Raw genomic sequence first — 116,853 nt, 5'->3', positions numbered from 1 at the left:
TACATGTTTAACATGTGGGATAAAACCAAGCTCAGAGTCAAAAATAACACCCAGGTTTTTCACTTGTAGCGAAGGACATAGTGAAAATGCCTCTAATTTAGACAAGAGTTTCTCTCTCTGAGCCTCAGGACCGACAATTAAAACTTCAGTTTTGTCCTGGTTAAGCTGTAAAAAGTTTTCTGCCATCCAAGATCTTATATCCAAGATACAGTTAAAAAGGGCATCCATTGGTCTGGTGTCATCAGGAGACACGGAGATGTACAGCTGCGTGTCATCAGCGTAACTGTGGAAGTTCACTCCATGCCTCCTGATGACACTGCCGAGAGGCAACATATACAAATTAAAAAGTACAGGGCCTAGAACCGACCCTTGAGGCACACCACATGTCATTTTATGGATCTTAGAGGAGCATGTATCCATACTCACCATAAAAGATCTGTCAGAGAGATAGGAAGTGAACCAGTTGTGTACAGCACCAGAGAGGCCCACCATGTGTTTTAGTCTGTTTAAAAGAATAGCGTGGTCTACTGTATCAAAGGCTGCGCTTAGATCCAGCAGCACCAGGACTGAGAGCTTTTGGGCGTCCCAGTTACATCTAAGATCATTTAAAACCTTTAGGAGAGCCGTCTCTGTGCTGTGGTTCACCCTAAATCCAGACTGGAATATCTCCAGGATCTGTCTATCATTGAGAAAATCAGTAATCTGAGTAAAAACAAGTTTTTCTAAGACTTTACTTAAAAATGGTAAGTTGGATACAGGTCTGTAGTTATTAAAATCATTACAATCCAAATTGCTCTTCTTCAGAAGGGGCCTCACCACCGCCGTTTTAAAATCCATAAAGTGTTTTAAAGAGTGAAGAGGGGATTGGATCTAAAAGACATGTGGTGGGTCTCACTGTGGAGAAAACCTTCTGAAAGTTCTCAGCATTAACCAGGACAAAGCTGTCCAGTGTCTCCTCAGGTACAGAGCCCTCAGATGTGTTTACAATCATATCGCGATTAGATAAAATATCAGATCTGATGGCGCTGATCTTTCCCCTGAAGTGGTCTGCAAACTGCTCACAGAGCGAGTCTGTGGGGGTTCTTTGGGAGCTGTTAAAATCAGGGTTAAATAAATGATCTATGGTGGAAAAGAGGACCTTGGGATTATTTTTGTTAATACTGATTATTTTGGCGAAGTATGAATTTCTTGACTTCCTTAATGTATTATTGTACATTTTAAATTGCTCGGAAAATATTTGATGGTTGATATTATTTTTATTTTTCCTCCATCTCCTTTCTGCTGCCCTGCAATTTCTTTTGAGTTTTTTGACTTCTTCGTTTCTCCAGGGTGATGCATGTTTTACGTTAATCTTTTTGGTGGTGAGTGGAGCAACGGAGTCAAGGCTTTTCTTCAGTTTGCTGTTAAAATAACTAAAAATCAAATCGCAGGGTGCAGGTAAAATCACAGGGGGGCATTTGACTAAAACCCTGGTAAAATTTGCAGCCACTGTCACTGCTGTTTAGTTTTCTGTCTTCATTTATGTTGGAAGTGATAAGAAAGCTGTACGTTTTAATTTGTTTCAAAAACCCCACAGTCAGGACATGCTATATTGTATTTAGATAGAAGCTAGCGAGCTAACTTGCTGCTAACTTCTAACTCATATGTCATAAATTCCATTGTCATGGATGCCTGGATGTTTAACTCAGTTGTTACACCTGGTAGAGCAGAACGCTGATAATTTTATTAAAGATGAAAGACTTAAGACAGTGTTTTAACTCTCAGTAATGCCACAGTGATCATTTGATATATGGACCTGCAGCAGAGTTTAGGCCCAGACACGGCTAGTGACGTCAGACTCAACAATCGGATAGTGATATGAATTACTTTAGAACTCACCGGAGAGAAAATGCCGCGAGCAAACCAACAAAAAGCTGGGGATTGCACGGAACTCGATATCCGCTCGTCTCACCGCTGCAATCCATGCCTGGCGTCTTTGTTTGGTGATATCGGATACATGGGATCCCTCACGTTGCCGCCAGGATGGAAAACGATTAAAAGATTAATCCAGTTTCTTGCCTTCACGATCGTGAGATCTAACATTGCAACCGACTACACACGTACCACCATAGCTGAAGCTGTATCCTTTGTCTGGCCTACTGTGATGGCGGCAGGGGGCGCATTCTAAAATGTCATGTGACAATCTGATTCATGAAGAGTGATGATGTCACAAGGACATGTGATGATGTCACAAGCACATGCCTTTGAGCCTTTTCTATAAATAGGGGTCAGGAGCAGCAAGTTTTAGTCAGTTTGTTCGCAGCCTTCAAACGTTCGACCAGAGATATATTTGAAAGTATTTGTAAACCTCTTCAGAGTCACTGTGCACAGGATTAAAAATGTATCCACGAAAATGCCAACAAAGAATAAACAATCTTGCTGCCTCTCCTTCGAGGTCTGGCCGGCCACTCACTTCAAGAGGGAAGCCTGATATGACACGATCCATTGGTGCCTCATCAGTCCAAAGGACATTACAGGAAAACTCCGACCTACATGCAAAAATTAAACAAATTGAAGAAGAGAAGCTTCAACTGGAGGAGAAGTGCAGACAATTGGAAGCACGAAATCAAGAGCTGGAAAAACAACAGCAACGCCAGCCTTACACAAAAATTATTAGTGAGGCCTGGGAAGGAAAGTTTGGTGAAGCACGACAGAAGATTTTGTTCCTGATGAAGGAAAACAAGACAAAGAGTGCTGAATTAAAAGAAACGTCTGCCCAGCTTCAACGCGCGAATGCTACTATTGGGGAGATGCAAAGGGATCTCCAAAACATGGAGCAAAAGAATCAGGCGCTCCAAGGAACGCTTGATGAAGCTATGGAACAAACTGCACAAATCCTCGGACAGAAAAAGGAAGGGGTCACACAAATGCAGGACCAACTCAAAGGCATAAAGAAAAAATACGAAGTGCTGAAAGTCAGGCTGGATGAAACAGAGTGCAAAAAAAAAGAGCTTCTTCAAGAGAAAGAGCAACAGGAAGAAGAAAAAAAACGTATTCTCCAGGACTCAGACAACTTGAAGTGTGAAAACGCTGAAATGCTTGCACAAAAGCAGCAACAAGAGAAAATAAATGAAGACCTGCAGCGTAAGCTTCAAGAAATCACAAGAAGAAATGAGCAGTTAGAAAAGATGCACAAGGAAAAACAACAGCAAAATACAGACAAGTGCAATCTATTAAAAGAAATGGAGCAAAGATGCCAGAAACTTGAGAAGGAAGTTGAAGAAACAACCGATCAGTTGAGAACCCTCATCCTAGAGAAAAAAGTGGTCGTGGAAAAGCTCATGGAAAAGAAGAAAAAACGTTTCCGCTTCTTCTGGAGGAGGGACACTCCTGCTTTTTCTACTCTTTCTATTTTTTCTACTGCTGACGTCACCTCGTCTCCCTCCACCTCTGTTCCATCTTAATTTTCACCTCTCCTCTCCCCTTCTCTCCTAACACTTCTTCCCTCTCTCCTTCATCTTTTTTCACCCCAACCAGTCCCGGCAGTTGACTGCCCCTCGTGAGCCTGGTTCTGCCGGAAGTTTCTGCCCGTTTAAAGGCAGTTTTTCTTCCCCACTGTCGCCTAGTGCTTGCTCAGAGGGGATTGTTGGGGTTTTCTCTTTTCTTTTTTTTTCCCTTCTTATTACCATTTTCCTTTATTTACCGATTTGTTTTGTTTACTTTTCTTTTACGTTGTTTCTTTATTTACTTGTTTAACTTTTTTTCAACTTATGTAATAAACTAATAAACCAATTGAATTTGTCCTCTGCGTATTTTACATCTAATCTTTAAAGAATATTTCCAAAACATTTTCAAACATCACGATCTGTCTTTTGTTTGCTTGTTAAAACCCCGTAAATGGTGAAGTAAAAACCCTGTGATATGGTTTAAAACATCAAAATAGACTAAACAACTAGTCTAAAACTAAGAGACACAGGATAAAGTTGGTGTGAAGGTTTCAGTCTGTGAATGAATCTAAGCACCATCACCTTAACTTTAAATTCATCTCTGTTACCCTCTTTGTGACTGAACTCTGACCGTGAGCACCACAGCCACTGCGCACCAGTCACACGCACTTTAAATCCATCACAGTAAACCAGTTAGTTTACCTCAGTTTGTTTTGCAGCACATTTCACAACATGCAAAAGCATAATGTGCCATGTATAGACTCAAAATCTGATTTAAAAACATGAGGACTGACCTGTAAGCTTTACATTTACAGTTTATCACATACCACTGAGCAGTTCTTACCTGTAATTCTAAGCCCTCTTCTTCCTTTTCTGGTTTAAAACATCAAATTAGACTAAACAACTAGTCTAAAACCAAGAGACACTTAAATATTAAGTTAAACCTCTGGGGTTGCCGGACGCGCCGGCGCGTCAAAATCACATGACCAATTTAAGACGACACAGCTACAAGATGCAGCGATTCAGAGGCTGTATCCCAATTCAGGGTCTGCAGCCTTAAAGGCCGCATTTTAAGGCCGATTACGTCACCATGCCAGTCTCCTATTGCCAGAGGCTGAAGTGTGTGTGCAGTCACCAGGTGATAATCTGATATCGTCTACTTCCCCACTGATGTTAAGTAATATGAAAAAAATAATGAATCCCACCTTAGGCCGAATGTGTGACTCTCTTCGTAGTGGAAGAGAGAATGAATCTTCCCATCCGAATTCACGGCAATCAGTCTGTCAATCAAATCCTGTGGAGTAAAATGAGAGGCTTTGAACAAGAATGCACCGGATAGGGTGCAAAACGAAAACTGTGTGGAAATTTACAATGGGTAAGGTGGAGAACGTATATCAGTCTCAGTGTGAGAGGGTTTATTTGAATGCGTTTGAAGTAAAACAAATGGGTGGGTGGTGTTTGGAGGCCAAATAAAAAGTGCAAACATGCCCTCAGATGGATGACAAAAAAAAACTGCAGTGTGTGGAAAAGAAGAAGAAGAAAAACACTTACAGGTATGGAGGTTGGCATCTCCCTCAGGGTGTATTCGCTTTTGTTGGCCAAAGACTGTCGGCCCAGCAGTTGCCACACCGACTGGGAAGAGGAGAGGAGGTTGACCAAGTACAGGAAGGACTGAAGAGGAAAGTAAATACAGCAGCTGTTAGAGAGAAAAAATGTATTTGCTTTTAAAGACCATTGTGAATGCATTTGTGCACGTCATGGATTGATCAAATCCTAACACATAATAATAATATAACACTATTCAACTACAAACACTACCGATAATATGACAAATAATATCTGTAGTATTCAAAGCAAAACAAAATGTAAAAAGAATTTATGATTGCAAAGATAAAACATGGTTTACCACACTCTCAAAACTGAATAAGACATATATTCTGAGCAGAGTGGTTGAGCAGAAACCTATTGCAGCCTGAAGAATATTAAACTACAGGAAAGCTCCCTGCATTTTTCACTGGGTCTGGTAGAACAGGGAAAACATATCATCAAAAGCATCAAAGGAAAAAAAGAGAGACACTTGCACAAACGAGCTACAACTTAGATTATATTAAACAGCTTCAAAGAAACGTAAAGAAAAAAACAAGATACGATGGATTTTTTTTTCTAAAATAGAAATATCTATACTTTCATGTGTCTTCTGATGTTTCTGTGCATGTGTGAACTTATCTTCATATGTACTACCAAACCTCCTACTGTACTTAGCACAGATTAAAGCAAAGACTCGAGTTAATTCACCAAAGTGCTGGTGTGTGTATATTTAGTTTTCCTTTGACCTCAGCATATATGTATAACCCACTGATAAGGCAGACTTTAAAGTCGCCTGTGGCAGGACACAGTTTACACATCACTGGCTGTCCGTATTCACTTGGCTAGTCTCTCTGAGAGAGATGACTTGGCTGCTGTCAGAGGCCAAGCATCAGACACACACAGACAGGCTCACGCTGGAGCTTGTTGAAGCTTTCCTGAGAGAAATTCTGCCAAAAACATAACTAAAAATGCAGTCTTATGAAAGTAAGGCTTATTTGCCCAGACACCCATAAACCAATCAGCAAAAAGCCTTTCTTGTTAACAAAATCACTATTGCCAGTTTCTTAAATATGAATATTCACAAGTGAATTTTCTACATGGCTGCTGGTATCACAGCAACACATGGACCACTATTCTGAGTCCTGGGTTAATAATAATTGGAATCAATTTAATTTTAATCAATTTAAACACCTTTGTAACCAGTGAGCTAAAAACATGATGGAAAAGCAAAACTTCTAAGAGATCTGTGTCTGTACTATTATGTAGATATCTAAAAATTGGGGCATTGTGGGCTCCAGGAAGTTTCTCCTTCTCCCTCTCTCTCTCACACACACACGCACGCACATACATACAATACCTTAATGCAACTCCTATCTGTGGGGTCAATGGGAGTTGGTTTGGGACGGACCACTCTGATGTCGTCACTGCTGCACTCAAGAACAGACCATAGCTCTAGTACCAGGGCCCGAATAAAGCCTGAGACAGAACACGGAGAAATTTGTTGTACCAAACATTTATTTGAAATAGCAGCAACTAAAATTATTAACAGTGCTTTAATAAATAAACGACTGACTTTGTTATTGTGTGCAATCTTTTAAAGAAATCTGTCTTTGCATTGCTGGCACCGTTTTGATTGGAGGATTTGAATCTCAGGAAGGAAGGAATTTATAATGCCACTCCCTTTGATCCCATTTAATCTCTTCCCTGTTGCACTTTGGCCTGTCAGTAACTACATTTGAATTTTGCAGCTCAAGCTTGCACATAAAGGCTGGATAAAAACGTTAATGCAATCAAAATGTACGCAGCCCTCGCTGGAAAACTGGGGATACAGTACAGTACATAAATGATGAAGCAAAGACAAAACATTAGTGTCATGGAAGAAGAAATAGTCAGTGCATCACGGGAAGCTCCCAGCAATAAAACCTGCATTTGTATTGACACATAAACCTTAATTTGTGAGCAATTTTCAGTGTATTTCAGTTAAATTAACGAGACAAATATAACAAAAGGGATTTTATACTTAGAAGAAGAATATGAAATTGAAATATTAAACTAAGAAAACTATAAATACTGCAGTTCTAGAGTTACAGATATACAATTAAGCTTTGCATATCAGTGCTGTATAACCCAGGGAATGTACTTTTTTTATATAATTGAATAGTAATGGAAATCATGAACTGTTTTTCAGAGGTCATAGATCAAATGAGCAGTAGAGTTTTTCTCACAGAATGGTTCTTTCACATAGAAAGCAGTGTGTGCTGCAGGTTTAGCAAATGGCCCATCATTTGTAAGCTCTGTCTGGACTATATCACTTTTTGAGGTCATCCTTCTTTCTGTCAGTCTGCCCAAAACATCAACGGTATCGGTGAAGACAGAAGACAGTGTTTTGTGCGACACATGGAATAGATGACAAAGATGCTGGACTGGAAGATCAAGTCTCAGACGCATTAGTGTGAGTAAGAGCATTTGGAAACCTGTCAGTTTCTTCGATATTGGCAGGAAATCTTTGACAGTGTTGAAGAGGGACATTAAGACTGCATAACAATATAGTCCAGTGTAATATCTTACTTTTTCGGTATCGTCCTTTAAGAAAGTTTCATTCAGCTCTGTCTTTTGCAACTGTGCTCGAAGCAGTCTGTTCTCCTCCAACAGCCGGTTTATTTCTGCTCTGCCCTGTTGACTGCACACACAGTCCTTCGTCTGCCCTTCAGCTTCCGTGACGCTGTCACTCCCATCACCACTGGATTTGTTACATCCATTTCATATGCTGGTTTGCCTGCAATAATGCCAAATCAAAAGCTATTCAGTCGACATGACGTGGTTCTGCAGCATCACACATTAGCATGTTTTATCTCATTATCTATGACCGCAGCGCATTGAAAAAACCCCCACTAAAAGCCTTTTAGTTTGGTCCTTTTACAGCATCCTGCCATGCGATTACATTTGTTCCTGACCACCGAGAACACTCACGTTAACTTTTATCGAGTGGAAAAAAAGTTAGCGTGTTTATATTATGCTAACATAGCTGTGTCGCTAGCGGTCACGTAGCACATCATTATATACCAGCTAGCCCAAGTTCAGTAACCCTACAAATGTCACTGCTGTTTAGTTTTCTGTCTTCATTTATGTTGGAAGTGATAAGAAAGCTGTACGTTTTAATTTGTTTCCAAAACCCCGCAGTCAGGACATGCTATATTGTATTTAGATAGAAGCTAGCGAGCTAACTTGCTGCTAACTTCTAACTCATATGTCATAAATTCCATTGTCATGGATGCCTGGATGTTTAACTCAGTTGTTACACCTGGTAGAGCAGAACGCTGATAATTTTATTAAAGATGAAAGACTTAAGACAGTGTTTTAACTCTCAGTAATGCCACAGTGATCATTTGATATATGGACCTGCAGCAGAGTTTAGGCCCAGACACGGCTAGTGACGTCAGACTCAACAATCGGATAGTGATATGAATTACTTTAGAACTCACCGGAGAGAAAATGCCGCGAGCAAACCAACAAAAAGCTGGGGATTGCACGGAACTCGATATCCGCTCGTCTCACCGCTGCAATCCATGCCTGGCGTCTTTGTTTGGTGGATACATGGGATCCCTCACGTTGCCGCCAGGATGGAAAACGATGAAAAGATTAATCCAGTTTCTTGCCTTCACGATCGTGAGCTTTAACGTTGCAACCGACTACACAACACGTACCATAGCTGAAGCTGTATCCTTTGTCTGGCCTACTGTGATGGCGGCAGGGGGCGTGGCCCGCCTCATGTAACGTCACGCTCCAAAGCCCTGTGACGTTTCTGTGTTCTGTGACGTTGTCCCAAAGACGTTGTCCACCTCTGTTGGAGGGAGTAATGTGGGTGACTGTGTAGTGTAGTTGGTGTAATAGTTTTCGACTCCACACAGTCACTGCTTTGCTGTGCTTCTGCAGCGTATCCAGTAATGGTGACAAATCCTCCAGCGTTGCAATAGGAAGCTGCTCTTAAGCGCAGAAAGAATTGTTTCCAGGGATTTCTATTTGTATCCAGCTTGGCGTGCAGGATCCTTTGTGTAATCTATGCTTACATATGTATTTTACACACAGACAATGTGAAAAATACAACACATTGCTATGGATTGATGCTGAAAGTGCTAATTGCACTAAAAAATTTAGCTGAAAAAATAACACCAACTAAATAGATAAGCATGTCTGTTAACAAAAAAACCCAAACGCTTTACCCAACTGGGGTTTTTCAACTACCTCAGGGACAAAGCTTTACCAAAATCTTCCAACTCAGACCCTGTGACAAGGTCTGTGAAAACCACGTTTTTATGCCTGAAATTCTACAGTACTACACTCCCACCAGATGAGCTCATGCAGCCTGTCACGAACCGGGACATACAACCATGACAAAACAGGAGATGCACACACAATTTATTGTGTTATTAATTTAGATCAACTGTGCTAATATAGTATACCAAAATGAAAACAATAACTCAAATTTCTCATGTACACTTTCTACAGAGGCACCATCGAGAGCATCCTGTCGAGCTGCATCACTGTGTGGTTTGGAGCCTGCAATGCGTCCTGTCATAGAACCCTCCAACGCATAGTGAGAGCTGCAGAGAGGATCATTGGTGTCTCTCTCCCCTCCCTCCAGGACATTTACAGCACCCGTCTCACTAAAAAAGCCCTTTGCATAGCGGCTGATCCCACGCACCCAATGCAAAGCTTCTTCAAGCTGCTGCCGTCAGGGAGGAGACTGCGGAGTCTCCAGGCCAGGACCAGCAGACTGAAGGACAGCTTCATCCATCAGGCTGTCAGGAAGCTTAACTCCCTCCCGATTCTGCCCCCTCTCCCCTCCTCTCCTCCATGGTCTCACTGAACTCTGTCACATACACACACACACACTCTCTGACTCACTCACTGGCCTGCACCAGTTACCAGTCACTTTGTGGAGCATTGGACTGCCATTACCTCATAAGACTTTGTTGTTATACTATCTCTAACCGTATATTACTAGATGTCCATTTGCACTATTTGCCTATTTGCACTACTCTGCCTGGTTTACACTCAATGTCATTTACCCATACCTGAATATTGTATATTGTATATTGCATAGCTTTCTTGTTAAATTGTATTGTATTTATTTAAATTTTTACTTTTTAATTATTTTATTTGCATTTTTTAATCACTCTCTTATATTTAAATGTTCATTTGCTATTTCATCTAGGGTTTGAGAGTAACGAAATTTCTATTCTCTGTATGTCCTGTACATGTGGCAGAATTGACAAATAAAGTTGACTTTGACTTTGAGATATTTGAGGTTGTGCTGAAAATAATGGTGCCAAATAAGGCAAGAAAAACATATTTTAAAGGTGAAATATAGAGGTAAAATCAAAAATAGTCAAGAACGGCCAATTATACCCTGGACCACAGAGGGTTAAATTTGAAAACGGTTTTAAAAAAAAACATCCCCATTCTAAAATGTCATGTGACAATCTGATTCATGAAGAGTGATGATGTCACAAGGACATGTGATGATGTCACAAGGACATGTGATGATGTCACAAGCACATGCCTTTGAGCCTTTGAAGTTTTTCTATAAATAGGGGTCAGGAGCAGCAAGTTTTAGTCAGTTTGTTCGCAGCCTTCAAACGTTCGACCAGAGCTATATTTGAAAGTATTTGTAAACCTCTTCAGAGTCACTGAAATTTTTTTTAAACGTTCTCACCAATTCACTGAGCAAACAAACACATTTCAGTCAAGATGACTTTCACCTCAAATCATCTTGAAATATGTAAAGGGACCCTTTTGGGAGGTCACTACAAGGTCGAGGGTTTCCTTGAAGAAGGGGGCTTTGGTATTGTAACCAAATGTTGCAATACAAAAACCAACAAAGTCGTTGCTATTAAAGTCAACAAGAGCGACCCTGAAATTCTGCAACAGGCGAAAATGGAAATTTACATACTGGAGAAGCTGCGAGGCTTGGATGCAGATAGATGCAACATTGTTAAATGGAACGACTTTTTCATCGACAGTGACCGCATCTGCTTAAATTTTGAACTCCTCGATGAAAGCCTGTGGCAGTACATGCGGTACCGGAGGAACCGGGTTCTCCCAGTAACAGAAATCAGGCCAGTGTTATTTCAGCTCGCAAATGCCCTGTCCCACCTGGGTTCTTTGGGAATAGTGCATGCTGACCTCAAACCTGGAAACATAATGGTTGTGGACCGCTATGAGTGTCCAATCAAAGTCAAACTTACAGACTTTGGTTTTGCATGTCCCGCATCTACAGTGATTCCTGGTGACTGTGTGGGGACGGTTGGTTATAAAGCACCTGAGGTTATGATTGGTAGTCTATTTAATGAAGCAATAGACATGTGGTCCCTGGGGCTGGTAGCTGTGGAGCTTGCTACAGGGTTTCCTTTCTACCCTGGGAGAAATGATTATGATGTTTTGAAATTCATCATACAGACCCAGGGACAGCCACCAGATCATGTTTTAGACTCTGGCTTTTACACTGATAACTATTTCATAAAAGACAACTACAACGGACAACACTGGACATTTAAGACCGAAAGACAATTTCAAGATGAGACAGGTTGTCAGTCCAAGGACACTCGATGCATAAAACTTAAGTGCCTCGATGACCTTGAACAACTACTGAAGATAAGGGGGTGTTGGGAAAAAATCCAAAATGTATTTGTCAGCCTAATCAAAGAGATGTTAGCATTGGATCCAAACCAGCGCATAACACCCTCGGAGGTTCTCCACCACCCCTTTTTCAATCCTGGCCTCTCTAAGAGTTCTCCCTGCACTGACATGAGTAGCACAGGGGGACAAAACCTTGTGGTCTCTCAGCAGCCTTCTAGTTGCAAAAGAGAAGAATCACAGAAAATCAGCTGCAGTTCCCAAACCTCAGAAGAATTTTCTCAACAAGAATACGTCAACGCATCAGCCAACACATCCTCCTCTATAGATGATCTTGAAATATCTAAAGGGACCTTTTTGGGAGGTCACTACGAGGTCGAGGGTTTCCTTGGAGAAGGGGGCTTTGGTATTGTAACCAAATGTTGCAATACAAAAACCAACGAATTTGTTGCTATCAAAGTCAACAAAAATAACCCTGAAATTCTGCAACAGGCAAAAATGGAAATTCTCATCCTGGAGCAGCTGCGAGGCTTGGATGCAGATAGATGCAACATTGTTCAATGGAACGACTTTTTCATCGACGGTGACCGCATCTGCTTAAATTTTGAACTCCTTGACCAAAGCCTGTGGGACTACATAGAGGACCCGGAAAACCAGGGTCTCCCCATAAGCGAAATCAGGCCAATTTTACATCAACTCACAAATGCCCTGTCCCACCTGGGTTCTGTGGGAATAGTGCATGCTGACCTCAAACCTGGAAACATAATGGTTGTGGACTGCTATGAGTGTCCCATCAAAGTCAAACTTATAGACTTTGGCATTGCATGTCCCGCATCTACAGTGATTCCTGGTGACTGTGTGGGGACGGTTGGTTATAAAGCACCTGAGGTTATGATTGGTAGTCTATTTAATGAAGCAATAGACATGTGGTCCCTGGGGCTGGTAGCTGTGGAGCTTGCTACTGGGTATCCTTTCTACCCTGGGAGAAATGATTATGATGTTTTGAAATTCATCATACAGACCCAGGGACAGCCACCAGATCATGTTTTAGACTCTGGCTTTTACACTGATAACTATTTCATAAAAGACAACTACAACGGACAACACTGGACATTTAAGACCGAAAAACAATTTCAAGATGAAACAGATTATCAGTCCAACGACACTCGATCCATAAAACTTAAGTGCCTCGATGACCTTGGACCAATGCTGAGTATAATGTGGGGCAAGGAAAAAATCCAAACTGTATTTGTCAGCCTAATCAAAGAGATGTTAGCATTGGATCCAAACCAGCGCATAACACCCTCGGAGGTTCTCCACCACCCCTTTTTCAATCCTGGCCTCTCTAAGAGTTCTCCCTGCACTGACATGAGTAGCACAGGGGGACAAAACCTTGTGGTCTCTCAGCAGCCTTCTAGTTGCAAAAGAGAAGAATCACAGAAAATCAGCTGCAGTTCCCAAACCTCAGAAGAATTTTCTCAACAAGAATACGTCAACGCATCAGCCAACACATCCTCCTCTATAGATGATCTTGAAATATCTAAAGGGACCTTTTTGGGAGGTCACTACGAGGTCGAGGGTTTCCTTGGAGAAGGGGGCTTTGGTATTGTAACCAAATGTTGCAATACAAAAACCAACGAATTTGTTGCTATCAAAGTCAACAAAAATAACCCTGAAATTCTGCAACAGGCAAAAATGGAAATTCTCATCCTGGAGCAGCTGCGAGGCTTGGATGCAGATAGATGCAACATTGTTCAATGGAACGACTTTTTCATCGACGGTGACCGCATCTGCTTAAATTTTGAACTCCTTGACCAAAGCCTGTGGGACTACATAGAGGACCCGGAAAACCAGGGTCTCCCCATAAGCGAAATCAGGCCAATTTTACATCAACTCACAAATGCCCTGTCCCACCTGGGTTCTGTGGGAATAGTGCATGCTGACCTCAAACCTGGAAACATAATGGTTGTGGACCGCTATGAGTGTCCCATCAAAGTCAAACTTATAGACTTTGGCATTGCATGTCCCGCATCTACAGTGATTCCTGGTGACTGTGTGGGGACGGTTGGTTATAAAGCACCTGAGGTTATGATTGGTAGTCTATTTAATGAAGCAATAGACATGTGGTCCCTGGGGCTGGTAGCTGTGGAGCTTGCTACTGGGTATCCTTTCTACCCTGGGAGAAATGATTATGATGTTTTGAAATTCATCATACAGACCCAGGGACAGCCACCAGATCATGTTTTAGACTCTGGCTTTTACACTGATAACTATTTCATAAAAGACAACTACAACGGACAACGCTGGACATTTAAGACCGAAAAACAATTTCAAGATGAAACAGATTATCAGTCCAACGACACTCGATCCATAAAACTTAAGTGCCTCGATGACCTTGGACCAATGCTGAGTATAATGTGGGGCAAGGAAAAAATCCAAACTGTATTTGTCAGCCTAATCAAAGAGATGTTAGCATTGGATCCAAACCAGCGCATAACACCCTCGGAGGTTCTCCACCACCCCTTTTTCAATCCTGGCCTCTCTAAGAGTTCTCCCTGCACTGACATGAGTAGCACAGGGGGACAAAACCTTGTGGTCTCTCAGCAGCCTTCTAGTTGCAAAAGAGAAGAATCACAGAAAATCAGCTGCAGTTCCCAATACTCAGAAGAATTTTCTCAACAAGAATACGTCAACGCATCAGCCAACACATCCTCCTCTATAGATGATCTTGAAATATCTAAAGGGACCCTTTTGGGAGGTCACTACGAGGTCGAGGGTTTCCTTGGAGAAGGGGGCTTTGGTATTGTAACCAAATGTTGCAATACAAAAACCAACAAAGTTGTTGCTATTAAAGTCAACAAAAATAACCCTGAAATTCTGCAACAGGCAAAAATGGAAATTCTCATCCTGGAGCAGCTGCGAGGCTTGGATGCAGATAGATGCAACATTGTTCAATGGAACGACTTTTTCATCGACGGTGACCGCATCTGCTTAAATTTTGAACTCCTTGACCAAAGCCTGTGGGACTACATAGAGGACCCGGAAAACCAGGGTCTCCCCATAAGCGAAATCAGGCCAATTTTACATCAACTCACAAATGCCCTGTCCCACCTGGGTTCTGTGGGAATAGTGCATGCTGACCTCAAACCTGGAAACATAATGGTTGTGGACCGCTATGAGTGTCCCATCAAAGTCAAACTTATAGACTTTGGCATTGCATGTCCCGCATCTACAGTGATTCCTGGTGACTGTGTGGGGACGGTTGGTTATAAAGCACCTGAGGTTATGATTGGTAGTCTATTTAATGAAGCAATAGACATGTGGTCCCTGGGGCTGGTAGCTGTGGAGCTTGCTACTGGGTATCCTTTCTACCCTGGGAGAAATGATTATGATGTTTTGAAATTCATCATACAGACCCAGGGACAGCCACCAGATCATGTTTTAGACTCTGGCTTTTACACTGATAACTATTTCATAAAAGACAACTACAACGGACAACGCTGGACATTTAAGACCGAAAAACAATTTCAAGATGAAACAGATTATCAGTCCAACGACACTCGATCCATAAAACTTAAGTGCCTCGATGACCTTGGACCAATGCTGAGTATAATGTGGGGCAAGGAAAAAATCCAAACTGTATTTGTCAGCCTAATCAAAGAGATGTTAGCATTGGATCCAAACCAGCGCATAACACCCTCGGAGGTTCTCCACCACCCCTTTTTCAGTCCTGGCCTCTCTAAGAGTTCTCCCTGACATGAGTAGCAAACGGGGACCAAACCTTGTGGTCTCTCAGCAGCCTTCAAAACAGAAAGATCATAGAGAATCAATCTCCAGCATTGCTTCAACCACGGACAAAAATGACAAAAACACAAACAGGGATTGTAAAAAGCCATTAACAGCAGATTACATTGCAAGAATTAATTAAGCTGCTCCAATAATGATCACTTTGGCTTTTTTGTCTTTTTTAATTTTCACTCCCCCCACCCCAACCAGTCGCGACAGATGGCTGTCCCTTTAAGAGCCTGGTTCTGTCGAAGGTTTCTTCCTTTTAGAAGGGAGTTTTTCCTTCCCACTGTCGCTCATTGCTTGCTCATAGGGAATCACTTGATTGTTGAGGTGGCCAAAACTCTAGGGGAACTAGCAATTCTTGTGAAAATTGAAAAGGGAAAAAAAGCCTAAAAACATAAAAACAACTGATGAATATGTTCTTGAACTAAGGCACAATTTTGCTTAAAATCCATTAAGTAATCTCTGTGTCAAGTTCTTACCAATATTCAAAGCGGAGCAGCGGACAACTTACCATTACATCAGTCCTTCAATCAGACATAATTTGATCCAAATTGGAAATAAACTGGATGTTTATTAAATAAACCAGCTTTAAGCATCATCTAATTGTTGTTTGTAACTCTTTTTAAATATAGTGCTAACCTTTAGCCTCCTAGTAGACATACATGTTTTATAAATGGGAAAATCCTCTTTTCTTTAGAAAAGTTAAGCTCTGACCTTGAAGTCAAGGTCCCTGAGATTTAAACCTTACAGAGATTTTTAGTAAATGCTACCATGGTATTAATTTAAAAATTCTACATTGTCTCGTTCTTGAGTTATTGCATTCACAAACTTGGGTGTCCACAGCGCCCCGCCATATACCAGACTCAAAAGATTATGAGGTAGGTGTTTTGTTTTTGTTTGTTTGTTTTTTAAGTTTTTTCATAAAGATTACAACATAAAAATAACACAATTGGGAATATTATTGTCATTTTTGAAAACACTATTTTGATGTTATCTAATGCAGTGCAAAAAATAAATAACTAAATTGATAACTGGCACTGAGTCTTCTGTGTGCACACATTCTGCATCAACACACAGGGAGACACTGAGACTTCAGAAATTTTTCACTGTGTTTGTCTATACAGCCACAACTTTCAGATTTTTCACAAACAAGCAGCACGGATTTTGTCCTCATCATTTCAGCTAGAAGTACTTTATAAGGGGGTCTTTCAAGTGAACATTGAACAGGTACAGGTGCTTGAAATCCTTGAAAATGCTCGTTCAGGAGTTAGGCCTTTTTCATACAATCCCCCCATTTTCAAAGGCTCAAATTGGATTGAACAAGCAAGTTTTTTTGTTAATAATTGACCGTTTGGAGTGTAGAACTCATAGATATCAAATGTTGTTTCCTCCCTTGCGAGGCCTTTACTGTATCTGCCTTCAGTTCTGGTTGCTTTGCACTGTGAAGCTATTTGAAAGTATTTGTCAAAGAACAATGAGCACTAGATATCCACTAGATGGTGTTATAGTAAAACACAAGCATAACCCTCACTTAGACAATTTTACCTGATACACAGTTTGTGACCATGTATTTACTCTTCTGGCACTTTGCCTTCACAATTTTGTATTAATTTCACTACCTTTTGGCATGATCACCTTTTAATTTGTTTCTCACATTTGTGACAAAGACACTGCACTGGAGGCAAACAAGACTGTGTAAATACATTCAGCAAGTTGGATTAGTTTCCAGTTTCTGCTGAATACAAGCAAAAACCAGTCACTTCAGAAAGATGTTCAGAATAAAATCTGTAAAACTGCCAAAGAGCAGCACGTGAACTGAACACGCCCGCTCTTGTCTGATCTCGGAAAACGTGATTTTCAGATCCAGCAAAGTGGATATTTTTCACTGTGGATAAATTGCATGGAAACGTTTAATGAGTCATCAGCTATTTCACTACAAAGATGATGTGATTAATGTGTTTGATGTGGAGCTCTTATGTAATGATTACATTTTTAAGATGTAATTTTCAAGTGAAAAACATAATATTTATCTGTTGCATAGTTTACAGTGCGGTGTTTTATGCACTGAGTTATCATGTAGAGTTCTGTTTGTCATCTAGCACCATAATCGGGTTTTGTTTTTATTGCATCTTAGATTTTCCAGCTGCTGTGCCTGAGCAGCCACCCAGAGACCCTTTGCTGCAGTTAGTCTCCCTGCAGGAGGCGTCTGGCTGCTGGCTGCTTGATCCAGCTCTGGCTGCTGCACTGGGACAGACCAACGAGGAGGTGGAAAAGTCAAAGCCTGAAAAGATGCACTGCTGTCAATTTAAATATTAACACAAAATGATGATGTGAGATAAAACAGATTTGATTCTATAATTTGAACAAAAACACATGATAAAATTAAAAACACACCATAAAACAAATAAAATGAAGTCAAACTAAACGTAGGCCTGCCTCACAGCCTGAGAATAAACATCTGCATATCAGAAGCTAAAACACTGGTGGTAATCACACTCCTAACCTCCCACTGAGCTGCACCAGCGTCTGATATTATCCAGAAACCACACGGCAGCAGAAATTATTTTCCTCATCAGTTGTTGTAAAAACATGTCAGCACATTATTTTAGAGCATTTATGATATCACAGTTTGGGATTTCATCAGAAGAGCATCCAGTGTAATAATCTGCCAAATCAAATATGCAGAGCTGCCCACCTTGGTGACCCCGTGTGACAAAGAAGTACACAAACATATGTAATATTACTGGTTGTAGAAAGTAAAATGTGTGTTCTGTCTGTTTTATTTGATTGATTTTGATTTGGGGAATTAGACCAGCAGTGAAGTGTGGGCCACCATTCTGGCTCTGATCTGGCTTCATGGTTTCAAGATGGATGCAAAGGACGAGTGGGAGCTTTTGGCTATGAAGGCTGCCTCGTGGCTCTGTGCTCACAATGGTACTAGCAATGATTGTAACAGATAAAATAACAGCTTTAAAAAACTGTTTCATTCTACAGCTTTCCTCCCACAATCATTATTTTAATATCTGTTTTGTGTTTTTAGCACCGTGTGTGTCAGAGTGTGTGGATGCTGGAAATGTCCTGCTGGGTTGCAGCGTGAAGAAAGAAGCTCTGGGACTCTGAGGGTTTTCTTAAAGTAGCTTCATCTTCAGAGTGAACAGAAGCAGGTCTGCTTACTCCACACTGCCTTTGATACAGAGCTGTTTTATATCATCAACCCCTTTTACATGTTTATTTGTCATGAATTATGTACCTAATATTGGTTTTACCATTGTGGAAAAAAAGTATGTCAAAATTGTCTGAATACTCCTGACACAGTAGAAGATTGGACCACTGCTGTGGCAGCTCATTCACAAAGTGTTTTAATTCCTTTTCTCTGCCACTAGATGGCGATTATGTTCATACTTTTACTGATTTCACACAGAAACACCAAAACCAATCTAAGAAGAGTCTTTTCCCTTCCTGTTATAGTTCGGAAAATGGCTTCAGTTCAGGACATTTTCAAGATGGTCCTCAGTGAATTGGAGTGAATAGAGCAAAACTTTTAAAATAACTATTTACAGTGTTTACACCATCTTCTAAACAAAAGTAATATTTTTATGGCCAAATTGAAATGAAACTATACAGAACGTCATTCTGTTTCTCTCGCAGGAGTTACAATTTTATCCATGAAACACTTTCATTCTGCTAATTGACACCGATTGATCCTTGACAGGGCTCTAGACTAACTTTTTGCCATGGGCGTACCAGTACGCCTAACTTTAAAAAGTTAGGCATACCGGCACAAAAGTTAGGCGCACACAAATTTTATAATAATTTATATAATATAGAGAGATAGAGAGAGAGCTAGCTGTGCATGGAGTGTGATTTTAATAGTCGTGGAAGCAAAACAGCAAAATTCATGACGACATTGATCAAATGTGAAGCGCAGTTTGCTGCTTCTTTTGCTGCTGGCTCGATGAATTTTGGTTGAAAGAGACAAAACCTGCAGCTCAGAATCAGCGCAAAAAGACGTAATCACAGACCGGACGCATCAGAATCGCTGAGCTCTGACAGCGTGTCCGTCTAAGGCCGTCAGGTGAGAAAGCCGAGAAAGACAAAGCTGATTCTGATGCGTCGGGTCTGTGTTTAAGTCTTTGTGTGAATCCGTGTACCTGCTCTCATTTGCTGTTTGGTTGTTGTTGAAATGGTTTTGTGAGCTTTAATCTGAGAATCTGGCGTTTCTGGCAAAACACAGTTATATTTAAAAGTCATTCAGGATTTAATGAATTGATATCGCTTTATTCAAGCTACTCCTCCCACTTCCACCTGCACCTTCATCTGGACCACGGCGAATCAGAGAGGTCCCGCCCCTTACTATCTCTGATTGGTTTAGTCCACGATAGGGGCAAAATGTGTGTATGTTGTTGACCACAGGGAAGGTTGCAGATTTATTTTTTTTTTTTTGCTACCCAAACAGTTGGTCGCACAGGTGCAACCAAATATTTCTTTTTAGTCGCACCACTGAAAAATTTGGTCGTATTTGCGACCAAATTGGTCGCACTCTAGAGCCCTGCTTGAACGTCTTAAGACAGCACATAGTCTCCATTCATGTTCGCTTATTCATGACTGTAGTTAGAGTTACATCTGAATTTTCAAAAACTGCCTGTTTTGTAGTGATTGAAATAATAATTAGCATAAAAAGTTATGAAATCTATGTTTGGTTTTTTATTTCTTTGTTGTAACAATTTTGGAAATAAATTGTATATTGGCGTAAAAGTATCAATATATTTGAGGTTTGAGCAGCAAAGTTGAGTACCAGGGTTTTGCTCCTGAATAACTTCCTAAGTCTTCTCTGCCAATGCCAAATAGCTTTCTGGGTGCTGCGCTGCACTGTCAGAGCACACCTCCTTATCTACGGTTTTCTGTGTTTCTTATTCTCTTTAAAAGTTCTGCTGAGGGCCTCCTATACTCAAAGTCTAAGAGCCAGCTCTGTTCTTTGGCTCGACTTTCTTCCATAATCTTTTCACTTTTGTGAGAAATAAAACACAATTTAAGAACAGATTGTCATAAAAAGAAATGACATCAATAACTACACCAAGGACATTCAAAACAAATTTTAAACTTGGCTTAAAGACCATAAGTCTGATCTGAAAATGTCGACCAACTTCAACATTTAGATTGTGACACTAACTTGTCTCTCTTCCACAGTGTGTTTCTTTTGTCCTGCTCCGCTCTCCCTTAACCAGTTGTGGCAAATGGCTGCCCCTTCCTGAGCCTTGATCTCCCAGAGCTTTCTTCCTGTTAAAAGGGAGTTTTTATTTCCCACTGTTGCCAGGTACTTGCTCAAAGAGGATCATTTGATTGTTGTTGTTTTTTTCCTGTATTACTTAGTGTATTTACCTTACAATATAAAGCACCTTGAGGTGACTGTTGTGTTGATTTGGCGCTATATAATTAAAACTGAATTACATCTCTGAAGAAATGTTACATGCATGTTTTGTTGCCTTTTTAAAGTGATGGGGGAATAATTGTAATGGGCTAATAAAGGGACAGACGTGCTCTGTGTAAAGATCAACCCTTTGACCATCATTCACTGCATCATTAATTGCTTTAACTTATAGTCCATAATGCTGTAAAAACAAAAGAAGAAAAAGCTGAGTCATTTTCACATTTGTATTGAGGTTTGAATTCAGCAAGTCTGTTGCTGATCTCAGTAAATGTAACAGGATGTCTCCGAAAATTTACAGTTGTGGATAAAACAGGGTGATGTGTTATTGTCAGGTTTGAGTGAATAACAGGACCCAAATGCAGGACTTCCTGAGAAGCCACAGGCAGTTTATTTACTTCACTTACTATTTATATCAGTTTGGCCAGCAGTCACGTATAGGTTCAAACAAAATGGCACGAGGCTGCAAAAATATTTATCATCTAGTAATCTTTATTAATGAAAGCATGAGTGTACCCACCAAAACACACCAAAGAACCCAACCCCTGTAACAGCAACTGGCTTCTTTTTATTCTCTATCATTCAGGTGAGCATCTGGAATAGCCCAAGTCTGGGGGAAGCAAACCAAATGAGGAACAAAACATCCACATATGCAAACATCAAACCACAATATAACACATGGAAGACATTTATATTTTGTACAAAGTCCTATGAATAATTCAATATGTATATGCTTCAGTCAATTGCATATAAATTAGAAACACCAAGAGTGAATCTTCCCCAACCTGGCACATTGGTTTACTCCAGGAGCTCATAGACAAGTAACAAAATCTGTTGTTGTGCTTCACCTTTGCTCCCAGTGTGTCCTGCCCATTATTAACCAAGCTCTCCCTCTGTTACACTGGAGTCCTTGCCAGTGTTTCTCACCCACGTTCATGTGATTAAGATTCCTGTAACAAACGAAACTTTGTATTCCCGTGAAAATATCTTTTTTTATTGAGTTTGCTTTTGGCTAAAGGCCAACGTATCGACCTTCCTTGGGACAGAAAATAATCTGTGTCTTAGTCTTAATACTCGTCAACAACACACACAAAACAAAAATGAGCATTTAAATTTAAATGACATAAATAACACTGAATATAAACAGTCTGGTTTTCTAATATTGAAATGAAAGAAATTCTATTTTTTAAATTCAATCATTTTGAATTTTTAGCAGCACTGCCAAACTCTGATTCCTTCTTTAATAAACCTGGAGAGTCACTTACCTCTGTGTCAGTACTTACCAAAATATTGCCTCTTGCCCCTCTGACAGATGACCTCGCCTGAGAAAAAACAAAAAACAAACCTTAAAATGGCTGCAACTGCTGTGCTCCCTAAATTAGTACAAATGGGGGGAAAGGAGAGTAGGCATGTTAAATATTACAGTTAGATTTTCTTAAACTTTCACTCTTAGAAAGCATTCTGTTTTAAAGCGAGCACTTTAAAGACATGATGTTTGTGCAGGTCTCCACTCCTTCCTCCTCATGTTATCCAGCCACTGGTTCAGTCTTGCTGCTCCATCATAACCTTTAGTAAAACGAGAGGCTCAGAAGCAACAAGAGTATTGTGTGAAAAGAGATCTGAATAAACAAAGAGTAGCAGACCCCCGGCTGTGTTGTGTTCTTGCTATTAGCAACTTTATGGTGATTCAGAACATACAGAACATACAGAACATACAGATCCTTTTTTATAGATGATGTTTGCTGAGTATTCATGCATGCATCATCCATTAATGTTTGGGAGGAGGGGCTGATTGACTTTGTCAGGACTGTTTTTCCCAATAAGCCACCACTATTAAACTTTGACGAGCCTTATGGCCAACTCAACCCATCAGATCTTTGATGTGTTAAAGCCAAAAACCTGCTACAAGACACAATCGAGAGGACTGATGAGAAAAGAAAGTGAACTGGATTTTCTTCAAATTTAAAGAGCACCGTTAGCTTTAGCTCATTTAGCTTTGTTAGTGAGCATACATGTAGCTTACAAATAAGTAAATTGAATTAAGGGAGGGAAGAATCAACTTGAAGGCTGAACTCCAGGAAAAACTAGGAAGCTTGAAAGGGAAACAGCAGTTACTTTGGCTGCTGCCACAGCCGCTCCTTAAATACCTGGTCTTGCTGACACACTTAATTATCAAGCTGGTGCCTACATGAAGGTGAGAACTTCACTCCCAACCACTGAATAGACAAGATTGTATCCACACGACGGCTTTATTGATCCCTTTGCAGAGGTTTGATATTTCTTAAAATAAATCTCAGAAAATCGGTTTGGTTTCGATGTTTAAATTATTTTTCCACAACAACAAACAGAAGCATCGATGTGAGCATCGGTCCAAAGAAAAACAATACAAAGATATTATTAGTAGCTAACATATTGCACTTTGGGCTACTGACTAGATAGCCACTAATTACGCGAGGAAATACAAGAATAACTGAATGCAATTTGATTTATTGAATTTGTTTATTGAAAATGACTTGAAGAAAGACGAGAACATTTGTTGTCGTTTAAAGTTTTCTTTATTTTGTGCCAAATTGGTGCCAAATCAATAAATGAGCAGTAGAAGCTACCGTTCACAGATGGAAAATGTAAAACACTCACTTGCCACTTGTTACGAGTTCAAAATATTGGGGATGGACACCATAGGAAAAACCCACAATAACAACACTGGTCCGGTCGGGTTGAGTCAAACGATGATTTAATGATCACACACGTGGGAGATGGACACTGTATGCAGACAGCCTCAGATCTCTCTTCAAAAAACACATCACCATAGTTTTGTAAAATCAGGGTATTAGAACGCCCCTTCATGCGTAGTGACAGGTGTAAAACAATCAATGTTGACAATTTTATTTAACACAAAGAATAACATTGTCTCCTTCCCGAGGGCAGACGCTGACTGCCCCCCGTCTCCTGGAACCGTCTGTACCCTGCTAAGACACAACATGGCAGCTACAAGGACTCTTTCATTTGTTAAGACCATCAGTGTGTATTGCTCTAAGTCAAGCATATAATATTAAATGAATATTGCTGGATCAGCTACTTCTACTTAAAACATATTAGAACATGACTAAGCACAAAATCACCAAGAATAACATCTTATAAGTGCTGTGTAAGCGCGTGCGGCCTTCCAAGCTCAAAGCCTTTGCCCTCCATAGATCAGCTTTTAACCTTTAATCAACTTGAGCACAACTCTAGAATAAGCAACAAACTGCAATGTGTATAGAATGATCATGGTTAAATCTGCAATGGAAAATCATGTTATTATTCTGGTACCTGTAAGGAAAAAGATCAAACTAAAGTTATAACAATCACTGTAATGCAAAGGATAATGTAAAGTCAAAAACTTCAATTTATGTTTAATGCAAAGCTGATTATATACTTCTAATGAACTAATAATGCCATATTAAAATATTAAATGATAATGAGAAAAACATCCCCTCCTTATTTTACAATTCCCTCTGTTGACCTCTGGAGAATCCAGAGGTCACAAACAGTTGTTTCCCACCTTGGCCTACACATTCAGTTCCACATGCATCATTGGCATCATGGACATTGGAGTAATGACTCCAGGGTCCACTGCCCTCACAGACATACTTTTGAACATTCTTCTGGCACAAGGGATGAGACAACAACAAATAACCATAATACCCACCACAACAGATAAAGAAAACATGACCGAAGCGATAACCCCCTTCCACCGTCCGAACACTGAGGTCAGCCAGCCTTCCAACGGACTATCAACACCGGAGTGATCATGCATAGTTTCAGACAGGCCCCTTAGGCCCTCCAGAGCCTTGGTTACCGAACCATCTGGAGCAGTATTATTTGGAATAAAGGTGCAACACTGATCGCCAAACATAGAACAGACGCCCCCTTTTTCCGCTAACAACATATCAAGGGCCATTCTATTCTGCACTCCCATTAACGAGGTCGGACCCACCTGCTCCGCCAACCCCTCCATGCCGTCTCTGGTGAGGTTAGAGAGTCTCAGTACATTATAGTGAACATAATTGATCCTATCTACGTTCTTGTTTGGGGTCACTGGAAAGAAAGCAGAAATTATTGGAATATTTTCAAACCCGGCTGCTATTTGATCAACTAGTTTAAACTCATTTGGAACCCCCCTGGGCACTCCAATGGAGTCGATCCAGGTGGGGGAATTCATTCTAGGGTCATAAACATTTATGTCATGAATTCCTCTCTTCCTCAAAATGTGTCTTTTGCGCCTGACTGCCAATGTGCGCGTATTGTGTGGGGGAATTGATTTTACCTTATCTCCGATTAGCATAAGTGGCGCTCCTAGTCTCACCATCGCGCACGTCCCCACGCTCCCAAGAGGAACACTGACCAGTAGAGTCCTGTGCCCGCAATAGTAATACAGCCCGCTCCTAGCCCAAGTCCCAATTAGGGTGGCTGCATCACTCACATTGTTGGTGGTCCTCCCCGTCTGGGTGACCGAACACCAACTGGGGTCAATTTCCCCCAACCGATATTTAACTTTATCTGTGGTAAACTTAAAGCACGTATAATTATCTTTCCGGGGCGTAAACGGCCCTACTTGCGTGAGCTTGGCAATAGGAGGAAATAGACTGGACAACACAGTGCAGTTCCCCGTATTCACAGCTCCTCTAGTCATCCGCAGCATACAATCATAGCCCCACTGATCCTCTGGATGCAGAGGTGCAGGCTCTATAAATAAACGCGGCCTTGCAGAAGCGCAAGCTACACAATTAGCCACTTTTTGTTCTCTAGCATTTTGGGCTATCTAGTCCAGCCAGATGTTACTGTCACTGAACCCGGTAGCGCGTTCAATCAAATCCTGAGGTTTCATGGTGGTGTAGTCCACCGACACTACTCGCCTCTCCCTTGGTTCGTGCTCCTCTGGTGTAGCTTCCGACGACCCGCTCCCCTCCTGCCCTGTAAAAGATGCAACAGAGCTGGTGGGGCCGGAAATCACGCGAGTTATCATGTCCTCTCTACCTGACGGTACGCGATTAGTTTTTTCTAGGAAATTAACTTTAATTAACCCTTTTGGATCAACCCCCGATGTTTCCACCCCCAGAACCAAATACATAGATTGTTTGCGATGCCAATTCCCCAATGATAAGGTTAACGCGTTTCCAGAGGGGCTAAAATCCCTCTGTAGTTTAAGCTCGTTTTCTGATCCTAGTTCTAACGGTTCCCAATTTTGCCCAGTGTAACCCCTTACCTGGTCCCAATTACGGCACCAGCTGTCATAAGGACGATTTCCCCTCTCGCAGTGCGTACTCACTGAATAATCCCAACAGACCCACACATTATATCCCCTCCAAGCACTGCCGGCGTCCCTGCAATTAACAACATCACACAGATCAAACATAAAACAAGTTGTGGAGCCAATAACATAATCTAATTCTAAACCACCATATGTGCTGAGACACTCATCCTTTTTACCAGAGACCTCGCGCTTCACTCTTGCCCGCAACTTTAAATCACTATGGATCACGCGTGGTGTAGTTGGTGTATCAAACAACGCCGGACTGGCATGGCCTCCGTGCTCAGACTGGTTTCCCGGGCTGGTCTGCAACAAACAAATCAAAAAACAAATAGCCATGATTAGCAACATAATTGACATCAAACTCATAATAATTTTGAACATTGTGATGGCTTTTGAAACTCTTCTTTCGTCACCAGTGTCTGATTGTTGTGATGGCATGGTTGTATGTGAATGTTATGGTGTAGTAAAAAGTTCAAAGCCCTTTATCAGAGCCTCTCTCTTGTTCTAGGTGTTCGGTGTGGTACCGCTCCTTTTTCGTTGGCGCAGCGATCTCCTCCTAGGCTGCTCTTCTTTCTTCGACCTTCCGGGTAGACCACCGGTCGGCCCGTTGCACAGGTGTGAGGGTTTATTCTGCCTCTCAATTTCACCTGTGTTGGGTGGAGATTGATCCTTCCCCACCAAGCCCTCGTGCGCAGCTGCGCACTGCGTCCAGTGATACCAGGTGTCGCCTTTCCCCTTCAGTTGGACCGCTGTCGCCGTCCGAGCCGATACCTCATATGGACCAGTCCAGCGGGGTTCCTTCCATTTGCGTTTGATGACTCTCAGCCACACTGCCTTCGCGTCCGGGACCTCTCCTTCTCCTGTGGGCCCTTTACAAGCCGCCTGTTTTGTGAAACTGGACACAAGCGCCTTTAACTCGTTCCAGTAGTCTGCGTGGGACCGGTTCCCCTTTTTGTCCCGTTCAACCGAGCCCACCGTCCAAGGTGCCGGAAACTGTCTCCCAGTTTGCAGCTCGTATGGTGTAAAACCTGTGGATTGATTAACAGAACATCTTATGGTCATCAACGCAACCGGCAGGGCTGCGACCCAATTTAGCCCTGTTTGCGCGCAAATTTTCGCCAATTTGTTTTTCAAATTTAGGTTCATTCTTTCTACTTTCCCCTGAGACTGAGGATGATAGACTGTTCCAAATTTATGCTGGACGCCCAACATTCTTTCTACTTTTTCCAAATCTTGATTTTTAAAATGGGTTCCATTATCTGATCTAATTCTTTTGGGGAACCCATGACGGGGAATGTACTGATTGATTAAACACTTAATGACAGTCTTAGCATCCTCCTTTTTTGTAGCCCAGGCCTCTGGCCAGCCAGTCAAAGCATCAACACACACTAACAAATATCTTACACCGCCAGGTCCAGAATCAATCATATCAGTGAAATCAATAACAATCTCTTCTCCCGGCCTCTCAGGGGGCCGAAACTTACCCACTTCCGGTTTTACTGCTGGCTTAGGATTGTGTGCCCCACAGATTAAGCACATCCTGGCCTTTTCTCTTATCATTCCTCGCAGCTCAGGATGCCACCAATGACACAAGTTTCTCTCCATCTGGGCTATCCCCACGTGGGCGAGTCCGTGGGCTTCATCCACCTTCTGTTCTGCCATTTTGGCTGTCAGCACGGGGCGCCCGTCTGGCCCCCTCCACAAATGTCCATCCTGCCAGGCTCCTTTGCTTTTCCACACCCCCTTTTCCTCTGGGGATGCCTCCTCCTGGGCCTGTGTGACTTCCTCAATCAGGTCAACAGATATCTCCTCTTCTGATGTTACCTGTATCATTTGTCTCCGTCCTTTGTAGCCTGCGGCCTCCTTTGCGGCTTCGTCTGCTCTCTGGTTTCCTTTTTCCACCATGCTGGTTCCTTGGGAGTGCGCTTTGCATTTTATAATGCTCACCTCCTCTGGGTCAGCCAAGGCCTTTTCCAGTTCCTCCATTTCATGTTTGTGGGAAATAGGTGCATTGGTTGCTGTTCTGAATCCTGCTCTTTTCCACTGAGGCAGCTCCACATGCGCTGCTCCAAACGCATATGCCGAATCGGTGTAGATGTTCACTCTCCTGTTCTTGGCTAGTCTCAAAGCTCGAGCTAAGGCTATCACTTCAGCTCTCTGGGCCGACTGCTTTCCCTCAATCCTTCCTGACTCTCTGACCTGATAATCTCCTTCTACTCTGCAAACCACCGCATAGCCTGCTTTCAGTCCTCCTTCGTCTCGGTGGCAACATCCATCGGTGAACCAGTCCTCAGCTCCCGGTATGGGTTCGGCCTTCAGGTCCTCTCTAATCTTTTCCTCAATCTGTGCTCTTCTGGCGCAGTCATGTGGTTCCCCTACACCCATTAAATCTGCCATGTTAATTCCTTCATGTGTGAATGTCAAATTTGGGGCCTCTAAGACTTTGCTCAGTCTCTGTTGTGCCCGTGGTGACATACAAAATGCTTGTGAATTCACGTATGCCACTATGCTATGTGTAGTAAGTATTTTCAGTGGGTGTTCTCTCACTACATGTGCTGTTTTTTGAATAATTTTAGCGACCCCTGCTGCATGTTGTGTGCATGTAGGATGCTTTGCTTCTGTTGGATGTAGTTTTACACTTACATACATGAGCACATCTCTACCCCCCCCTTTTTTCTGAAACAACACTCCGTTTACAACTGAGTTTGTTTCAGAAACATCCAAATAGAATGGCTCATCATAATTGGGTGTGGCTAAATCTGCGGCCCTTGACAAATCCTGTTTTACCCTAATAAATGCGGCTTCGGCTTCAGGAGTCCAAGGCAGCTCAGCCTTAAGGTTTCGAACGCCAACTTGCTTCATTAGGCCCCTTAAAGGGGCAGTTTTGCCTGCATAATCCGGAATGAACTGCCTGCTGTAGCCTGTTAAACCAAGAAAAGAAAGCATTTCTCTCACAGTTCGCGGTTTTGGGTGTGTCAGAATTTGGTCTCTGTGTGTGTTCATCAAACCCACTGATTTGTGTGCGATTACCCGGCCCAAAAAGGTCACTTCAGGGCGAACTAACTGCAGCTTGTCTTTACTTACTTTAAAGCCGCATTCTGCCAACCTATTCAACACAACGAGCGACGCCGCTGTACAATCCGCTGCTGACGGGGCTGCAATGAGAAGATCATCAACATATTGTATTAATGTACAATCATCAGGCAAATTACATGACGACAGGGCTTCTTTGAGCACCTGATTAAAAATGCCTGGAGAAAGTGCAAAGCCTTGTGGCAACCGTGTGTATCTGAGTTGTTGGCCTCTATATGTGAATGAAAAAATGTCTCTGAGTGACTCATGCAGAGGAAGACAAAAGAATGCATTTGCCAGGTCAATGCACGTGAACCACTTTTGGTCACATGTGATAGCTGATAAAGCTGTGTACGGATTTGGTACTGGTGCAGTAGTAGAGAGCAATATTTCATTAATGGCTCTCAAATCATGTGCCATGCGATATTTTCCTGTTCCATGTTTCTCCACTGGTAGAATTGGTGTGTTCCACAGTGAGTGAGAGGGCTCTAACACCCCGGCCCTTATCAGGCCTTCTATTGTTTCTGTAATTCCTTCCTCTGCTTCAGGTTTGTGTTTATACTGTGGTCTATTGATTGGTATGTGTGATTTCAGCTGGAACAAAACAGGAGGACACTTAGCTAGGCCAACATCCGTGGGCCCTTTTGACCATAGACTGTCAGGCAGATCTGACAGTCCAGCAACTGCGTGAGGATGGTCTACACACTCCTCACCATGTGTTTTTGAAATTTCTTTATGTTCCAAGATCACTGTATCCTCACAGGCACAAGTTATGCGATAGGTTTTACTATTTGGAGCATAAGATAAATTAGGAATTTGGGTTCTTTGCCACCCTGTGTCGTCCAGTGCTCGCCTGACCATTGGACCCAGATCACCTGCACCATGACCTTGGTGGACCGCCAATGTAATGTGAGGTGCTGAATTTTCTCCCACATTGTACCAAAGCAGTTGTTCATCAGTTAATTTCACAGCCGCGGCTACACCTTCTGGTCCGATGTAGATGTCATGTGTTTGCACATTCCACGTCTGACCCTCAAGATCAGACTGAAATAATTCACGATAGGTGTCGTCACTATCTTTATCATAAAACAAAGCCACGTGGTAAGGTTCGCGCGGAGGGAAGTAAACTGCCAAGCTCATTATCCAGGGTCTCCACAGCTGAAATTGCCTCAGAACATCCTCTTTCACTAGTCTCCCCCAGTAGATGTCGGCTTTTGCTCTTTCACAGTCTTGAAGCAGATATTGAGTCTTTGAATTTGTTCCCAGGCACGGAAAATGCTGGCCCCCTGGCAGAGTCACAGATAATCCATCTGCTGAACATGTGATTGTGGCGCCCAACTTCACGAGCAGGTCCCTGCCCATAAGATTTACTGGCGCTTGCGATGACACCACGTAGTTGTGTTTCAAAGTCTGCTTGCCCAGCTTTGTCAAAGCTGGGTCAGTCACTGGCAGAGTGATCGGGATCCCGGAAAAACCCACCACGTTCACTGTGTGGCAGGACAACTTTGCACTGTCTGGTGCTGCTCTCAAGGTTGAATAGGTTGCTCCAGTGTCCACTAAGAAGGGCAATTCTGTCCCTTCTACAGTCATTGACAGCATGGGATCTGCCACACCCATGCTGTTTGGTCCCTCCGGGTCCCTTCAGTACTGGTCCTCCCTCCAGTCAGCCACTGGATACTGCGCGGCTGGTGCTGCACTCGGGTTTGGGGCCTGATATGCTCCCCTAGAGCCATCTCTTGCTCTCGGAGCTCCACGTGCCTGGGATTGGTAGCCTCTTCTTTGATAGTTCTGACGACGTCCTGGGCAATATTTGCTCCAATGACCCTCTGCTCCACATCTCCAACAGACATTCCAAGGCACACTGCTGAGATTCCCCGTGTCACGAGCTCTTTGTACTCCCCCCGCTGAACCACCACGCACTCTGTACGATCCACCGGTTCCCCAATTCCCTGTGGGTTGGTTCTGCCTTGGTGCATTGGCGGGCCATCCGTCATTAGTGCAGGGACTCGGGCCACTATCTGGCCATTCAGGCCCAGGACCAGGCTGGGTCGCAACTATCATCATTTTTTCTGTTTTTTCTTTCTCCTCTTTTTTCTTTTCGCAGGCTTTGTTTCTGGCCTCCGCCAACTGTAGTTTGAGCAGAGACGCTTGTGCCTCCTCCAATTCTTTTTTCTGCTTGTTCGCCCTGTCCTGCTCCAGCTGCAAACGATGTGAGACGTGTCTTTCCCACTGCACCGAATCTGCTACGGCAAAATCTGGGTTTTTCTGTAGATCTTCTATGACCTGATTTGGCAGCCCTGACAGCACCGCTGAACGAAACCACGCTCGGTGTTCACCTTCTCTACCCGGATGGGTACCTGTTTCTAACAACCACTGATCTCTGGCTTTTTCTAAAAACTCTCTAGGTGTGTTTTGGGGGTCCCAAATTATTTTAGGTATAGCACCTGTGTTAGGGGTTGGGTACTTTTCACGGACTGCGTCAGACAAAGCACATTGCACTTCATGATAAGGCAAATCATTTGCATAGCGAGTTGTGCGAGCTATGGCCTCTACATCTGCTAGCCCACCACCGAGCATACACCGCGCAGAAATGGCGCGAAAATCACCAATAGCAAGCTCCTCTCCTTCTGTTAGCCTGCCTAATTCACGCAACCACCTTGCTCCTCCTCCAGTTATAGGTGGAAGCTGTTTAACCAATGCCTCCAAATCTCTTACTTTGTACGCGCGGTACACTGGTTCGTTTTTTGCACCAGCCACTAAAGGCAAATTATAATGAGGGCCCGCAGCTTTTTCTGTTTTGGTCACAGTTTTACACTGTCCCAATTTTCCCTTGCCTTTTGAACTCTTAAAAATAGGCCTCCTCTGTCTCTGTTCTTTTTTCAATTTTGTTGACCTAAGATTCCTGACAGTACTTGGCTCTGACGCGACTCCTCCTCTGTCTTTGTCTTCGTCATCATCTTCCTCCTCCTCTGAGGTAGATGAATTATTGTCGCTCTCCTCTTCTGCCATGCTTTTGGTCATTTTGTCCTTTACGGTCTTCAGCGTATTTAATACTTCCAATAGCCCTTGCGGGTCTTCAAGCATTCGTCCAAATACTTCTCCTGCCCATGTGTCTGACTTGGCCGTTGCTTTGGAGTGTTTTGACCTGCTGGTCTGTGCCTGCTCGTCTCTTGCTGGTGTTGGCAGCTCAATGAAAGCCGGTTGTGCCATCCTTTCCACCGGTGAAATCATTTCTTCGTTTTTTGGGGTCCGATCCGCTTCTCCAATCTGGTCAGGCAGGCTCTCTCTTGTTGGTTCGGCTTCTGGCCTGTCTCCTCTCTCATGTGAACAGGAAGGCGAAGTCAAGCCTTCATCTGCGGCTGATGTTATCACTTTCCCTCCCCCACTTAGGGACTGACATTTAACTGTCATAGGCCCTTCATTATGAACCACCAGTGGTGGCCTGGTGTATTCAACATCAGCTACTCCTCCTACAACCACTGCCGTCTGTCCATCTGGGCCATGAACTTGTCCTCCTCTAATGGTCATTACAGGCATGACATGTTGTCGTCCTACGGCATTAGATGTTAATGTGGCCCAAGGAAGAATCTCTGCTGTGTGATACTTGTTAGCATCTCCTGGTTTTGGAATCCAGTTCATCATTTGATCTTCCAGCTTCTTATTTTGCTTTTTCAGTTGTTTCAAAGCCTCCACTATGCTTTCCATATCTTCTGTTTCAGCTGTGTCATCCTCCTCCATCCAGGAAGATGCTCCGTTCCACAAGAACATCCACTTGCAACACTTTGCATGAGTTTGCTGTAGTTCCTTGATTTGTTGGTTAATTCTCCAGTTAATTGAACGTTTCTCTGTCTCGATTTGCAGTTGCTCCAGTTGCTGCTCACATCTCTCTCCTTCTATTTTGAGCACAAGACTTAGGGCTATTTTGTCACCTAGCCCTCTCTGTTGGGAAGCAATAAGCTTGCTTAGCTCAGCTTCCATTGCTTTGCATTCCTTCTCAGCTAACTTTGATGATCCAGGAGAAGCTAAACGAACGGCTCTTTTTAGCTGTTCCAGCTGCTCCTTCAGAGGCTTATAGCCTCTGTGCCCAGTAGGTGTCATGCTTGGGCCGTCAGCCATTATCCTAGAACACAGGCTTACCTCCCTTTTTGTGACGTTATCCGGCTCCTCCTCTCGGGTCAGCCCGCAGCGTCTGCCTGTCAAGTTTCACAATTACTTTCACTCCTCCAAGGGTCACTATCTCCTTGTGATCTGCTTGGTAAGACACACAGCCAACGCAGTGTGTCAAGACTTAACCAAGCCTCTTTCAATATTCACTTTTAATGACTACTTTTTACTCTGTAACATAAATGTTATAAACTCATACACACTGCATGTTAACTTTGGGGCACAAAACAATAACACAGCTCGAATGCATTCACACAGCCTTAAAATTTTTTCACAGAAAATTGCTCCAAAGCAATATCATGTTTGCTTACAAACTGACAAATACACCCTATTATTTACAGAGCGAAGGAGCAATGGATCAATTAAATCCAATCTCCTCAATATTTAGCTGTATAGCTCGCTCTGCTTCAATGTCAAACCATAATACTGTGATTAGCTTTCTTCAAATCAAACCTATGTTTCAAAGTCTTCCAAACACACACCCAAACACACAATTTCAACCACACACTTTCGAGCACACATTTGTCTCCTTTAAATCTACCAATCACTTGGAGACATCTCCACAAATAATTACATTATTTCCCAAGCAAGCATATCAAAATCAAAACCGTCTACTACAGACTCTATCATGGCCTGAGCAAAGTGGGCGGCCTCTGTGGGCTCCCAATTTGGATCATTTTCATTCTCAGTTATCTCCTTTAAGCCTCGAAATAGAAATAGGCAACGTTGTATATAGGCATTTAACTCATACAGCTCAATCTCAGACCACACCGTCATCTCATAAGGTGAAACACCTTCTTCAGTCACTATGTGACATTTACAGGTCACCTCCAGCCGACCCTCTTCCTCTGCTATTTGTATATTACAGGTTGCAAAATACAGCACAGGCATGTTTGCTTGTATTCTATTTAAACAACGATTTAACAGTATTAAATGGGACTGTTTAGTGCATAGGACACAATATAATCATTTATTATTGAAGGGACAAATGTCAAAAGGGTTCTAACAGGTCCACTTTATTGCGTGCTCATAAATTTTGTTATCTGGGTCACTCACCCGATGTGCTTTATTTTGATATTATTAATTATGTCACGCTTATTAGTGGCTCATATTTATTTACGGCCTATGTTTGAACTTGACTACAAAGGCAGAGCATCATTTCATCCTTTCAGGGTGAAACACTCCACTTTCTCTGTGTCATGGCAGCTCAGAAAACTTCATAAACTTTGGTTATTTAAAGGTATGGCTTAAAATCAGTTGTGTTATCAGTATAAAATATTTAAGATTTAATTAAATTGTTTTCAATTAACTTACAGCAGCTTATTCTGGTCTAGGAACGCTCTCTTATCCTCCTCAAAGACTGAAGTTACTCAGTCTTAAATGCTTTTTATATTACATAAATCAACTGTGAATAACTAATAACCTTCTAGTGATTTACACTTGGTTTAAAACATTCAAAAGCCTTCTAGGGACCTATTCTAATCCTAACCTATGTGTGTGTAAGCTTGTTTGCATTAGCCCTCTGCACTCAAGGCATTTACTACACTTTATCAATCCGGACAGTCACGCCGAATGAAGCTTCTGACCTTCAAAGGCCGAGTGCCAACTCATTATAAGCACATTAGCAAGGTGTGTCTAAAATTATTGAAACCACTCTTTTTAAATCAGAAGCTATTTATATTGTTATAACATCAAAACCAGCAATTTATTTACAGAATTTCAGCAATAAAAAGCCTTCTGCTTATAAGGCTCACACACACTCTGGGCAGGAAGTGAAAATCTCCGTTCTCCTCCCAGCCACCAGCTCATTTACATATTCACACACCGTCTAAAAATAGCTCGCAGCGCTGCAGCTGCGCTCTCGTCAACACAAAGGGTTACACAAAGCTCAGACAAAATTCTATTATTTTATATTACAAAAGACGTCTTGTATTTACAATCACTGACAGGCCTGACAGATTCAGCACCTAACAAATTTCGACAAATTTAATATAACGAGTAATCAATTAACCAGTATCTGTTTCCTCCAGAACAGCCTATGGCCTGATTTCTAAAGAACCTAAACAATTTCGACAAATTTAACCATAACGGGTCCAACCGAAGAAAGTTAACTTTTTTGTAATCAATTAACCAGTATCTGTTTCCTCCAGAACAGCCTATGGCCTGATTTCTAAAATCCCTAACTCAATTTAACTTTGTCCAAACAAGCACATGACACCGTTTAAAACGGTGAGGAGACTCGGTAACTCCTAGCTTGATTCCGGGATGCCCTGTACCCCACAGTTAAGCCAAACTGAACTATCCCTGTTCGCCGACAGGTCAAAGCCGCGCGTCCACGACTAGGAGGGAGCGTAACCTCCGGGCTATGTGCTTCCTAGCATCTTCCAGTGCCGTCCTATAATAATTTTCACCTAACCGATTTTGACAAATTTTAACATGCCAATTAAACAGTATCTGTTACCTCCAGAACAGTTTCTGACCTAATTTGTAAAACTATTAACCAGTCTCTGTTTCCTCCAGAACAGTTTCTGTCCTAATTTCCCTACCAAACTACCTGAGCAGTATCTGTTACCTCCAGAACAGTTTCTGACCCAATTTCTAAAACAACACTGTTTCCTCCAGAACAGTTTCTGACCTAATTTCAAGTTCATTAAATATTCTTAAGCAACTTTAACTGCATAACACACGGTGATTCTCATCAAAATCAAAACAGACACCCACCAGCAACGTCAGTGAGTAAACTTTTAATTTAATGCAGCCCAATTTGGCACAATTTGGGAATCAACTCAACAGGCAGTGCCTTACCTTTAGAAGCACCCGCGGAGCTCACTCACATCAGATCCCTGGTCCGTGCCTGTCCGCTCGACCACCTCAGACCGTCCACACTTCACACTTCCACCCCAATACCACAGGACGAGCCCCCAAAATGTTACGAGTTCAAAATATTGGGGATGGACACCATAGGAAAAACCCACAATAACAACACTGGTCCGGTCGGGTTGAGTCAAACGATGATTTAATGATCACACACGTGGGAGATGGACACTGTATGCAGACAGCCTCAGATCTCTCTTCAAAAAACACATCACCATAGTTTTGTAAAATCAGGGTATTAGAACGCCCCTTCATGCGTAGTGACAGGTGTAAAACAATCAATGTTGACAATTTTATTTAACACAAAGAATAACATTGTCTCCTTCCCGAGGGCAGACGCTGACTGCCCCCCGTCTCCTGGAACCGTCTGTACCCTGCTAAGACACAACATGGCAGCTACAAGGACTCTTTCATTTGTTAAGACCATCAGTGTGTATTGCTCTAAGTCAAGCATATAATATTAAATGAATATTGCTGGATCAGCTACTTCTACTTAAAACATATTAGAACATGACTAAGCACAAAATCACCAAGAATAACATCTTATAAGTGCTGTGTAAGCGCGTGCGGCCTTCCAAGCTCAAAGCCTTTGCCCTCCATAGATCAGCTTTTAACCTTTAATCAACTTGAGCACAACTCTAGAATAAGCAACAAACTGCAATGTGTATAGAATGATCATGGTTAAATCTGCAATGGAAAATCATGTTATTATTCTGGTACCTGTAAGGAAAAAGATCAAACTAAAGTTATAACAATCACTGTAATGCAAAGGATAATGTAAAGTCAAAAACTTCAATTTATGTTTAATGCAAAGCTGATTATATACTTCTAATGAACTAATAATGCCATATTAAAATATTAAATGATAATGAGAAAAACATCCCCTCCTTATTTTACACACTCTATTAAGAACATGTTGCTTTTTGGTCAATGTGACGGACCAAAAAGCAACAAAGTTATTGTACCCAATTGATCCCTATGAGCGACCGTGGAGAGGAAAAACTCCCTTTTAACAGGAAGAAACCTCTGGCAGAACCAGGCTCAGGGAGGGCGGCCATCTGCCTCGACCGGTTGGTGGATAAGTGAGTGTTTTTTGTGCATTTTAAATATTTAATTACTGTGAATGTTATATTAAATATTTAAATGACATATATACTTACCTGAAGCAGACGTGATGTGGGAAATTTCTGAAAATACCACACAGAAATGAGCAGCCTTCAAAGTGGTTTATTAATTTGAAGGCTGCTCATGTATGCTGTGTGGCTTACCTGTGTCTGTTATTTCTGAAATACGTCTCTGAGTCTTCTTTCCACCTCCCAGCGGGATTTATCCGAGACGCTTTCTTCCCACATCTTTCTGAATTTCCTCTGTTTGACCAGGTCTTTTAGGATGGCCTTTCCATGAGCTCTGCAGAGAGAAGCATTTTTAATCAGCACTTTAGTTTCTAAGTAAATGCAGAGAATTTATCAAAAGAAAGTCAAAATAGAAATATCAGCCTATAATTGTTAAAAGTTCACACTGACCTGACTTCAGAGGAAGCATCCTGACACAGTTCACTGACAGCCAACAGGAAGCATTTGGTGAAAATCCGTCCTGCAGACAGAACTTTCTCTGCTTCCATGAATTTATTGATTATAAGGAGCCCCAGTGCGGCACCAGCTCTCACGAGAACGCTCTTATGTCTGAGGAAGGAAACACAGACAAATCCACTCAGTGTGTTTGATTTTCACCTGATCTGATTGTGATGCTGGGGTCACAGATACTCTTCACAGGTGTGAACTTACTTCAAACCCATAGTCACCAGGCTGTTTAGAAAGCGACTCGGGCTGCAACCGTGAACCAGAGCGGTCAGAGCTTCCTTGGCATGCTGCTGAATGAGCATATTGGCATTTGCCCTTGCAAACACCTGGAGTAAACTCTCACAGGTCCATTCAGCTTCTTTGTCCATCCTCTCTCTGAGGTGTACACAAAAATATATTACGGTGTCCAGTGCCGCACAGGACACAAGAGCGATTGTTTTTAATCTAAAGAATCAGAGGAAATTTCAGCAGTTAGAAATCAAACTTGTTACAAAGATGCATGAGACAGGGCACGCTTGCAAACATGGACAGAAGAGGGTGGCATAAAGACAGATGTAGAGAAAAACAGCTGGTATACCTCTTGTGTCACCCCCAAGCAAACTCTACGGAGGTTTAACTCCAACTCCTCTTGGTGATGCCGCACCAGGGTGCGGATGTATCGCAACCCCTCTTTCTTTTTCTTCCTGTAGGAACATCAAATAGTTTTAAAACTCACATCCTCACATTAAATTGAAAATAATTAATGATAACAGTAGAAAATCATTTTACCAGTCGCCCTGACTCAGCAAGCTGAGGCTCAGCCGGAGAGTCTCTGAAGGATCAGAGACTGGCTGAAGCTCCTCCCCTAACTTTTCGTCAATTGACAGGAGGTACCCCATGATAAGCCCTTTAAAGTCCACCTCTGGAGGGTGTCTAACAACCCTTCGAGGTTTCCTTTGTTCTGGAGCTGGAGTTTGAGGAGGAGCTGGAGCTGGAGGAGGAGCTGGAGTTCGAGCAGGGGCTGGAGCTCCAGGAGGAGCTGGAGCTCGGGAAGGAATTAGCCTCCAACGAGCTGCAATAGTTTGGGGCAGAGAGGCATCCACATTTTTTAAAATTGTTTGCTCCAATGCCTCAAACATATGTTGGGCTGTCACCAGCCTCACAACACCAGCAACTTCTTTGTCTGCACAGATTAGATCATGAAATATTTATTACTCACATTTCTGTTTGTTTGCAGCTGAAAATGAACAAGACTAAAGTGCACTTTAAAGGGGAGAGCAAACCATGTATGTCTATAAGTGTTTTTATTTAATTACATTTTTCAAGTTTTCAATTCATCATAATCAGTCTTAATTAACCATTTACCAAAATTTGTATTCAAATAAAACCAAATCACAGCCTGGATAAAAAGTGAAGCTGAAATGTCAAACTTTTGACCTCTATAGATATTTTACCATGGCAACACCTTAACATTCAATGTGTTTTAGCAATGTGTAAACTCTGGTTGGAGGGTTTATCTCTCACACAACAGCTGATTAAAAGTCTGAAGAGTTTAAATGTCTGACATTCTGACTCATCATTACGTCGATTTAAGAACTGACCTGTTTCTCTGTAGCTTTTTAACCTCACTGGAATCTGACTTCTCCTGTGAGGACGAGAAGATGATGTGGTATGTGACTTTTGTTGCCATGATGCCAGGTCTCTCTTGGAAATGAGATTTTTAATCTCAATGAGATTTTTTTTACCTGGATAAATAAAGGATTAATAAAAAAAGAGTGTCTTTCTCTCCATCTTCAAGCTGGCCAAACGTCATGACTTTATATCAGTAAATGGTTTTAACTAATTAAGAAAATGTTATGTGGAGTTTCCCTTATTTTTTCCAAAAAGTTAGATCATAAAGAGGTTTATAATTACTTAACACTCACTAACTCGCGCTGACATAAAATCTTATATCACTTTAAAGGTTTGTTTAAAAAAGAGAGAGGCAAAAATGATGTTTTCCTCATTATACTGATATTTGTCATTATACCATCCATAGATCATAAAAGTCAAGAGCATATTTACAAAAACAAACATATTCCTTTTCTGTCACTTTTTATGGTTTTAAACTAAAATAGCTGTAAAATAGTTTTGGTTGTCCAGTGATGTTTCTTCTGTCTCCTCTCCTCGTCCAATCCATAAAGTAGAGTCCAACTGCTCCCTGGACCCTCTGCAGTACCTCAACACTGATCAAACCCAGGCCACGGTAGGTAGAGTGCTGATGTGTCTGCTGTGTGTGGTTGTTACTTGTTGCTGAGGAATAAATATGAATGTGTTTGTGGTGTGCAGGTCAAGCTGGCTGCAGGACACAAGTTTGACAGAGATGTTGAACTGCTGATTTATTACAAAGACGCCCACCAGCCCACTGCTGTGGTGGAGGCAGGACAGGCCTCTGCTGAGCCGGGTGAGTGAAAAATAAGTGAAGTCATTAGTTTGCAAATAAAAATTCAAGATCCCAGTTCTTCAACCTGGAATTTAATTGTATTGGAATATATTGGAAACTGTAAACTTGACATTTTTCTGTCCTTTTCATGTCTCTGATGTGTTCAATGGCTTCATGTGGAGAGTTTGTGTTGGTAGTGAATCAATCTGAAAATATGAGTAATACTCGCACCAGCAGTGCCAGAGTATTCATAAAGTGGTGTTAGAGTTACAAAATATTTCCTCAAATCTTTCCTCAAATCGTTCCTCTCACACAGTGGCCTCACCATCTTTTCCCTCTTCCCTTCAGGACAGTCCTCTGCTCCTGTTGAAGAGTTTACCAATGGGCTGCTATTCAAACATTTTACAGTTTGGGGTCTCGTTGTGAACACATCTTCCCGTGAGTTGTATTCATGTGATCTCAGTGACTTAAAGTGATATCACTGTAAAACACCATGTTGCCTTTGGATGCTTCTGCAAAACTCCAGGTTATGTTTGATTTACTTGCTAAAACAGATTACTGAAAGCATACTTGTATACCTGCCAAAGAGTTGAGCTTTTGCTTGTGTAGATGAAAAAACTCTCCTCTCTAGCTGTTTGTCTTTACTGATGGAGAGGTGGGGAACACCAAAGAAGTGATTGAGAATTCAGGTTCTCACAGGTAAAACAACAAAAAGATGATGACATGTGCTGCGTACCAAACCTGTGTGTCTTAAAAACAGCTGTTGTATTGCAGGTGTTTCTCTTTTGGGATTGGGGAAGGGGCCAGCTCTGCTCTCATCAATGGGATGGCCAAGGAAGGAGGAGGTCACGCTCAGTTCATCACAGGGACTGACAGGATGCAACCAAAAGTAAGACAATGAGTCATAACAATTATCATGAAAAGGCAAGATGATATTAGTATTTGAACAGATGACATAAATTCCAAAAACATAAATGTATATTTTTTCAGGGTTTTTCATTATTTTTCAGGTGATGCAGTCGCTGCAGTTTGCTCTGCAGCTGACTGTGGTCGACATCTCAGTCATATTGGATTTACCAAAGGAAGTGTCTGTCACTGTCCTCTCTCCACTAATCACAACACTTTTCCAGGGTCAGAGGTCACTGATTTATGCCGAGCTCACTAGGACAGGTAGGAGCAGCCTCTCATGTTGTTGGCAAACTAGATCAATCTGCTGGGACATCTGATTTTAGGACAATCACTTGCTTTTCCAAAGGACACTGACAACCAGACATAAGATGCCACAGCCCTGGCCCACGGTACATGAATCACAATGTGTTACTTCAGAGGTGTGATGTTTTCAGGGGGTTTTTTTTCTGCGCTGCAGAAAATTGTAAAACTACTGTGAACTTGGTGGATCTGTCCAGATCTTTGACTGGAAACTATTTCTATGAATGAGTGGTTTAAAATGTGTAAGTGAAAAGCTGCCATATTTCAGGTCCCAAAGTCAAACGAACACTGAGGGATCACTGAGAGCTAAAAACGGTCTAACTTCTTTCATCTTTAATAAAATGATCAGCGTTGCTGTTTTACCGGGTTTAACAATTAAGTTTAACATCCAGGCATCCATGAAAACAGAGTTTATTCAATTTAACTGAGTTAGAGTTTTGCAGTAAGTTAGCTCGCTAGTTTCCACCTAAACATGATCATCATAAGCAGTGTTACCAGTTCATACACTGGTTTATCATCTAGACTTTTTGTCTCATGCAGCACCATGATCAGGTCCAGTTTTTATTTCATCTTTGATTTTTCAGCTGCTGTGCCTGAGCAGCCTCCCAGAGACCCTTTGTTGCAGTTAGTCTTCCTCCAGAAGCCATCTGGCTGCTTGATCCAGCTCTGGCTGCTGCACCGGGAAAGAGCAGTGAGGAGGTGGATTGATAAATGAAATTCATAACAAAAATTCATAATGGACTTTTTCCATTTAGGAATAATAAAAATTTCTTTTTAATTGCTATTAACTGACAGTCAGATAACCAGCTTTTAAAAACATATTCATAAACACTTTGCAGTCAACAAAATTTGCACAGAGGTTATAGATGAAATAAAAAGTATCACGTGTTTTCTAGGTGTGTTTATGACTCTGTTATTGTACATATTCTGTGTTATACATCATAATCATTCCAGTCTCTCTCTTTTTTTTTTTACTGTTTTAATCTTTATAAAACTCTTATTTATTTATTTATTTTTGTGATTTCTGCTGCCCTATTGGTCTGGTCTCTCTTGAAAATCTGAAAATGTGATATTCATAATAAAAGGATTTAAAAGTTTACTGCCAAAAAATTATTAAACTTCATAACAGAAATGTGCTAACTGGCTTGAAATAGATTGAAACTGTTATGAGATTGCTTCAGGGAGCAGACATGACACCGTCTTTTAGGTTTCGTCATCACTTTGTATTATGCGCACAACACCACCCTCCTCTGGCTTCCACGTGAACTGCACCTTAAACATCAACTGTTTACAAATGTCATGACACAAACAAACGTTTCAATACCGTAAATCACTTTTTGGACTGCGATCACTTTTTGGCACAACATCGGCTCTGATAACATTTAAAGCGCATTGAAAAACTATTCTTTAATGCTAAAAATCCATTATCAATTGTAATTATTTATTTATTAATTTAAATTTCAGATATCGATCTTCATTTTTGTAAACTGGTGAATTAATGATTTTTTTAAAGAATTAAAACGACAAAGTTTGGCAACATATTTTTTATAAAGGATGAATAAAACAGTAAAACAAAATGAGAAATATACATATTTTTGAAAAAGCTATGATAATTAGACGAACTTTATTTTAAATAAATAAAATTGATTTTCGGTGCCACTGGGAGTCATGGTGATGATGACGTGTTTGAGTGCAGGTATAAAAGCAGGAGGCAAAATTGGAATTCGGGTTTCACGTTTGAGCGCAAACAGGAGCTTTTTCCCACTAGTGCTGTGAAAACTCGGATTTTTCAAACTACAGCCAACGTTTGAAAATCTTCAAGAAGGATTTGCAAAATGACTTCTACAAACTTCAGTCGCGAGATGCACCTGCTCTCCCTTTTCATTGACGAGGTGATAGATCAATGCTATGGTGAGTGCAGCAGGCTAATATGTCAGAGTGCTAGCAAACAAATACAACTTAGATTTTTGTCTTTTATTGTTTGGAAGTAGGACTTCATGAGTGTTAACGTTTAGGATGAGATGTTTCATACTTGAGTAACATCAATTTTAACATGTGCCAGTACACTATAAAGATGGCGCCATGTTTTTTTTTAAATTGCTGGAAAAAAAAACCAATTGAATGCACGCGCCCTGGAAACGACGTAAAGCGTTGGAGGACGTTGACGTCAGCGCGCGGCCGTTTTTGCATGTAGAGGGTTTGAGTCGACATGTTTGGGCTGCTGGCGCTGAGTTATACCTGAAAGTTTCATAGATTGTGAATTTTATAAAGCTGGAGAATGGAGTTTTAAAAGTTCACAGAGTCGCTGGATGAGTTTGAGATTGAAACAGTGTGTGCCTGCAATGAGGTGGTGGAAGGTTTCTCACCTAAATGTAGCTGCTTTATTCTCAAAATATCGGTGCTCAACTAATATGAAGATATTGCTCCTTAATGTGAATGCGTATTAAAACCTCAGTGAAAGTCCATGCAGCCTTACACCGCATGAAAACTTTTACCAAAAAAGGTGAAGGCTTTCATAAACAATGAGTTCTGCTGGGAGCTTCTTACTGTTTGTGTGTGGAAGAGCTTATGATGATGTAAAGCCATGTCTGGACAATTTAAATTCAGGCTTTAATTTGTGTGATCACATGATTAACGTACACGCATGCTTTGCTTTCTCGTAGCTGAGCTGGTGAGTCCAATCACTGCTCCTCAGATGGTCGTCATTAACTTGAGGAACCGTGAACTGAGCAGCAGCCAACTGGACTCCATGTCCCACCTGGTCCTCACTCTTTACCATAACCTGGTGACGGGGTCCAAGGACTTTCCTTACATACCTTTTAAAGGATTGTTCCACCGGGACCAGGTGACGACACCATTTGTCCATGTGAGGCAGAGCCAGAGAGAGAACACCACTCCTTCTCCTCCTACGGACTCACCAGCTGGCATGATGCTGCCGCCTGCGGGCTCCAGCTCTCATCCACGCTTCCTGACTCCAGTTCTTCCAGAGAAAGCGGATCTTGCTGTGCTGAAGGCAGATCGGAGGAACTGTGTCGGCACCTTGACTGTCGACGGCCTCCTCGTCACCAGAGTCATCTCCACTGTTTACCGAACAGAGGACACTGAGATGACGAACCGCTGGAGAATAACAGACTACAGCGCGGACGGCAGAGTTCTCACTTCGGTGCTCTGCCGTTTTCTAAATATGTCGGCAAAGCGTGCTAAGAGGAAGGCTCCGGAGGAAGAGATCAGCATCCGGAGCCCGACTCCAGCAAGGAAGCGCTTGAGATTATAATATACAGTGAAGCATGTCGAACGTCAGCAAGCCTGAACAAAGTGGTAAGTAGTAAATAGTGCTTAAGGTTGTTTCTAAAATAATGTCCTAAAGTATTTGAAAATCGTCGAGGTTTTAACTTCTATTCTTTCTTTTCTGCCTCTTGTTTCTAAAAGTCAGGAAAAAGAGTCACGCTGCGAAGAAACTCCACACAGAAGATTTTCCCTCAGTAAAATGGTAAATATATTCATCTTGTTATGACGTTTGCTCACAATAACCAGGAGTGTTCCTGTGTTTCTGAAGTGATTCACTCTCATTTGGTGTTATTTGATCCAAAGACAACTGAGGGTCTTCAGAGCAGCGTGAACGGCCGTCACCTGAGAGAAGACAGTCCTGGCACCTTTGTGGTTCCCTCCAGGTACTCCAGCTTCATCCCACAGTCCAGAGAGATGCAGTTAGGTTGAATGTGAGTGTGAATAGTTGTCTGTTTCTGTGTTAGACTGACCTGTCCAGGTTGTACTCCTGCCTCTGGCCCCATAACAGCTGGGATGGCTCCAATCTTGAATTGGATAAGCTGAAGAAATGGATGGAAGGATGATCCAAAGAGAAACATCAAAGGCCCTCTCACAAAAAAAAGATAAGAACTCATTTTACACATTGTTGAAACATCCTGAAAGTTATTTGTTCTGTTTAGAAACTTGTTGAACTGTTGTTTCGACTTGTTGTTCATTTCTTATTCGGTTCAGCTGTGTTTCTATGTGTCCTTAGTTCCCATAATCAGCCTCCTGTGTGTAAATATTGTGTCAGTCTCCCTTTGTCCCTTGTCAGAGTGTTAATCTCCGTCCCCTCGTGTTTCCTTGCCTCAGTAGTTCTGTTTCCTATAGTTTTCCCCCAGTATAGGTTTTGGTTTGACTTTTTCAGTTCCCTTTGTCAGTCTTTGTATTTAGTATTTCTTCATCAGTCTCATCACTTTCCTCTGCAGAGAGAAAACAATAAAAAGACCTGAAGAGGTCTTTTTATTGTTTTCACCAAATAACACCAAATGAGAGTGAATCACTTCAGAACAACAGGAACACTCCTGGTTATTGTGAGCAAACGTCATAACAAGATGAATATATTTACCATTTTACTGAGGGAACATCTTCTGTGTGGAGTTTCTTCTCATCTTGGCTCTTTTTCCTGACATTTAGAAACAAGAGGCAGAAAAGAAAGAATAAAAGTTAAAACCTCAACGATTTTTTAATGTTTGGGATATTTTAGAAACAACCGTAAACACTATTTACTACTTACCACTTTGTTCAGTCTTGCTGACGTTCACTCTCCTCATCTTCTCTCTAAAGGAAGATGCAAACGCTCTCATTGTGAAAGATAAGTATACATCCATCTAACCTGCGACTCTGTCACAACTCTGATCAGCAATTCTTTCAGGTTTGTCTGTTTTGATGATGCTATTAATTGTTATTATCCTTTATCCAGGTAACTTTCAGAGAGGAGCGAAGCCAGCGTGCTCTGTAAACTCTCATTAAAAAAAAGATAAGTACATATTGATTTTATATTATTATGACAGCTCCTCCTCAGTGAACACTTCCTCTAGTTGCTGAAATCATTTACTAATTTTTTTCTTCCCATTTGTCTTTTGTTTTTCAGAGAAAACAGAGAGGAGACAAGGTGACATTAAGACCTAAGACAGGACGGATTGAACCCTTTCTCGTAAAAAGATAAGTATTCACTCTGCTTTTAATCAGAATATTGATAAATATCTAAAATTCTGCTCACCTGGTTGATAAAGTTACTAAAACGATTCCCTCTTTACTGTCATTTGTCCTTTAGAGAGAAGATGAGGAGAGTGAACGTCAGCAAGAATGAACAAAGTGGTAAGTAGTAAATAGTGTTTACGGTTGTTTCTAAAATATCCCAAACATTAAAAAATCGTTGAGGTTTTAACTTTTATTCTTTCTTTTCTGCCTCTTGTTTCTAAATGTCAGGAAAAAGAGCCAAGATGAGAAGAAACTCCACACAGAAGATGTTCCCTCAGTAAAATGGTAAATATATTCATCTTGTTATGACGTTTGCTCACAATAACCAGGAGTGTTCCTGTTGTTCTGAAGTGATTCACTCTCATTTGGTGTTATTTGGTGTTTGTCTTTGAAAGGAGAGGAGCAGCAACGACACTGGGAGACAAACAACAGGATGATCCAAAGACAACTGAGGGTCTTCAGAGCAGCGTGAACGGCCGTCACCTGAGAGAAGACAGTCCTGGCGCCTTTGTGGTTCCCTCCAGGTACTCCAGCTTCATCCCACAGTCCAGAGAGATGCAGTTAGGTTGAATGTGAGTGTGAATAGTTGTCTGTTTCTCTGTGTTAGACTGACCTGTCCAGGTTGTACTCCTGCCTCTGGCCCCATAACAGCTGGGATGGCTCCAATCTTGAATTGGATAAGCTGAAGAAATGGATGGAAGGATGATCCAAAGAGAAACATCAAAGGCCCTCTCACCAGCTTTCATTTATTAAATTTGTCTTTACTGAACGATTTCTGGTGTGTATTTGCATTGATACTCAGACAACAGCTCCTCTTTCTGTTTGTGCTGGAAGATTCAGGCAAACACATATTACATATATAGATTGTTATGATATGACTCAGTTTCACATTTAGTGCTATATGAGAATGATAAGGTCCAGTTTAATAGTATTGCTAGTGTCTAATGAAATGAACACGTGATTTTCAGATCCAGCAAAGTGAATATTTTTCACTGTGGATAAATTACATGGAAACGTTTAAAGAGTCATCAGCTATGTCACTACAAAGATGATGTGATTAAAGGTTCTCATACATGCAGGTCAGAAGTTTTGCTCCATCCTGGATGTTAAATGCTGATCAATGTTTACACATATCTGCACATTTCTAACAGCTCATTTCACAGGTCATCAGTCTCCTGACTGCATATGCAGAGTTTTATCATCACGTGTTCATGGCAGACAAACATAATTATGAATTCTTGTTTTAGTTCCATTCAGTCACTCAACATCAGGTGTCTGCTTGTCCTGAGCTGTGAGAACTACAGTGAGTTGCTTTCCTCTTTAGCTTAGTATTAATAAACCAGGTCGTAGGTGGGCACCTGCATCAAGGAGTCAAGAAGCATATTTTACTGTTTAATGGTGAAAATAATGGATTGTTGTTCATTTGTTTAATGGAAAGACTGAAAGCGTGGCCTGGTGTTGACTTACACTTATTCAAAGTGATGAAGTACTAACATATACTAAAAGTCACAGCCTGAAACACGTCAACTGCTTTATTATTTCTGGTTTTAAATAAACTGTAAGAGCAATGTGCAACAACAAAGAAAAAATCCCTTAAATAAAACAGTACCTAGTTCATATGTTTTAAGTTCTAACTACTAAATAAAACACAAAAAATATCAGAGAAATGCTTCAGTACTGTAAATTCATAGAGGTAGGTGCAATAAGGGAACATGATTTGTAAATCAGTCGAATAATTAAGTAGAATAATTTGTTCTGAAAACTGTAAAACTGTGTAAACTCTTTGGTAAAAACAGGAAGAACTACATTTGAAAATGAATGATTGGAATCCAAACATTTGACTTTTGTTTTTCCTCAATACTCCATCCTCCTCTTAACATTTTTGTTTTCCAGCTTTTTTAGAGGGAAAATCATTTATTACATCACTGCAAGAAATCTGATGGCCAACTTTGTTATTAATACTTGTTACTGTCGGTCCACTCAGTCTTTCTTGTGCCGTGGAAGGTCTGTGGTAGTTGTTTAAGTACACAGTGAAGGGCAGATGATGCTGCCGTCTCCCTGTCTGCTGTGTCCTCTCATCTACAGAAGTCTGGACTCGTGAGCGAACGTGCCAAATAAGAACTAGCAAGTATGCATGTACGATCTCTTTACTTGGTACTGAGAGATGCCATCTAAAGGAATCGACTCTGGACTAAAGCAGCGTTTTAACCGTTTCATTGTTAGCCCCGCCCCCTAACTCTGATGGGTGAGGTTGACGGATGAAATAAATTCATCATCATCATCACAGTAAACATGGAAAAAAATAATAATTAATTTTTCCTAAAAATGAATGAGTTGGTTTTAAATGAATTAACATTTTAATTATATATAATATAATAACTCAACATTTTTCTGGTTAGGTTCATTTGGACATCGAGCAGTAATAGGCTTCTTCACCACATCTAAAGGAGAATCACACTTTTGGCATAGAGGGAACCTTAACAGGTCTCCTGGCACTGCCATTTCTTGCCATTAAGTAATCTTTGCCATCACTGTTATTTTCTTTAACATTTTTAGTTCTGAGCGAGCTCTCAGTAGCTTAGGCAACTCATTTTTCTTATTTTGAAGTTTAACATTTTCTTCTTGTCTCTGTTTTAACGCTGCACTAAGCTCACTGACAGGAGGAGGATTCTTGGACCTTTGGCTCAGTTTCTACTTGCTTTGCAACCTCATCCACTCTCCTTTCAAGCTTAGATGCCTCGCTCTGTTTTGTAGTCTGTATTGGAACAGGCTCATCATCATAGGAGGGTACATCAAAAATGGAGTGGGCATGTACAGCTGCTTTTGTAGAATGTTACGCAGAGAGGTGTCGTGAGGGAAACATCAGAACTGGTATGGCTGGAGGGCTAGGCACCAGCGCAGTATGCTCGCATTTTGATGTTGCTTGGAGTGCATCCACACCAGGGGTCTGTGATCTGTCTGAAGAATAAATTCTCTTCCAAGGAAATAATATTTCAACGAATCAATTGTCCACTTGATTGCCAGTCCTTTTTCTACTGTTGAATATTTTGTCTCCCTGTCAAACAGCTTTTTACTTAAGAAAAGCTTCACCAGCTTCTCCCTGAGCCAGTACTGCTCCAAGTCCAACATTAGAGGCATTTACCAACAAATGGTTTGGAAAAATCAGGGCTTTGCAAAACAGGGGCTTCAGAAATCTGCCTTTTTAAAGATTGGAAGGCATGTTCACAGTCATCATTCCACATCACTTTAGAAGTGTTTTCTCGTGAGATCTGTAAGAGGGGCTGCCAAGGTTGAGAAATGGGGAATAAACCTCCGAATAAACCTCTGTGCTTTTGCAGCGTTTTTCTTTTTGCAAGTGTTTTCTGAAGTTGCAGTCCGTTTGGCCTCTCAGGGCCACCGTAGAATACTCATAATACACAGTAAAGATTGGACAGCTACTGTGTGTGTGCGTGCCCATTCTTTTTCTCTGCCACTAGATGGTGATGATGTTCATACTTTGTGACTTTTGACTTGTTTCACAAACCAAAGCCAATTTCAGGAGTCATTCCACTTTCTTCAGTTCAGGAGGCTCATGAGACAGTGAAAGGAACCAAACACTTAATATAACAGGTTCATTCCAGCTTCTAGGCAGTTTTGGCAATAAAATGCTTGTATTCTGCTAATGTTTGCTGATCGTTCTTTAAAGGTCCCACAACAGCACACGATCCTTCATTTTCTAAAGAATATGTAAAACACAATCTAAAAATGGAACTATATTTACTGTCTCAGCTGCTTTCTAACACTTTCAAACAGCAAGACTTGGTTCACTGCATTTTTGTCTTTAAGAGAAAACATTTAGGGAATAGTGCTGTGTTGACTCGCTCTTGAACACACTATAAACCATCCACTTTCCAAGAATAGCTCAATTTGATCATTTTTCTGCACGAGTCGATAATCTGAAGCACTCATACCTCATATGGACAGATATAACTGAAAAGTTAACCCACAGGAACCTATGCCATCAACAAAATTATACCATAGCATAAAATAGAAAGAAAAAAACACAGCCTCATATCTTGATATTGCCTGTTCTATCAGATCCAAGACGGGTGCACTATGAAGAAAAAAAATATGTATTGATGGGGATAGTTTTAGTGTCAGATGAAAGCGATACAGTCCAAAGCTTCTGCTTTAACATAATAAATAATACATCTACCCATCATCATACACTCATCACCAAAAGGAAATGACTGTGATTAGACTGGATGTGACTTGAATGAAAACTGTGTTGCTTGTTCCATTCTGGTAGATGCAGCGTTTTTTTGTTTGTTTGAGAACAGCAAAATACAAATACAGTATAATTTTACAAGTGCGAGAGTTTCCAGCGTTTCAGATACATATATAAAAAAAGAGAGACATCAGAGGCAGCGTAAAGCTCCACCCACCCGGTGCTGTCTTATTAACGAATCGAGCACACCCGCAAGTCTTCCTGTTTCGGGGAAGTCGCTGTGTGGGCCGAAGCGCTTCGTGTTTGCAGAATATTCTCCACGTATTTACAAGACAGGACTCCAGTGAAGCGACACAGCTCTTACAGTCTGTTCTTAGCGGTAAGTTCCCAGTGTGCGTTTGTTTAAGCAGCTCAACAGCTCACTGACATGACAACTTTAACATGTATGACAACAATCTGGGTGCTGTCACGTGAAGTTGTACGAGCTGTGTTTCTGTTATAAAATGAAATAGATCCATGTGGTGATGAGACATTTGTGCTGTTTTTAAACTCCGACCACAGGAAAGTGAAAGTCATGGTTGGAGGGGCGTGACACTGGTCGCACTGTCAGCCGTATCCATAAGAATAATAGTGATCATCACTATCACCACCATCACCAGCACTATGTCCAATCTAGTACCTATCTAGCAGTCTAGCATTATCAGGGACTACAACATCTAGTCCTTTTACTGAATCAGAATTACTACTAACGAGACTAATCCATCGATCCGTCCATCTCTTCTCGCTAGCGTATCCAATTCAGGTTATGACACCTCGCAGGTTTGTCGCAGGGCTGCAGATAATCACTGACACTGACTAACCTAACCCCACTAACTGGTTGTCTTCTTGTGGGACGAAGCTGTTGAGAACCCACGCAGACAGGAGAGAATGCAAACTCAATCACAAGGGCCCTGGCCAGATGGTGGATTCAAACCTAGGACATTCTTCCTGTGAGGATAGTAGTAATAATAGTAATAATATTATTATATGAATAGTAAAGATAACCACATTCATTGATGTGATTACATTATCTGATGAGTTTCACAGGCAAGATTGTACAGCAGCTATAAAAGTGTTTGCATCACCATTTCCTTAAATGTTTTTGTTTCACAGGTGCGATGATGAACTGTTGTGGTCTGCTAACATTCGAGAAAGAACCAGGTACTGATAGAAAATAAAGAGACTATATTCACCAGAACCTCACTTCATTATTAAAATCTTCATGTATGCTTATTTCTTATAACAGTTTCATGTGGCTAAAATGTAACATTTTTCACTAGAATATATGGGCTGTGTTTGTATCACAATTCTGTTTGTCTGTCAGTTCCTCTAAAGAGCGTTGAGGTGGAGCTGGAGGTGAGGGACCATGTGGCTACAGTGGTCTCCACTCTGAACTATGAGAACAAGGAGGACAAACCATTAGAGGCTGTTTTTGTCTTCCCTCTGCCTGGAGATGCTGCTGTCTGTCATTTCAGTGCTCAGATTGGACAGACGCAGATTGTAGCTGAGGTGAAGGAGAAACAGAAGGTGAGCTGGACAGTAAATATAACCTGATTATAAGTGAGCTTCAAAATAAACGCAGTGAATGTCACTGACATGTGTCACCTGTGCTTCAGGCTCGTGAGGAGTATGATGATGCTCTGAGCTCCGGTCAGCAGGCCTTCCTATTGGAGGAGAGTGATGAGAGTCCAGATATATTCTCTCTGAGTGTGGGCAGTCTGCCTCCAGGAGAGAGCGCCTCCATCAGGTTGGAGTACGTCACTGAGCTGGCTGTGCAGGCTGATGATGGTCTGAGGTTCTGTCTGCCTGCTGTGCTCAACCCTCGATACCAACCTCAGGGTAGGACAACTTCAGAATACTTGGACCAGAAATGCTTCAATGACACTCTTGAAAACGAAAAACCACAACACCAACGAGTCATGGCAGATGGTTGAAACTGGTTCTGTTGGAGGTTTTCTGTTGAAAGTCCATTTTTCATTCTCACTGTTGCCAAATTATTGCTCATATTGGGTCATGTTGGGGTTTCTCTGTATTATTGAAGCATTTAGAGTATAAAGCACAGGTAACTGTTTTGAGGTTCTTAGTAACGTAAAGGATTTCAGTGTAAGCAGCCTCATTAATTACAGCATATTTTACCTGATGCTGTGTGCAGGTAGTGAAGGTGCAGGTGTCCAGGTAACTTCTGTTCCAGCCTCTCTGGTGCCCTACAGTCTGTCTTTTTCTGCCCGAGTGTCCTCTCCTCGTCCAATCTCTAAAGTAGAGTCCAACTGCTCCCTGGACCCTCTGCAGTACCTCAACACCGATCAAACCCAGGCCACGGTAGGTAGAGTGCTGATGTGTCTGCTGTGTGTGCTTGTTACTTGTTACTGATGAATAAATATGAATGTGTTTGTGGTGTGCAGGTCAAGCTGGCTGCAGGACACAAGTTTGACAGAGATGTTGAACTGCTGATTTATTACAAAGACGCCCACCAGCCCACTGCTGTGGTGGAGGCAGGACAGGCCTCTGCTGAGCTGGGTGAGTAACATTAGTGTTGTTATTAGCTTTTTAGTAAAAAATATCATTATTTTATTCTTCAGCTCAAGAGTTATCGTTGTGATCAGAAATTTACACTTGTTGTGGGTATGAGTGGATTTATTGTCCAGCATAGATCTTTAATGAATTTGAAAAATAAGAATTGTTAAGCTTGCATAAGTTTGAATGTATTTTGGATTTTCTCTAATTCATACATGGTTCAAAGTTTACAGTGGTCTAAAAAAGTGTTTGCCCTCTTCCTGATTTCCCTTTTTAGATTTTTTAGATTGTCACACTTTCAGGTCATCAAACTAATTGAAATATTAGACAAAGACAACAGAAGTAAACAAAAAATATAGTTTCTAAATGAACGTGTTTTATATGAAAGGGAAAAAACCCAAACCTGTGTGATAAAGTGATTGACTGACTTTTTAAGGTCATGTCACGGCATCTCAATCAGATTTAGGTCAGGACTTTAACTAAGCCACTCCAAAGTCTTCATTTATTTTTCCCTTAAGCCATTCACAGGTGGACTTGCTGTTGTGTTTTGGATCATTGTCCAGTTTGAGGTCACGAACAGATGTCCAGACGTTCTCCTTCAGGATGTTTTAGTAGAATTCGTGGTTCCATTTACCACAGTGAGGCTTTGTGTTGTTTTTTGTCAGCAGTGGTTTTCTCCTTGAACTTTCCTGTGAATGCCATTTTAACCTTTTTTTTTTTTTTTTTTAATTGTTGAATCATGAACTCTGACCTTAACTCATTCACTGCCAGCCATTGGCAGTGAATGAGTTAAACCCATTGACTCATTTACTGCCATTGACGGCTATAGACGTCAATGGCAGTGAATGAGTTAACTGAGACATGAGACAACTATGAATTCAGGAAGGGGACAAACACTCTTTCATACCACTGTACATACAGCTTAAGTACATACAATCACTAAAATATTTTACTGAGTGGTGCTTAAAGTTCTGCGATTTCTTTAAACTTGACAAAGCCACAAAGTTTCTGGGAGAATGTCCTGTGGATAGATGAGACAAAAATTGAACTTTTTGCCAAGGCACATCAACGCTATGTTCACCGACGGAAAAATGAAGCGTATCAAGAAGAGAACACTGTCCCAACTGTGAAAGATGGGGGAGGCTCGGTTATGTTCTGGGGCTGCTTTGCTGCCTCTGGCACAGGGTGTCTTGAATCTGTGCAGGGTACAATGATATCTCAAGACTATCAATGGATTCCAGGGAGAAATGTGCTGGCCAGTGTCAGAAAGCTTGGTCTCAGTCGCAGGTCATGGGTCTTACAACAGGACAATGACCCAAAAGACACAGCTAAAAACACCCAAGAATGGCTAAGAGGAAAACATTGGACTATTTTAAAGTGGCCTTCTATGAGCCCTGACCTCAATCCTATTGAGCATCTTTGGAAGGAGCTGAAACATGCCGTCTGGAAAAGGCACCCTTCAAACCAGAAACAACTGGAGCCGTTTGCTGATGAGGAGTGGGCCAAAATACCTGCTGAGAGGTGCAGAAGTCTCACTGACAGTTCCAGGAATCGTTTGATTGCAGTGATTGCCTCAAAAGGTTGTTCAACAAAATCTTAAGTTGTGGGCACCATCATTTTTGTAATTAATTCAGCTGAAGCATGGTTGAAAAGCAATGTCTGACTTTCATTGGTTAGGATTTATAGAATTTTTATTTATTATTACTTTTGTCAGATAAAAGTTATTTCTGTGACCATTGTGAGTTTTTTCTTTCATTGACCAAAGGGTACCAACAATTTTGTTCACGTCTGTAGTTACTCTTTCTCATCAAGTTATTTGTTACGTCACCACTCATTGGCCTGACCAAAAATCATAACAATGGGGAAAAATCAAAGAAAGTCAGTGAAAATCTAAGGAGGAGAATTTTAGATTTGCATAAATGAAACACCTGCAAATTCTAGGTTCAAACAACTGCATGTAAAGTTTTTTTGGATGTGTCACCACTTTAATAAGTTCGAAGAAAGACCCAAACTCTTAATTTTAAGAAATTGGTTGAGATCTTCAGGAACAAGTATCACTAATTCTCAATTGTAACATAAACTAGGGGTGGGCGATATAAACGATATATGATAGAAACGATATAAATTTGGCCAATGATAGAGATTTTGACTATATCGCTCTATCAAGATGGCGCATGTTGATGATGTCATCAAGCTGCGCCTGTTTTGGTCGAAACTATCGCAGCGGCTACAACCATTATCATCTGCAAATTATGCCGGGCGACAGTCATAGCAAAGAGATGAAGCACTTTTTAAATATGGGGGAAAGCCAAAAACTGCGCTTCCTCCACTTCCGTAACATTGATTCATTAATGTTGAATTCTCTCGCAGCTGTTCTGTTCCCATGTTGTTGCAGTATATTAATAACTAACCTCGTATTGTGGATGAATAATCTCAGTTGTTCTCCTGACTGACGTTTGCCCCGTGTATAGCATCCTGCTATGCGATTGCATTTGTCCCTAACCACCAGAATCCCTCACGTTAACTTTTATCCAGTGGATAAAAAGTTGGCCATCCTCCAGCTTCACTGTGCTAATGTTATGCTAACATAGCTGTGTCTCTAGCAATCACGTAGCACAACATTATATACCAGGTAGTCCAACTTCAGTAACCCTACAAACGCCACTGATGTTTAGTTTTCTGTCTTCATTTATGTTGGAAGTGGTAGCAGATCTGTACATTTTAATTAGTTTCAAAAATCTCTCAGTCAGAACATGGTGTGTCATTATTAGGTGGAATCTAGCAAACTAACTTCCTGCTAACTTCTAACTCCGTTAAATTTAATAACTTCTGTTTTCATGGATGCTTGGATGTTAAACTTAATTGTTACACCCGATAAAGCAGCAATGCTGTTGATTTAATTAAAGATGAAAGAATTTAGACCGTTTTTAACTCTTAGTATTCGTTTGACTTTGGGACCTGAAGGGACGGAGTTTTGGACCCAGATTACTCCGCGAAGCTCCTCACTAATGCATAATGCTCTGACAATCCATCAAGCAGTGCTGTTTACCAAAGTTGTACTAAAACTTTTTTTAACAGATTTCTGTACGCCAAAATCGGTCGAGGTCAGTAAGCGCAACCAGAATTCATACATAAGGCACACTCTCGATTTTTGAGAAAATGAAAGGATTTTAAGTGTGCCTTATAGTGTAGAAAATACGTAATACAGAAGAAAATAATATATCGTGATATATATTGTTACCGCACAAATTACTGCTTCAAATTATATCGCGATATGAATTTCAGGCCATATCGCCCAGCCCTAACATAAACTTTACATTTCTGGAACAAAAATAAAGCCCCTTACATTTGACTTAAATTTGCAAGAGTGAAGGAGAGGCTTTCAAATATAAGAACAATGTACCAGCTGTCAAGCACTGTGGTGGTAACATCATGCTTAAACTGGTCATATCTGAGCCTGTTTGCATAATTTTGACCATGTGTGAATTAGAAAGTCAAAAATAATGTCACCAAAGATGACTGCATTCTCATTTCACCCCCCCCCCAGAGAAGTCAAAAGCCAAATGACAATCATTTACATGATAAGTGAATATAAACCACAACTACAAACATGTTGGTGTCATGTGAAGGCTGTGTGCAGGCAAGATAGGAGGAATGATGGACCCAAAAGTTCAGACTTTAAAAACAAAGATTTATTACTAAATGACAAAAACAGAAAATTAGCTAAACTGGGAATACAGAAACTAAACTGGCAGGCAGACGGACGGAACACACAGCATGGGATAATTGAGAAGACACAGGGCTTGCATACACAGAGCGGGCAATCAGGGAATGGAAGAAAGGAGGGAGAGACACAGCTGGGACAAAACCAGACACATTAACATAAGACACGGACCTTCAAAGTAAAACAGGAAACCCTGACTGAACTTACAGACACAGACTACCAAGCTGACACTGCAACAGTTGGAATATATAAAAAATTGTAAACTTGACATTTTTCTGTCCTTTTCATGTGTTTCAGGTTCTCTGATGGGTGATCCAATGGTGATGGTGAGTCTGTACCCTGAGTTCACCCAGTCTGTGATGTCTTCAATGGCTTCATGTGGAGAGTTTGTGTTCTTAGTGGATCGATCTGGAAGTATGGACTGTGCTACGAATAACACTGAGCAGCAGGAAACTCGGATCAGCAGTGCCAGGGTATTTATGATGTGGTGTTAGAGTTATAAAACCTTTCCTCTCACACAGTGGCCTCACCATCTTCTCCCTCTTCCCTGAAGGACACTCTGCTGCTCCTGTTGAAGAGTTTACCAATGGGCTGCTATTTCAACATTTACAGTTTTGGATCCAGATATGAACACATCTTTTCGTGAGTGATTCAGTCCATAAAACTGTGCTTCAATGATGTCACTTGTGTGTAAAGTGTGTAATAAGATATCTGCTCTAGTTACACCAGATAATGCGTTTCTAGAATACTTACAGCTCATTTAGGTAAGCTGCTGTTATGTTATGGTTCTAAAAGGCAGTTTTGAAAGTGTATGAGTGAAACTCATTAAATTACAATGTAGAATTTAGCAGTGCTAAACAGCCATCAATCACTTATTGTCAAGGTTTGCTGTGTGGGAGGTAGTGGTTGGACCCAAACGCAGGACTCTAAGATGGAGTATTTAACTTGAAGGCAGCAGCTTTTATTCGCTGGCAAAAGCAAACTAAGAAACACAATATATGAGCACTAGAAATAAAACAAAAGCTCAAACTAGGAAGAATGACCTAAACTGGGAGTGCACGACATAACAAACATGACACGCAGCTAATGCGGAGGAAACGACAACTAACAGAGAAAAATACAGGGCTTATATACACCGGGGAGTAACGAGGGAACGGGAAAACGGGAGGGAAGCACAGCTGGGGCTAATCCGACATAACAAGGCACAGGAAGCAAAGCAGGATACACTGACATGGAGCATGGAGACAAGGTGATTAGACATGCGACTGGGGACTAGGACAGGCACAGAGAAAACACGGGGGCAGAGACTAAACACAGACCGAGAAACATACAAAGGGAGGAAGAACTAAGATCACTAAGCACAAACGAAAGATAACTGAAACCAGGAATAACAATCAAAGAATATTAAACCAAGAACTGAAACGCAAACACTGGGTCAGAGAGCCAGTACTGTGACACTTATGTGTATCTCATGGCAGTAAGAGTGTGGAGTACAGCCAGAAGACCATGGAGGAGGCTCTGAAGAAAGTTAAGGAGATGGAGGCTGATCTTGGAGGAACAGAGATCCTGGAGCCCCTCAAACATATTTACAGCCAACCCTGCATTCAAAATCAGCCCAGACAGGTAACTAACACACACACACACACACACACAGTGTATGACTTTATATTAATTAACTGATAGGTAAATTAAATAACACTGATTATGTATTCACCATGATATCTGCAGCCATTGTTGGGTGTTCCTGGTCTGCCACAAAGCAAATATGGGCGAAATATGGTCTCCAAATTTTACAGATCTCAATCCAATTGAGCATTTGTGGGACAAACAAGTCCAATCCACAGAGGCGCAACCTTCCAACTTACAGGACTTAAAGGATCTTAAAGATATCACGCCACCTTCATGGATCTAGTGCACTCAATGCCTTGATGGGTCAGGGCTATTTTGGTAGCAAAAGAGGGACCAGCACAACATTAGGCACATGGTCATAATGTCATGTCTGACTGGTTTAATAGTTTAATTATTTATATAGCACATTTAATTACAACAGGAGCGTTGACCAAAGTGCTGTACAAGAATACAACATACATAATAAAACAACTTAGAGTATTAAAAGCAAACACTAAATATGAATTAACAAACAACTCTCATGCTGTATTAAAAGCCAGTAAATAAAAATGCGTTTTAAGATAAAATTTAAAAAGATTGACAGTATGAACCTGTCTGATGTGTAGGGGTAAATTATTCCACAGCTTAGGCGCTACGACTGCAAATGCTCGATCACCTCTATGAACCAGCCTCGACCTTGGTACAGCTAAAAGCAAAAGATCACTTGATCCTAAGAGATCTAAGGGGGGTATAAGTCTGCAAGAGGTCAGACAAATACCCGGGAGCCTGTCCATTCAGGGCTTTGTAAGTCAACAATAAAATTTTAAAATTTATTCTGAAGCGGACAGGGAGCCAACGAAGGGAGGCAAGTACCGGGGAAATGTGTTCACATCTTTTAGTACGTGTCAGAAGACGAGCTGCAGCATTCTGGACCAACTGCAGCCTTGCCAGGCAGGTCTGGCTGACTCCAGCATATAAGGAGTTACAATAGTCCAGCTGGGATATAATAAAAGCATGAATCGCTCGTTCAAAGTTTTTAAAAGATAAAAATGATCTCACCTTAGATAAAAGCCTCAGTTTGAAGAAAGACCGCTGTACGACTGAGCTAATTTGTTTTTCAAAGGTGAAATTGCTGTCAAATATAACCCCCAAATTTTTGGCATGTGATTTGACAAAAGGCTCAAGACTGTGCAGGTTAAAATTAGAAGTGTTGGGATTGCCGCTTGGTCCAAAAATTATCACTTCGGTTTTGTTCTCATTGAAGTTAAGGAAATTTGAGGTCATCCAGGATTTAACTTCACCGAGACACTGAAGTAAGGGTTCTAGTGAGGCAGGACTGTTTCCCTTCAATTGAAGATAGATCTGAGTATCATCGGCATATGAATGAAAACAAATGTTGTATTTTCTAAAAATTAGACCTAAAGGCAGCATATAAATGGAGAACAATATTGGCCCCAGTATAGATCCCTGGGGAACACCACAAGTAAGGGGAGCTGAGGAAGAGATAAAATCACCAAAGCTCACAGAGAAGGTCCTGCCAGACAGGTATGACCTGAACCACTCTAATGGGGTGCCCTTTACGCCACAATGCTCCAACCGTGAGATTAAAATGCTGTGGTCAACAGTATCGAAGGCAGCGGTCAGATCTAAAAGCAGAAGCACAGCTGAGTCACCTGAGTCAGTGGCTAATAAAAGATCATTAAGAACTTTTAAAAGTGCTGTTTCTGTGCTATGAAGAGTTTTAAAACCAGACTGAAACCTCTCAAGAACATTGTGTCCATTTAGAAAAGATTGCAGCTGAACAAACACAATCTTTTCCAAAATTTTCGACAGGAAGGGGAGCTTTGAAATAGGCCTGAAGTTAGTGAGGACGGAGGAGTCAAGATTAGGTTTTTTAAGTACAGGCTGTACAACAGCATGTTTAAAACAGGCTGGCACAACACCTGAGCTAAGGCTGCTATTAAAAATAGCTAAAATGTCAGAACTGACAACTTTAAAAATCTTTTTTAGAAGATGTGTTGGAATAATGTCATTTGGACACGATGATGTCTTTGTGCCACTACATACTTCCTCCACCTGATCAAGACACACAGGCTCAAACTGATCAAAAACAGCAGAGCAGGTGAATATTTTAGACACGTCATGTGAAGGCAGGGCGATCATAGATCGAAGCTGTTTTATCTTATTGATAAAAAACTTCAAAAACCTTTCACAGGTGTCTGAGGAACTATTAATACAAGAAGCTGGGGAAATATTCAGGGCAGAGTCAATAATTGAAAAAAGAACCCGAGAATTATTGGAGCTATTCTCAATAACATTAGAAAGAAACCTTGACTTTTCTGCTTTAACAATGTCCTGATACCTGTACAGACTGTCTCTCAACATGAGAAAGGACACCTGCAGCCCATCTTTTTTCCACTTACGTTCAGCCTTCCTGCACTCTCGTCTGGCTGAACGAGTGGCCTTATTTATCCATGGGTCTGGTCGTGGTTTCGAGTTTATAGTTTTAAAAGGAGCGACCTCATCAAGGACAGTTTTGCATTTATCATAAAAATTAACTGTCATTTCCTCGGTACCAAAGCCAAGGGGAGATCTTAAAACTTTTTTAAAAGCAATAGAAAATTGTTCTGTTGCAGATGGGTTAAAAACACGACAACGACGTGTTGAAATAAGAGGTGTAAAATGGCGGAGAGATAAAAGTATGTCAAACACAATAGGGCAGTGATCAGAAAAGCAAGAGAGCCAATGTATGACCCTGTTTCTGGGTTGGCCCAGACACAAGTTGAGCAAGACTGAAGGAGTCTGTCAAGCTTAAAAAGTCTCTGGCCAGCGAATTGGAGGGACAACACACATGAATATTAAAATCTCCAACGATTAAGATTCGATCGTAGCTTGGCACAGTTCCAGCTAAGAAGTCTGAAAAGTCTTGGATAAAATCCTTGTGGTATTTTGGAGGTCTGTATACAATTCAATTCAAACGCCAGAAGTTCAAAACTAGAATATGAGTCAGTTAAGAGTTGTTTGCAAGAGAGCTTCTTCCTAAAAACAGCTGCCACTCCACCACCACGCCCAGTCATCCTCGGCACATTAAGATACTCACAATCATGCGGTAAAAGTTCAGTAAAACAACTGGACTCACCGACTCTCTGCCAAGTTTCCGTTAAAAGCATTAGATCCAGTTCCCGATCGGTAAAAAAGTCCTATGTGTATATGTGTTACTTTTAGCTTGTGTAATTTGGCCTTTCATGTAAACTCTCCTCTCTAGCTGTTTGTCTTTACTGATGGAGAGGTGGGGAACACCAAAGAAGTGATCGATCTGGTGAAGAAGAACTCAGGCTCCCACAGGTGAAACAGCAAAAATGATGATGACATGTGCTGCGTACCAAACCTGTGTGTCTTAAAAACAGCTGTTGTGTTGCAGGTGTTTCTCTTTTGGGATTGGGGAAGGGGCCAGCTCTGCTCTCATCAATGGGATGGCCAAGGAAGGAGGAGGTCACGCTCAGTTTATCATAGGGACTGACAGGATGCAACCAAAAGTAAGACAATAAGTCATAATAACAATTATTAAAAGGCAATATGTTGTTATTAGAGATGGACCAATCCGATATTACGTATCGGTATCGGTCCGATACCGACCTAAATTACAGGATCGGATATCGGAGAGAAATAAAAAATGTAATCCGATCCGAAGTATCAGAAAATCACCTCATAAAACGCGCTACTTGGTGTAACCCAGCTCGGCGCATTGGAGCAGTATGTGTCACGTGATAGAGCAGCTATTTTTCTGCGAGACCTGTCGGCGGTCTGTTGGAGCCTCGCTACATGCTTCCTAACTGCGGCATTTCATCTCGGCGAAAACTATCCCAGAGAAGTAAAGCAAGTGTGTAAGTTCATCCCTGAATGTTTGCATAGTATTTTCACGTTAAACTTAACAACTGATATATTGAGCCACAGCTGGACTGGTTCCATATTGAGGTGAAAAGGAAGCGATTTGTCCCGTACTTCAGCTAGAATTAAAAAAATAGACACAAAGCTGGAGTTATTCTGTCTTTGCTGCGCAGTTGTATCTACTTCTCTCATTCACTCCCCCTCCCTCTCCTGTTATTACTTCAAACATGAAACTGATCAATGATCAGCTGATCGGCTTTTCTACCGCAAGTCCCGTCTTTCTTGTTAGTTTATTGCCCACTTTGCGTTAGAAAGAGGAGACCAGCGGATAAACAACAGCAGCTCGTTTAAGCTTGATCAGCTGTTGTTAGAATGTATTTAATATTACTTTCTAGTATCAGCTGACGTTTGCTGGAGCCACAGCTGTAAAAGCTGCTGGTCATGATATCGGTTTGGATATCTGGTGAGAGGGAAACATGAAGATGAAACCAGGAGATGTCCTTACTGGATCATCAGAGCTGAACAGGTGATGGAGAAACAGGTTTACCTTTTAGGTGACATGAATGAGTTGAAGGGAAGGGGGGCACAAAGAAATATTTTTATTTGTTATGTCATTTAAAAACTTTGAATGAATAATTATCTGAATCTTACAACAAAAGTGGTCATCTGAATAAATGTATAGAAATCCATCATTGTATATAGTAACTATTAAGTCTAATATACACCCCAGTAAGCTATACTGCTTTTTTCTTTGGGAAGGTACCATCTGTGCAGTCTGCAATTCTGTTGAAGAAAGATGTTGAATCTATTTAATTATTGTAGAAAAATAATTGATTTCTGTGCATTTGTTTTACACTTGCATTAAATTAAAGTTGATTACATCGATTAAGGGCAGGGGGTGGTTCCCTAATATTTTTTGCTGGGAGTTGGCAACCCTATTAGTTAGGTAGGTAAGTACTCTTTAAAATACCAGAATAGGAAGGATGGAGTAGGTTTAAGTTTATTAGATCAGTATTGCTGAACTATAAAATGTTTCGGTGGAGTGTATTTTTGCATACAGGTATAACAGAATAGCTTCAGTCTCTTGTTTTTTAAAACTTGAGTATGAACTTATACAAAATGCAGCAAGATATTTATAAAAAAAATTTTTTATTGATTACAAAATACGCTATATCGGATTCATATCAGTATCGGCAGATATCCTAATTTATGATATTGGAATCGGTATCGGACATTAAAAAGTGGTATCGTGCCATCTCTAGATGTTATTATTTGGACAGAAGACATAATTTCAAATAAACATAAATGCATAATTGTTTTCTAATTCTTGTTGTTGTCAGGTGATGCAGTCGCTGCGATTTGCTCTGCAGCCAGCTGTGGTCGACATCTCAGTCACATGGGATTTACCAAAGGAAGTGTCTGTCACTGTCCTCTCTCCACCGATCACAACACTTTTCCAGGGTCAGAGGTCACTGATTTATGCCCAGCTCACTGGACAGGTAGGAGCAGCCTCTCATGTTGTTTTGATGACAGTAATTATCGTGACTTCTAACACTGTAATTCTGTGTCAGAGCGCAGAGGCAGCAGAGGGCTGTGTGACGCTGAAGTACAGCCTGGCAGGTCATCCCTCTGAGAACCAGCTGCACTTCAGTCTCAGACCTGCAGAGGACGCTGGGTACAACATGTTTAATGTAGAGCACAGTGCTCTGTGGGTCATGACCATGAATTGAAACTAAATGCAGCAGGGGTGTGTGGTTGGTAGGATGGAGAGGTGGAGCAGAATGGTTTCAGGTGCTGTGCCACTTGTGAAGAGCAGCACAGCTCTCTCTCCTCATGTAGTTGGTGCATGGCTGAAGGCGAGAGTTCAGGGTGTCACAAACTACTGGTTTTCTGATTGTCATGAGCTAACATCATCAAAGCTAAAGCAAAAAAGGCTTGAAATATTTACTCAGAACTTTTTCAAGATATCTTTATGGTTATAGATGTTCTAGCATATGCTCCAATGGAACCACTGTTTTGGGGGGAGATTTTAGTAAACACCCTTTGACTGAGTGAATAACTTCCAGTATCCAACAAGATGAGAACAAATGTAAACATACGGCACTATCAGAGGAGCTAATTGTTTTTTTTGTCAGATCACTGTATGATTCACTTGGTCCCCACTTGTCCATACAGAAAGATAACCTGAGTTGTTCCAGTCTGGACTAAACTGCAACTGAGGGACTGCTTTGACTGCATCAGATGCTGCCTTTTTACATGTTCCTCACTGTGTTACCCCGAAGAGGACACAGTGGTGTTAAAAACAGTAAAATGACTGGTAAACTAATATACTATAATAACACAGTATTAACAATGACAAGCATTCTGTGTGTTTTCCTTCTTGTCTGCAGACTAACAGTCCACAGGTTGGGTGCTCGGACTCTGATTCGTTCCCTGGAGATGGAGGAGAGAGAGCACAGAGGACAGCAAGGTGGAGGAGTGAAGGAGAAGGTGGTGCAGCTCAGTGTCCAATCAGGAGTGAGCAGTTCTTTCACTGCCTTCATTGCTGTCAACAAAGACAACGGAGAGGCGATCCAAGGACCTCTTGTCCAGAGAAATATTCCAACAGCCCGTGAGGTTTTTTTCATTGTCAGGGATTCTAACTAGGGATGCACCGATACCACTTTTTTGGAAACGAGTACGAGTACTTGCATTTCAGTACTCGCCGATACCGAGTACTTAATAAAAACATGATTTAAATTTGCAGGTAACAGCTTTAGTCCTATAATTTAACAAAAAACAAACAAGGGACTAGTTTGGAATTAAGAACATTTATTTAAAATGAAAAGCATGTTGTATGCAACATATTACAGAATAAATAATTATAGAAAAACAAAATTTAATTTTAAATTTGTTCGTCTGTTTCTCTGTTTAGAAGTCTCACTAGCACAGTCACAGCTGGGATGACATCAGAGGCTAGTGCGTCGTAGCTGCTCACTTTTTTAGTTAGTTCCTCAAAGGGGGCGAGGATGGCAACAGTCATCTCCATAAGAGCCCATTGGTGAGCGGTGAGATAGTCAGGGAGTTCGTGCACTCGCTTTTGCTCAATGAGGGACTGGAGCATGTAATACGTGCTGTTCCAGCGCGTCTGTACGTCCTGCTACAGTCTCTTTATTGGCTGGTTGAGCTGTCCCTGAATGTCCTCGAGGCGGGAGTAGGCTAAGGCGGAATGTTTAAAATGCCCAGCTATTTTCCGTCCCACTGCTATAGCATCAGCTATGCTCCTCTGTGCTAATAAGTGGGGTAAATAAGCGTGGGTAAACTCTTTGTACTCGTTGTTGTGTTGGGATTTTAGCTGCTTGATTAAATTGCTTGTGTTAAATGCACTACCTTTAGAGCCTCCTCTGGACAATTTCGCTGAGCACAATTTGCAGTCCGCCTTTGTTTTCGCGTCTTCGTTCACTTTAAAATAGTTCCACACAGCTGATATGTCTCGCCTCGCTTTCTCCCCGCTCTGAGCTGCAGCCGGGGCCTGGGGTCGGGCACTCGGGGCCTGGGGTCGGGCACTCGGGGCCTGGGGTCGGGCACTCGGGGCCTGGGGTCGGGCACTCGGGGCCTGTGATTAACCCCTTACATGCCGCTCAAACATAGCCAGGTCTCAGACCGTGGTATCGGTCCTCGGTATCGGGGGTCTTTTAACAAGTACGAGTACTTTAGAAAATGTGGTATCGAGATCGGTATCGGTGCATCCCTAATTCTAACAGCTAGCCCTTTTTACTGAATCAGAATAACAATGAGAAACCCCGTCCAGTTTATTTTGTTAAAAAGCAAAACTAAAACTGTCACCAACATCTGAAGCTAAAAATAGCTGAGCATCAACGAAAGGAATACTATTATGATGCTATGAGGAGAATATGAGAGTTAGTCCAAGGAACACCAAAGCGCAACTTATTGGTGAACAAGTTTAATGAAGCAGTAGATGCCTATGGGCTACTGTGTTCTCCACAGAGCATTAGAAAGTAAAAAGCTGAATGGAAGTACAACACACATCTGCCGGTCTATGATATCGCGTCTTTTTCATCCTATATAGTGGAAATGGATTGCTTTTTATCATCAGCAACATATGGAACATGTAAGTACAAACCTGAATGAATGTCAGTGGAAACTATTTTTTGCATGGAGGCATGCTTGTGTCTCTGAGATTTAATAAATTTATATTGTACATATAGGTGAGTGTGAATGACATCACCACAATGGTAATGTAAAGTGCAGAGAGACACAAAAGGGCAGTGTGTTTTATAAAAATCAGCAATCTTTTTTAAATTAGGTTTTTATTATTTTGAATTTTATTAAAAAGATCTTGATGCATGCTTAGTCATCCAGATAAAGAAATCCCAGAAAGCTCATTGACCTCATACCGCAGGTGATACCCAGCAGAAGCTACGCAAAGTCTGTAGGGTTCAAAGAAGACACATAAACATGGTGTACCTTTTAAGACCCACTATCTGTATGATCAAGTCAGCCTCATAGTTTCTGGCTTTGGTCTTCAACAAATTGTTAGTCAGCCCTAAACACCACAGCCACACCACATCCAGAACTCCTTGGATTTTGTTTAAGGTGAAAGATGTCATTATGGATTCGCATACAAGTGTCAGTACTACAGGAAGAAACATGGGTTCCCCACTTTCACCCACTGCAGCCCATTTTTATCTTGAGGAAGTGTAAAAGAAGTGTCTGTCATTCTACCCTGGAACACCACTGGGCCATTGGTATAGGTGTGTGGGTGACACCTGGCTGAAAATCAAATCTTGGGGCAGCTAGCCTTAGACTGAGATTTCCATCTGTAAAGACTGGGACCCAACAGACTGTTACTAGGACCACTTTCAGGAGTGAAGTTGCACACATGGTTTTTACAGTTCGGCACCCCGTCCACCAACTTTCCAGTTGGCTTCTCTGGTCTCCGGCTTCACTATAAAAAGGAAAAGCCTCGTTAGGACAATCATCACCACCTGTCCCTCCAGCCTTCCTGGCACCGCCGCCTTGAGCTCACTGCCCCACCCCTCCCCTGCAGCTGAGCCACAGGCCACACCTCTGCCACACCATCAGTAATGGGGGACTTTTAAAAATGGATGTGTACCATAACCCATCGCATATGGATCAGTATTTATTTAGGCAGATGAAGAAGAGAGTGCTGACAAATGATGACAAAAAAGTGCCAGGATTATCCTACATAGTTAAAGATCATATAAAGCACTCAAAATTAATATTATAGATGGAAAAGTATAAACAGACATGCATGGTGAACAACATTGATTCTGTTTCTGCCCACCATCTTGGATGTGTTAAAGGGTTCATTCACAAAGTTCAGGTTAACAATGAAGTAAAACTGAGGCATCTGTTACTCAGCATATGCAAAGAGGTGTCAGCTGAACTGAAACATCTGCTCCAAGCAGGCATTATTGTACCAGTGGACACATCTGAATGGCTGAGTCCTCTAATCGTGGCAAGAAAACAGAAGGGCGACTTGAGACTTTGCGTGGATCTGGGGGAACCTAATAAAAGCGTGATAATGGACCCATTAAAGAAGAACACAATGAATGTTTGCATGCTTTTCTCAGGCCTCTGAAGGATGTTGGTCCGCAGATCTATTCCAGTAAAAGTTCATTCGGGCAGACGCATATTCCATTCCTGGGACGTCATTTAAAAGAAGGGCTTGTGTCCTCACCCAGTCCACCTGACTGCCATCTCTGAAGCTCCTGCACCAAAGGACATGGCTGCACTTTGCTCCTTCCTAGGTCGTGGTTCAGCAAATTTTTGCCGAACAGCACAAGAGTAGTTGATCCACTTGAGAGCTTATTTGAACAAACTAGAATGAACCGATGCAGCATATGAAAGCTTCATTAAGCTGAAAGCAATGCTCCTCTTGGACCTCTTGTACAGAGAAATCTTCCAACACCCTGTGAGGTTTTTTTTTTTTTTTTTTAAGCAAACACTAAAAGTGTCACCCACAGCTCTGAAGATAAAGATCGCTGATCATAAATAAAAGGAATATTATCATGATTAGGACAACATCAGAGATGGTTCAAAGCACATTTCTAATGCATATGTCAGTAGCATTAGAAAGTTAAAAAGATCAATGGTAGTACAAGATACATCTATGCATGTCTATAGTGCAGAGCTGCACCGCAAAAGTCTGTTGCCAGGGCAACTCTATAAATTCTAACCTGTCCTGAACTCATACTTTATCTCCTTTTTTCATCTTACAGCTTCATTAGTTTGCTGTTCAGAATCCTATGTTACATATAAACTGTGTGTGTGCATGGAGGTGTGCTTGTGTCCCTGAGATTTAACACATTTAAACATCTACCTGAGTGTGAGTGAAATCAGCACAATGAAAATGCTACGAGTAAAAAAGCATAAGAGTGTACTGTGTTATACTATTACAGTCAGCAGGTTTTTGTTTTATTTTGCATATAATTTTTTTGATATAGTGAAGAGCAGAATATACTAGAGTCAGCTCAATGGATCCTAAAGTATGACTCCTTAAAAGGGACGGCAGTTAAACAAAACGTGACATTTACTACTAAACACATGATTCAAGGAATCAAAATAAACTGAGGGGAAAAAAATTAAATACTGTTGAACAATAGAACTAGGTAATCTGACAAATCTGACCCCAAAAAAGTGTAATGAGCAAGTGGTGTAAATACTGCAGTGACTAATTAGAGATGAGAGAACTGTGAAAGGGAAAAAGTCTTGAAATGACACGGACTGAAAAGAGGAAGCTCTAAAACCCAATTGTAATATTTGCCTTTGTGTTATATCACCAAAATAACATCAACTTAGTGCTGTTATACTTCAAATACCAGAAAAATCTGACTTTCTTTTTTTTTGGCTTGACTTCATTGTAGGCAAAATGAAGAAGAGTGCTCCATTGCCCATAAGTAAGTAAAATTTGAATGACAAATCAACACACACACATACACAGCTATGCAAATGAAGGCACAGAAAGAAAATATTTCTCTTTTAACTTGAAGTTTTATATATTAAATATTGTATGTAGTGTAGCTGCAGTACTTGCCTTGGTAGACAGGATGTATGCTACATCAGTAAATGAAGAAAATCAGGTTCGTACAACATTTTGCAACATTTATAATTTAATTGAACATATTTACATTTATATTTTTGTTATGACTTTTGAGGCACAACATAATATCAGAATCCAGTATTTTAGATTATTTATTGTATACTACGAGTGTGCAACAAAAAGTGGGAGTAGAAGAAAAATTTGTATTATGTGTCAAAACTTTGATTACACTTATTCATAGAAGGATTTGACTGTGTTTACTACTTCCTACATTTACAACATTCAGGACTTCGGAGCTATAAAATAACACAAATAAGATTATGATATGTCAAAAGTCCAAATAACTGAAATTGTGTTTTACATTTTATGTAAACTATTTTGCTTTTATTAGTTGGGGACATTATTTCCACTTGCCTTCTTAATGTATTTGGGAATATAATTTCTGAATGAGTTACAGGTCCTCGCAGGATGTAAAAACTAGACTGCTAAGATAAACCTAAAATACTGTTTGTAATATTTGTGTTGTATTTACACTCAACAAAAATATAAACGCAACACCTTTGTTACTGCTCCCATTCCCCATGGGATGGACGTAGAGACCTAAAATTCATTCCAGATACACAATATAACCATCCCTCCCAAACAGTGGTCACAAATCAGTCCAAATGTGTGGTAGTGGGCACATCTGCTATATTGAGATAATCCATCCCACCTCACAGGTGTGCCACATCAGGATGCTGATCTGACATCATGAGTAGTGCACAGGTGTACCTCAGACTGCCCACAACAAAAGGCCACCCTGGAATGTGCAGTTTTGTCTCACAGCAAAATGCCACAGATGCCACAAGCAATGAGGGAGCGTGCAATTGGCATGCTGACAGCAGGAATGTCAACCAGATCTGTCGCCCGTGCATTGAATGTTCATTTCTCAACCATAAGCCGTCTCCACAGGCGTTTCAGAGAATATGGCAGCACATCCAACCGGCCTCACAACCGCAGACCTCGTGTAACCACACCAGCCCAGGACCTCCACATCCAGCAGGTTCACCTCCAAGATCGTCTGAGACCAGCCACCCAGACAGCTGCTGGAACAATTGGTTTGCACAACCAAACAATTTCTGCACAAACTGTCAGAAACCGTCTCAGGGACGCTCAACTGCATGCCCGTCGTCCTCATTGGGGTCTTGACCTGACTCCAGCTCGTCGCCGTAACAGACTTGTGTGGGCAAATGCTCACATTCGATGGCGTCTGGCACGTTGGAGAGGTGTGCGCTTCACGGATGAATCGTGGTTCACATTGTTCAGGGCAGATGGCAGCTGAGAATGTCCCAGTTCTTGCATGGCCAGCATACTCACCGGACATGTCACCCATTGAGCATGTTCGGGATGTGCTTGACCGGCGTATACGACAGCGTGTACCAGTTCCCACGAATATCCAACAACCTCGCACAGCCATTGAAGTGGAGTGGACCAACATTCCACAGGCCACAATTGACAATCTGATAGACTCCATGCGACGATGTGTTGCACTGCATGAGGCAAATGGTGGTCACACCAGATACTGACCGGATCTGGGTCCCCAGACCCCCAATAGCGCAAAAAACTGCACATTCCAGGGTGGCCTTTTGTTGTGGGCAGTCTGAGGTACACCTGTGCACTACTCATGATGTCAGATCAGCATCCTGATGTGGCACACCTGTGAGGTGGGATGGATTATCTCAATATGGCAGATGTGCCCACTACCACACATTTGGACTGATTTGTGACCACTGTTTGGGAGGGATGGTTATATTGTGTATCTGGAATGAATTTTAGGTCCCTACGTCCATCCCATGGGGAATGGGAGCAGTAACAAAGGTGTTGCGTTTATATTTTTGTTGAGTGTATATATCACCACAGTAATATTAAAAATCTGTACTTTTGTTGTTATTTTAGCAAATACTTGTTAAATGTTTTAACCCTAATTTATTTTTTTTAACTCTTGACTTCACAGTTGGTACCTTCCAGAAGTTTAGTCGGTGGGGTAAGTATAAGTAAAAGCTGGATGGCAGAACAGCACATATGTTTAAAAATAAATGTAAACAAACCAACACATTTCTCTTTGAATTTTATTTGAAATGTTGAAAGTAAAATGCTTTGTCTGTATTTCTTCGTTTGCCATTATTAACATATTAACAGAGAGTATCTTAAAGTGGTGTGTGGTGGGGCGTGGTCTGCGGTGCCGTGCAGGGAGGGCGGACGCACCTGCACGGCATCCTTAATCACACCCGCCTAGTTAAAAACACGGGGACTCAGGGGTTGGTTTGTGTTGTGGTGTGACAAATATTGAATAAAATGGCTCAAACCTATGATCCCTGGACCCGCCGTGTCTCATTCACACCACATGGTGACTAAAGAAGGTTGAACTTTTACAACATTTTGATATATTCAGAATATTATTGAACACCACATAGACTTGAAAGACTACTTATAATGAACTGTAAGGTACTGCAGTAAAATCAGAATCCAGTAGCTTCATTTATATTTTGTTTTCAAATCATCTCGTCTTAACTGCTAAATCAAACATGTGGCAGATAGTGCTTGACGCAGGATGGACAAGTAATTGGAAAAGAACTAACATGAAAAAGCTTAAGACTAGAAAACAATGGAAATAGACAATTGTGCAAATCGCGGATGGTGAGCAACTGGTAGAAATACTTCAGCAACCAATCAGAGAACAGGATGCAGGCGAAGTCAATCCATTAATTGTTCTCTTTAACAAATTGTTATGAAATATTTTGACTCCCTTTTCTTTCTTTCTTCTTTGTTTTTACTTCAGTTGGTGATCGTCTGCATAAAAGTAAGTAAAAAATTAAATGGCAGAACAACATATCTTCATGCATTTTCAAAAACACAGACGCAAACAAACACATTTCTGTTTTAACACTGGACCAGTGCTCTTTATCCTCTCAACGATACTTGAGTGTGCATGGGAGTTTGCCTAATCAATCTACATGTGGTTTGTGGACTGAAAATAAAAAAAGAGTATGCATATATATATTTAATTAATTAATTAATTAATTTCTGGGTGAGGATACAGTTTCAACATTAATATTCAAAGTTGTATCTTTTTGTGATTTTAATTGTAGTTTTAAATGACTCACTCATTTTAAACACTTGTAATGTGCTCTAAGTCAGTGTGTAAAAAGTTGCATTTTTAAAAACTTTACATTTTAACAATGTTAGGTTTATATTGTTGTTGTCATTTATGCTTAGAAATATTTAACCATATATGCTTAGAGGTGCATAATCGATTGTGTAGTGATAGGATGTGCGATCCCTAGGAGTCTGCAAAGGCTTTGTGTGCATTCCAGAGTGTTCTGGCATTCACACCCACATCCTGGGAGCATGGGAGAGGTCGTACCTTCTCTTGTTTTATGGTAGGATAAACGTAGCTATGCCAGTTTTAGTCTAAAAGTGCCTTTTGTTTAGATGAACTGCTGAACTTCCAGACCAGCAGGTTTAGGGAAGTCTTAATCGGTCTTCTAACCCCCCCCCCCCCCCCCCCCCCACACACACACGGCGTTTGTCCAGTTCTCTCCCGTGCACGAGAAACATAAAGAACTTTGCCTACTCGTGTCTTGCTTTGCTGTGTAATTAAATTGTCCTTAACGTTTCAGCAAATATGTTTATGCTACAAACCTATCATACAAGTTCAAAATAATAAAGATTTGTAATGTCTTTATTTCTTCTCTTCTTTTAATCTAGAACATTTTTCCTCAGAAGCCCAGCAGTGTGCTATGGCTTCACAAGGTAAGTGAAACACTAAACAGAAAAGAAACAAAGATGTGTGTTTTGTGTAAATACAGTAAGCGACAGTGGAAACACTTTTACAGAAACCTCTGCACTAACCTTCCATCCCCCAAAAGTGCTGCAACTCACGCCTGGATGACTGCACTGAGAGCATCACAATAGTTTTGATTTTTGAGTGGATGGGTTTTAGCTGTTCTCCAGCCCACTGTCACTCCAGATACACGACTGTGGCGTGGTCAGCATACTTTACCTTAACTGATATTGGTCAACATACTTTACCTTGAAGATATTGTGAGGAATGCCAGGGTAAGCTATGGTCATTTTAACCCCTAAAAAACCAGCCACAGGAGTGCCTCGTGTAAGACTGAGAATTTCAGAGCAAAACATCTTTTGTATTTCCATGCTGCAGTCATCTTGCATGGACACATACGGCAGAGTCCATTTGGACAAAAGAATGTTGAGTCTACAGAAATAACCCCACGCTTTCTCTGCAGTCATTTACCTTAACTGAGACAGATTTAATCACAGAGTGATTATGCAGTGCCTCTGGGGAAAAATACCTCACTATATTTATTAAAGTGCAAAAAGATGGATGCGATTTCAGTAATAAGCCGTTAATAGTGTAGTTTAAGACAGACGACAGTCACAATATATAAAAATCAAGGACAAGGCACCCTATATATCAATACATTTTTGAAGTTGAGCAAATTATTATTCTATATTCTAGCTACTGCATGTAGAAATTGTTACAGCAATCTTGAGAATATGTGACATATACAGTAAACTACAACAGCAAATGAGCAATGTTGAGCTGTTAAGCTGCTGGTGGTTCTACTTTATGCCTTTTTTGACAGAAGATCCACTTTTCTCCTGCTGAATAATTTATTAGTCTAATATTCTAATAAGATGCGATAACTCTTTATTGTCACTGCACAGTCATACATAGTACAGTAGTACAATGAAATTGGAAAACTGTCCTACGTCGGCACTACGTATAACACAACACACAATACGACACATCACAACGCAACACAAACAACACAACACAGTATAATAACTTAGTAATAAAACAAATGAAGAATAAGTGTGTGTATTGAACACTGTTATTATTGCACATTAATTATTATTGCACCTTGTTATAAATATAAATATTATTATTGTTATTGTTTTAAACATTGTTACCTCCCCCCCAAAAAAGTCCAGGGAGGTAGTGTTGCAAAAGCAGTTTTACCCCTGTTTTTTTATTCGTCGAGGCATCCAGAAACGGCACCGGAACTCAGTAGTTATTTCACAAAACCTTTATTCATCTTCAATTAAGCATGCACTTCTAGAAGGGAAGACGAGGCCGGTGTGTCCCTCTGCAAAATCTTCACCCCTTTGTTAGTTACAGCCAGCTTTATAGAGGCGACCCCATCATAAAACCCCCCCACAGTGTGCTGCAAACTCTGTGTCTGTGTCTATGTGAGTGCTCGTGTGTGACTGTGTACGCATACCTGTATGTATGTGTGTGCACGTGAGTGCGTGACAGTTAAAACACTGTGGGTGTAGGTGACTCCCTAGAGGTCATAAAAAACCATCTCCCTTCCAGACCACAGTTATCCAGTTACAAATGTTGAGACCTTTCACAGTTCAACTGGGGGAGGGGTCTCCTACAATCTACTCCTAAGTTCATGACACAGTCAGGCCTTTATTACATTGAGGTCAGTGTCTCTACAATAATTCTACATTTCTAAGCTCTAAAATAAGCTAAACATTTCTACAGTAGCCAATCAGGTCAGCTATTTGCATTGATCAGGGCTATTGCCCTGCTGTAAAAGCTGTCCTTGAGTCTATTTGTTCGGGACCTCAGCAGCCTGAACCTCCTGCCCGACGGCAGCAGCTTAAACACCTGGTGTCCTCGGTGTTTACAGTCCCGTAGGATGCTGCGTGCCCTCTTGAGACAGCGAGTGCTGTATAGGTCCTTCAGGGAGGGAAGAGGATGTCCAATGATTTTTTGGGGCCATATTAATGACCCTCTGGAGTGCCTTTCTGTGTGCTGTGGTGCAGCTGGAGAACCACACACCGATGCAATATGTCAGCACACTTTCGATAGAGCAGCAGTAGAAGACGGTCAGCAGCTCCTTCTTCAGGTCCATTTTTCTGAGGATTCTCAGAAAGTGGAGATGCTGTTGGGCCTTCTTTAAGACCGCAGAGGTGTTAGAGCTCCATTGGAAGCCTGTGTCTATGTTGATACCCAGAAACTTGAAACTGGAGACCCTTTCCACACACTCCCCGTTGATGCTGACAGGCTGCAGCTCAGACTTCCTCCTTCTGAAGTCGACTTTTGTCTTGGTGGTATTGAGGTCCAGGTTGTTATCTACACACAGGTTGTTAACTATTAGTCTGTCCGGGAGTATCGTATTGAAAGCAGAGCTAAAGTTAACAAAAAGCAGCCTGGCGTAACGGCCCTGCACTTCCAGGTGAGAGATGGTGGTGTGGAGCGTTGTAGCAATGGCATCTTCAGTTGATCTGTTAGCTCTGTATGCAAACTGGAGCGGGTCGAATGTGGGTGGCAGGCAGGCAGGACATGATGTGACGTCGGACCAGTTTCTCAAAGCACTTCATTATAACAGGTGTTAGAGCAACTGGTCGGTAGTCGTTGAGGCTGCTAATGTTAGAACGCTTTGGCAGTGGGACAATTGTGGCTGACTTTAGGCACGGCGGGATGCAGGACTGGGACAGTGAAGTGTTGAAGATCTTAGTGAAGACCCCAGCCAGTTGGTCTGCACACTCTTTTAGGACCCTTAATAATAAAACAATAATAATAAAATAGATAAAAGCGGGGATTTACTGTTATTAAGTTTTCTTTGCTTTAGTGTCTTCTGACCTCTTGGATTTAGCAAATTGGAGACATATTTTTATTATAAAGCATGAGAACAAGACCTTACAGGGAGTGCAGAATTATTAGGCAAGTTGTATTTTTGAGGAATAATTTTATTATTGAACAACAACCATGTTCTCAATGAACCCAAAAAACTCATTAATATCAAAGCTAAATGTTTTTGGTAGTTTTTAGTTTGTTTTTAGTTTTAGCTATTTTAGGGGGATATCTGTGTGTGCAGGTGACTATTACTGTGCATAATTATTAGGCAACTTAACAAAAAACAAATATATACCCATTTCAATTATTTATTTTTACCAGTGAAACCAATATAACATCTCCACATTCACAAATATACATTTCTGACATTCAAAAACAAAACAACAACAAATCAGCGACCAATATAGCCACCTTTCTTTGCAAGGACACTCAAAAGCCTGCCATCCATGCATTCTGTCAGTGTTTTGATCTGTTCACAATCAACATTGCGTGCAGCAGCAACCACAGCCTCCCAGACACTGTTCAGAGAGGTGTACTGTTTTCCCTCCTTGTAAATCTCACATTTGATGATGGACCACAGGTTCTCAATGGGGTTCAGATCAGGTGAACAAGGAGGCCATGTCATTAGTTGTTCTTCTTTTATACCCTTTCTTGCCAGCCACGCTGTGGAGTACTTGGACGCGTGTGATGGAGCATTGTCCTGCATGAAAATCATGTTTTTCTTGAAGGATGCAGACTTCTTCCTGTACCACTGCTTGAAGAAGGTGTCTTCCAGAAACTGGCAGTAGGACTGGGAGTTGAGCTTGACTCCATCCTCAACCCGAAAAGGCCCCACAAGCTCATCTTTGATGATACCAGTACTCCACCTCCACCTTGCTGGCGTCTGAGTCGGACTGGAGCTCTCTGCCCTTTACCAATCCAGCCACGGGCCCATCCATCTGGCCCATCAAGACTCACTCTCATTTCATCAGTCCATAAAACCTTAGAAAAACCAGTCTTGAGATATTTCTTGGTCCAGTCTTGACGTTTCAGCTTGTGTGTCTTGTTCAGTGGTGGTCGTCTTTCAGCCTTTCTTACCTTGGCCATGTCTCTGAGTATTGCACACCTTGTGCTTTGCTTTTGGGCACTCCAGTGATGTTGCAGCTCTGAAATATGGCCAAACTGGTTGCAAGTGGCATCTTGGCAGCTGCACGCTTGACTTTTCTCAGTTCATGGGCAGTTATTTTGCGCCTTGGTTTTTCCACACGCTTCTTGCGACCCTGTTGACTATTTTGAATGAAACGCTTGATTGTTCGATGATCACGCTTCAGAAGCTTTGCAATTTTGAGACTGCTGCATCCCTCTGCAAGATATCTCACTATTTTTGACTTTTCTGAGCCTGTCAAGTCCTTCTTTTGACCCATTTTGCCAAAGGAAAGGACGTTGCCTAATAATTATGCACACCTGATATAGGGTGTTGATGTCATTAGACCACACCCCTTGTCATTACAGAGATGCACATCGCCTAATATGCTTAATTGGTAGTAGGCTTTCGAGCCTATACAGCTTGGAGTAAGACAACATGCATGAAGAGGATGATGTGGACAAAATACTCATTTGCCTAATAATTCTGCACTCCCTGTATATAACATCATTTCGTCAGTATTCATCTGATCAGGTTGATTACTTTCAAAAGTTATTCATTAAAATCCGACTAACTTCCGCCTGTTCAATTCATAAAGTCTAATGCTGGGGTGTGTGGTGTTGTCAGTTTTAAGGCTGTTGTAAATACACAATTTGTCACATGAATTGCTTTGGTAATTAGATTTAATGTTACATTTTTGACAGATATTCAAATTAATCAAATAAGACGTTATTTATAACTGTTTAAGGTGTAATGGTTTGTGCATTGGTTAGTCATATACACTTTATGTTGTCTCATCTAGCACCATAATCAGGTTTTGTCTTTATTCCATCTTAGATTTTCCAGCTGCTGTGCCTGAGCAGCCACCCAGAGACCCTTTGCTGCAGTTAGTCTCCCTGCAGGAGGCGTCTGGCTGCTGGCTGCTTGATCCAGCTCTGGCTGCTGCAGTGGGAAAGACCGACGAGGAGATGGAAAAGTCGAAGCCTGAAAAGGTGGGCTGTTGCTTTGGCTGTTGAAATAGTAACACAAATGTAAAATACTGTATAACTAATTTCATAGCATGATCTGAATGAAAACTAGAATTACAACACAACAGAAAACAAATGGAAATAAAGTCAGACTAACTGTAGGCCTTCTTGCTGCATGAAAGTAAGCATCTGTATATCAGACACTCACACTGTAACAGTTCCAGACTTCAACCGTCCCTTTTCCATTCACGCCGATGCATGTGACATTGGTCTTGGGGCAGTGTTGATGCAAAAGGATGACAAGGGTCGTGAGTATGTTGTGGCTTTTGCTAGTCGCTCCCTTCACAAAGCTGAACTCCCCTACTGCACTTCAGAGAAGGAGTGCCTTGCTGTGATATGGGCTCTGGAACACTTCCGCCCATATGTTGAAGGTGTTCATGTTACTATCTTCACTGACCACAACAGTCTCAGGTGGCTCATGTCTCGTCAAAACCCAACGGGCCGACTCGCCCGCTGGTCACTTCGTTTGCAGGACTTTGATTTCACAATAGTGCACAAGCCTGGTGCACAAAACAAAGTTCCCAACGCACTTTCACGCAACCCTTTGCCTCTGACCTGTGACAGGCCGACTGATCTTTTACCAGATCATGCTGTTATGGGCAGCCTGGACATTCGTACTCTGCCCCCCGTCATTCTGGCTGACCGTTCACAATTGAGACAGCTGCAGTTAGACGATCATGTCACAGGTCCACTCCTCAGAGACATTGAAGCAGACTCTCTGAACAGCTCGGACAATGCCACCTTGTTACAGTATGTTGTGTATGACTCTCTTTTGTATTACAGAGAACCCAAGTCCACATGTGCTTTGCACCCTTTGAAAGAGCTGAAACTGTTTGACATGGTCAAACAGACATGGTACACCCACTTACCTGATTTCTGACAGAGGGTCTCTTGTGAGTGAGCTTTTTGAACATGTTGTTTCTGCCTTAGGCTCGGTGCACAGACTCACTACGGCATATCACCCTCAGACAAATGCTACTGAACGCGTCAACCGGACTCTGAAAACTGCAATCCGCACTTGGTGATAAGCACACATCATGGGACAAGTTTCTCCCTCAGATTTGCTTTGCTCTGCGTACCGCCCCCCATGACAGTACAGGTATGACTCCTGCCATGATGCTTTATGGTCGTGAGTTAGACACCCCGCTTGACCTTATCACTCAGCCTTCTAAAACAGGTGTTGATGAACCGGATGTGCCTTACCCTGAGACTCTGAGAGCCTCCCTGCAGGAAGCTCACAACCACGCCAAAGGAGCTCTGGACTATAGCCATAACAGACAAAAATGTTACTATGACTTGAGACATTGACATGCCACGTTTCGTGTTGGTGACCTTGTGAGAGTTAAGACACACCCCAGGTCAGACGCTCAGTCTAACTTTACTGCTAAACTTGCACCACTGTTTGAGGGACCATTGTGTGTATCTCAGAGACTCAGTGATGTTAATTACAGGCTCACTTGGGTGGACTCCGGTGTGGATGCAGGTGTTTATCATGTTGTGAACATGCAACCGTTCCATACCTGGGACTCTCTCACTTCCAAAGAACAATCTGTTTCATCGCCTGCTGGGAGAGAGACCACAGAGGATCTGAACTCTGACTCTCAGGCCCACCCTGGCCCCCCTGCAGACACTGACATTGACTCTGAGCCATTCCCCTTTGATTTACCGGACATTGACTCTTCTTCTGGTGTGGGCACTGTTTCAGACAGTCTTTCACCCAGATCTGTCCAGCACCCAGCTGCTGGTGGACATTACAATTTCAGGCCCAGACGTTGCCCCAGAGTTACGTCTGGCTGAAGCAACAAAAGATGGACTCATGATTTTCACACAACCAGGCTTGATCTGAAGTGAAATGTTTTGGTTAAACCTGTTTGATGCTGTCTTGTTGCATTGTTATTTTGAGTCGTGATATGTAGATGTTTCTGTTTGCTCTACTTAATCCAGTTTTATGGCTCTTTAGTGCATTAAGGTTCATTCTTGGCATTTACTTAAAAAAAAAGTGAAAAAAACGAAGAAAACTGATTTTCCACTGTACATATTCGTCTTATTTTCACCAATTTCATTTTTAAATGGTCTTTTGCCCTGTGTGTGTGCACCAATCTTAGCTGTAACCTCTATGTGTAGGGTACTGTTAGGTGTGGTGTGTGCTTTTTCAGCTGTGTACGGCTGAGGACAGCCTTTTTCTCACCAGGGGGGACTATGTAACAGTTGCTATTGTAATGCAGTGTATGGCCACATGGCGTCGCCTCCTGTCTCATGACTGGTGTGTCACCCCCTTTTTGTTCTTCTTCGCACTCCTCCTGTAATGGCTGCTCCCGTGTGTACGCGGACTAGTGTGCTCTTTAGTAATGTGTGGTAGAGGTAGCACTTTTATTTTTGATATTGTAAATAAATGAGTACTTTTTGGAAAGTCAGAAGCTGTTGCTCATTCGCTATCCACCTGCACACCTCCGCGGCTGGCTTCATCTCCACCGCACGTTACAACACTCATGAGCAACCACTGAGCTGCACTAAAGTCTGATATTGTCCAGTAACCACAAAGCAGCAGAAATCATTTTCATCATCAGAAGTTCTTAAAGTATATCACTGTCTTATTTTACATTTATATTATTTGCAGAAATTAAGATGATAATTTTCATGTTTCCTGTTTTATCTGATTGTCTTTCACTTGATGAATTAGGCCAGCAGTGAAGTGTGGGCCACCATTCTGGCTCTGATCTGGCTTCATGGTTTCAAGATGGATGCAAAGGACGAGTGGGAGCTTCTGGCTGTGAAGGCTGCCTCATGGCTCCAAGCTCACAAAGGTAGTAATCATCACAATGAAAATAAAATGCTATAGTCAGCTTTTTCCCCCATATCAATTTCTATAATCATTGAGTGTTTTGTGTTTTTAGCACCGTTTGTGTCAGAGTGTGTGGATGCTGGAAATGTCCTGCTGGGTTGCAGCGTGAAGAAAGAAGCTCTGGGACTCTGAGGGTTTTCTTAAAGTGACCTCACCTTCAGCACTGTTAAGCAGAAGGATACTGACTTACACTATACTGTGTTGCTTTCTTTAGTCTGACCCTTTAATTGTTATAAAATCATTATTTTCCTTGAATCCAAATTGGTATTTAACATTGGATTAAACACTGTAACACGTGTCTGCAGAATTATCTGAATACTCCAAATACACTTTCTGACATCTACTGTAGAAGCTCAATCAGAAGGTGTGTTCATTCTTTCTCTTCCACTAGATGTGATTGACTTGTTTCATTGTCACTAACATAACCTCCTGTCAAATGTTGCTGTCAACCTCCTGTCAAAGAAAACACATGATTTGGTAACACAGACTTGGTTCTCTGCATTAAAGTCTTCAATTCAATTCAATTTTATTTATATAGCACCAAATCACAAAAACAGTTGCCTCAAGGGGCTTTAAATTGTACAGTAGATCGTACAATAATACGATCTACTGTACAATTTAAAGGAGAGTTTCAGTATGTGTTTTTCTGGATGAACATTTCATTTTCTCTTTAAATGGTGGCATTTAGAGGTGAACTCTTCACTTGGTCTTGTAGCCAGTTACTTCTGAATTGCTCTTTGTCTGGTCTCTCACCTAGGACTCATTTGCTCCTGCAAATTCCCCCACCACGATACAGTAGTGATTCATCGAGGGTGATAGATAAAAATCTGTATATCTGGTTGTAAATGCTACTTTAGAGTGTGAGCTTCTGGTTGCAAAGGCTGAGTGTACAAAATGGAAGTAAACACAAAAGTAAGTGTTCAGTTTGTGATGGTTATGCTGAGTTGCTACAGTTGGTCAGCTAAGATTAATGCCTGTTTAATTGTGTGTGTGTGTGGGGGGGAACAGATTTACTACATCATTGCATCATCCTAGTGCCTGTATACAGACAGTTTATTAAAGGGCATCTGAAGTCATGCTTCATATTCCATATAATGAAGCAACTGACATGTGGTCTCTGGGGCTGGTAGCTGTTACAGGGGTGCCACTCTACCCTGGGAATATGGACTATGGCGTTTTGAAATTCATCATACATACTCAGGGTCAGCCATCAGATTATATACTAGACTCTGGCATGAGAACTGAATATTATTTCATAAAAGACAACTACAGCGAACAGTGCTGGACATTTAAGACTGGAAAGACAATTTCAATACGAGACAGGATTCTAATCCCAGGAAACTCGATATATAAAAACCTCAGCGCCTTGATGACCTGAACAGGTTAGAATGGGAACTGAAAGTGGCCAACATTTATTTATCAGCTAATTAAACAGATGTTGGCTTTGGATGCTGAGGCTGAAGAAGTCACTTGGATTTGTGATGAAATGTTTCTCCCACTGGAAATGCTACTTCCACAGGAACAGAATCAACTTTTTGGGATTCTGTGCTTAAGTACAGATACTAGTGCTCAAAATACTCCAGTAAAGGTTGAGGTAATGATCCAACTTCTTTATTCAAGTAAAACCGAAAAAGCAGAGGCTCTAAAATGTACTAAAAGTAAGAAAATAAAAAAGTAGGTCTTTGGGGGACATTTCTACCACTTATTTTTCTCCAAAGCTAAGTGAGCCTTGTGCTATATTAATGTAATAATAAAATCATATAAATTAATGGGATTACTTAAGCTTGACTTCAGTCTAAATTTTAATTCTACTAAATGTGTTCAGCTTGAATCAGTAAAATAAAACAGGAGCAGATGAAAAGTACAGTGAAAAAATCTAAATTTTCTATTTCCTACATTGTAGAGTGTGAGTTTGCCTCTAAACAGGAAAATGAGTAGGGCAGAGGTTACAGTGGGATTCATGAGGTGGGGAACCCTACAATCAGCAGTGTTGGGCAAGTTACTTTGAAAAAGTAATTAGTTATAGTTACTAGTTACTTCTTCAAAAAAGTAACTGAGTTAGTAACTGAGTTACAATATTCTAAAAGTAATTAATTACTTGAAAAGTAACTATTGCGTTACTTTTTGGCCATTTTTAACTACTTTTGATTTCCCCTCCACATTTCACCTTTAAAAACAGTTTATTTGCCTTGTTTGGTATCATCCTTTTCAGCACAACCTCACGTGTCTGAATTTACAGTCATGTTTTCATTTTGACATACTGTATTAACACAATTGATCTAAAATCAGGGTAGAAAAAGTTATATATTTTTTTTATCTATATTTACCTTTTACCTTGATTTTTTTAAATAACCATTTCAAACTATTTACAGAACAATCAGCTGTTCTGCATTCAATAAGATGCCACACAAATTATTTGTGCCACTCCAAAAAAATTATTTCTGTCCACTATAAAGTGGAATGTTTGACTGACATTTTCATATTTATATCCTGTTCATAGCCTGTACATAGCTTGTACTCACTACAGCCTGTACATACTTATAGTTATAGAATATTCACAACATACTTCATACTGTGTACATTATAACATACCATAATAGACCCATTTCTGTAATATACTTACATATCTATACTATTGCTAATATATATTGTAATATATCTATATCACTAAAGCACTTCTGGATGGATGCAAACTGCATTTCGTTGCCCTGTACCTGTGCATGTGCAATGACAATAAAGTTGAATTCTATTCTAAAGGAGAACATCACAGCCTGATACCTGCAGGTCTGACAGCAGCAGGTGTATCACTCCTTTTTCTACCTGGAGACAGCAGTCGCCTCATTGTTCTGACACACAACGCAATACTATCCACAACACTACACACTAACTACACTACACAAGACAACACATTAACTACACACTCCAAACACGCTAAACGTCACAAATCTCTCACATCTCAAAACTCGCTCTCTCTCGTGCCGTCACTCCTAAACGTTCCCCTTTTTTGTTTAGTTTGTTTTTGCTCATAAGCAGAGAGTGCTTGCTGCTCTGTCCTTAGACAGTAAACATGACGAAACTATTGAGGAAAAAATGCCGTGTATATATTGTTTATCATGACTCTGGTTTTACGTGGCCTATCAACACAATTTATAAACTGGTATTTATCACCTTGTTGCTTTGTCTTGAAGTGGTCATGTGATTGGCTTATATAGACGGTTGAAGCTATTATACAGTTCTGTGGGCTGCCACAGACTCCAGTGGCACTGGAAGAAATTACAAAATGATAAAAACAGAGATATATAAGAAAAGGAAGCATTATGCATTGGCACCAGTTATTAGCTGTCAAGTCTGCTCTGGAGCCTCTGACTTTGTCATGAAGAAGACAGAAAAAGATAGAGCAGAGAAACTTTTATTTAACATGTAATCTTGTAAAGCAATGGATGGAAATCTGAAAGAAGAATCTTTGAGATTTCTAGTTATTCCTTCAGAAACTAGGGCACTTTTTAAAGGCCCTGGTAGGTTTTGGAAATATTGCTGTGTATTCAACTTTGTGACTCAGATGCAAAGATGAACACAAGATGAGAATTCTGGGAATAGGCACTTTTTTAATTAACAAGAACTGTGGTCAAAGAAAAACTAAATACCTGAATAATTGTCTGGTAAAAAAAAAAGAGTAAAAACTACAGTGTGGTTAAAAAAACAAAATGCGGGCCTGTTAGGTAGCTCACAAGGCTCTGCAAGCAGTATTGCTGGTACTTAGAATGTGAATTTTCTTTGCATAGGTTTGCATGTGCAGCTGTGCTTCTTCCTCGCACCGTCTAAAATATACATGTTGGATTAACTGGCGGTTCTAAATCGGCAGCGTGACAGTGTGTGGTCTCTTTGTGTTAGCCTTGTGAAAGACCGCTGACCTGCTTTGGTGTATCTCACCTTTCACCCTGTATCAGCTAGGACAGGTTCCTGCCTATCACTTGGATAAACGTTTAAGGAAAGGGAAACAACATTATCAAGTAAGCACACAGGCTGTTATAGGTGAGATCACAGGGTCAAATTGCATTCATTCCTCTGGCTCTGAGCTAGCATGGATAATGTGCAGCATTCATTTCTGAGTGAGCAAATGGGCAGTGACTGCCACACTGTTAGATTCTTTTAATACTGCTGGGGAGAAACAGCTGTGTGGGTCTGTGAGGTCTGGGTACTCTTCCAAGAACTGGATAGTCACATGTGAAATAGCCATTCATCTATCCACAACAATAAAGTGGTTGTTTAAACTGCAAAACAAAAAAAAGGTGATTGTTGGATAAATTAGGTGCACTGTAACTTAACTCGGCCCTCTGTCACCTGGAGCTAAGATTAAGAGGTTGTAAACTCGCAAAGAAAAATAGGACATGCTGTGCTCTACATTTACATCAAAACTAGTACAAGCTGTACCATTCTTGTACAGCAGTGCGTGCCTATAATCCTTCTTGGATTTAGCTGGTGCTAATTATGGCTAATTCAACAGTAATTACATCTACACAGTCATCATGTTTATCTAATGACGATGTCAGTGACGCGTGCATGTGTGTGTGTGTGTGTGCATGTGTGTGTGTTTGTGACAGAGGCTGAATGAAAGGCCCATAAAAGAAAAAAGGCTTTAATACATCTCCGTTATTGATTAAACCCTCGAGATTAGATTTGGAAAGCGGGTCAACGGGAGAGCTATCCAGGACACAAAAGAGTGTTTGGGGAACAAAAAAAAGGGGGGACAACATCTTTACATGACTGACTGATGCTAGTAAGGAGATAAGGAAATGAAAAGAGGAAATCAGGACGATGGAGAGAGCTGAGATGATAAAAATAAAGAACAGCGGACAGACACAGAAGGACCGGGAAGAGGGTGAAGTGCGGGTCTCTGGTATGGAGCCCTCTCCCAAGGGCTCATGAATCTGTACTGTTTCCAGTTGGTCTTAATATTTGTTAGGAAACCTGATAAGGAGCCTTATCTTCGTGCTGATTGGACAATTACATGACTGATGGTTCCTGAAATGGGGTTAATACAACTGTAATTGGACACAAAAAAAGGAAGAAAGATGGTTGAGTATAGGGGGGGGGGGGGGAGAAGGGCAGGGTACACAAGAATCCATCTACCATGTATATTGGAGTAGGCCTGTAATAAGGAATTACACCACACAGCACAATCTGCTGCAATGTCACATATTAGACCTGGCAGCTCCAGCCCTGATCAGTACTTATGTTGGCTGATATTGACAGGTGACATACAGACAACGTGATTCCTTTTGACTCATATACTCTGTAGTTAAGTAAGGAAGTCATGAATGGATCCTAAAGAAGCCATGATGGTATTTTATGAATGGAGCCTAGAATTTAGATTTGCAAACAAGCTAAGTGTAGCCTTGAAAAAGGGTGCATGTATGGATGAAAACTCTTATGTTTTCCATTGTGTGTTTAATCTAGTTTCCCATATTAGCTGTCCCAAAAGTCTACTCCACATATAGATTCAAAAAAAAAAAACATGGCGCCATCTTTATAGTGTACTGGCACATGTTAAAATTGATGTTACTCAAGTATCAAACATCTCATCCTAAACGTTAACACTCATGAAGTCCTACTTCCAAACAATAAAAGACAAAAATCTAAGTTGTATTTGTTTGCTAGCACTCTGACATATTAGCCTGCTGTACTCACCATAGCGTTGATCTATCACCTCGTCAATGAAAAGGGAGAACAGGTGCATCTCGCGACTGAAGTTTTAGAAGTCATTTTGCAAATCCTTCTTGAAGATTTTCAAACGTTGGCTGTAGTTTGAAAAATCCGAGTTTTCACAGCACTAGTGGGAAAAAGCTCCTGTTTGCGCTCAAACGTGAAACCCGAATTCCAATTTTGCCTCCTGCTTTTATACCTGCACTCAAACACGTCATCATCACCATGACTCCCAGTGGCACCGAAAATCAATTTTATTTATTTAAAATAAAGTTTGTCTAATTAACTCATTCACTGCCAGCCATTTCCAAACGTATGCTTTCAATTGACGTCTATAGCCGTCAATGGCAGTGAATGAGTTAACATAGCTTTTTAAAAAATATATATATTTCTCATTTTATTTTACTGTTTTATTCATCCTTTTTAAAAAATATATTGCCAAACAATCATTAATTCACCAGTTTACAAAAATGAAGATCGATATCTGAAATTTAAATAAATAAATAAATAATTACAATTGATAATGGATTTTTAGCATTAAAGAATAGTTTTTCAATGCGCTTTAAATGTTATGTTGTGCCAAAAAGTGATCACAGTCCAAAAAGTGATTTACGGTATTGAAACGTTTGTTTGTGTCATGACATTTGTAAACAGTTGATGTTTAAGGTGCAGTCAGTTAATAACAATTAAAAACAAAGCTGATTTTTATTATTCCTAAATGGAAAAAGTCCATTATGAATTTTTGTTATGAATTTCATTTATCAATCCACCTCCTCACTGCTCTTTCCCGGTGCAGCAGCCAGAGCTGGATCAAGCAGCCAGATGGCTTCTGGAGGAAGACTAACTGCAACAAAGGGTCTCTGGGAGGCTGCTCAGGCACAGCAGCTGAAAAATCAAAGATGAAATAAAAACTGGACCTGATCATGGTGCTGCATGAGACAAAAAGTCTAGATGATAAACCAGTGTATGAATTGGTAACACTGCTTATGATGATCATGTTTAGGTGGAAACTAGCGAGCTAACTTACTGCTAACCTCTAACTCAGTTAAATTGAATAAACTCTGTTTTCATGGATGCCTGGATGTTAAACTTAATTGTTAAACCCGGTAAAGCAGCAACGCTGATCATTTTATTAAAGATGAAAGAAGTTAGACCGTTTTTAGCTCTCAGTGATCCCTCAGTGTTCGTTTGACTTTGGGACCTGAAATATGGCAGCTTTTCACTTACACATTTTTGAACCACTCATTCATAGAAATAGTTTCCAGTCAAAGATCTGGACAGATCCACCAAGTTCACAGTAGTTTTACAATTTTCTGCAGTGCAGAAAAAAAACCCTGAAAACATCACTCCTCTGAAGTAACACATTGTGATTCATGTACAAACAACACACAATTATTGTAGATTCTTCAAAGCCTCCTTATATTCAACACTTGGGTAGGTGGTGTTATACATGCCCTCACAGCACCGGCACATCAATCACCCTATTTTCACCTTGTCACCTTCATTAAGCTGCTCTCTTTCCTCTGATTAATCGTTAGTGCTGATTGGCTACAGAAGCCCTACCGCATGCATGGGGGGGGAAATACCGTAGGCCAGGGCTGTGGCATCTAATGTCTGGTTGTCAGTGTCCTGTGGAAAAGCAAGTGATTGTCCTAAAATCAGATGTCCCAGCAGATTGATCTAGTTTGCCATGCTGGCAAAAGACCAATACACCAAGACAAACAGCCATTTATGCTTTTTACACAGACAGCCCATTTAACCAGGGAACTTGACACAATGTATTTTTTATCTATCCTCTGTTAAATAATTCTACAAGAATTATTTAACTAGAAGAATTGTTGTACCACACATTAAAGTTTCAAATCAGTGAAAAAGCAATCGTGCCAAAGAAATGTCATGTGTTTGTTTAAGATGACTGCAATTATGGTATTACAGTTTTTTCTGAATGCTTAAACCCTAACTGTGATTCTTATAGCACAATTTCTAAAACTATTAATACTTATAGCAAAACCACTCACTAAGTTTGCAAAACTAAAAGCACAAACACTGCTTTACACTCAGTTTGCCATTTTGTAACACACACTTTGCAAACCTGTAGCTACAATCCACTGCACAGCACTCTTTTTGCAGAACTGTAAACACAACTCACTGCTTTACACTCAATTTCCAAATGATCAACGCACTCCTAGCAAAACTATACACATTTATGGCTATTATTTACACTATTTTGCCAACTGTCTGGCACACTGTCACATGTGAAAACTTTTTTAGATAATTAGTTCACTTTGCAATCAGCCTAAGCACTATCATACAGGTAAGCTCTGTGTGTGGAGTACAATGGAGGGAGCAGGAAGAGTGAAAAGTAGAGGAGACTGAGGAGGACGTGGAGGTGAAGAAGTAGGACGAAGAGGACGACAAGGACAAGGAGGATTGCACATTGCATGTGATGTAGACAAAATTTTGTGGCCAGATCCAGAGAGACGACGCGATGTAGACTGATTTCTTTTTTTTCCTCAGTGAAATTACTATTTCGTTTTGACTTGGAAATAAACACTTGTGTTTGTTTTGATGTGTGTGAATAAACACCAGTACAGTTTGGATCCGTCTATGTTTATGGACCTATGCCAAAAGTATGAGCTCAAACTGACATAGCCTACCTTGTGCACAGAGAAAGCAAAAGCCAGATGTGTTTTGTATTCATACCATCAGTGTGCAGTTGGCGCATTGTGTGCTTAGTAGATGATGGCTTGTGTGTACTGTTTGATACGAAAACACCATTTTTACAAAGGTGGGAAGAGTTAATCTAGCTGTGTTCGCTTTTGCAAGAGAACTACAATGTTTTGGTAATTGGGTGACAGGTTTTCTTATTTGTGTGTAGAGTTTTGCAAAAATAGCCAATAGTTACAAAAAATGTGCTTAAGCAATCAGAAAAAACTGTAACAGAAAACACACATCTCTGTCTCTTTTCTTTTCTGTTTAGCGTTTCACTTACCTTCTAAACTCACCAAGTACTTGCACAATCCTGAGGTTTTTAGAAAAGAACATCCCAGATTAAATAAGGAGGAGATACAGACATTAAAACTAACCTTTATTACTATGATACAAAACAATATTAATGAAGTTATTAAAAGTGATACTTCTTACTAGAGATGGCACGATACCACTTGTTTATGTCTGATACCGATATCATAAATTTGGATATCTGCCGATACCGATATGAATCCGATATAGTGTTTTTTAATCAATAAAATTGTTTTTTTAATATCTTGCTGCTTTTTGTATAAGTTTATGCTCAAGTTTTAAAAAAACAAAACAAAAACACTAAAGCTATTCTGTTATACCTGTATGCAAAAAATACACTCCACCCAAAATATTTCTGTCACGGTCTGTGTTGGCAGACCGTGGGGATGTGGGGAAAGGAGGACCCAGTCGCGGTACTCTGCGATGCAAACACTGCACTTTATTTACAGTGTATGGTTGTAACAGTAGTCTGGCGAGGAAGGAGCGGCTAGCAGGTCCAGCGGGCATGTGGTGTGGAGGTTAAATCCAATAACAGACCTTTATTCGCCGTCAGCAACAATACACTTTATAAGCCAGGTCTCCTCGGCTGTACTCGTCCGAGCCTACATGCGCGAGGATTGGTACCGCCAGCGCCAGCTTGTCACAACAGTAAGGTGTTTTCTTGGAGCATGGAACATGAGCAGCATGGAATGGCTGCCGCTAACAACACACACCCACTAGGAGACCCCCATAGCTACTACAATAGTTGGGCAACCCCCCCTAGTGGTGTTATAACCCAAAAGGTTTGTTACATGGTACAAAACAACAAAAAATCCCCGTGCTTTCCCTGACTCCCGTGTCGTGTCTCTCCGTGAACAGTCCGTGTCTCAGTGCTCTCCGCTCCCATGTCTCAGCACTCCTCGTGCTGGCTGCTGTCTGGCGCTCCACACTTCTTGTGGGGACACAATAGACGCAGCCGTCAGGACACATATAACCGCGGGCATACACACACTAACTCAGCTCAACAGGATGACTAACGTGGAGTCTCATGGAATGATCCCGCGTCGGTGGGAGCTCCAAGATTCTCTTAAGTAGCTCCCTCGACGAGGCCTCATCAGCAGCAGGTGCGTGGCTTCGGGTGTGGCCAGTCCCCTAGCGGGGCCACACCCACCATGCCTGAAGGCGCCTGTAAACAAGGGTTCAGATACACCTGCACCCATACACACAGACACACATTCATATCTACAAGGACGGAGAAGAGGGGGCAACAAAACACCAAAAATACATATAATATAACCGGTCCATGACTGCCCAGGGATCCTGGGTCGCTCAGACCCAGAACCCTGACAATTTCATAGTTCAGCAATACTGATCAATCTAATAAACTTAAACCTACTCCATCCACCCTATTCTTGTATTTTAAAGAGAAGCAACCTAACCAATAGGGTTATAAAACTCCCAGCAAAAAAAAAAATAGGGAACCCCCCCCTCGACCTCATGATGCTTAATCGATGTTTTACTTTAATTTGATGCAGTGTGAAAAAAATGCACAGAAATCAATTATCTTTCAAGAATAATTAAATAGATTCAACATCTTTATTCAACAGAATTGCAGACTGCACTGATGGTATCTTCCCAAAGTACTATAGCTTACTAGGGTACATTAGACTTAATAGTTACTATATACAGTAATGGACTTCTATACATTTTACATCAGATTAAAACTTTGGGTGTAAGATTCGGATAATTTTTTATTGAAAGCTCGACATTTTAAATGAGAATAAGAAAGAAGAGCATGTCTTTGTGCCCCCTTTTCCCTGTTAATGTCCTATCTGCCCCCCTGGCTAAACTTTGCTAGATCCGCCCCTGCACAGTTACCAGCCATCAGCTGCATAGAAAAGGATCCTGGTGTATAAAGTAATATTAAATAAATTCTAACAACAGCTGATCAAGCTTAAACGTGCTGCTGTTGTTCAGCTGCTGGTTTCCTCTTTCGGGCGCGAAGTGGGCGATAAACAAACAAGAGAGACGGACTTGCGACAGAAAAGCCGATCAGCTGATCATTGATCAGTTTCACGATTGAAGTAGCAGCCGGAGAAGGACGGAGAGAGAAGAGGCAGTCGCTCCATATATCGGATGTTAAGCTTAACGTGGGAATGCTTTACAAACATTCATAGATGAACTTACACACTTGCTTTACTTCTCTCTGGGATAACTTCCTCATAGATGAAATGCTGGATTGGTAGGAGGCTACAAATACACACAGCCGCTCTATCACGTGACGCACACTGCTCCGAGGTGCTACGGTTATGAGCCGAGTTACGCCGTGTTGCAAGTTTTGTGAGGTGCTTTTTTGATATTTAATGGATCGGATTACATTTTTTTATTTCTCTCCGATATCCGATCCAGTAATTTACGTCAGTATCGGACGGATCGGTCCATCTCTACTTCTTACACACACACGCACGCACGCACGCACACACACACTCAGCTCATCACAAGTGTATAAAAGTTTGAGTTGTCTGAAAAACTAAAGAAAGAAAAGCACACAAATGTTACAATACAAAAGTTGGAACTTTATTAACACCCAGAAATACAAACTGATGGGTTGATAAATATCAAGAAGACAGTACATTTCACATAAAGACTGTGCATCATTTTAAGATGAAAAAATGCAATATGGGGTCAACCAGAGGATTAATAATCAAAACTAAGTAATTCTGATATTAATGCTGCACTGCCTCGAATCTCACTATAAGTTACATCTGTTGAACTGGCTTCTTGCTAGCATTTCCAAGGAAGTCAAGATGAAAAAAATGAAACCTAAAAACAGAGGGTCCAATACATTTAACAGGAATTTGTCAAAAAGAACAACAAAAGTACTGACTGTTAATTTTTTATTTTTGACCCTGTAACTCAGTTATTAGTTTGAAGCTAAACGTTTGTATGTCTTCATAAAATACTGTAAAGCTTTTGACTCTTAGGGAGTCAGGAGCTACATGACAGATATTATTTTGAATGACTTGGATATTTGCTGTTTACCAACCGTAAGTCTGCACAACAGAAATATTGTTCTGAAACACATTAAAATACACAAGTGAAAGATGACATCTGTAATGCATAAAACTGTAAGCAAAGCAAAACTGTTTATGTGAAAAACTGTAAAATATAATTTCAGTGTTCTTTTTACATTTCATAAGAGTAAAATCCTTGTAGGAGTAAATGTATCCAAGCTTCTGACAGATGTGACAGATGTTTAACTTATTGTTGTTTACTTGTAGTGTACAATAAATAATCAAAAACACAGGATTATTCTGCAATGCTTCATTACTCATTAATGTTACAAATGTTGAAAGGTAAAAGTTTTCAATAAAATCCTAAATATTGCAAAATGCTGCAAGAACTCAGTTCTTCTTTCACTGCTTTAGGACACATCCCATTATATTGACTACTGTACACACACTGCTTAATATTTAAGATACAAAAAATACTGGTTTCTGTGCATGCATCTGCAGTGAAGGTGTGTGTTGTTTTGCCATGCAGCTTTTACTTACTTAGGCGCAATCAAGCACTCTTCTTCATTTTGCCTACCATGAAGTCAAGCCAAAAAAACAAGAAAAGAAAAAAGATTTTTCTGGTATGAAGTATAACAGTTCCCTGAACTACCTCTGATAGTGTCCTCATCGTGATAATATTCCCTTTATTTATGATTAGTAATCTTTATCTTCAGAGGTGTGGGTGACAGTTTTAGTGTTTGCTTTAAAAAACAAAAACAAAAAACAACAAAAACTCAAAACAAAAACTTGAAATATATATATTCTATATACATATATAGAGATGCTCACTCCTGATTGGACACTGAGCTGAAGAAAAGAGAAGTTGGGAAGATGCTCAACAGAAGGAGATGGAAAGCAAAAAAATAGGAGAAGAGAGACACAGAGATAAGAGAAAATTGGAATCTGTTTGATCACCTGCTGGAAAAATAAAAACAAGCCAAAAAAAAAAAAAGGGAAATAACACAGTAGCGAAACCACAGCAAAAACCAACATAAGCACAAGTTATAGTAAATAATAAATATCTCCACATCCCGGAAGGGGCCTGATCAAGCCACAGGGGCCACCGGGAGTGAGCCAGTATATCCATATATTCTCCTCTCAGCCCTTCTGCCCAAAATGGCGAACAGAGAAAAGGGGTGTGAAGACCCCATAACTCACTCCGCCCACTCATTTGTGATGTTGCTGTCTGCTGTTCTAAAGTACATTTAAAACATGGGAGGGGTCTACTACTACTACTACTACTACTACTACTACTATTACTGCTACTAACACTACTACCAATAATAATAATACATTTACTTTAAAAGCGCCTTTCAAGACACTCAAGGACACTTAACAACAGAATAAAACAAAAAGTAGAATAATGACAAATGGTAAATGGCCTGTATTTGTATAGCGCTTTGCTAGTCCCTAAGAACCCCAAAGCGCTTTACACAACCAGTCATCCACCCATTCACACACTGGTGATGGCAAGCTACATTGTAGCCACAGCTGCCCTGGGGCGCACTGACAGAGGCGAGGCTGCCGGACACTGGCGCCACCGGGCCCTCTGACCACCACCAGTAGGCAACGGGTGAAGTGTCTTGCCCAAGGAAAATTTAAAACTGCTGGCTAAGGGTAAACGTAAATTCAGTAAAATTATAATTCACATCGGCAGTAATGATAACCGGTTGCGTCAATTGGAGGTCACCAAAATGAATATTGAATTGTGTGTAACTTTGGAAACAATATTGGAGTCTGTAGTTTTCACCGGTCCCCTCCCCAGTCAGACCAGGAGTGACATATTTAGCCGCGTGTTCTCCTTGCTGGCTGTCTGAGTGGTGTCCAAAAAACGATGTGGGCTTCATAGATAATTGGGAAACTTTCCAGAGGAAACCCGGTCTTGTTAGGAGAGACAACATTCCTTAGATGGAGCCGCTCTCATTTCTAGAAATTTATTTCTAAATAAAATTTATTAAACACATATTAAAAACATGACTATCCAGAGTTGGGACCAAGAAGCAGACTTGCAGTCTTACATGCCTCTCTTCTCAAAACCCCGGAGTCATACTAACTATCAGAATCCTTGAAGCACAGGCCGAGTGCTATGAGATTGACTCTAAGATCACAACCTGATTAAAAACAGAATCTAACATAAACATTCTTGAGATTACGGGATGGCAAAAAATGTACTTTAAAACAAGATCTTCTTGTTTCATTGGGACAGTAAAGTCCCATAAGAAAGAATAGGCATACCTGTGTAAGAACAGGTATCACTGCTATGGAGTTTAATGTTTTACATGCAGACTCAGGGCTGCTAGTCTCCTCTCGGCATTTAAACATTGGTAATTTAGAAACTCACAGTTCAACAGCACAACACTGTGTTTCCTTTTTACATCAAACATTTCTTTCAGCCATCTGTTTTTATCAGTGGATACATGACTAACTTTTATTCAATAGCCACAAATTACACAAATCCAAGATTAAATATTTTATTTATCAAAGACATGTGATTACACATTCATCAAGGAGCTAAGCACAGTGTAAGAAAAACTTTATAAAATAATAATAAATGTTTTATAAAAATCATATTCTCTGATGATCACATTACACGTGTCACATCTGTTTTTTGTTTTTTTCACTTTGGACTGAACATGGTAACGCCTGGACCTAAAATATCAGGGCTGATTTTTTTGTCCCAGTCCAGGCCTGCAGCCCTCCGTTAAGAAACCATGTTCTGATCTCATTTCCACATTGATACAACCGTGATGAGTTTATTTTAATGCGCTTTCATTGAATCCGTTTGATCTTTATTTAAGGGTCATTGGTTGGATACTTATCGGTAAAAAACAGAAACTCACTCGATCAAATTGTTAAGTGGTTGAGCAGGCTGATCCACAGCTGAGCCGAGCATCCCTGTACACCAGACCGTTACAGCAGTTTGCTGGTTTGATTTGTCTTGATGGCTCACACCTGTTGCATAGTGAGTTTCAGTTTCTACCTTCTGGGCAAAGGTTCCTGGTTTCAAAATGTAAAACATGGAGGTTTGAAAATAGCTTTGTTGTAGCAGCCATTACTCAGATGAACAAGTTATAGTTTGTTTGTGGTTGTATTAAGAGTATGTGATGGATGGCTCATGACTGCAGAACAAATCTAGCTATGCATTCCCTCTGCTGGCCTTGATTTCACTCACTGTGAGACATGGCTGATGATGAGGTCTCATTTGTTAGTGGAAATTATGTCCAGCTGTTTACTTACATGACATGAATTAAAAAGTGAAAGATATGCATTGGAATAAGGAAGAATTTTGCTTCACTATGACTTTGAATTTAAGCTGCATATTTTCCTCAACCATGATTAAAAAATGTGTTGAAAGACAGAACTGGCCAGGTGTGTTGGTCTTTTTAAATATTTTAAAATTAAATTATTTATTTTTTTCATGGTGACTCATTAGAAGGAATGATGGGTCCAAACTCATGTGTGTTTTTATTTGTTTAATATTTGATGCTTTCAAGCAAACAGCAACATTAAAGTTAGAATAGAAAAGCAATAATCTCTGGTACTCTTACAAAGCTGACTTTGGACACATGCAGCATAAAATAAGGCACATTAGATAATAAAGTTGGACGATGCAAAGATTAATGTGGATGAAGTATGAAGTAAATCTGCTTCTGTGTATGAATCGTAAAGAAGTTAGTTTATAAAAACCTCAGAGGCCAAGGGCAGTTTTTTGCACACTGCAACCCAACAATATATTTCCAGCTTCCACACACTCTGTCACAGACGGTGCTGGAAAAAAAAAAGGAAACACAAAATAAAATATTCAATTAGCATCTTAATAACTGACCGACTGTAGCAACTCAGTATAACCATCACCTTTTTGCGCACTGAGCCATGATACAGCCTTTGCAGCCAGAAGCTCCCACTCGTCCTTTGCATCCATCTTGAAACCATGAAGCCAGATCAGAGCCAGAATGGTGGCCCACACTTCACTGCTGGCCTAGTGTATAGAATCAGAAGTCATGTAGTTAAATATTAAATTAAGTGAGGCAGCATGCAGATGTTCGTTAACATGAGTGTGTAATTTTGAAAATTCACTTTTGAAACCATTTTAATGAATACGTTACAAACACCCACTATTACTGTGTTATTATTTATTTAATAGCCCACCTTTTCAGGCTTTGACTTTTCCACCTCCTCGTTGGTCTTTCTCAGTGCAGCAGCCAGAGCTGGATCAAGCAGCCAGCAGCCAGACGCCTTCTGGAGGGAGACTAACTGTAGCAAAGGGTCTCTGAGTGGCTTCTTAGCAGGTGGAAATTCTTCATCCGGCAGTTGTGAAGAGGAAAATTTAGAGGAAAAGTTACATAATAAAATGCCCTTCCTGGGTGGAATTGAAAGCAATATTTAAAATAATGTGCTGAGTTAAGTAAGAAAATAGTTCTAATGATTTGGTTCCACATGTTGCAATATATGTGTCATATTTAGAGTTGTTATTATTTCTAATTGGGCAATTAAAAGAACAATATTTAACAAAAGACGTCAGCTTTGACAACCAGATATATTTCATAACTTTTTGGATATTTGATGATTTCTTTTCTCGTGGAACCAGTTCCCAGTTTGGATTTGGGAGACACACACCCTCCCTACATTTAGGATTAGGCTTAAACCTTTCCTTTTTGATAAAGCATATAGTTAGCGCTGGATCAGGTGATCCTGAATCCTCCCTTAGTTATGCTATGTCTAGGCTGCTGGGAGATTCCCATTATGCATTGAGTATTTCTTCTTCAGTCACCCTTTTCACTCCCTATGTGTTTATACACCTCTCTGCATTGAATTATTCTTCCTCTCTGGCTCTCTTCCACAGCGTGTCTTTGTCCTGTCTTCCTACCCTCACTCCAGACTGTCGCAGCAGATGGTGACACCTTCATGAGCCTGGGTCTGCTGGAAGTTTCTTCCTGTTAATATGGAGTTTTTCTTTCCCACTGTCACCAAAGCGCTTCCTTATATGGGGTAATATGATTATTGGGAGTTTTCTCTGGATTTTTTTGTATTATTGTACCTTACATTATAAAACACCTTGCGGCAACTGTTGTTATGATTTGGCCTTATATAAATAAAATCAAATTGAACTGAATTTAGTTATGGCATCTGACAGTGGACTCCTCTTTGTTCTGCTAGACTTAAGTGTAGCGTTCAATACTATTGATCATAACAGTACACATATTAAAGGAAGTGCACTACAGTAGTTTGAATCATATGTATCCACATGTATCTAACAGATTCTAATTTGTGATTGTAAATGATGAGTCTTCTTGACATGCACAACTTAATTACTGAATTCTACCAGGTTCTGTCCTGGGACCAATACTTTTTGCGTAATACTTGCTTCCTTTAGGCAGAATTATTAGAAAACAATTAATACATTTTTATCACTTTGCAGATGACCCTCAGCTTTATTAACCATGAAATCAGAAGACACAAATCAACTAGTTTAACTACAGAAATGTCTTACAGATATTAAGGTCTAGGTAACTTTTAATAAGTCCTAAAAAACCTAGAAACATGGTGTCTAACCAGACACTTATTTTGATGGTATTAACTTGGCTTCCAGTAAAGTGTGGGAAATTTTACCAGGATATGTCCTTCAATGCACATATTAATCAAATATGTAGGACTGCCTTATTGCAATGTGTCTAACAAACAAAAACATTATGTGTAAGAGTGATACTAAAAAATTAGTTCATGTATTTATTACTTCTAGGCTACACTATTGTAATTCATTATTATAGATCACTTTTAAAAATGTCTGAAAAATCCTCAGTTGATCCAGAACGTTGTAGTGAGAGTACAAACAGGAACTATGAAAGACAGAGCATATTTCTCTCATATTAGCTTCTATTCATTGTCTTCAGAATTTAATTTAAAATCCTTTCCTTCATATAGAGTGAGGAGAACTTTCAGTGAAAACATTCCTTTATGATAAAGCTCATAAGTTTGGGCTGAAGCAGATGACTTTGAACAATCGCTTAGCAATGCTGCAATAGGCTACCGGGGGGCTACCTATGATGTTTCTGTTTATTAATAGGAAAAATGAACCGCGCTGGCTGTCTCTTTTATAGTTTGCCACACACTAAAAACAACAATTAAGAGTACAAAAGCACCAATTATACATAAAAAAGAAGTCAAAACAGATACCTTCATCCATGCTGCAAAACTCCATGAGACATCTGTCTTCTGTTTTTTCAAAGGAAACACAACAGTAAGCACACCAGATATTCTTAGTTCTATAATTCTAATCCAAATGCAAACAAAATTAAAACATGTATCTTTCATTGCACACTAAATTCAGTAGCAAGGTTAACTGATGTGAAATCTCATTGCACTTGTCTGACTGGAATTGAATTATCTTAATTGCTCATGTGTAGCATGCCAGACTAAATCTGTCTGTGTCCTCGTTCAGAAGTGCAACTCAATTAACTTGCAGTAATCCCAATACTGACTAACTACTAGAAGACAAAACCAACCCTAGGCAGTACTGAAATGTTTGAAATCATCCTATATACTTTACAACAAAATAGTTATTGGCAGATAAAACTGCTAATAGCCAGTTAAAAATAATAAATTAATGCTTGGCTTATATTTTTTTTTATTGATATAAGATACAGAAGCTATTTAAGCTTTATTTTTGGAGATCTCCAACCTGTAATTAAACTATTTGAGAGAAAATCAATCTTTACACATCTTTACACAGCCTGTAACTGGGGTTTTCCTGGTGTGATAGACCCCAGCCTCTATGGATCTTGTGCTCAGAACACACTGTTTGCTGCTACAGCTACACATGTTTCTTTTCCAAATATTTATTTATAAGTGACTTATGTATGTATGTATGTATATATATGTATATATTGTACTATTCTTAGTTAGTGTATTGTCTGTCTTGTCTTAATGTTGGTTTAAAATGGAGCACTGTAACAAAAAATAATTTCCCCCAGGGATCAATAAAGTATTCTGATTCTGATTCTGATTCTGTGGTGCCATGATTAGTGCCTCTGTGCTGTCTTTCAGTCCAGCTTTGTCCAGCCCCTCGTAGAAGTGGCTGATCTTGATGTCAGCCACTTCCTCTATCTGCCAGTTGTTCATACTGTGCAGCAGGGACGTGCAGAGGGGGGGGGGGGGGGGGGGGGGGGCTAGAGGGGCTTGAGCACCCGCCCCTTTCCTGATAAGTGCCCAAAGTGCCCTTTTGTTGAGGCAACTTTTAAATTTTTTTTATTTATTTTTTTATGTGTGTGTGCGTGCGGAGTCTTGTCTGTGCCCCTCAACAATAATATTTAACTATTAATCACAGTTTTGCTAAATAAAAGGATCTGGCTTGCATCAGTCACATGATCACTATTAACCAATGATCGCCCTCGACGGCAGAACGCGCTGGTTACGAGCCGGGAACGAGCTCACAAAGAGCACGCGCATTTTTTGCGGTCCGGAGCTGTAGGAGAAACACAAGTTAACTCAGAGACACAGACTGATGCGACAAAACCAGTAAGTAGGTGTACAGCGTACACTGTAGTGTGTAGCACACAGGAGTATTAGCTTATTACGTACACGTTGGTAAGTTGTCTTGTTGCAACTGACGAACTGAAACAAACGAGCGTGCTGTGTGTGCAACAGCGCGACAAACATTACCTGTCCTTTTATTAACTGCACATGTAGTGCTGGTCATAGCTGCTGGCTACCTGTGTAAGGCTGTCATGGGTCTGTAGCTCTGTCACCGTTTTAGGGAACATATTTAGTTTTAAAGTATTTAGAACATATTTAGTTTTAAAGTAAGTTTCTGGGCATTTCCTGCCTTTCTGGAGGGATTATATTTCACTAAAAAACAATCTAATATGCATGTCCACATAATAATTATTATAATTATAATATATTAAAAAACACACGCTGTATTTTAAAGAACATACATTAAGAAGCAGATTATATTAGATTTATATTTTAAATAAGACAAAAGTTGGATTTTACAGCAGTAAAATGATTGTATCTCTACAGTTTAAAGATGTAATAAGCTTTGCCCCTGCACAGAGTGGATAGTGAAACAAATGGAATCATCATAAATACATTATTTCATATTTATTACTTCCCCCTCCTCATTGCTTTATTATTGTAGCTCTAGTAATAAATAATAATGTAAGGATTCTGAACCGTGATGCCCATAGTATATACAGTATTCTGAAGAAGGTCTAACATGTCACTGTGTGCGCGTGCATGTGTGTGTTTTATTTAGCTGGATTTAAAAAAATATTACTCATGATATAACATTGTGCAGACATGCCTGGTAAGGACATGAGGAGGAAACAGCAGGAGCTGTGTGAGGCTACTAATGGCAGTGCTATAACATTTTTCTGTCATCATTTTATTATAGATTAAGTGCAAGAGTTGTTAGGTGTGGATAATTAGATTATAGTTTATTGCAATAGCAAGTTGTGCCTTGTTCTCAGATAGACAGCAAGTGGAGAGTGATATATGAAATGATGGGAAGGAAGGAAGAATAGAAGCAAAGAGTGATTCACAGGCAGAGCCGAGTTTATGTCACAGTTTTTCGTTGCCTTATGGTTCCAAGCGCTGTCACCAATCTTTGCATTTTGTTATTATCTCATGACACTTGTTTAATCAGCTCCCATCTCTCCTATGGACTTTTTAATGTCTACAGTCTCAGATCAACACAGCCCTGACCTTCCCATATTAGATTCTTGATGAATGTGTGTTGTTGTTATTCAGCCTGGTTCAATGTGCCCCTTTTTAACTTTGAGCACCCGCCCCTTTAAACCTCTCTGCACGTCCCTGCTGTGCAGGGGACTGTCCTTCCATGATAGTTCCTCCTCTTGCTCCTCTTTCTTTGGTTTCTGCTGCCTGAGGTATTCACTGAGCACATGGTTGGTTTTGGCCATCTTCTTGGTGTACTCGTGGATGTTCGTCTTATCCTGGACTGTGGTACTGACACTCAACAGTCCCCTGCCTCCTTCCTTCCGCTTAGCATACAGCCTCAGGGTGCTGAACTTGGGGTCAGAACCATCCATGCAGGGTCAGGAGTTTCCTGGTCTTGATGTCAGTGGCTTCTATATCCTTCTTTGGCCAACTTATTATCCCAGCAAGGTACCCGATGACCGTCAAGGCCTAGGTGTTGATAGCCTGGATCTTGTTCTTACCATTTAGTTGACTCTTCAGGACTTGACTGACCCTCTGCAGGTACTTGGTGGTTTCAGCTTTCCTAGCAGCCTCTCCACGGCTCCCATTTGCCTGTGGGATCCCCAGGTACTTGTACCTGTCCTCTATGTCTGCAATGTTGACTTCTTGTAGTTCGATCCCCTCAGTTCTGACTACCTTCCCTCTCTTTGTTGTCATCTGATTACACTTCTCCAGTCCAAATGAAATTCCTCTGTCATTGCTGTATATTTTGGTGGTGTGGATCAGTGAATTGATATCTCGTTCACTCTAGGCATACAGCTTGATGTGATCCATGCACAGGAGGTGGCTGACAACTGCTCCATTCTGTAGTCGGTATCTGTAACCAGTCTTGTCAGTGATCTCACTGAGGGGGTTCAGGCCTAAGCAGACCAGCAGTGGGGACAGATCATCCATCTCCTTGGTAGATCCCGCACCTGATGGTGACTTGTGCTATTGGCTTGAAGTTAGCCTCTAGTGTTGTTCGCCACATCCACATAGAGTTCTGATGAAGGCTCTTGGGGTCCTGTTGATCTTGTACAGTTTTAGGCATTCCAGGATCCGAGTGTGGGGCTTGGTCAGCCAAGTCTTGCAGTCTCTATCAGTAGCTGGTGTTTTGTGCCTCTGGTATTGATGCCAATTCCTTTTTGTGCCCCGCTTATGTATTGAGCCATGTGCCTACTCATCTTTGCCGCTATGATGCCTGAACAGAAGCTTCCATGTGGTAGGAATGCAGGTTATGTCCAGTAGTTGGATGGGCCCAGTCCCTTCTACAAACAGCTACATATTTACATAGATGTACAGATGTGTCATTTAGGTTTTACTTACCTGCTTCAATTTCCTCAAACATCGCCGCGGAGTCACACACTATAACGTAAAATAGAGTCAGTACATTTCTTAAGAATTTGTTAAGGAACACTAACTTACTGATTTGTTGATATACAAATACAAAACAATAGTATAAAAGTATGTAAATGTACATCACTGTCACCTTTCTAATCAGAATCTTGATTTCTTGTAACAAATATTTTAAAGTCAATGTCATTTATTGCTTTTGGATCGTCTGAACCTGACTCAGACATTCTGCTCTTAAATTTATCATCGTACTCTTTTTATTCACATTCATCTGTCTGACAAAAACAGATTAATATTTCATCTTAACATGTAATGTCTCCACATCATACTACGTTTCTGGCTTCTGAGAGTCTTACAGCAGGTTAGAATATTACTACAATATTTAAACTGTATTTAAATCTACATGTTGATAAACACCACCTATATTTAATCATTCAAGTTCAGACAGATTGGCTCATTTAAAGGGTCTTTTTCATTATTTTTACTCTTTTGTGCAGTAGAGAAGAAAATGGCTCTTAATGGAAGGAACTACATGATCACATATTTAATATATTACATTTCTAATTATTTAATAATTCAAAAAAGTTAGTTTCACAGGAAGGAATTGCAGCTTGATTATGACGCTAATATGGAAATGTTGGGAAAATTAGACATTTCATTTGCTGTTTAGATCAGTACGTTTATGGCTTCTGAGGTCATTATCATGACCTGCAACTTATCATAAATGGTAGTATAAATACAGCCAATTACAACAACTGGGAAAATAAATACTGCAGCAACTGTGCAGTGAATGTTTGACATTTAACATTTCAAATACAAATATGTTGGTTTCTTTGTTTTTATTTTAGAAATGCACATGTGTGTAGATGTGTGTTGTCACTCAGCTTCTACTTACTAATCGTGGATGGAGCAGCCCTCATGACTATGAAAAAAAAAAAGTCAGGTTGAGGGTGAACATATAAGAGAGAAATAAAACCTGGCATTACCACACCGTTGATCTTTAAAATGTATAAATCAACCTTAAACAGGTTGAGGTTATCAGGTGAAGACTTCACTTTGTAACACAGCACATTACAAAGGCTGTCACAGCAAATACTGCAGCTATTTGCATACAGTATTCAAATGAATTCATCCTCTATACGGTTGCCATTTGCCTGTGGGATTTCCAGGTATTTGCAATGTTGCATTCTCATAGTTTGATCCAATCAGTCTTCTTTACTATCTGACTACACCTCTCAAATCCAAATGACATTTCAATGTCATTACTGTATACCCTGGTGATTGGTGAATCAATGTCACGTTCACTCTTGGCATACAGCTTGATGTCATCCATGTACAGGAGGTGGTGTGACGATTGCTCTGTTCCATAGTCGGTATCCAGCCAGTCTTGTCAATGATCTCACTGAGGGTGTTCAGGCGTATGCAGAAAAGCAGTAGGAACAGTGCATCTCTTTGGTAGATCCCACACTTGTTGGTGACTTGTGCTTTGGGCTTGAAGTTGGCCTCTACTGTTGTACACCACATCCCTATTGAGTTTCTGATGAAGGCTCTTAGGGTCCTGTTGAGCTTGTATAGATCTAGGCATTACAGGATCCAGCTGTGGGGCATCGCGTCATAGGCCTTCTTATAATCAATCCAGGCAGTGCACATGTTGATAAGCCTAGTGTTGCAGTCTCGGGTGACTGCTCTGTCAACCAGTAGCTGGTGTTTCGCTCCTCTGGTATTCCTGTCTATTCCTTTTTGTGCCCCACTCATGTATTGATCCATGTTCCTATTCATCTTTGCCACTATGATGCCTGACAGGAGCTTCCATGTGGTACTGAGGCAGGTTAACGGCCAGTAGTTGGATGGGACTGGTTTCTCCTGGGGGTCCTTGGGAATCAGGCCTTTGTTTAGCCATTACAAGTGTCATTGACTAGTAGCTGGTTCATTTGTGCAGCCAGACGCACATGGAGTGCAGTCAGCTTCTTCAGCCAGCCAATTTTACACACACGTGTGTGTGTGTGTATGTGTGTGTGTAGAAGTACTTGTACTGTGTTTGCAATGGTAAAAAACCTTGAACTCCCCGAGCGAAACAGGGGAACGATAGTGTGCGGTAGGGCTGCCACAATTAGTCGACTAGTCACGATTACGTTGACTATCAAAATCGTTGACGAGTAATTTAATAGTCAGCGCGTCGTTTGAAGCTTTGTAAGATCACAAAAGACGCAGGAATGAGTAGTAGGATTTAAGAGTGTAATAACGGACTGAAACAAAAGATGGCAGCACTGCATGTACAAGGATGCCAGCTGCCGTTAAACCCCGAAGAAGAAGAAGCTGTGTCCCAGAATTCATAGCGCAGCCCAGCTCAGTTTCCAACAATGGCGGCAGCTAGTTAGTTTTATTATTACTCTTATTATTCTTTCTGGGTCACAAAATAAACGTTTAACATATATCTGCTCAGTTTATCAAGACACCACATATTTTCAAAAGCGCTCCGACGTTTTCGGAGACGTCTGTTACCCACCAGCTCGATAGCTAGCGGGGGGGCAAGGCTCACTAGCGCCGTGAGAACACCGGACTCCCTGCAAATTGTTTTCAAACCCACCGCCGTCTTTCACTACTCAGGTTAAACATACATAAGTCACTTAGATAACTTTAAAATGTTATTGTTTGGCTTTTTTTTTGTATTTTATTTGTTCCTGAGTAAATCGGTTTGGCTGAGGTTCAAGTTATAGTTTTACACAGCTGAATAAACGTCAAGCAGACAACTGATTATCAGAAGTGTGAGATACTCGAGAATATACTCCGGTGTCCTGTTATATTTTAGATAGCAAGGAGTTTATTAAACTTCACCGAAACAATCTGCAAATTTCATTAAAATTTAACAAACTATCATCTTGTCTTTATTTTTAGTTAGCACAGACCTTAAGCACTCAAAGCTGTAAGCTAATGATAGTTATATAAGAGCAGATGCTGTTGGTGCAATAAGCTGTAGTTTTACGTCCAATGGATGATGATCTGATTAGTCGACTAATCGCAAAAATAATCGGTGACTAGTCGACTATCAAAATAATTGTTTGTGGCAGCCCTAGTGTGCAGCCACTAATAAGATAAGATAAGATTTAAAACAAAGATTTAAGCACCAAATAGGGTAAATTGAAAATGCCATTTGAAGTCTCCAAATATAGAGCTTCTCTTTTTTATGTAATATACATATAAATTCCCCACTAGTTTTGAGGGCAGTCTAGCCTTCAAGCTCAGGTGCTTTACATAGTATCTTTGCTGTTCCCAGGACTGTGCTCTTCTGGACAGAGAGCTCAAATAATGTTCCTGGGATCTGCTGGAGCCACTCACCTATCTTGGGGGTCACTGCACTGAGTGCTCCGATTACCATGGTTATTATACTAAGTCCTATAAATCTAACATAATAATATAATAGCTCTGTCTTTGGTCAGCAATTTCCAAGGCATCAGGTATGGACAGCTTGCTATACTACTTAGGCATCCCTGTCTTCATCACATCTTTCTGCAGCTCTGATAGTTGGATTAGTTCCCTCCATAATGCCTTGATCTTGGCCTCTAGACTTCTGGTACATGTACTGCTCCTGGTGGCTATTCATCTTGTAGACAACCATCTCACCGATAACTGCTGCCGTGGTGTAGATCATTTAGTTGATTTCAGTGATGGTCACAATAGGCATTGTCTGCACTGCTGCATTCGTATCTTCTAATAGACCCTCAGAGTGTACTTCATGTAATCTTGATAATCAGTCACTGAGGTCACGTTTCTCAGCTTCACCATGAACCTATCTTTCAGAACCACCAACAGGGGCGAGAGGGGGATTTTACACACACACACACACGTATGCGTCTAACACTTCATGAGTACTGTGTGTGTGTGTGTGTGTAGAAGTACTTGTACTGTGTTTGCAATGGTAAAAAACCTTGTACTCACCAAACGAAGTACAGGAACGATAGACATCAGGCACTGATAAGATAGGATAAGATAAGATAAGAATGCCCCAAGAACAATATGAAGTAGATAGGATTGCTAATTATTCATGTTACTTGGAATATCTCGGTGCAGAAGAGGTCCTTGAATCTCCTTGTTGTTGTCTGTATTGACAACAATGAAAGCAGTGAAAGAACTGCTCACTCCTGATTGGACACTCAGCTGCACCACCTTCTTCTTTACTTCTTCTTTTTCCTCATTGTTTTCTGCTTCCATCTCTAGCAAGCAAATAAGAGTCCGAGCAGCTAACCTGTGGACTATTAAGCTACAGACAAGAGAAAATATTGGTATGGTGACATGGTCACAATTACCATGTAATTATCATGTTACATGCAAAGTGAACTATTGTAAAGTTATTATCTAATAAATCCAGTAGATTAACAGCTCATTTACCCAGAGTCTGCTGCAGGTCTGAGACTGAAGTGCAGCTGGTTCTCAGAGGGATGACCTAACAGGCTGTACTTCAGCGTCACACAGCCCTCTGCTGCCTCTGAGCTCTGACACAGAATTACAGTGTCAAATCAATTTTATCTTTTCAAAACATGACAAGCATAAACACAGAGATCTACACTGTGAGAAGATGCTGCTCCTACCTGTCCAGTGAGCTGGGCATAAATTAGTGACCTTTGACCCTGGAAAAGTGATGTGATTGGTGGAGAGAGTACAGTGATAGTGGATCCCTTTGGTAAATCCCATGTAACAGAAACATCTTCCACTGCTGGTTGCAGAGAAAAATGCAGTGACTGCATCACCTGATGAGTACAAAAACTGAAATCATATCTTCTGTCCAATTTTTTTTTTTTTTAAAACACAAATCATTTTTTGCTGTAACTCTTATGAGTCATTGTTTTACTTTTGGTTGCATCCTGTCAGTCCCTGTGATGAACTGAGCGTGACCTCCTCCTTCCTTGGCCATCCCATTGATGAGAGCAGAGCTGGCCCCTTCCCCAATCCCAAAAGAGAAACACCTGCAACACAACAGTTTTCTCTGAGTACACAGAGGACATGTTGGACATTCTGGGAATTGTGTAGATGTAGTTGTTTTTTTCTGGTTTGCGAGAATACAGCAGTTGTTTTAAAAACAGACACACTTGGCATATAGCACATATAATCACATTTTTTTGTTTTACCTGTGGGAACCTGAATTTTTCTTCACCAGATCGATCACTTCTTTGGTGTTCCCCACCTCTCCATCAGTAAAGACAAACAGCTAGAGAGGACAGTTTACACACAGTTTTTCAACTGCACAAGCTGAAACACAACTCTCTGATATGTAATCAAGTATGCGGTCAGTAAACTGTTTTAACAAGTAAAAACAAAGAGAAGAAGCTTTAAGCAAGAGTGAGAGGAACAGTAGGAACCACTCAACAGATCAACTCATGTATAATTAGCAGATTATATGAGATATGTTACGACTGATACAGGGCTTGATTCATGGTTAACTTACATGTTGGAGTAATGAATGAGAAAAAAGAAAGACTAAAGAATGACATTATTAAAGTGTGTGTGTGTGTGTGTGTGTGTGTTACCTGTCTAGGCTGAGTGGGGATGCAGGGCTGGCTGTAAATATGTTTGAGCGACTCCAGGATTTCTGTTCCTCCAAGATCAGCCTTCATCTGCTCAACTTTCTTCAGAGCCTCCTCCATGGTCTTCTCACCATACTCTACACTCTTACTGCCATGAGAAACACACAAATGAGATCAAACATAACCTGGAGTTTTGCAGAATCATCCAAAGGCAACATGTTGACTAACAGCAGGGAAGATATCTTATCACACATTTACAGTGATATCACTGAGATCATATGAATACAACTGACGGGAAGATGTGTTCATAACTGGACCCAAAACTGTAAATGTTGAAATAGCAGCCCATTGGTAAGCTCTTCAACAGGAGCAGCAGAGTGTCCTTCAGGGAAGAGCGAGAAGATGATGAGGCCACTGTGTGAGAGGAACAATTTAAGGAAATATTTTGTAACACTAACACCACATCATAAATACCTTGGCACTGCTGATCCGAGTTTCCTTCTGCTCAGTGTTATTCGTAGCACAGTCCATACTTCCAGATCGATCCACTAAGAACACAAACTCTCCACATGAAGCCGTTGAAGACATCACAGACTGGGGGAACTCAGGGTACAGACTCACCATCACCACTGGATCACCCATCAGAGAGCCTGAAACACATGAAAAGGACAGAAAAATGTCAAGTTTACATTTTATAATAGCTCCAACACAATTAACTATTAGGTTGAAGAAGAACAATTTTTATTTGCAAACTAATGACTTCTCTCATTTGCTCTCACCCGGCTCAGCAGAGGCCTGTCCTGCCTCCACCACAGCAGTGGGCTGGTGGGCGTCTTTGTAATAAATCAGCAGTTCAACATCTCTGTCAAACTTGTGTCCTGCAGCCAGCTTGACCTGAACACCACAAACACATTCATATTTATTCATCAGTAACAAGTAACACAGCAGACACATCAGCACTCTACCTACCGTGGCCTGGGTTTGATCAGTGTTGAGGTACTGCAGAGGGTCCAGGGAGCAGTTGGACTCTACTTTAGAGACTAGACGAGGAGAGGACACTCGGGCAGAAAAAGACAGACTGTAGGGCACCAGAGAGGCTGGAACAGAAGTCACCTGGAATAATGGATCTTCACTATCTGCACACAACATCAGGTTATAAATGATGTAATTAATGAGGTATAATACAATCAAATAATTTAGGCTGTAAAGACTCTCTGGTTCACATGGTAGTACAGATAAAATGAGGAAAATAAGCATTTTGCTCAGGAAAAACAAAACTACTTTACAGCTGTTTTAATTCAAAACAATGAAAAAGTGACAGAAAAGGAATAACTTGACTTTTATGACCTATGGATGGAATAATGAACCATATCGGTAACAAAACACAAACATCATTTTTTGCCTATTCCTTCTTCAGAAAAAACCAAAAATCTGTTAGGGTGATATAAAATTTAATGTCAGCGAGAATTAAATAGTGTTAAGTATATAAACCTCTTTATGATCTAACTTTTGGAAAAAATAAGGGAAACTCCATATAAACACACTCATTTAAAACCATTTACTGATATAAAATCATGACGAGAGGGAGAGTCTGTGTTTGCACACTGCATCAACCTACTTCCAAAAAAAATTATAATCTGACAAATGCAGTCCTGTCAAAACTAAACACACCAGTTCCAACAAGGTTTTATGAGGTGTTTGTGCTGATTGGTTTGGTTTTCTCTGACTGTGATGGTCAATCAGTCAAATATCTCCAGTTTTGGGTTTGTTTGTCATCTTTCAAGAAGTCTTGTGATTGGTTTAGGTGCAACTTTGAAAACAAAAGCCATGCTGCCATTTTCTTTTTGAGAAAAGAAGTTTTCTCCTGCAACCCCTAAAAAATAAGCCACACTTGTTCAGTCTTATTCTAATACCTCGAAATCTAACATTTGATATGCTAGCTGAGGCCTGTAGAATCTGAGATACAGCTTTTGGGCTTTTTGTAATTTCTCTGAGGATGCACTAAAGCTTTTCACTGGACTGGAACATTTCTTTTTCACAGCTTTTTATATTTGGTAATCACAATGTGATGAGAAGTGAATCCTTTTTCTTGCAGAATATCAACTTGAAACTTGACCTAATTATCTTCCAGATTTTTCTCACAGTATGTGTTTTCCTGTATGTGGCAACAGTTTCATATCTGGCTCTGTGTTCACACCTTACAGTGACTGGCAAAGTTGGAAGATGGTTTTTTTTGTGTTCTGTCAGTGGTGTGAAGGTTGGAAGGTGGTTCAAGACTTTGACTGATATAGTTTAAGCATTTCTGGTCCAAGTATTCTGAAGTTGTCCTACCCTGAGGTTGGTATCGAGGGTTGAGCACACCAGGCAGACAGAACCTCAGACCATCATCAGCCTGCACAGCCAGCTCAGTGACGTACTCCAACCTGATGGAGGCGCTCTCTCCTGGAGGAAGGCTGCCCACACGCAGAGAGAATATATCTGGACTCTCATCACTCTCCTCCAATAGGAAGGCCTGCTGACCGGAGCTCAGAGCATCATCATACTCCTCACGAGCCTGAAGCACAGGTGACACATGCCAGTGACATTCACTGTGTTTATTTTGAAGCTCACTTATAATCAGGTTATATTTACTGTCCAGCTCACCTTCTGTTTCTCCTTCACCTCAGCTACAATCTGTGTCTGTCCAATCTGAGCGCTGAAATGACAGACAGCAGCATCTCCAGGCAGAGGGAAGACAAAAACAGCCTCTAATGGTTTGTCCTCCTTGTTCTCGTAGTTCAGAGTGGAGACCACTGTAGCCACATGGTCCCTCACCTCCAGCTCCACCTCAATGCTCTTCAGAGGAACTGATAGAAAAATAATATTAGAATAAATACAAACCATACATCAGGGTATTATTATGTGCCATTACAACAACAACAACAAAATCTACATTTGAAGTTGTTTTAATTAACTTCTTTTCCATCAGTACCTGGTTCCTTCTGAAGAGTTAGCAGACCACAGCAATCCATTATCTTACCTGTAAAACAAGAACACTTAATACTGAAACTTTTACACTTTACAAATACGGAACATTCAAAACATATAGCCGCAGTCTGAAATAACGGGTATGTCGACCGTGGGAATAAACGTTCTCCGTTAACTACTTTCTTTTTTAGGCTCTGTGCCTTAAAAAAAAACCTTCATCAAATAAAGGAATCACTGTAAACATGGCGCTTCTGGTCTATTTTTAACCGAAAGTCGTAACACAAATTGCTCCTGATCGATTTATGTTTTGAGTACAAGTTACTTTGGTGACGTAAGCAGCTAAAAGGAGAGTCACTGTCGGGAACAGCTCGCTGACGCATTAATCAGAGTTTTTTGTAGAGGCCTCGGGTTTTGTTGCAGTCTTGTTTATTATTATAACCAGCCAAGCGTCCCTCTGACCGTGACTTTCACTTTCACATTAAACATGCCGTCTGTTGTATAATCCTGTGGACTTTCTCCACTGCATGACTGTAGACACACATAAACAGTTAGTGCGGAATGTCTGTGTGACAGCGCCCACATGACAGCGATAAGCTTTCAGGTTTTCCTGTCAGTCCAGCTGCTGTAATAACGGACAGACTTACCTCAAAGAATGTACTGATGTTTCCGGTACAGTTTTACTGCAGCCCCCTCCTCTAAATACGTGAAGAATGGTGTTAAAACACGTAATGTTTTCGCTAACAACACTGACCTAACTGAAACAAGACTGCCACCGGGTATGCTCGATTTTCTTGTACGAGAGCACCCAGTGGCGTAGTGATGTGTCGGTCGCGAACGAAACGGCTATAAGAGCCGATTCTTTGAAGTGAACGACGCGAGCCGACTCCTTATTGGGAGTCGTGGATTTTTCCCCCTTCTCTCACCCTCTGGCACTTTTTTCTGCTTCACTCAGCACGTGAGCCTTGTGCTTTGTGCTGGGAAGAGGGGGGAGGGGCGGTAATAGCACAGGAACAGAGTCAGAGGGAAAGCGAGAGAAAGAGAGCCAGGGGCAACAAGGTCACATTAGAAAGGTATAGTGAGCATCCACAACTATTTTCAGTTGCGGATGATAAAGGATTCAGAAAGTTTATTCATGCAGGCCTACAAGACAGAGAATGTGCATCTTCTTTTTATTTTCATATTTGAATTTATATTTAATTGCGCTGTGGTTTGCAGTGTTTTGTGTTGTTTCGTTTTAAATTTGTTCAAAAGGAAACAGCTGAAAATTTAAATAGTTAAAAGTTGAAATGTAAATAGTAGTTGTTTGTATTATATGATATAATTATAATTATTGTATAATATAATATATATGTGAGTGCTTGTGTATAAATACACAAACAATACACATATGCTTTCAATTGTGTAATTTAAGCGATCTAGGTAGCTCTTGTTTTGGAAGTTCAGTTAATGCTAGAAATGTGCTTTGGAGTTTGTACGTACTTTGTCTCTAGGGGCCACCGTATATATTTATATATATATATACATATATAAATAAAACCACGTGTTTTCTTTTACATTAGTAATTCCTTTTGTGCATCATTTTATATTGTTGTTAAAAATAAATAAATTAAAGCAACAAAACAACCTGAAGAGCCGGTTGGGAGCTGAAAGAGTTCAGGGCTCAGTTTAGGCTCAGTTTAGAAAAAAGGCAGAGGGAGTGTACACCCAGGGTACCAAACAGGCCGCTCCTGAGAGCACAGGTGTGAGGAGCTTTATGTTACAGTTTCTGTCAATCTGTAACCATCATCACAGTTTTCATTCAAGTCACACCCCTTTAATCCGATCAGTCTTTTTTTTTCACGATGGGTATATTATTAGTATCTTATCATTAAAACCTAGAAAAAAAATGAGGTTTGAATATTCTTCTTATTATTATTATCTGTTTATTTATTTAATTTTAGATAATGTAAGTGTTGTGATTGAGAGAAACATGTTACCAGAGGCAGGAATTAACAAAGTACAACTACTTCTTTACTTTGGAGGATGTGTCCTCTTGACAGTGTACTTGACATATTTGACTGCTGGTATCATCTATGAAGCAATTTGTTTATCAGCTAGGAGCTAGTTAGCACAGCTGCATTTTAAATTTTGTTTAGTGAGTCAAAGGAGAAAGAACAGATGCTCAGAAGAGGAAGATTGTCAATGTTTTGCTGAACAAAAGAGTGAGTGGTTTTTTTTTGTAAAGGAGCGAAACTTTGTTACCACTTGTATGTTGAAATCTTCACTCCTAGTGTGTGTGTGTCTGTGAGTGAGGAATTCTCTTGTTTTATATTATCACTCCCTTTCATTCTATCTGTGAGGACCTGCGTCTAATGGGCTTCTCTCTTCTCTTTCATGCTTATCAACATTACAATTGTCTTTCTGTTATGTTACCAAGATTAAATCTGTTTAGGGCTCGTGGCATCCTAGTGGAAGACGATGGTGTGAGTAAATGTGTCCATTCCCCTGACCTCTGACTGTGGTTGCTGTCCATGGTGCTGATCAAAAGCTGGAAAGAATCTACTGACAGTATTGATTATTGGTATGCATTATTTTACCAATACAGTGAGAAAGAGAGAGAGAGCAAGAGAGGGTGAGAAAGACTGTGAGAAGCTGTTTTTGCTTCAGGTGGAAAGGGCCCAAAAATAATGTCCCCGGCCGAATCACAGTTGTTACACTTGTGAAAGGGGGTCTTTTTAAAGAAAAAAGACCTCCTCCTATTGCAGTAAAAAAAGTGCACCATAGTCAAAACATTTTAACAGCACTCTAGTTTTCATACAGTCATACTCATTCTGTACACTCAAACTCCCCGATACACCCACCCAACATAGCACCTTTAACACTGTGTGTGTGTGTTCATATACTCCTGTTTCACACATCCTGTCTACTGAAAGAGGGTGGCATGGAAATCAAATAGGGTGGCAAAATCAAAGCCATTTCTTCTATGCTGGTGTTACTGTGGGATCCCAGAGTGGGATATTCTGTGTAAAACACGTGTTATGGGACATGTTTCATTAATATATGTATTCATTTTCAGTTTCTTTAAAAGAATAGAAATCCATATTACGTTGGAAAGCAGTGGGGGCAGAATGTTGGTGGTTGCTCCAGGGTTTCGGGGAGCAGTAAGGGAGCCCACCTTCCGCTGCTTCCTCAGACACGTACTGGAGAAAAACTGAGACGCATTGTGTCTTCATTACTCTGCTCTTCACCTGCTTTTTCAGGTAACATATTTATCACGGTTGTCTTCATCCTTGGGACCCGCAACATTAAATTCTGTAATATGTATAAGTCAATACGTATGGTTAAAATACATCAAATGCAGTAAGTATACGCATGTTTCATATAAACATAGTCTGTAACTATCTTATTGGCTTTAGCCTAAATAATTGGGCTAAATCAGAAAGTTTAACTATCTGTTGTCTTTTTTTCGTTTTGTCCCTGTTTCCAAAAGAACGAGGAGTAATCTCCAGTGAGCTGGCAGCATGGTGGTGCGGTGATTAGCACTGTTGCCTTACAGCAAGCAGGGCAGTTCAATTCGATTCCACCACCTGCTGGCTGTGGATTTTGCATGCTCCCCATGTGTTTGCGTAGGTTTTCTCTGGGTACTCTGGCTTGGGGTTAGGCTAATTGGTCATTCTAAAGTGTCCATATGTGAATGTGAGGGCAAATGGTCTGTCTGTCTCCACGTGTTAGGCTCCAGTTTGAACTTTTACTATATTTCAGTTAAAGTGTTTTTATAAATTTGCACCACTGATTTGTGTCATGAAATTACCTTTCTGCCACAGCAACCAAAGTCTTTTTAATGACAAACCAGACTGCTGAAGCAGCAATGCCTCATAACTGGATATAAAACCTGTTTTTATTCTATCCTGTACTGTTGTCAATAGAAAAGTTAGGAAAATATAACATTTGAAAATCATTCGAGAAAATGATACTAAAATTAATATTAATATAATTATATTAATTAATACTATTAATATAGTTATTTTTAGGTGTGAAATTTGGGGGTGACATACACACATACACTCGACACTCTCTGCGTCTCTCTCACACACGTCTCACAAGAAGATTGTTATTTATGTATCTGTGCATTTTCTAGCATACACATATTGAATTATTCATAGGACTTTGTACAAAATATAAATGTCTTCCATGTGTTATATTGTGGTTTGATGTTTGCATATGTGGATGTTTTGTTTCTCATTTTTTTGCTTCCCCCAGACTTGGGCTATTCCAGATGCTCACCTGACTGATAGAGAATAAAAAGAAGCCAGTTGCTGTTACAGGGGTTGGGTTCTTTGGTGTGTTTTGGTGGGTACACTCATGCTTTCATTAATAAAGATTACTAGATGATAAATATTTTTGCAGCCTCGTGCCATTTTGTTTGAACCTATACGTGACTGCTGGCCAAACTGATATAAATAGTAAGTGAAGTAAATAAACTGCCTGTGGCTTCTCAGGAAGTCCTGCATTTGGGTCCTGTTATTCACTCAAACCTGACAATAACACATCACCCTGTTTTATCCACAACTGTAAATTTTCAGGCAGGGACGGAGACATCCTGTTACATTTACTGAGATCAGCAACAGACTTTCTGAATTCAAACCTCAATAAAAATGTGAAAATGACTCAGCTTTTCCTTCTTTTGTTTTTACAGCATTATGGACTATAAGTTAAAGCAATTAATGATGCAGTGAATGATGGTCAAAGGGTTGATCTTTACACAGAGCACGTCTGTCCCTTTTTATTAGCCCATTACAATTACTCCCCCATCACTTTAAAAAGGCAACAAAACATGCATGTAACATTTCTTCAGAGATGTAATTCAGTTTTAATTATATAGCGCCAAATCAACACAACAGTCACCTCAAGGTGCTTTATATTGTAAGGTAAATACACTAAGTAATACAGAAAAAAACCCAACAATTGAATGATCCTCTTTGAGCAAGTACCTGGCAACAGTGGGAAATAAAAACTCCCTTTAACAGGAAGAAACCTCTGGGAGATCAAGGCTCAGGAAGGGGCAGCCATTTGCCACAATTGGTTAAGGGAGAGGGGAGCAGGACAAAAGAAACACACTGTGGAAGAGAGACAAGTTAGTGTCACAATCTAAATGTTGAAGTTGGTCGACATTTTCAGATCAGACTTATGGTCTTTAAGCCAAGTTTAAAATTTGTTTTGAATGTCCTTGGTGTAGTTATTGATGTCATTTCTTTTTATGACAATCTGTTTTTAAATTGTGTTTTATTTCTCACAAAAGTGAAAAGATTATGGAAGAAAGTCGAGCCAAAGAACAGAGTTGGCTCTTAGACTTCGAGTATAGGAGGCCCTCAGCAGAACTTTTAAAGAGAATAAGAAACACAGAAAACCTTAGATAAGGA

The 116,853-nt window shown here is 40.7% G+C and overlaps 8 protein-coding genes and 2 long non-coding RNA genes across 14 annotated transcripts in view; 5 read left to right on the top strand and 5 right to left on the bottom strand.

The window, feature by feature from the left end:
• Nucleotides 1-10,618: 10,618 nt before the first annotated feature.
• LOC146693580 (uncharacterized) lies at nt 10,619-16,038 on the top strand. Its single transcript, XM_085478583.1, has one exon. The coding sequence runs from the start codon at nt 10,764-10,766 to the stop codon at nt 15,402-15,404; it is 4,641 nt and encodes a 1,546-aa protein (XP_085334709.1). The 5' UTR covers nt 10,619-10,763; the 3' UTR covers nt 15,405-16,038.
• Nucleotides 16,039-17,347: 1,309 nt separating this feature from the next.
• LOC146693579 (von Willebrand factor A domain-containing protein 5A-like) lies at nt 17,348-19,445 on the top strand. The gene is made up of 4 exons (XM_085478648.1): nt 17,348-17,731; nt 18,194-18,196; nt 18,256-18,374; nt 18,481-19,445. The coding sequence occupies exons 1-4, from the start codon at nt 17,394-17,396 to the stop codon at nt 18,558-18,560; spliced, it is 540 nt and encodes a 179-aa protein (XP_085334774.1). The 5' UTR covers nt 17,348-17,393; the 3' UTR covers nt 18,561-19,445.
• Nucleotides 19,446-26,665: 7,220 nt separating this feature from the next.
• LOC146693578 (uncharacterized) lies at nt 26,666-27,839 on the bottom strand. The gene is made up of 2 exons (XM_085478663.1): nt 27,646-27,839; nt 26,666-27,189 (listed from the first exon to the last, which is right to left on the bottom strand). The coding sequence occupies exons 1-2, from the start codon at nt 27,821-27,823 to the stop codon at nt 26,666-26,668; spliced, it is 702 nt and encodes a 233-aa protein (XP_085334789.1). The 5' UTR covers nt 27,824-27,839.
• A 9,362-nt stretch (nt 27,840-37,201) lies between these two features.
• LOC146693577 (TOG array regulator of axonemal microtubules protein 2-like) lies at nt 37,202-38,200 on the bottom strand. Its single transcript, XM_085478644.1, has 4 exons — nt 38,056-38,200; nt 37,795-37,953; nt 37,540-37,678; nt 37,202-37,458 (listed from the first exon to the last, which is right to left on the bottom strand). The coding sequence occupies exons 1-3, from the start codon at nt 38,151-38,153 to the stop codon at nt 37,549-37,551; spliced, it is 387 nt and encodes a 128-aa protein (XP_085334770.1). The 5' UTR covers nt 38,154-38,200; the 3' UTR covers nt 37,202-37,458; nt 37,540-37,548.
• Nucleotides 38,201-40,648: 2,448 nt separating this feature from the next.
• Nucleotides 40,649-44,945, top strand: LOC146693576 (uncharacterized). Of its 2 annotated transcripts, XM_085478614.1 has the most exons (5): nt 40,649-40,690; nt 41,027-41,141; nt 41,263-41,422; nt 44,125-44,779; nt 44,891-44,945. In XM_085478614.1, the coding sequence occupies exons 2-4, from the start codon at nt 41,079-41,081 to the stop codon at nt 44,733-44,735; spliced, it is 834 nt and encodes a 277-aa protein (XP_085334740.1). In that variant the 5' UTR covers nt 40,649-40,690; nt 41,027-41,078; the 3' UTR covers nt 44,736-44,779; nt 44,891-44,945. The 2 variants fall into 2 exon arrangements, with proteins under 2 accessions (XP_085334740.1, XP_085334741.1); XM_085478615.1 differs by lacking the exons at nt 40,649-40,690; nt 41,027-41,141; nt 41,263-41,422 and adding an exon at nt 43,127-43,372.
• On the bottom strand, nt 41,060-45,894 carry LOC146693575 (uncharacterized). Of its 2 annotated transcripts, none has more exons than XR_014923810.1 (4): nt 45,837-45,894; nt 45,220-45,337; nt 44,380-44,541; nt 41,060-41,121 (listed from the first exon to the last, which is right to left on the bottom strand). It is a non-coding gene; the product is annotated as an uncharacterized LOC146693575 (long non-coding RNA). The 2 variants fall into 2 exon arrangements; XR_014923811.1 differs by lacking the exon at nt 41,060-41,121 and adding an exon at nt 41,934-42,134.
• On the top strand, nt 45,052-47,240 carry LOC146693574 (uncharacterized). The gene is made up of 4 exons (XR_014923801.1): nt 45,052-45,132; nt 45,214-46,588; nt 46,700-46,756; nt 46,867-47,240. It is a non-coding gene; the product is annotated as an uncharacterized LOC146693574 (long non-coding RNA).
• A 3,688-nt stretch (nt 47,241-50,928) lies between these two features.
• LOC146693573 (von Willebrand factor A domain-containing protein 5A-like) lies at nt 50,929-83,924 on the top strand. 2 transcript variants are annotated; one of them, XM_085478590.1, is made up of 22 exons: nt 50,929-51,057; nt 51,831-51,878; nt 52,042-52,244; nt 52,334-52,556; nt 52,870-53,036; nt 53,120-53,234; nt 57,253-57,428; nt 57,509-57,597; nt 58,434-58,578; nt 61,829-61,908; nt 61,985-62,099; nt 63,792-63,950; nt 64,023-64,126; nt 64,842-65,062; nt 66,521-66,562; nt 69,342-69,374; nt 71,511-71,540; nt 72,336-72,356; nt 73,265-73,309; nt 78,130-78,284; nt 81,001-81,124; nt 81,215-83,924. In XM_085478590.1, the coding sequence occupies exons 2-22, from the start codon at nt 51,836-51,838 to the stop codon at nt 81,292-81,294; spliced, it is 2,370 nt and encodes a 789-aa protein (XP_085334716.1). In that variant the 5' UTR covers nt 50,929-51,057; nt 51,831-51,835; the 3' UTR covers nt 81,295-83,924. The 2 variants fall into 2 exon arrangements, with proteins under 2 accessions (XP_085334716.1, XP_085334715.1); XM_085478589.1 differs by lacking the exon at nt 50,929-51,057 and adding an exon at nt 51,485-51,667.
• Nucleotides 83,925-95,378: 11,454 nt separating this feature from the next.
• LOC146693572 (von Willebrand factor A domain-containing protein 5A-like) lies at nt 95,379-112,344 on the bottom strand. Of its 2 annotated transcripts, XM_085478606.1 has the most exons (21): nt 112,099-112,344; nt 111,459-111,506; nt 111,131-111,333; nt 110,819-111,041; nt 109,457-109,623; nt 109,267-109,381; nt 108,962-109,137; nt 108,781-108,869; nt 108,491-108,635; nt 108,092-108,171; nt 107,815-107,929; nt 107,555-107,713; nt 107,355-107,458; nt 107,018-107,226; nt 106,905-106,937; nt 103,864-103,890; nt 102,942-102,980; nt 99,096-99,134; nt 97,071-97,219; nt 96,777-96,900; nt 95,379-96,689 (listed from the first exon to the last, which is right to left on the bottom strand). In XM_085478606.1, exons 2-21 carry the CDS (start codon nt 111,496-111,498, stop codon nt 96,610-96,612), a joined length of 2,316 nt encoding a protein of 771 aa, XP_085334732.1. In that variant the 5' UTR covers nt 111,499-111,506; nt 112,099-112,344; the 3' UTR covers nt 95,379-96,609. The 2 variants fall into 2 exon arrangements, with proteins under 2 accessions (XP_085334732.1, XP_085334733.1); XM_085478607.1 differs by lacking the exon at nt 99,096-99,134 and having other exon boundaries at nt 112,099-112,343.
• Nucleotides 112,345-116,184: 3,840 nt separating this feature from the next.
• Nucleotides 116,185-116,853, bottom strand: part of LOC146693571 (von Willebrand factor A domain-containing protein 5A-like) — a 29,245-nt gene continuing 28,576 nt past the window's right edge. Inside the window, exon 23 of the mRNA XM_085478602.1 lies at nt 116,185-116,550. The gene's annotated coding sequence lies outside the window, so the exon portion shown is untranslated. The remainder of the gene's footprint in view (nt 116,551-116,853) is intronic.

The sequence above is a fragment of the Copadichromis virginalis genome, linkage group LG14 (genome assembly GCF_057382275.1).
Source record: "Copadichromis virginalis isolate Kocher_CV1m ecotype Utaka linkage group LG14, C_Virginalis_male_GT1.1, whole genome shotgun sequence".
Classification (NCBI taxonomy): domain Eukaryota; kingdom Metazoa; phylum Chordata; class Actinopteri; order Cichliformes; family Cichlidae; genus Copadichromis; species Copadichromis virginalis.
The sequence above is the reverse complement of the archived record's forward strand: the minus strand, read 5'-3'. Positions and strand labels throughout refer to the sequence as shown.

Bases quoted from the DNA above. Each gene is read 5' to 3' on its own strand.
- LOC146693573 (XM_085478589.1), top strand. From the start codon at position 51,637: ATGGTGGATTCAAACCTAGGACATTCTTCCT. The intron at 51,668-51,830 runs GTGAGGATAGTA...TTTGTTTCACAG, and splicing joins AAACCTAGGACATTCTTCCT to GTGCGATGATGAACTGTTGT. The intron at 51,879-52,041 runs GTACTGATAGAA...TTTGTCTGTCAG, and splicing joins AACATTCGAGAAAGAACCAG to TTCCTCTAAAGAGCGTTGAG.
- LOC146693572 (XM_085478606.1), bottom strand. From the start codon at position 111,498: ATGGATTGCTGTGGTCTGCTAACTCTTCAGAAGGAACCAG. The intron at 111,334-111,458 runs GTACTGATGGAA...TTTTTCTATCAG, and splicing joins AACTCTTCAGAAGGAACCAG to TTCCTCTGAAGAGCATTGAG. The intron at 109,138-109,266 runs GTGAGAGCAAAT...CATGTGTTTCAG, and splicing joins ACAGGCCTCTGCTGAGCCGG to GCTCTCTGATGGGTGATCCA.
- LOC146693578 (XM_085478663.1), bottom strand. From the start codon at position 27,823: ATGGCAGAACAGAAGGTGGATGAAGCCCACGGACTCGCCCACGTGGGG. The intron at 27,190-27,645 runs GTAAGTTTCGGC...ATCAATCCACAG, and splicing joins AGCAGTAAAACCGGAAGTGG to GTTTTACACCATACGAGCTG.
- LOC146693579 (XM_085478648.1), top strand. From the start codon at position 17,394: ATGTGTTTGATGTGGAGCTCTTATGTAATGATTACATTTTTAAGATGT. The intron at 18,375-18,480 runs GTACTAGCAATG...TTGTGTTTTTAG, and splicing joins GTGGCTCTGTGCTCACAATG to CACCGTGTGTGTCAGAGTGT.
- LOC146693580 (XM_085478583.1), top strand. From the start codon at position 10,764: ATGACTTTCACCTCAAATCATCTTGAAATATGTAAAGGGACCCTTTTG.
- LOC146693576 (XM_085478614.1), top strand. From the start codon at position 41,079: ATGGCCAAGGAAGGAGGAGGTCACGCTCAGTTCATCACAGGGACTGAC. The intron at 41,142-41,262 runs GTAAGACAATGA...ATTATTTTTCAG, and splicing joins CTGACAGGATGCAACCAAAA to GTGATGCAGTCGCTGCAGTT. The intron at 41,423-44,124 runs GTAGGAGCAGCC...GCTTTCTCGTAG, and splicing joins TGCCGAGCTCACTAGGACAG to CTGAGCTGGTGAGTCCAATC.
- LOC146693577 (XM_085478644.1), bottom strand. From the start codon at position 38,153: ATGCTCATTCAGCAGCATGCCAAGGAAGCTCTGACCGCTCTGGTTCAC. The intron at 37,954-38,055 runs GTAAGTTCACAC...TTCCTTCCTCAG, and splicing joins CTGGTGACTATGGGTTTGAA to ACATAAGAGCGTTCTCGTGA. The intron at 37,679-37,794 runs GTCAGTGTGAAC...TTCTCTCTGCAG, and splicing joins GATGCTTCCTCTGAAGTCAG to AGCTCATGGAAAGGCCATCC.